This window comes from Bidens hawaiensis, unplaced genomic scaffold, assembly GCF_021521415.1.
Source record: "Bidens hawaiensis isolate Kalapana, Puna unplaced genomic scaffold, B.hawaiensis_p1.1 tig00039387_1, whole genome shotgun sequence".
NCBI classification, from domain to species: Eukaryota; Viridiplantae; Streptophyta; class Magnoliopsida; order Asterales; family Asteraceae; genus Bidens; species Bidens hawaiensis.
The window spans coordinates 28,256-172,434 of NW_027505603.1; the positions used below are offsets into that span (position 1 = coordinate 28,256).

A 144,179-nucleotide genomic window follows, 5' to 3' on the forward strand; every position below is an offset into this window, starting at 1 on the left:
ACTCATAACAAGGATTAACTAAAGTATATGAAGAATTGTGTGTGACATGATCCGATGATTGGTTTTGTTATGTGTTAATGGATCATCACAAATCAATCGGCTTGTTTTATTATATACGTGATTTGATAACTACATGGTTTACTCCGTATATCGATTGAATAATCAGTTATACATAACACTTGTATTGTAATTCATTTGTTGACAATGTGGTATTAGAATTATTAGAGGTACAGTGACATGTTACAACGAATTTTGTTAATGTTATGACAACTTAGTCGATTTATATCTTAATATACTATATTTCACATCAATTTGCGTCTCTCAGAGTCTCGGTCCATTTTCGTTGGTTATAACATAATGTATATCGAAATGTAAACAAAAACAAGGGCATCACTGAATGTATATTCGAAACTATATATATATAAAACACTATGTATTAAGTTATATAAGAAGATTAAAACGATATTTATAACGTAAATAAGTTAAGAAATATCGCATTATCACATCATGGGATCTAAAAATAAACCTAAGGTAAAAAGAAATTATATTATTAGGGTACATGGGGCATGCCATTGAAACCAAGTAAAACTTGGAGTACCCATATTCGGGGACAAGGGGCGAAACGACCTCTCGATCTACTTACTGCAGCCCAGGAATGTAAACGTCGTCTAGTCGTTACCTGTTACTACGATCTCCCCTACGCCTAGGACGTTGTCTGGGCCCACCAAGAGCCATAGTTAGTTGTTGTTTCCTTTTGGTAGTTTTTCACTCATACCCACATTAAATGGGGTTGTGCTCTAAACTATCAAATTTATTTGCCGATTCACCAACCCGAGCATTTGCGTCAATGTACCCAAAATACCCAATGAAGCCAGAAGCATTACTCGAATGATGCCCTGAGTAACCTTAGCCTGAGAGAAAACTTGACCTAGTCGGAATATTTGTCTGGGCTTTATGAACTTGATTTATCCCAAGTTTTCAGGTTATTAATTTCTATAACTAAATCTTTTTAATCAATATATTTTTATTTATTTATGTAAAGTTCAATTTAATCATATGATAAAAAGTTGATTTTTCTACAAGCACAAACTTAGAATTATTTTCAACTTTGAATAAAAGCCAATTGTTACACATTTGTCGATTGCTTAAATTAAAATATCTTATTATCTAGAAAGGGCATTCATATGTTTAATAATAATATCCTTGAAACACTATTAAAGATTCTCTTAGTCAATGTGCATGACCGAATAATACACTCAAAACAAACCCAAAAGATGTCCCACGCAACAATAGCACATGAGGTTAATATTTATGGGTTATATTAAAAGGAGCAATGTGTTTAAAAAGCATAGGAATGAATACAAGAGTGACATGTGACATTTTTCACAATATGATTTAATGGTATTGTTGTTTCATTAATAGATTATTGTTTTTTGAATCGATTGTTGTTAGAAACAACGTTTTCAAATATCAAAATCATATTGTACAATTTTAACACGCATGTCATATAATGGAATCCAGAATCCAAACACTATTAATTTTTAGGTAGGGTTATTGTAAAAAAAAATAGATTTAGTCTCTTAAATATAGGATCTAGTGATTAAGATTAATAGTTTATAAAAATTGTATAGTGTCTTATTTACGTGATGTGATTTATTTTAAAATGTTCTTACATTTTTTACAAGACAATTGTTTTTTATTTGAATCATTTTCTTTAATACAAACACCATCTATAGTTTTTAAACATAACTAAAACACAACGATATTTTGATTACCACACATGTCTCACAACTTTATCAGCATGTGAGCTAGAAAGAAAACACCACAGGATACAATGTATTGAAGACGAACCAATAGTACAATTTATTGAATATAAAGTAAATCACAATGTATTGTAGATGAACCAATACCACATTGAATTGAAGATGAAATAAAACACAATGTGCGTATTGAAGATACACGAAAAAACACAATGTGTTATAAATGAGCTTAATATGAATTATTGGGATGGTCGGGAGTGTTAAGCAAAGCCAAAATAAAAAGAAGAAACTTCCCTGCCTCCGAGCCCCATCGTGCTACGCGACGGATTGAAGCCATCTCCTTCGCGTTGCACAAGGGAGCCAGAAATTTAAAACCAATTGTTTTGTCCTTCGCGCTACGTGAAGGACATCTATTGAAGACTTTGCGCTACGTGAAGGGGTCCCAAGACGAGAAAAATAACCTAATTGTGTTAAAATCAGTTTTCAGATATGTTCTACATATATTTCACTCCATAGGCTATTAAAGGCTTAGGAGGCGATTTTACACCATCCCGGGGCTCCCGAATCGCTAATCCTTCCATGCTTTCATATGTTCAACACATAATCAAGTCATTCATCATGCAGAGGCAAGGCTAAACCACTTGTGATCACTTTAGGTGTATGGTTTGGGCTTAAACTAAACGTACATGTGTTTCTTGTTTAAGAATTGAATTGAAGTTTGATTGAATGTGTATTTAATCTTGCTTTATTTTTGTTTCGATTATTTAAACAATTGTGTATCTCGGATTCTATTTTATCATCAATTGATTAGTTGTGTTCATCAACATTTAGGATTAAGTTCTTATAGTAACTGAACTGTTACCTTTAATCATTGATTTACTTGGAGTCTTATATTAACAAACTGGTAATTAGGTAGACTAAGTTAAGTTGTGTCAATTCGTCGGATTAGAATCTGTTAATCAGCACAATCAAATTGTTGTGTATAGTAATTGCTTATCAATCTTAACTGACGATTCATGTCTATGTGTATATCCAATTGATAGGATTCATAGTTGTTCAGTTTATTGCAAAAACCGAACCTGAAGTGTCTCATTGTTTCCTCCAGTCGTTTTACAACTAAAAGTACTTGTGTTTTCATCAAACAAATAAATATTTAAACTGTTAGACATCGTTTATCCGCTCGTAGTCAATTAAATAATAAACAATGAGTTTGACTTGCATTTTCCTTCCTAAGAAAACGACACTACTTGCCCATACTAGTTATATGTATTTAAGTCTTATAAATACTTGTTTTTTTATTATAGCATGACATCTACATCAATGCCTATATAAATCTTGCAGAGATTAAATTCCATTAGGTGAAAGAGGAGATGGTTTCATGTTAGCAACGAGCAGCAGTGAGACAGCACAAGAGAGAGCAGTGATGGAGATGTTGATATCGATCGAATTACGAGATAGCATGATTTGAGAGAGAGAGAGAGAGATTATATGGGAAGTTAATTAAAGATTTAGGACAATTCTCTACCTCTTTTTGAACAACTAGTATTCTACCCCTAAATCTACCTAACTAGCCGATTGCAAAGTTTTAACATTAGACCACAAAAGAGAGAAAGCGTCTATTAGACCACTAGATACCATTAGCCTATAAACCCTTTGTTTTCCTTATTTAATATAACTACTTTTTACACTTTAATTACAAAAACGTCACTCCTTAAAAGTAGCACTTATAAAACTCATTAGGCGGTCTAGATACTTTCCTAACATTTCTTTCACTCTTGTGATTTTTAATTTGAACCTCTATATATATATATATATATATATATATATATATATATATGTGTGTGTTGGTTCTACTAAAAAGTTTGCTTTTGCCTAAAAAGAGTATAAAGGAAGGCGAAGGCCCTCATGCACGTTTTTGATTTTATGGGCGAGAGTATTTGTTCCATCTACGCATGTAAGCATGCATATATGGTAACAGGGGCGTAGACAGTTTTAGAGGAACGGGTTCGGCTGAACTCGTACAAATTTCTGTTTTAGTGTTATATATTAGTGTATTTTGACAACGCACCCATAGAAATTCCAACATCAAACCCGTAGAAAACCCAAATCTAAGTGATAAACAATTGATCGTCCGTCCCTCGAAATTTTCCAAACCCGTAGAAAATAAAATTTTGCTACGCCACTTTATGGTATAACTGTAATGTTTTATCAAATACAAACACAAATCATGTCAATGGTAGCTGAACAATGAATATAGTAAAAAATGACAAAAAGCAAATTTTCACTATAATGATAAAGCAAGACAACTATAATTAATGGTAACTCCATTTGTTTCTTAACTTCTATTATATCATGTGTAACATTGTATAAATGTAGCACAATTAGTTATTTATATTTTGAACAACAATTTATACGTCTAGTATGGTTCTTTATTTAGTATTAGATTAGTGACTCTCAGTAGTAGATCTAGAAGAAAAATTCAAGACTATTCAAACATCTCAGTATTTACTCATAGATATCCGAAATATGAATTGGTGAAAAAATGTTACACTATTTTTGCACTTTGCAGGCAAAATTGAGGGGTAGTCCAGGACCCTTGGTGACCCCCGCGTTATATGAGGATGAAGAATTTAAGGGGAAAAAATACATGTTATTCAGATTTGATTACGTATAATATATCTATTGTTGGTCAAAAGAAATAAATCAGATTCCCTATAATTAAATGTTTTATTATATTTATTTATTTATTTTATTATAAACTTATTTCGATTGCCATAAATGGAAGTATGAAGAAATAGAAGTGCATCATTATTTTCCATATAATCATATGCATTAGTGGAACACCATTCTTTCATCAACTCTCTTTTGACTTTGATCTAAAACAATAATGTGTACTCATATAACTTTCTCTTAAATTGTCTCTTTTAAAATTTATTAAGTTTGAATTAGCCATCACACATTAATTAATTATATAACTAATGGGATTCCCTTGCATGTTGCGGCGGAGTATTGGTTTGATTCATTACGGTTATGACACTTGATGCATTAAACAATAGAGAATACCTAAGAAAAATAAAAGCAGTGATATGCCCGAAAGGATATATATATATATATATACACGTATTTTGCATCGATCAAAGCCATAAAAACGAATATCTGGTAGCGATTTTTGATAATACCAATACCGGTACCGATATCGTTCAGTTGGAATCGGTTTGGTTTCTAATGAATATAATATAGTATATTTTGAATACAAATCCGCTTTCAACAAAATTTATATTACTTGTGTTCACTAACATTTTTTATAAAACTAAATACGCGGTTGTGATTATATTTTCTCCACGTTTCAAGATAAATTATAACAAAATGAAGTTGTATTTGAAATAATGCGGGTGTTTTAGTATCGTAAATTATACAGAATGTCGTTATCATACACGCTGACGAACTGAATCAATACCGATCGGAAAACATATGTACTAGTGTTGGCATTATCAGGATTAATACGTCTATAACCCATTTAATTACGAAATTAGTAAGTTTATATTTCTCTAATACCTGGTGTTCGTGAACTTTTTTATAATAAACTAAATACGTGATTGTGATTTTTTTTCTCAACGTTTAGATATAAATTTTATTAAAAGCGAAGTTGTATTCGAAACAAAATTGTTTCATAGTATGGTAACCTAACTGATATCGACTGAATTGCATAGGCACTACTGTCAGTAATATAGGGACCATGATCGGTATTCGTTTCTATGACTTTCAATCGATGTAAAGAAAGTATCGACAGGCTTTACAACATAGGTACTAGTGTCGATACTATCGTGACCGATATCGAGATATAAAACTACACCGCAACGCGCAGATTTGTTTATTATACTTATTAATAAATTTAAACACCATCCAAAACTTATAGAGTACAACATGGATTTTGTTTTAAGAGAATCAAGACAAAAACAAAGAGATTTGTCTTATGATAATAGGATGCAACTTCAAAAACTATTCATGTGGATAACTTATTGTAAAACAACTCACATAAAGTATATCAAATACATAAGACAATTATCTATGGGCCATATTATCTATACAAACACAAGTACACAATGGTATAATACATAAATATTCAAAACATCATTATAATTTTGTATAGCTCCATAATATTGGTGTAAACTTGATGTAGTCATATGGCCCAAGTGTAAACACTAGTGTATACAATTATACCTCAACAAAATACCAGAAAGTTCATGTTAAGATTAATGCTCAACCCTTATGAAGCAGATTAACTTATTTGGACATATTTATTGGGCTTAAATCGGAGAATAGTTTTCTAATGGGCTGGAGTTAGCCCAATTAATTTATACTTGCACATTGCAATAATAAACTTGATTTTTTCCTACCTAAACAAATAATAATATTATTGTTGTTATTATTATACTCATTATTGTTATAATTATTATTACTATCCGGTACTCGGGAAATGGAGATAATTAAATTGGTCAGTGACCTGTCAGTGATCTAAATTAGTCGTTAAAAATTAATAATAAATATTATTATTGCTATTGTTATTATCATCATTATTATGAACAGATTTTTTTCTGACTATTACTTCTTATAGTAAATTCTATATATTTTTTTTGGTTTTAAATTGTTACTTGCTTAGTTGTTTTTTTTATCATATTGATTATAGATACTATTATTATCGTCTTAATTACATTTATTATTACTATTTTTCATGCTTTTGTTGTTTAGAATTTAATAGTATTATTACTTATAATAATAATAATAATAATTGATATTATTATTATCATTTTCTAGTTTGATGAAAGCCCAAATGCTCAATTATTTTTTTAAGTGCAAATGGGACGATGAATTCAGTTTTACGTTTTGGTTATACAATACAAGGAGGCTTTTTCATAATATTGTGCGGAAAAAACTTTACTAGTTTTATAATGGGATTACTTCATAAAATAGTAACCAATTTTGAAAGTTGTTCCAATAAGGTCACTGATAAAAAATTTTGTTCCAATCAGGTAACTGAACTTTCATTTTTGTTCCAATCCTAGATACTTTACCTGAATAGCAGGTAATCTAGTTTTTTTTTTTTTTTAATTTGTCAATGTTTTTACGTTGTATAATAACTTTTAAAGGTTGCGAAAATTAGTAAAAATGCGAAATATAATTTTAAAATTCCGAAAATTTGCAAAAAAAAGTTCGGAAAATTGAGGTTCGGGTTAGAACGGGTCAAGGTCGGAACTCGGAATGGGTAAAAACGGGTTTCGGGTCAGTTTTTTTTTAACCAACGAATCAGCGTGTTTTTAACACGTTACAGCTCGTTTTAACAGCAAAAGCTCGTTTAAGCAATTTTTTCAGTTCGTTTCAGCACTTAACAGCTCGTTTAAGCGATTTTTCAGTTCGTTTCAGCACTTAACAGCTCGTTTAAGCGATTTTTTTCAGTTCGTTTCAGCACTTAACAGCTCGTTTAAGCGATTTCACAGTTCGTTTCACCACTTAGCAGCTCGTTTAAGCGATTTTTTAAGTTCGTTTCAGCACCTAACAGTTCGTTTAAGCGATTTTTTCAGTTTGTTTCAGCACCTAACAGCTCGTTTAAGCGATTTTTCAGTTCGTTTCAGCACCTAACAGCTCGTTTAAGCAATTTTTCAGTTCGTTTCAGCACCTAACAGCTCGTTTAAGCGATTTTTCAGTTTGTTCAGCACCTAATTGCTTAAACGGGTTGTTAGGTGCTGAAACAAACTGAAAAATCGCTTAAACGAGCTGTTAAGTGCTGAAACAAACTAAAAAATTGCTTAAATGAGTTGTTAAGTGCTGAAACGAACTGAAAAATCGCTTAAATGAGCTGTTTAGTGCTGAAACGAACTGAAATTGCTTAAACAAGCTGTTAGGTGCTGAAACGAACTTAAAAATAGCTTAAACGAGCTGTTAGGTGCTAAAACAAACTGAAAAATCGCTTAAACGAGCTGTTAGGTGCTGAAACGAACTGAAAAATCGCTTAAACGAGCTGTTAGATGCTGAAACGAACTTAAAAATCGCTTAAACGAGCTGTTAGATGCTGAAACTAACTTAAAAATCGCTTAAACGAGCTGTTAGGTGCTGAAATGAACTGAAAAATCGCTTAAACGAGCTGTTAGATGCTGAAACGAACTAAAAATACCTTAAACGAGCTGTTAAGTGCTGAAACGAACTGAAAAAATCGTTTAAACGAGCTTTTGCTGTTAAAACGAGCTGTAGCGTGTTGAAAACACGCTGATTCGTTGGTTTAAAAAAAACTGACCCGGAACCCGTTTTGACCCGTTCCGACCTTGACCCGTTCTAACCCGAACCTCAATTTTCCGAATTTTTTTTACAAATTTTCGAAATTTTAAAATTATATTTCGCATTTATACTAATTTTCGCAACCTTTAAAAGTTATTATATAAAGTAAAAACATTAAAAAAATTTTAAAAAAAACCTAGATTATCTGCTATCCAGGTAAAATATCTATGATTGGAACAAAAATGAAAGTTCAGTGATCTGGTTGAAACAAAATTTTTTATCAATGACCTGATTGAAACAACTTTCAAATTTGGTAATCCCTTTTATAATCCCTTTTAATTTCAAGGGATAAACAAGGCCCAAGTAGAGGTGCGCAAACCGGTTTTTTAAAAAAACCGGTTCGGTTATTAACCGGACCGGTTTTTTTTTGCCCGGAAAAAAACCGGTTCGGTTAATAACCGGTTTTTTTAATAACCGGTTTTTTTCTGTCAAAACCCTAACCGGTCTAACCGGTTAGGACCGGTTTAGAAACCGGTTAAACCGGTTTTTTTTTTTTTTTTTTTTTTAATAACCATTATTTTTTCACAGTATAAACAAATCGGTAACTACAAGGCAAAACGGACTGACCGAAGCCATTCTTTGCTTTCGTTGTTAGGGTTCTTTGCTTGGAAGATGAGTGTGTGTTGGTGAATGTGTTTTCAACAAACCAAAGATTAAAAACACATAACTTTCATTTATAGTTTTTACATTAAAAATACAAACATTAAATCGTTATCGCATATTCGTAACTCAAAAATACAAACATTAAAGAATGCTTAGACACGATTACATGAACAACTTGCTGTTTCTTACTCATGATTTGCCTCCATGTTTGCTGTTTCTTTAACTAATTTTCTTCGCTACCCGATCCCGAGCTATTTCTTAGGTAATCGTCGTACGCGGCTTCTTCATCGGTCATTGGTTGAGTGTGTCCTTCATTGACCTCGTCTTCATACAAGCCCGCTTCATACTCCATTTCCCCCTCGAGTGAGCGTTGATGTTGTGCCCTATCTAAAGAGTCCAAGTAATCCTTGTAGCAAATCGACATCTCTATAGCTGGTGCAGTGAGTCGAGTCCTCCTAATCGATATAACCCTGCCAGAAACAGAAAAAGCAGACTCCGAAGCTACCGTGGAAGCTTGGACCGTTAGTAAATCTTTGGCCATGGCGGCGAGGATCGGAAACTCATCCTCCTTACCTCTCCACCAAGCCAGCAAATCAAGACTTCTAAATTCATCCGGAGTCATGTGTTTCACAAAGTTGGTACCACCATACCTTCCAAGTTCACTGCTTGGGGTGTTTACCTTTTGACGTTTACCGGCGTCTTCCCAAATCATGTAGTACATCCCCATTTCAAGGTCGGTTTGGGATTGGGATTGGGCAACAGCTCTTAACGAGTCATGAATTTGGGAAGACGACTCGTATTTTGTAAGGTAGACATCATACATGTTTGACAAGGTGGTGTTGAAAGCATTCTTTAAAGTTTGGCTATAATAGGGGTTTTGATCGTCGTTTAACTCTAGCTCATCACAAATTTTTTCTATTAAAGCTTCAACACCACCAACATTGATGCAAGGGTTTAACGCAGCAGCACATGTCAAAACAGCGGGTAGTTCTTGAAAATATTTTCTAAATTTTTCTTTCATTTTTACACCCATATCAAAATAAGGTGCACCCCTACAATGAAGTTCACTCAACTTTGTGCACATGACAGCAATTTTTGGTAAAGCAATGGGGCTTGTTGGATAGTAAACCCCGGATAAACTAGTTGTGCAAGATTTAAAAATTTGAAGGACCTCCGTAACGATCTCAATCAATAAACAGTTTCTAGGATCGTACGGTGCACATTTACCCCTACTTGACAAAATTTGATGAAACGCAATTAATGATTCTTTTTGTTGGATGGCTTTCTCAAACATATTACAAGTCGAGTTCCATCTTGTTGGACAATCCCAATTTGGCCCCAACCATTGACAATTAGCTTCTACACAAAATTTTTTGTATCTTGAAAATGTTTTATTGTTGCTAAAAACATCTCGTAACATTCTTTTAAAATTGTTTCTTTGCGTTTCGATCACGTTTAACCCATCTTGCACGGCCAAGTTGATAATATGTGCAATGCATCGGCTATGAAAAAACGCTCCATCACAAATAGGTTTATACTTTAATTTTAAATGGCCAACCGCGGCCGTATTGTTGGACGCGTTATCAAACGAAATTGAAAAGATTTTATGTTCAATCTTGTATTGTCGAATGACTTTATCCAATATTTGAAAAATATTTCTACCCGTGTGCGGGTAATCAAACAATTGAAACGCAACGGTTCGTTTCATCATTTGCCACGACTCGGGGTCAACCCAATGAGCCGTCACACAAATGTATGAGTCGGGCGAACCATGAGGTACCGACCACACATCCGTTCTTAAGTTTACACCAGTTTGTAAGTTTGAAAAGTATGAAATTAGTTCGGATTTAGCGTTTTTCCATGCTTTAAGACAATCTCTTCTAAGGGTCGAACGACTTACGTGTTGGTAGCGTGGTTGAACATAGTTTTGCATCATCTCCGTGAATTAAGGGTTGTCGAAGTGGTTGAAAGGAAGTGTTTGTTGAATCACAAAGTTTGAAAACTTTTGACGTACCGCTTCAACGTCGTACGTAAACACCGCTCCTTGATTCGTCATCTCCGGCTGCGAACTACTTCCCGATTCGTCCTTCAAGGCCTTGCAAAAGGGCCTTTGTACATGCGCTTTTAAAGTGGAGTTTGCATCTTTGCCATAAAACTTCAAACAATGTTTGCATCGAGCTTTTTGGCTACCGTTAGACATTTCGCATAGGTCGAAATGTTGCCAAACATCATGGTTTCGTTTCGTGGGGATGACCCGAACGACCGTTTCTCCCGTGTTCGAGGCACCCATGTTGACGGATGAAGCAGCACTTTGGGAGGCCATGATAATCGACTACGAAATAAGAGCGTATGGAGTGGTAATGTGGTATAATTGAGCGTGAGATAACAAAATAATCGCGTATGAAATAAACGTTTAGAGCGTTTGGAGTTGTATAATCGAGTGTGATCTAACCAATACCCAACCTAAACTATATATAGATGTTTGTGGGGGTAAAATGGTAAAAAAAAAAAACGGTCAAAAAAAAAAAACGGGCATATAGCCGTTATACAACGTTCAAAAACCGGTTTTTAACCGGTTATGGAAAAACCGGTTAACCGGTTTTTCCACAACGGTCAAAAACCGGTTTTTTTATAAACCGGTTAACCGGTTTTTCAATAACCGGTTATTAAAAAAAACCGGTTTTTTCATTAACCGGTTCGTTAACCGGTTTTGGATCTAAAACTTGTAACCGAAATACGAACCGGCGGTTTGTAAACCGGTCAAACCGGTTTTTAAAAAACCGGTTTTCGTAAAAACCGGTTTCCGGTTTAAACCGGTAAACCGGTTCCCCAACCGGTTTTTTTGACCATCTCTAGGCCCAAGGATACACTATTATTCAAATTTTCAAGTAATACCTTGGCCCAAGCAAAGGTGACGCTTCCTGGCTCATTTAGTCACTAACAAATAAAATTTGGTTAAATATGGATTATAAACTATTTAAAGTGAATCAAATATAAAACCAACTAAATCGTTTTATCTTAAAAAAAGTTAAGTTATTATTGTAATAATATAATCTATGTTTTTTTAAACATAATAATCAGTAGGGAATTTATAAAATGATACGTTTTGATATGATACTAAAAAAATAAACCCTTATAGTTCAATTTTTATTGGTTTATCATTTCCACGTAAGCGAGTTATATATCAACCAACCAATTCATTCAAAATTAACCGAAGATTAAGAACTTGACGGTCTTTAACAAAGTTGATTGGACTGGATTAACCATTGTATGAAAACTTTCGATAATCTAAGAGCAATCAAGTTGCCACGCATCAGTTAAAAAGACCTAATCTAAAAGAAAAACAAATTACGGACTATGTAAAGAGTTTAAAGCGACTCTACCATGTTCAATTTAAATTAGAATTACGACACGAAAATTATGAAAAGAACACTGACGCAATCACGTCAAATAAAGTATCTTTGAAATTGTTTTGGGAACCAAAAATGGACATGTTCAAAACTTTCCAAATTCAGAGAGCATTAAATATAATCGTCTCGATAATGTCTTTTTCTTTCAACCATATGGAAGAGTCCAACCATTCGATAATACTTTAGGTCCTTTATTCGAAAGAAAGACCACTTCCAACCATCTAGCATTTGAGGACCACAATTTGTATTGTATTGTATTTTATACAAATCTTCATTAGGTGTTAAGAGAACTTCACAAAACTTGTATGAAAAACCATTTTGTGTCAAATTTCAAAAAGTTAGTAGACATAAATGCCCATGCAAATTATTTTATTTAAAATCATTTATGTATCTAAAATCTCTTATTTCATCTTACTCTTCTTAATTGGAGTTTTTTTGGTATTAGAATTTTTTGATTAAAAATAATAAAAAAGAAAACCAATGAGATAATTAAAAGTGTGAGGTGTACCATGAAGATCCAAAGAAGGTACAAAATGAGATTTTGTGGAATAAAACATGTAGTAGTGGGTGGTTGTTCTTTTGCTATAATAATTAATAAAGCTAAGGAAAAGATAGCAAATAGAAAAGGATGACATAGGTGGATGGTCTTGGTGTTTCCATTGGGTGCCTTTCTAAGGTGGAGATCACTCCATTGGGTAGCATCATCTAAACACAATCAAATCCAACATCCTTTAATTTTAGAAAACAATAAATATACTTATATTATTGGTATATATATTGATGTGATAGTTATCTTATAGGAAAATATTTTATCTATAAGGCTACCCGTAGTGAAGATGAGTTTGGGCGATTTTGGGCGAATAGGGGCTACAACACCGCCCCTGGGCGATTTTGGGGGCAATAGGGGGGGGGCAACTATTTGTCGCTGCTTCTCTTCTGCCTCTCTTCTGATTATTATTATTATTGATTGTGTGATATATATATATATAGGGCCACAACACCATTACACCTTAAAAACAAAACTTATCATTTGCTAACTGGACGCCACATGACGCAAAACGCCCCAGTTTATAGTCCCTCTACTAAACATAGCCTAAGAGCAATATGGTTTAATTAGAAAAATGGTTATAGAATGGGAGGAGTAAGAAAGAAGAATAGTTTGTGCTTATAATGATAAAAAGCATATATAACATGTAAAAAAGGACATAGTGATCATGACTCATGAGTATATATGATGTTCAGAGTTATATTTAACATTAATTTGGTATTACTAGACTAGTCATTTACTTTATTATAATTATGAAAGGTTTAATTTCATGTATATACATATTTATATATTCCATTTCTTAAATTAATTTGGACAAGACATTTTTTAATAAAGCAGCCAGCCAAAATTGATCCGCTTTTTAATAGGCCATATTCAACAACTAACAACAAAAAACTCCGATTGTTAGAATATAATGTTATAAAATTACCGCTCCACACACAATCAATATATAAAGTCTATACGACTCAACATGTATATAGATAGATTGTAAAGAATTATAATATATGATATGTAAACCTCAAATAAATGTCATCAATCTAAGCCATGGATAGGGAGCATCATGTGTGATGTTGACGTGGCTCGCCTAGCCTCATGTGAATACCGTCCTTGCCCTTTACTTCGCGCATGACGGGGTCCAAATGACCATGGTCAAGCTAGTTATTGGCCAATCATATATTTTGTTTTTTTTTTTATTTTTTTACATTGCATTTTGGTATTAAATAATATAAGTTAAAGGAATAATGAAGTATGACATAAGTTAATTGATGGTGTTGAATGATAGAGGAAAAATAACAAATGATTAAGAATGAGATATATCTAGTCTAAACTTGGATTTATTTTAAAGTGCCAATTTTCATGAATGTTCAAAAAACCAAGTGTTACAACTTTAGTGAATGTGATAAAAGAGTAGTTTCTTTTAGTCCCAAGAATTCAAGATCTAAAGTGAGATCACTTAGATTCGCAAGTCATTTTTCTTTTTAAATTTTCCGTATTATAATAAGCAAATTAAAGTTTGACAAGATTTTCATTTTTATCTTTTTTTTATGGGGATCCGGTCCATTAACTCGGCCCGGCCCGAATATTTACTTTTATTTATAAATATGATTGTTAGGTCTTTTGTTTGATTAGTTGTTGATTAAGTTTAATATAAAAAACTTCGTTCTTGGAACCTATGATTCAGTTTATCGGTCTTTGATTAACTAAAGTGTCATGAGCCATTTGAATGCTTCCGTTCCCGCATTATTTTTTTTCGGAACTAAATATTTATACACGGTAGGGTTTGAACCTTTGACGTCCTATTTAACAACCTAACAAAGTTATATATTAGTAATAAATAATTGTTATATTATAAGCTTATCAAAAGTGTTTAAAAGAAAATTAAAATTGTTAAAATACCAAGTTTTTTGATCATCTTTAGCAATATCTAGATACGAACAACGCTATCTCAGCATCTCTCATCCACTCTTTCCTCTCTCCTCATCACCTCATATTGTTCATCCTTTCGTCATGTTTTCACCTATTTCTCTTTCCTCTCTCCTTTCGGCCCTCGTATTGTTCGTCCCACAACCATCTCTTCCATTTCACATTTCTCTCTCCTCCATTTACCACTGGTCTCAGATTTCTGGACTTCCAAAACCTCGGATTAGTTTCTAACAAGTAAAAAATAAAATATGATGCTAATATAACCCTATGATATATGAATTTAATTTTAAAGTACTTTGTTTTGATATTAAAAAAAGGCTAAGGACATAGCTCGTTGTCTTATCGTCTTCCATTTTGATGTAAACACTACTTTCATGTTTATCTAAAGAGTGAACTACGGTTTTCGTCCCCGTGGTTTGCTCAAATCTGCGATTTTATTTAAATAGTTTCAAATTTGCGATTTTCGTCCCAATAGTTTCATTTCACTTGCGATTAAACTTGAATTCATCAACCCCGTTAAGTCTGCTCGTTAAACCCATATGCGTGCCCCTCACATGAGGGGCAGTTTTGTCTCATTTCTCCTCAAATAAACGTCAGCCCTAATTCACAAGCCCCCCCCCCCACACACACACGCGCGCACGTGAGGTGTGACATTCGTCAATTTCGGGTCACTTTTGTTATGTAAACCCGACCCGTTTGTAACCCGAACATTTCAAATATATAAAATATTGGATCTTGTCATTTAAAATATATAAAATATATAAAATATTGTTTTTTTTATATTATGCATTGTTTGACCATTTAAACATACCCATTTTTATGCAAACCATAAAATAATCTTTATACCCAACCCTTCACTCCTTCCCTATATATACACACCCATCTTCTTCATTTTACTCTTGCTACATCTCCAAAAAACTCTCTCAAACTCCATAGATTCAAGGTTGTTATTTCTTATGTATTTTTTGAAGTTTTGACTTCTCAAGTCAAACTAACTATAGTCTTTCATTCTAACTTGTTCATCTAACATTACTAACTCTTGAATATGGTGGTACAACATATATATAATACACACCCCTTGTTTCCTTTATTTGTTACTTCACCGACTTTGGTTGGTTAAGTTTCGAATGTCATAAGGCAAGGCTTCATGGAGGACTTCGTGTTCTTGATATATATTTACACACACATAACTTATTATACATATCATTTATGACTAACTTCTAACCCTTTAGTTTGTTCATCTTATTTACAAGTTCCATGGTGTGGGTTTGTATAAGACTAACCTCGGTTTAACCGAAACTAGTCCAAACCGGAAACCGAACTTTTGTTTACTAGTTTTGTTAAAATAGTTGTTTAAACATGTTTATTGCTAGATTTGAGTTTCAAAAATCATTTTTACAAGTTCTTTGATATTAAGCATATGGAATCCATCTATGAACTCGTTGGGAGATGGAAACCGAACTAAACCGAAACTTTTGCTTAAAAGACTTGTAGTTAACTTTTTTGTTGTAAAATTTAAGTTTTCTTCATTTATAAACCAATATATAAGTTCTATGATATTTGGGCATGTAGAAACCATCTATGAACTATTTGTGAGATGGAGACCGAACTATACCGACTTTTACTCGCTTAAGACACACAAGTGTGTTTTTAGTTATCAAGACTTGTATATTTCTTTAAAAAAATAGTTTACAAACTGATTTTAATTATTTTTCTTAAGTACTTGGAATAGTTGGATCCAACTTGATCTCATAACATAGTTTGGACCGACAAAACCGAACACTCGCTTAACGTGCGTTGTTAGTTCTAAACAATAGATCTACGTACTTGGTTAAGTGTTAGTATGTTTTAATGATTTATCTCATAACAATTAATATTTTGGAAAGTTGACTTTGGGTTCGACCATTTGTCAAGACCCGAACCGACAACCCGAACACTCGTTAAAAACCCGTTTTAGTATCTTTAGCCTAATGGAACTTGCATTTTAGCATTTTCCCCACCTTATTACTTAACATTGGTTAAGTAAATATTAAGGTTAGATACTTTAACCCGGTTTTGAGCAAACTTACATTTTTTAAAAGGGTTATTATTATAAATTCTTAAATAGTTACATTTTAAACCTTGAACTTTAATTGATTAGTTTTTGCAACAATTATTTTATTTAAAGATCTTCGAGACAACCTTTCTAAATCCAAGACTTTCTTTTATTTAGGCTTCATACGTTAAACTCGTCGTTCCGGCAAATCTCCAAATAATCAATCTTTCAAGTTTATTACTTGAACGTGAGTAACTTCATACCCCGTTTTCTATCTTTTATTTTGTGGGTGACATTTCAACTTATCTAAACTAAATGTTTTATACTTGGGGTCTTAAACCACAAACGTTGTTGTATACCTTACTTGAATAATTGCTCGATTTGGTGTTCTATGCTTATTTGACTGTGTGTTTATCGCTTTTGGATGGTGGAACTATAAATCCTAGACCATTTGGCAACCCCTCATGGCAAGGTGTCGTTAACGTAATGCAATTAACGATAACTATAAAATCCTAAACTATTTGGCAACCCCTTATAGTTGGGTGTCGCTAACTTGTTAGCGATAACTATTTATTCAAGTTTATAGCTATTATTTATGGTTTTGTATACTAGTTTTGTGGCTTTTCATACTATATATCTATTGTTCAAACTTATGAATTGCTCACCAACCTTTGTGTTGATAAACTTTATTTTATGAAATGTTACAGGTTTGCATCTAGGTTGATTATGGAGTTCGGTGAAGAAAACATCACAAATACCGTTAGGATATTAGCAAAAATGAACAATATTTGATTTGCTATATTTTGTTATATTTTGTTGTATTTGATTTATGAATATTTGAATATGTGACATTTTCGATGTTGTGAAATGAAATGAGTTTGTTAAATATTGTCGCTTTAAATAGTGTCATGCGCATATGAGCAATCGTTGCGCCCCGGCATGTTCCGCCGCCTTTGGTCGGGGTGTGACAGATTGGTATCAGAGCAATGACAATTAAGATAGGTGGTTAGACGTAACGACCTAGAATTGTTATGCTTAGGGTCCTATACGTGTGTTCATACGTGTTTACTCTATCTAATTGTTCATATCGCATGTTTATTTATTAACTTGTTTAAAATTCACCAGTATCCTAAATGATCACATACACACACTTTCATAGTATTTCCAAGGTATCCTTACCTTTAAACGCAAAAAGTAGATTTTCATTGTGTTTTATGGATTACAAGATTAACTTGGATCCCGTTGTTTCAAATCCCTTAAAGGTTGCGTTTTATTTCGGGTTTGTAGCCATCATAGGAAACGAGAAATTATAAAATGACCATTTGACAAAAAGATTCCAAGAATCGAAGGTGATTTACTTAGCTGGGATGGTTGAGTTATAATGCTCGTTTTCTAGGCCATAAATCGTGTTATCAATGTCAATACTTTAAGTAGTCGAATGCGAGCGAGCGTTCCGGTCGCCATCCTAATTTTCGGTGTTAAAACAATAGAACTACGGTGATTTCGTGGACTAGTGTTTTGACATGACGTTGTATCTCGATTTATTGTGTTATTATCGTTATTTGAGTCGAGAACATGAAAAAGTTTCGGTGGTTCGTACACATGTTTAGACTCCAATATGTTGTTTTATAAAACTTTTTAGTATTGGAATATCAAGTCATGGTGGTTCATGCACGATTTTTCCAACTCTATAAATCTCAAAATCTCAAATTTTTAAGCTTTAAATTCTCAAAAAAAAAACAAAAAAAAAACCATTTACTATTGTTTTCGGTTTTGTTATTTATAAACAAAGTTTTATATTTTATCTAACACTAACATCTTCTCCATACTAACTCTAGGATTCACAAATCAAAAATCGAAATCTTATTTTATTTTATACACCTTTATATTCATTTCTTTTTTACCAAAAACTTATCCCATTTTCTTTATAATTTTTTTAGCATGCCTCCGCTAAGACGCCAACCGCGCAAGAACTCCACTCGACGTATGGCCGCCATAATCGCCAAGCAAATGGCCGCTGTGATTCCCGAACTAATAACCCAAATACAAGCAAACCAACCCGCACCCGTTGTTGCACCTATTGAGCCCAAACCCGCATCCTACCTGCTTAAACAATTTACTAGTGCCAACCCGTCCGAATTTTATGGAACCAACTGTGCGACTACGTTGTTGCAGTGGTTCGAATCAGTGGAGAATGTGTTTTTACACAGCGAATGCCCTGAAGCGAAAAAGACAAACTTCGCTTCAAGCATGTTTAGGGGAACCACCCTAACTTGGTGGGGTAGTGTCATGCACCTCCAAGGTACGGATATGGCCATGGCTCTTCCATGGGCCGAGCTCAAGGCGCTGATGAAGAAGAAATTCTGTCCTAAACACGAGCTCCAAAAGCTTGAGGTAGAATTTTGAGACCTAAAACAAGAAGGTGGTGATAACGCCGCTTACTCGCTCCGTTTCCACGAGCTAAGCGTTCTTGTACCTCACTTGGTCACCCCAATCGAACGTGAAATTGACAAATATATTGGGGGTTTACCGATGAAAATCCGGGACTCAGTCATGAGTAGCAAACCCGCGAACCTTGAGGAAGCCATCACGTTAGCCGGTTGGCTATCGGAAAATCACGTGAAGGAGGGTACCCTAACCCTCAAGAAAACAATCGAGAAAGCCAAAACCGAGCCCGCTCCCCAAGCTAAGATTGAACCCGCACCACAAGCTATAAACTACTCCAACTCCTCCCGACACAACAACAACAACAAGAAACCCAAGACTAATTACCGAAACTTTGCCGTCACCCAACCTCAACCACCACAACAAGCCCAAACTCTTCCCCAAAACCGAAAACCTTATATTGGTAACTCCCCACTATGTAACACTTGCCAACTTCACCACCCAACGAACTCGCCGTGTCGCCATTGTACAATTTGTAATCGATTTGGTCACTTCCCCAACACATGCCGATCCACCCAACGAAACCAACCCAACCAACCTAACCCACCAACCCAACCGAGAAACTTTCCCCAAAATGCCCAAAACCGCTATGCACCATACCCATCAAATGTGACAATCGTCAATTTCAGGTTAACTCCGTTAACTCAACTCCGTCAATTCAAACTTAAGATCACTGAATCTATAACGCACACTTCATTACATTTAAACTAGGGTTTAAATGACGCTTAACACTTACTACATGTGTAGTCTTTCGGGAGTTGCACCGAAACGCAAACGAGTTGACGCAAACGATTGATGAATAAACGAAAAACGTCAAAACAGTAATTATGTGATAATTATATGTTAGACTTATGTGTTATGTGATAACATGGTTATAAACGTTAACTCAAGATGTAAACAAGTTAGTTTAGGCTAGGAAAAGTAATACTTAGAAGTGGAGGGGCCAAAGTGTAACATAGATTATTATAAATACTATGTTATAATAAACCCTAACCATTATTTTTCTTTCTCCCTAAATCCCGATCGGAACTCCCTTGGCTTCTCCTTGGCTGCCGTCGACTTACACACACACATACAATCAAGAAATCAAGTGTTTGATTGAAGAATTAGGTGCTAGGAAGGTATAATTGGTTATCCTATGCATCCTTTATACTTGATTTTGATGTTTGTTGGGTTAACTACAAACCCTAGCTGCCGTTTTCATGTGTGCATGTAACCAATATGATTGTTGTTGATTGAGTAATGATATGATAACTAGTATTGATATTGTTACACGTTAATTGTTGTGTCTTTGATTTGAGTTCAAACAAGAACCCTAATCATGTATGTAATGTGTAATTGATGTGCATCGATGGTGTTTATGGAGTCTAGAGTGTTATATGAATGCATGATAGTTCATAGATAGTTAATATGTTGAGTTTGGATGCAAACAGTTTCTGGACAGAATGTGTATTTGATGTTTAAGTGACTGTAACGAAGTGTAAATGTGAAAATTGGTTGAGATTATTGGTACTACAGTAAACTAGGTTGAGTCTAGTTTCTATAAAGTATAAATTTGTAATTTTTGGACAAGTAAAGGTTAACTTTTATGATTTCACAAAAACGTTGTGCAAAGCTGAGCTGTTAGACCTTCTGTTAGGTTGTTTTGTAAATGTTATATCTCATGAACTACGAGACCAATTGGGTTGGTTCCACTTCTGGAAGTTGACTTATTGAGTTAGGAAGCTAACCCAAGTGGTCTTGCATTTATTGGATTTTCGTTTAACGAACTACACGACCCATGATTTGGAACTCGGAGCTGTGGTGTTTGCTCTTAAGATATGGAGGCATTACTTGTACGGTACCAAGTTTACCATTTACACCGACCACAAGAGTCTCCAACATATCTACGATCAGAAGGAGTTGAACAAGCGACAGCGCCGTTGGGTCGAGCTGCTCAAGGATTACGATTGTGCCATCAAGTATCACCCTGGCAAGGCCAATGTAGTGGCCGACGCCCTCAGTAGAAAAGAAACAGATAAACCCAGACGAGTGCGAGCGTTGCAACTCACGATTCATGCCAACTTACCTGACCAGATTCGCGAGGCGCAACACGAAGCTTTGAAAGATGATAATCTCCCATCGGAACTCATGCGGGGCATGAACAAGCAACTTGAAACCAGATCGGACGGGGTCCGATATTTTGAGAACCGGATTTGGGTTCCACGGTACGGAGAGTTGAGAACTCTGGTGATGGACGAAGCTCACAAGTCCCGATATTCTATCCACCCTGGCTCAGATAAAATGTATCGTGATTTAAAGACACTTTACTGGTGGCCGAACATGAAAGCCGACATTGCCACCTACGTGAGCAAATGCTTGACTTGTGCCAGAGTCAAGATAGAATACCATAAACCATCTGGTCTACTGCAACAACCGGAACTCCCAATGTGGAAATGGGAACACATCTCAATGGATTTTATCACGGGTTTACCTAAGACACCGACGGGATGCGATACCATCTGGGTGATCGTTGACCGGTTGACTAAGTCTGCACACTTCTTAGCGATTAAGGAATCGGACAAAATGGAAAGACTGACTCGTGTTTACATGAAGGAAGTAGTGTCTAGACACGGAGTGCCTGTCTCAATCATTTCTGATCGAGATTCTCGTTTCACTTCACACTTTTGGAAGTCGCTGCAGAGCGCACTAGGCACCCGTCTTGATATGAGCATAGCATACCATCCTCAGACGGATGGGCAAAGTGAACGAACTATTCAGACCCTGGAGGATATGTTGCGTGCATGCGTGTTGGATTTCGGAAAAAGTTGGGAACCTCACTTACCTTTGGTAGAGTTTTCGTATAATAACAGCTACCACGCAAGTATTAAAGCAGCGCCGATTGAAGCGCTGTACGGACGGAAGTGTCGATCACCACTCTGCTGGGCAGAGGTGGGTGACAGCCAAATCACTGGTCCAGAACTGGTACTCGAAGCTTCGGAAAAAATTGTTCAAATCCGAAATCGCATGGCAGCAGCACGAGATCGCCAAAAGAGTTACGCCGACAAGCGCCGAAAACCCCTCGAATTTCAAGTGAATGACCAAGTGTTACTTAAAGTCTCACCTTGGAAAGGTGTGGTTCGCTTTGGTAAGCGAAACAAACTCAACCCACGATATGTTGGTCCTTACCGGATAACTTAGCGCGTTGGTCCGGTGGCGTACCGACTGGACCTGCCAACGGAACTCAGTGGCATACAAAATGTATTCCACGTGTCCAATTTGAAGAAATGCCTATCTGATGAAACCCAAGTAGTCCCTTTGGAGGAACTACAAGTTGATGAACAGTTACGTTTTATTGAGGAACCAGTCGAGGTTTTGGATTGGGAAGCCAAAACGCTCAAGCACAGCAAAATTCCAATCGTTAAGGTTCGTTGGAACTCGAGACGTGGACCGGAGTTCACGTGGGAACGCGAGGATCAAATGATGAAAAAGTATCCTCACCTTTTTAAAGGGCTAACCAAAAACAGAAAACCGCGAAACTCGGCAAACCGTCAGACATCACCGGAGGTATGAATTAAATTTCGGGACGAAATTTCTTTCTACTAGGGGATGATATGACAAACTGAAAATTTTTCTTACTTTTTTTCAGACACTCATCACGACTTGACTCAAATTTTCGGGACGAAAATTCTTTAACATGGGAATGATGTGACAATCGTCAATTTCAGGTTAACTCCGTTAACTCAACTCCGTCAATTCAAACTTAAGATCACTGAATCTATAACGCACACTTCATTACATTTAAACTAGGGTTTAAATGACGCTTAACACTTACTACATGTGTAGTCTTTCGGGAGTTGCACCGAAACGCAAACGAGTTGACGCAAACGATTGATGAATAAACGAAAAACGTCAAAACAGTAATTATGTGATAATTATATGTTAGACTTATGTGTTATGTGATAACATGGTTATAAACGTTAACTCAAGATGTAAACAAGTTAGTTTAGGCTAGGAAAAGTAATACTTAGAAGTGGAGGGGCCAAAGTGTAACATAGATTATTATAAATACTATGTTATAATAAACCCTAACCATTATTTTTCTTTCTCCCTAAATCCCGATCGGAACTCCCTTGGCTTCTCCTTGGCTGCCGTCGACTTACACACACACATACAATCAAGAAATCAAGTGTTTGATTGAAGAATTAGGTGCTAGGAAGGTATAATTGGTTATCCTATGCATCCTTTATACTTGATTTTGATGTTTGTTGGGTTAACTACAAACCCTAGCTGCCGTTTTCATGTGTGCATGTAACCAATATGATTGTTGTTGATTGAGTAATGATATGATAACTAGTATTGATATTGTTACACGTTAATTGTTGTGTCTTTGATTTGAGTTCAAACAAGAACCCTAATCATGTATGTAATGTGTAATTGATGTGCATCGATGGTGTTTATGGAGTCTAGAGTGTTATACGAATGCATGATAGTTCATAGATAGTTAATATGTTGAGTTTGGATGCAAACAGTTTCTGGACAGAATGTGTATTTGATGTTTAAGTGACTGTAACGAAGTGTAAATGTGAAAATTGGTTGAGATTATTGGTACTACAGTAAACTAGGTTGAGTCTAGTTTCTATAAAGTATAAATTTGTAATTTTTGGACAAGTAAAGGTTAACTTTTATGATTTTACAAAAACGTTGTGCAAAGCTGAGCTGTTAGACCTGCTGTTAGGTTGTTTTGTAAATGTTATATCTCATGAACTACGAGACCAATTGGGTTGGTTCCACTTCTGGAAGTTGACTTATTGAGTTAGGAAGCTAACCCAAGTGGTCTTGCATTTATTGGATTTTTCGTTTAACGGGAATTGCAGATAACATTCTGTTGCGCATGAATTTGACTGTTGTGAGTTTGCTGTAATGATTTGATGATTGTGAGAAAACTATGTGGAATAAAAATATAATAAAATATGTTCTGGAAACCTAAGACATATATGCTTCTGTGATGATTTTTGGTAAATTAATTGAGATGCTATGATCGGTGGAATAGTACAATCTTTTAAGTAGAATTTCTGTCTCGGTGAAACTAGCTGCTGAGTTTTGTGAAAACGCATGAAACATGATACTTGCTATATAATTGCTATGTTTTGACCAAATTACCCTTGCGGGGAATAATTGCTAATTGATTGTCATAATTTGACCAAAATGCCCTTACGGGGAGTAATTGCTAGTGATGTGCTTTATGAATACATGACACGTATATGATTGCTTACACATGTAATGTATCACAAATACATTTGTTAAAGTCACACACGATTCACAAACGAAACACGAAACATGTTATGTGCATAGGTGATATGTGCCGGGTCTAGAGACTCGATAATATTCCGACACTTAGAAAAATCTCTTTGTTGTTTTAGAACGCTGGAGAGAGTTTTTCTGTGACGCGCATCTTGGTGATTTAATTTGGGAATTTCTTCGCAAACAGTGAGTTTCACTTTCCCCTTTTAAACTGTTTTAAGCGCTTTTCACTTGGGGGAGATAACATACTCCGAAACGCATTTGAGATTTTGTTAATATAGATTATATATCACTTGTAAAGACAAAGTGGCAAACGCAATAACAAAAGTCCTTCATAACATCGAACCGGTTAATATTTGGATAATAGCGAGTCACTGTTGAGTAGTACTACTGGGTTTGACAAACCCCACCCAACGCTAAACTCGACTGGAGGTCGAGCGGGTGTAATCTTGGCTAACACATACCATGGGCTGGATGACCTGGTGGCAAGGCAAATTGATAAACAGTCAGTTTCGGTGTCGAACACTTAGTAATACTTGCTTTATAGGCTAGCTACCTATAGATATATAATTGACATAACACTATCTGGTAACGCAAAACGCTGTAACGCAAAACGCTGTAACGCAAAACGTGAACGCAAACGCTAAACATTTATTTTTATATAACTTGTGAACTCACCAACCTTGTGTTGACACTTTTAGTATGTTATTCTCAGGTAGCCGAGGCGGGCGCGCGGTTTAGGAACATGCATTGCTTGAAAACGCTTTTGTTATGCAAACTTATTTTTAACGGTTATCATTGGTTTTAAGTCGTCCTGCGTGACGCAACTTTTGGTTAAAGGTTTTTACGCTTCCGCATTTAATTACTCGTAAACTTTTTCATGGTTTTGAAACTTTATTTTAAGGTTTGATTATAACTGATGATTCCGATCCTGTTAGTTCACACCCTCTGACGGTAAAACTCCGTTAGTGGATTTTGAGGGTGTGACATCAAACCAACCCCAACAACCCCGAGCTTGCTTTAATTGTGGTGATCCCAACCATTTCCACCAAAATTGCCCACGTTTATCTTTTGCCAACCAAGCTCAAACCGTAACCATACCATACTACCAAACACAAGCTTACCAAGTTCAAACTTACCAACCCCAAATTCCCCAACTCAATGCACCACTCATCCAACCCATCCAAACAATCCATGCACCACCTCCACCTCCACAACAAGCACATCAAGTCAACCATGGTAATCAAGGGCGGGCGTTTATGATGAATGCAAATCAAGCTCAAGTGGCAAACGATGTTGTGAACGGTATGTTTTTGGTGAACTATCATTTGGCTTCTATTTTATTTGATACCGGTGCCGATAGAAGTTTTATTTCTTTGAATTTGAGTCGAAACTTGCGATGCCTCGAACTAAGCTTTCCCGACCGTTCTCTGTTGAAGTCGCCAATGGCAATTCTATTACCATCAATTCCGTCGTCCGCGATTGCTCTCTTATTCTTTCTAAGCATAAATTTTCCATCGATCTCATCCCGATGCAAATGGGTAGCTTCGATGTCATAGTAGGCATGGATTGGTTGTCTTTGCACCGTGCCGAAGTCGTTTGTTTTGATAAATTCATTCGCATTCCGCTTGTCAACGGCAAGGTTCTTAAGGTCTTTGGAAACACAACGTCTCGAAGGCTAAATCTCATGTCGTGTTCTCAATCGCAAAAGTACTTACGCCAAAAGTACGTTCCGTTTTTAGCTCTCTCGGTGACAAAAGACAAAAAGGAAAGGAAGATCCAAGATATTCCTATTGTTCGTGATTTCCTTGATGTCTTTCCCGATGATGTTACCGGTCTTCCTCCCGTTCGTCCGATTGAATTCCAAATCGATCTTGTGCCCGGCGCGATGCCCGTGGCCAAGGCTCCTTATCGTCTAGCCCCGTCGGAAATGCAAGAACTATCAAACCAACTCGAAGACCTTTCCGATAAAGGCTTCATTCGTCCAAGCTCTTCTCCTTGGGGCGCTCCTGTTATCTTCGTAAAAAAGAAGGATGGTTCGTTTCGTATGTGCATCGATTATCGAGAACTCAACAAACTTACTATTAAAAATCGTTATCCATTGCCACGTATCGACGACTTATTCGACCAACTTCAAGGCGCAACTTGTTTCTCCAAAATTGATCTTCGATCGGGTTATCATCAATTGCGTGTTTGCGAAGAAAACATTCCATAAACCGCTTTCCGTACTCGATATGGACATTTCGAATTTTTGGTTATGCCCTTCGGGTTAACAAATGCACCCGCGGTGTTTATGGACCTCATGAACCGCGTTTGTAAACCATTCCTTGATAAATTCGTTATTGTCTTTATTGATGACATCCTTATCTTCTCTAAATCCAAAGCCGAACATGAACATCATTTGCGTTCCATTCTCGAGCTCCTTAGAAACGAACAACTCTATGCCAAATTCTCCAAATGTGAATTTTGGCTCGAGGAAGTTCAATTTTTGGGACATATCGTAAACGACAAAGGTATTCATATTGATCTTGCTAAAATTGAGGCTGTTAAGGATTGGAAAACTCCAACGACTCCCACGGAAATTCGATCCTTCCTCGGTTTGGCCGGATATTATCGGCGTTTCATTCGGAATTTTTCCAAGATCTCTTTGCCTCTTACCTCTCTCACCCATAAGGGACAACCCTTCGATTGGGGTTCGAAGCAAGAGGAAGCCTTTTGTACTCTCAAGGACATGCTTTGCAATGCTCCTATTCTAACTCTTCCCGATGGAAACGACGATTTTGTTCTATTTTGTGATGCATCCCATCAAGGACTTGGTTGTGTTCTCATGCAACGAGGTCAAGTCATCGCATACGCATCAAGGCAACTTAAGGTCAACGAGAAGAACTATACGACTCACGATCTCGAACTTGGTGCCGTCGTTTTCGCTCTTAAAATATGGAGACATTACCTTTATGGAACAAAATGTGTAGTTTTTACCGATCATAAAAGCCTTCAACACATTTTTGACCAAAAAGATCTCAACATGAGACAACGACGATGGGCAGAATTACTTAGTGATTACGACTGCGAGATTCGCTACCACCCCGGTAAAGCGAATGTTGTCGCCGACGCCCTAAGTCGAAAGGTTAATGTTAAATCTGTTCTGCTTCTAAGCGTCATTGTTCAAACCGATTTTCAAATTCGTATCCTTCAAGCTCAACGCACCTCCGTTGAGGAAGGTAACATGTATGACGAAATGTCATGTGGAGCCGAACTTCAACTCGAAACCAAACCCGATGGTCTTTTGTATTTTCTCAATCTTTTGTGGGTTCCCGATCGCGATGACCTTCGTACTTGTATTCTCGACGAAGCTCATAATTCGCACTATTCCGTTCATCCCGGTGCGGATAAGATGTACTTCGATCTTCGTGCTACCTTTTGGTGGAGGGTATGAAAAAGGACGTAGCGTTGTTTGTATCTAAATGTCTTACTTGCTCGAAAGTCAAAGCCGAACATCAAAGACCTTTTGGTCTACTCGAGCAACCACCGATTCCCGTTTGGAAATGGGAAGACATTGCTATGGACTTTATCACCAAATTACCCAAAACCCAAAAAGGCAACGATAGCATTTGGGTGATCATCGATCGATTAACCAAATCTGCTCATTTCATTCCGATCCGCGAGAAGTATTCTGTCGAGCAGCTTGCTCAAATCTATGTTCGGGAAATCGTGTGCCGACACGGTTTGCCATTGTCTATCATCTCCGACCGCGATGCCCGTTTTACCTCTCATTTTTGGCGTTCACTTCAAGAAGCTTTTGGAACACGTCTCGATCTTAGCACCGCTTATTGTAACATCCTAAAATTTATAATGTTAAATAAAAGAAAGTTATGTTTAGTGATTTCACGTTTTAGTTATTTAATGTCGAGTAAGGAACGGGTCATGGGCTTAGATTACGTAAGATGGGTTAAATGAGAATGGGCCTTGGGTCCGTGGGCTTATAAATACCCATCCCAAGCCCAAGATATCATTTTATTTCCATCTTTCTCTTTTACACACTCAAAAACACACACATAACCGACCGAGATCCGAAGTCGAGACCCGAGATTTTGCTGGTAGATCTGAGTTGGAAAGGTAAGAACTAATCCCGCAAAGCTAATATTACTGAAAATGGTTAGGATTTGACGGGTTAATCGGACCCGAAACACAACTGCCCAAATCGGACCCCTAAAACGTCGATTTTAGGCCGATTTGATGGTTGGGATTTGTAGGCGCCGATCATACGATTCCGTGGGTACCAAAATCGAGTTATTTGGCTAAGAAACGAAGGAGTTATGGGCAAACAGATCTGCAGCGCGACAACTTCGCCTTCATCTGGGTAACTTCGCCTTCAAGCGATGAACTTCGCCTGCAAGCTAAGTTCGCCTGATGAACTTCGCCTGCAAGCCAAGTTCGCCTGATGATAAGTTCGCCTGAAGCCAAGTTCGCCTGATGGCAACTTCGCTGAAATGGTAACTTCGCCTAAGGTTTAACTTCGCCTAAAAGCCAAGTTCGCCTGAGGTTTAACTTCGCCTAAAAGCCAAGTTCGCCTGAGGTTTAACTTCGCCTAAAAGCCAAGTTCGCCTGAGGTTTAACTTCGCCTAAAAGCCAAGTTCGCCTAAGGTTTAACTTCGCCTGAAGCCAAGTTCGCCTAAGGTTTAACTTCGCCTGAAGCCAAGTTCGCCTACGGTTTAACTTCGCCTAAAGTGAAGTTCGCTTAGAAAATAAATTAAAAACCTAATGGAAAATGTGTTAAGGCAGTTATCGAAAATAAAATTTTTCCAAGCTGACCTGGCAGCTTAACCCCAGCCAGGGGCTCTGCCCCTTGGACCCCGCTAGGGGCTGCCGCCCCTAGAACCCCGCTGCCAGGGGCGCTGCCCCCGGACCCCCGTTCGTTGTGGGTCATATATAGATAGAAATACAAAACGAGTAGTAGTAGTTAATTGATATGTGTAAATATTATACAGTTAGCCGGGCCCAGTTAAAGAAAGGAATTACGATCAACGGCGAGCGTAACAGGATCCAGGTGAGTTTCTAGCCCCATTCCTTGTTATGTTTTCGGGGCTGTGTGCATACTTGATGTGTTGTTAATACATTTATCCTAAGTGATAAGTGTATGCCATATGTGATATATGTGATATGTATGAATGATTGCTTGATGGTACGTGAACGATCTTCGGATATTGCACGTACTGTCAGGTTGTAACGTTATAAATATGGTAAGTATGATATGTATGAACGATTGCTTGATGGTACGTGAACGATCTTCGGATATTGCACGTACTGTCAGGTTGTAACGTTATAAATATGGCAAGTATGATATGTATGTTTATGTGTATGAACGTAATAAAGTTAATAAAAGAAGGAAATGACGGTTGTATGGTTGTATGGTTACGAAAAGGGTACCGAGCCCAAATAATACTCGAGGTATGATGTATGGTTGTATGGTAACGAAGAGGGAATCGAACCCTACTAATATTCGAAAACAAGGGACCAGACCCTAATAATATCTGTGATGTTAGGGACCAGACCCTAATAATATCTGTGATGTTAGGGACCAGACCCTAATAATATCTGTGATGTTAGGGACCAGACCCTAATAATATCTGTGATGTTAGGGACCAGACCCTCATAATATCTGTGATGTTAGGGACCAGACCCTTATAATATCTGTGATGTTAGGGACCAGACCCTTATAATATCTGTGAGGTTATAGGGCGAAAGGCTCTTTAAAACGTATGATTATGAATGTAAAGAAAGTATGTAAGTAAGAATGAAGGTATGAGTACTTATGTGTGTATGAAAGAAAGTTATGAGGTTAAGTACGTATGTATGTAATAAGGTATTGTATGGTATTGTATGATTAACTAGAACTCACTCAGCGTAGCTGACTTTTAGTATGCACGCAGGTGAGTAGGTTGAGACAGCTGGCTTGAGTGGAGGACACATGGCAGAAGACTAAAGCCTGGCATCTGAAGATCTGATATGTTTTATAAGTTATGTTTTGATTTTGAAAGACAAGTGGAACGTTTTAAGACATGATTATGAATTGATATGTAACGTTTTATGAAAGTTTTATATTCCGCGTAAAGTTTTTTATTAACTCTGATATTTAGAACTGTGTTTATGAGTAAATCCAACACGAAAGTAGGGTTACCTGTGACGGGGCCTTACAAGTTGGTATCAGAGCAAAGTTCGAGAGATTTAAGCATCCTACATGCTTAGACTCGAACAGAGAATGGGATTTAAGTAAGAAAAGAAAGAAGATGCCAGTTCAAGAATGCCATGTGTCGCTCAAGCAAGATCAGTAAAGGTGAAAGGTATGATTAAATGATATACGTTAATGAGAAAGAAAAGATATGAGAATGGTACGGATAGGAATAATTGATTGTTTTGAATTGACTAACTACTTAAGTAGAACCAGCACAAATAGACTCATAAAAGGAAGTGTATAGGACGCGGAAAGTAACGTGATCAGCTAATCACAACTGGCCACTGTTATTACCTGTTAGCCTTACTATCCTTGTACTAGATAGTTCCTTGAGTGATGATGTTTGTGTTTTCCCCTTTAGAATACTAATGGCTGGAGCTGGAGAATTTGTTGAAACTGGGGGTCGCACTGGGCGTCGTGGCAGGCCTCGTCTTGTCCGGCAACCCTCGGTGGAAGAAGCTTCCCACACCGAAGATGAAGGAAGCGCGGCTGGAGGAGACCAGAACAACAACGAAGAAGTTCAACTTAGCCCCGCAGTTCAAGCAGCCATCGTTCAGGCTGTAGTTGCTGCTGTGAAGAACCTGAATCCCGAAGGATCTGCTGGAAGCCGTGAGCGAACTGCTGAAGGGGCGGGTGGTGATGGTAGAAAGGATGGGGAAGGTGAAAGAGGGGCCTCGAGTGGGGATAAGTCAGTGAAAGTCGATGATAGGAGAGGAGGACAAGGTGGGTGCAGCTATAAGTCCTTCAAAGGTTGTGACCCGCCTAAGCTGACTGGTTTAGGAGACGCAATCGCTACTCTCCAGTGGATAACTGCTATGGACAAGGTTATCCGCATTAGCGAATGCCGTCCCGACCAAGCTGTGGGTTATGCTACTCAGTCATTCGTAGATGAGGCTATGTATTGGTGGGAGAGTGTGGAGCAGAGGAAGACCCGTGAAGAGATCAAAGAGATGAGGTGGGAAGATTTGAAAGAGTTGGTAATGAAGAAGTTCTGTGCAGATGCCGAGGTTGAAAGAACGGAGATGAAGTTCCAGAATTTAAAAGCCGGTATGATGACGCATCGTGAGTATACCACGGAGTTCAACCGACTATCTAGGTTGGTGCCTGACATGGTTGACACTGAGGTCAAGAGAATCAAATGTTATGTGAGGGGGTTGCCACAAAAGGTCCGCATGTTAGTCAGGGCGATTCAACCTGCTACTTTTGATTCGGCTGTTGGACTCGCGGAAATGGTCTATGCTGACGTGGCCGCGGATGATAGGGTGGAAAGGGACGAAGAGAAAGAGAAGAAAGGGGTCACTCCTGCTAAACGACCCGGTACTCAGTTATGGAACTCCAAGGATAAGAAACAGAAAGTGTGGGAGAAGAGATCGTGTAAGACCTGCGGAAAGAGGCATGGTGGTGAATGCAAGTGGGGTAAAAGTTCTAATGTTTGTCTCAAATGTGGAAAGGCTCATGGTGGAGAATGCAGAATGGGGTCGAATGCCTGTTATAAGTGCGGGAAGGTAGGGCATTATGCCAATGAGTGCAGTGCGAAGCCAGCATGTTACAAATGTGGCAAGACAGGCCATATGTCAAGGGAGTGCACTGAAGGTGTAGCTGGAGGTAGTGGAAAGAAGGATGCCGATCAAGCTAGGCCCAGAACTAGAGCCTACATGCTGACCCAGGAACAAGCCAGGCAGATTCCGGATGTCGTCACAGGTACGTTTCTAGTGAACGATGTTTCCGCTTCTGTATTATTTGATTCTGGTGCGAATAGAAGTTTTGTAGCTACGACGTTTAGTAAACTAGCTAAAATGAAAGGCTGCCGAGTGTCTGAAACTTTTGTAGTAGAAACCGCAAGTGACACTTCGGTGAAAATAACAAAAATGGTTAAGAATTGTAAGATAGAGTTAGAGGGACATGAGTTCCCTGTTACTTTGTATGTTATGGCCTTAGGAGGGTTCGATGTAGTCTTGGGTATGGATTGGTTGTCTGAGTTTGAGGCTCAGATAGTATGTAAAAGTAAGATGATAAGGTTAAAGTCATTGGATGGTAGTGCGGTGACGGTTTATGGTGATAAGGAGAGTTATGGACTTAATGTCATTTCGATGATAAAAGCCGAGGGTTTGTTAAGGCGAGGGTGCGGTGCCTACCTGGCGTATGTTGTCAACGCTACGGCCGAGACGAAAGAAATGAAAGATGTTCCTATTGTGCGCGACTACCCAGAAGTATTCCCTGAGGATCTTCCGGGGTTGCCACCGGAGCGAGAAATAGAATTTCAGATAGATTTAATACCAGGAGCCCAGCCCGTCGCAAAAGCGCCTTACCGTCTAGCACCGTCCGAGATGAAGGAATTAATGTCCCAACTGCAAGAACTCCTCGACAAGGGTTTTATCAGACCGAGTGTTTCTCCGTGGGGCGCACCGGTTTTGTTTGTGAAGAAAAAGGATGGAAGTATGAGAATGTGCATAGACTATCGTGAGTTGAATAAGCTTACGGTAAAGAATAGATACCCCTTGCCTAGGATTGACGATCTGTTTGACCAACTGCAAGGTTCGAGTTGGTTCTCACGAATAGATCTCAGATCAGGCTACCATCAGCTGAAGGTGAAAGAGGTAGACATCCCTAAAACAGCGTTCCGAACGCGGTATGGACACTACGAGTTCCTTGTAATGTCATTCGGTCTAACAAATGCTCCTGCAGCATTTATGGACATGATGAATAGGGTGTGTCGACCGATGTTGGATAAGTCGGTTATCGTCTTCATCGATGATATATTGATTTATTCAAAGAGTGAGTCTGACCATGCCGAGCATCTGAGAGAGGTATTGGAAGTTCTGAAGAAAGAAAGGTTGTACGCCAAGTTTTCGAAGTGCGCATTCTGGTTAAGAGAAGTGCAATTTTTAGGTCATGTGGTTAATCCGGAGGGGATTACCGTGGACCCAGCTAAGATTGAAGCGATAACGAATTGGAAGACTCCGCAGAATCCGACTGATATACGAAGTTTCCTAGGGTTAGCCGGCTACTATAGGAGATTCATCGAAGGTTTCTCCAAGATAGCCGCACCGCTGACCGGTATGACCCGAAAGACGATAGTATTCAATTGGGGAAAGTTTCAGGAGGAAGCCTTTGAAGAATTGAAGAAGAGACTCACGCAAGCTCCAATCCTTACTTTACCCGATGGTGATGAGGATTTTGTTGTTTGTGCTGATGCCTCGCATCAAGGGTTAGGTTGCGTGTTGATGCAACGAGGGAAGGTGATAGCCTACGCGTCTAGACAGTTGAAGGTCCATGAGAGTACTTATCCGACGCATGATTTGGAGTTAGCAGCTGTAGTGCATGCTCTTAAGATATGGAGGCATTATCTGTACGGCACTAAGTGTACTATCTATACCGATCATAAGAGTTTAAAGTACTTCTTCGAGCAGAAAGAATTGAACATGAGGCAGAGAAGATGGTTAGAATTGATAAAGGATTACGACTGTGAGATTAAGTATTACCCCGGTAAAGCTAACGTGGTCGCTGATGCGCTAAGTCGTAAGAATGAGGAAGTCCTTGCAACCGTGAAATCATACAAGTTGATCATGAACTCAAGTCTTTTTGAAGAAATCATCAAAGTGCAGTCAGAAGTGTTAGTAGACGAAGGGTTAGTAAAGAAAGAAAGGATTTATGGCCAGCAAGATGAGTTGATGGAAAACACTCATGGAGTTAAGACTAGGTTCGACCGTATGTGGATCCCACGCCATGGTGATCTTAGAAGTCGAATCTTAGATGAAGCTCATAAGTCAAGGTACTCAATCCATCCAGGAGCTACAAAGATGTACCAAGACTTGAAAAGAGATTACTGGTGGCCAGGAATGAAGAACGATGTAGTGGATTATGTTAGTAAGTGCTTAACTTGCTTACAAGTCAAAGCCGAGCACCAAAAGCCTTATGGGAAGATGCAACCGCTAGAGATACCTGAGTGGAAATGGGAACACATCACCATGGATTTCATAACTAAGCTACCTCGTACAGCTAAGCAACATGATACCATCTGGGTGATTGTGGACCGTTTGACCAAGAGTGCTCACTTTCTGCCCATACGAGAGGCCATCTCGTCAGAAACGTTGGCAAGCTTGTTCATCAAGGAAGTGATAACCAAGCATGGAGTACCGTTATCGATCGTGTCTGATAGGGATACACGGTTTACTTCGAGGTTCTGGAAGAAATTTCATGAAGCTATGGGGACGAGGTTGAACATCAGTACGGCGTATCATCCTCAAACCGATGGACAGTCTGAAAGGACGATCCAAACCCTTGAGGATATGCTACGTGCTTGCGTTTTAGATTTTGGTGGAAGTTGGGATGATCATCTGCATCTGGCAGAGTTCTCCTATAACAACAGTTACCATTCGAGTATTGGTATGCCACCGTTTGAGATGCTGTACGGTAGACGATGTAGAACCCCGGTGTGTTGGGGTGAGATTGGTCAGAAGGAAATGGGAAGTATAGAAGTGGTTCAAGAAACGTCTTCAAAGTTCGATCAGATCAAAGCAAGAATGAAAGCCGCTCAAGACAGACAAAAGTCTTATGCAGATAAGCGGCGACGACCAATTGAGTTTAACGTTGGCGACTATGTGATGCTTAAGGTCTCGCCTTGGAAAGGAATTATCCGTTTTAGAAAGAGAGGGAAGCTAAGTCCGAGGTACATTGGACCATTTAAAATTTTGTATCGTGTGGGGGAAGTAGCTTATAAGCTGGATTTACCCGATGAGTTAGAAGGAATTCATTCAACCTTCCATGTTTCTCATCTGAGGAAGTGTCTAGCTGATGACACGTCTCACGTGCCATTAATGGACATTGAGGTTGATGAACAATTGAACTACATCGAGCAACCGATAAAGATCGTTGATCGCAAGGAGAAGCAGCTTCGTCACAAAACTATACCTTTGGTAAAAGTAATATGGAAACACCGCAAGGGATCAGATGCTACTTGGGAAGCCGAGGATGAGATGCGCAAGTTTTACCCTAGTTTGTTTATATAATAGTTAGGTTTCGGGGACGAAACCTCCTTAAGGGGGGAAGACTTGTAACATCCTAAAATTTATAATGTTAAATAAAAGAAAGTTATGTTTAGTGATTTCACGTTTTAGTTATTTAATGTCGAGTAAGGAACGGGTCATGGGCTTAGATTACGTAAGATGGGTTAAATGAGAATGGGCCTTGGGTCCGTGGGCTTATAAATACCCATCCCAAGCCCAAGATATCATTTTATTTCCATCTTTCTCTTTTACACACTCAAAAACACACACATAACCGACCGAGATCCGAAGTCGAGACCCGAGATTTTGCTGGTAGATCTGAGTTGGAAAGGTAAGAACTAATCCCGCAAAGCTAATATTACTGAAAATGGTTAGGATTTGACGGGTTAATCGGACCCGAAACACAACTGCCCAAATCGGACCCCTAAAACGTCGATTTTAGGCCGATTTGATGGTTGGGATTTGTAGGCGCCGATCATACGATTCCGTGGGTACCAAAATCGAGTTATTTGGCTAAGAAACGAAGGAGTTATGGGCAAACAGATCTGCAGCGCGACAACTTCGCCTTCATCTGGGTAACTTCGCCTTCAAGCGATGAACTTCGCCTGCAAGCTAAGTTCGCCTGATGAACTTCGCCTGCAAGCCAAGTTCGCCTGATGATAAGTTCGCCTGAAGCCAAGTTCGCCTGATGGCAACTTCGCTGAAATGGTAACTTCGCCTAAGGTTTAACTTCGCCTAAAAGCCAAGTTCGCCTGAGGTTTAACTTCGCCTAAAAGCCAAGTTCGCCTGAGGTTTAACTTCGCCTAAAAGCCAAGTTCGCCTGAGGTTTAACTTCGCCTAAAAGCCAAGTTCGCCTAAGGTTTAACTTCGCCTGAAGCCAAGTTCGCCTAAGGTTTAACTTCGCCTGAAGCCAAGTTCGCCTACGGTTTAACTTCGCCTAAAGTGAAGTTCGCTTAGAAAATAAATTAAAAACCTAATGGAAAATGTGTTAAGGCAGTTATCGAAAATAAAATTTTTCCAAGCTGACCTGGCAGCTTAACCCCAGCCAGGGGCTCTGCCCCTTGGACCCCGCTAGGGGCTGCCGCCCCTAGAACCCCGCTGCCAGGGGCGCTGCCCCCGGACCCCCGTTCGTTGTGGGTCATATATAGATAGAAATACAAAACGAGTAGTAGTAGTTAATTGATATGTGTAAATATTATACAGTTAGCCGGGCCCAGTTAAAGAAAGGAATTACGATCAACGGCGAGCGTAACAGGATCCAGGTGAGTTTCTAGCCCCATTCCTTGTTATGTTTTCGGGGCTGTGTGCATACTTGATGTGTTGTTAATACATTTATCCTAAGTGATAAGTGTATGCCATATGTGATATATGTGATATGTATGAATGATTGCTTGATGGTACGTGAACGATCTTCGGATATTGCACGTACTGTCAGGTTGTAACGTTATAAATATGGTAAGTATGATATGTATGAACGATTGCTTGATGGTACGTGAACGATCTTCGGATATTGCACGTACTGTCAGGTTGTAACGTTATAAATATGGCAAGTATGATATGTATGTTTATGTGTATGAACGTAATAAAGTTAATAAAAGAAGGAAATGACGGTTGTATGGTTGTATGGTTACGAAAAGGGTACCGAGCCCAAATAATACTCGAGGTATGATGTATGGTTGTATGGTAACGAAGAGGGAATCGAACCCTACTAATATTCGAAAACAAGGGACCAGACCCTAATAATATCTGTGATGTTAGGGACCAGACCCTAATAATATCTGTGATGTTAGGGACCAGACCCTAATAATATCTGTGATGTTAGGGACCAGACCCTAATAATATCTGTGATGTTAGGGACCAGACCCTCATAATATCTGTGATGTTAGGGACCAGACCCTTATAATATCTGTGATGTTAGGGACCAGACCCTTATAATATCTGTGAGGTTATAGGGCGAAAGGCTCTTTAAAACGTATGATTATGAATGTAAAGAAAGTATGTAAGTAAGAATGAAGGTATGAGTACTTATGTGTGTATGAAAGAAAGTTATGAGGTTAAGTACGTATGTATGTAATAAGGTATTGTATGGTATTGTATGATTAACTAGAACTCACTCAGCGTAGCTGACTTTTAGTATGCACGCAGGTGAGTAGGTTGAGACAGCTGGCTTGAGTGGAGGACACATGGCAGAAGACTAAAGCCTGGCATCTGAAGATCTGATATGTTTTATAAGTTATGTTTTGATTTTGAAAGACAAGTGGAACGTTTTAAGACATGATTATGAATTGATATGTAACGTTTTATGAAAGTTTTATATTCCGCGTAAAGTTTTTTATTAACTCTGATATTTAGAACTGTGTTTATGAGTAAATCCAACACGAAAGTAGGGTTACCTGTGACGGGGCCTTACACTTATCATCCTCGAACGGACGGTCAATCCGAACGTACAATCCAAACACTCGAGGATATGCTACGAGCATGTGTTCTTGATTTCGATGGGAATTGGGATTCTCATCTTCCGTTCATCGAGTTCTCCTACAACAATAGCTACCACTCTAGCATTGATGTGGCTCCTTTTCAAGCTCTTTACGGTCGTAAATGTCGTTCCCTGATTTGTTGGAACGAAATAGGTGAAGCTCAAATCACGGGACCCGAAATGGTCCAAGAAGCCACCGACGTCATTGATCAAATTCGTAAAAATCTCCTAACCACTAGAAATCGTCAAAAGAGTTACGCCGACAAACGGCGAAAACCGATCGAATTTAATGTTGACGATCTTGTCCTTCTAAAAGTATCTCCTTGGAAGGGGGTAGTCCGTTTTGGAAAGAAGGGTAAACTAGCTCCTCATTTCGTTGGTCCTTTTAAAATTCTTGAGCTTGTTGGGAAAGTAGCGTATCGACTTGAACTACCGCAAGAACTTGCCGGTGTTCATCCGACATTTCATGTTTCGAATCTCAAAAAGTGCCTAGCCGAGGGTAATCTTCGTATACCCCTCGATGAAGTTCATGTTGATGAGTCTATGATTATGGTTGAACGACCCGTTGAGATTATGGATCGCAACGAGAAGAAAACCAAACGTAGTCGTATTCGGTTAGTAAAAGTTCGTTGGGAATCACGGCGTGGCGCGGAGTTTACTTGGGAGCGAGAAGACGCAATGAAAGAGAAGTATCCACATTTGTTTGCATCGTCGTCTTCATCTTAATTTCGGGACGAAATTTCCTAAAGTAGGGAATACTGTGACATTCGTCAATTTCGGGTCACTTTTGTTATGTAAACCCGACCCGTTTGTAACCCGAACATTTCAAATATATAAAATATTGGATCTTGTCATTTAAAATATATAAAATATATAAAATATTGTTTTTTTTATATTATGCATTGTTTGACCATTTAAACATACCCATTTTTATGCAAACCATAAAATAATCTTTATACCCAACCCTTCACTCCTTCCCTATATATACACACCCATCTTCTTCATTTTACTCTTGCTACATCTCCAAAAAACTCTCTCAAACTCCATAGATTCAAGGTTGTTATTTCTTATGTATTTTTTGAAGTTTTGACTTCTCAAGTCAAACTAACTATAGTCTTTCATTCTAACTTGTTCATCTAACATTACTAACTCTTGAATATGGTGGTACAACATATATATAATACACACCCCTTGTTTCCTTTATTTGTTACTTCACCGACTTTGGTTGGTTAAGTTTCGAATGTCATAAGGCAAGGCTTCATGGAGGACTTCGTGTTCTTGATATATATTTACACACACATAACTTATTATACATATCATTTATGACTAACTTCTAACCCTTTAGTTTGTTCATCTTATTTACAAGTTCCATGGTGTGGGTTTGTATAAGACTAACCTCGGTTTAACCGAAACTAGTCCAAACCGGAAACCGAACTTTTGTTTACTAGTTTTGTTAAAATAGTTGTTTAAACATGTTTATTGCTAGATTTGAGTTTCAAAAATCATTTTTACAAGTTCTTTGATATTAAGCATATGGAATCCATCTATGAACTCGTTGGGAGATGGAAACCGAACTAAACCGAAACTTTTGCTTAAAAGACTTGTAGTTAACTTTTTTGTTGTAAAATTTAAGTTTTCTTCATTTATAAACCAATATATAAGTTCTATGATATTTGGGCATGTAGAAACCATCTATGAACTATTTGTGAGATGGAGACCGAACTATACCGACTTTTACTCGCTTAAGACACACAAGTGTGTTTTTAGTTATCAAGACTTGTATATTTCTTTAAAAAAATAGTTTACAAACTGATTTTAATTATTTTTCTTAAGTACTTGGAATAGTTGGATCCAACTTGATCTCATAACATAGTTTGGACCGACAAAACCGAACACTCGCTTAACGTGCGTTGTTAGTTCTAAACAATAGATCTACGTACTTGGTTAAGTGTTAGTATGTTTTAATGAGTTATCTCATAACAATTAATATTTTGGAAAGTTGACTTTGGGTTCGACCATTTGTCAAGACCCGAACCGACAACCCGAACACTCGTTAAAAACCCGTTTTAGTATCTTTAGCCTAATGGAACTTGCATTTTAGCATTTTCCCCACCTTATTACTTAACATTGGTTAAGTAAATATTAAGGTTAGATACTTTAACCCGGTTTTGAGCAAACTTACATTTTTTAAAAGGGCTATTATTATAAATTCTTAAATAGTTACATTTTAAACCTTGAACTTTAATTGTTTAGTTTTTGCAACAATTATTTTACTTAAAGATCTTCAAGACAACCTTTCTAAATCCAAGACTTTCTTTTATTTAGGCTTCATACGTTAAACTCGTCGTTCCGGCAAATCTCCAAATAATCAATCTTTCAAGTTTATTACTTGAACGTGAGTAACTTCATACCCCGTTTTCTATCTTTTATTTTGGGGGTGACATTTCAACTTATCTAAACTAAATGTTTTATATTTGGGGTCTTAAACCACAAACGTTGTTGTATACCTTACTTGAATAATTGCTCGATTTGGTGTTCTATGCTTATTTGACTATGTGTTTATCGCTTTTGGATTGTGGAACTATAAATCCTAGACCATTTGGCAACCCCTCATGGCAAGGTGTCGTTAACGTAATGCAATTAACGATAACTATAAAATCCTAAACTATTTGGCAACCCCTTATAGTTGGGTGTCGCTAACTTGTTAGCGATAACTATTTATCCAAGTTTATAGCTATTATTTATGGTTTTGTATACTAGTTTTGTGGCTTTTCATACTATATATCTATTGTTCAAACTTATGAATTGCTCACCAACCTTTGTGTTGATAAACTTTATTTTATGAAATGTTACAGGTTTGCATCTAGGTTGATTATGGAGTTCGGTGAAGAAAACATCACAAATATCGTTAGGATATTAGCAAAAATGAACAATATTTGATTTGCTATATTTTGTTATATTTTGTTGTATTTGAGTTATGAATATTTGGTTATGTGACATTTTCGATGTTGTGAAATGAAATGAGTTTGTTAAATAGTGTCGCTTTAAATAGTGTCATGCGCTTATGAGCAATCGTTGCACCCCGACATGTTCCGCCGCCTTTGGTCGGGGTATGACATGAGGGGCTTGGGTTTATTTGGGGAAAAAGAAAAAAAGACCCTCACGTGAAGGGCACACTGATGGGTTTAACGATCGGACTTAACGAGATTAGTGAATTCAGGTTTAATTGCAAGTGAAATGAAACCATAGAGACAAATTCGTAAATTTAAAACTATTGGACTAAAATAGTATATTTGAACAAACCATAGAAACAAAAATTGCAGTTCACTCAAATCAAAATTAATGAAAGGATTATTTGTTTGTGTGTATATATATAATAAACGCATGTCATAAAATAGATGGAATAGTTTTTCAATCTATTCACACGTGGTGATGTCACTTTGTGAGGCAGCACATGACACCTGTGCTACTGAGAAATTTTGTGGAATCAAAGTTATTATCAGATGTGTTTGGCTTGGTGGATTCACTATGACAAATTTGCACACCTAAGAGAGAAAGCAACATTGTTTGTAAACTTTGTCCCATCTTTTGTCTATTGACAAAAACACCCTTCTAAATTCATCAAAACACAACCATGGTCTTCCTTTTACATTTGAAATTTACATAACCATCTATTATACAATTATTGAGACTAATCCACAAGTAGGGGTGCAAACGAGCCGAGCTGCTCGCGAGCTATTAAGGATCAGCTCGTTAAAAAGCTTGAACAAGCCGAGCTTAATCGAGCCCGAGCTTGAGCCTAAAAGTAAGCTCGTTTTATAAACGAGCCTGAGCCTTATCGAGCTCGAGCTGGCTTGTGAGCCTAAACGAGCCTACCATTTATATAATTTTTTAAAATATATATTTAATAATTCTTAATATATATATATATATATATATATATATATATATATATATCATGTTATAAAAAATAAATAAAATTAACTAATTAATATATATTATTTTATACAAAAATATAATAGAAAAATATATAAAAATAATTATATTATTTAAAAAATAACTTATAAATGGTAAACGAGCCAAGCTCGAGTTTGAAAAATCTACTCACGAGCCGAGCTCAAGCTTTGGAAATAGAGCTCGAAGCGAGCCGAGCTCAAGCTCGAGCTCTATGTAAGTTAAACGAGCCGAGCTTGAGCCTGATCGAGCTCGGGTTTGACTCGACTCGACTTGTTTTCACCCTAAGGCCACAAGTTGACCAACAATTATATTCATGGGATTAGGTCAAGGGCAAAGCAGTCATTTACTTAAAAAAATTACCTAACATCATATATATGTTTCAACATATCATATCAACTTTAGTTATCAAACAATAAAGCAAAAGGGAAGTGTGCCTTCAGATAATTGATGCAATGATTTATATTATATAAAAATGAAGGATATGTTTTTCCAAGGTTAAAATTATCAAATCCACAACAATATACAACTTATATTGCATGTAATATAAAGATACCAATAAATGATTGCTTTATATTTGACCATTTTTAGTTATGGAAAAAAGATATAACTAAAGTGAAAAAGTCTTAACTACCCTTTTCCTATTCTTTATTCTATATAAGGGCCACAAGCAAAGAGCCTTAAAGACTCCCACTTGACCTTTTTCTATGACAACCATTTGGGATATGCATTGGCATGTATCTTGAGAATTAGGGCAATAATATGGAGGGAAAGAAGATGAGTTACACTTTGTTATGCCATCTCTTCCCCTTCATCTTTCAAATAGTTTGATTTTGGCATTAACTGTTGTTCGGGTAATGTCAAAACAAACCGGCAAGTCACAAAAAGGCGAAGGAGACTCACTCGAGTCTTATATGTATGTATGTGTCTATCTATGGCTATGTGTAATTTAGGGTGTTACCGTATTTGCTAGATCTGTTTTGTATTATTCGTGTTGTTTGTATGAGTGTAATAAAAACATTCTCTTTGGTGTGTTGTTTATTAGTTGTATAATTGTGGAAGTGTTGTTGATCTAGTAATATGAAGGTATCTTATTGCAATGTCTTTTGTTTAATCTCTCCTTTTGTTAGTTTGAAATATAATGACAATTATATGAAATAAGGAAAGTAATATAAAATTGGTTAAACCATTAAAGTGTTAAATACATAAATTATATAACTAATAGGAAATCTGTAGAGATAAGTAAGGGTCAGGCAAAACGTACCCCCCTCCCTTGCTAATCATGCACCTCCCTGAACTTTTATTTCCCCTTAACATTTGTAATTGACATTATAGTCCATTTTATTTTATTTTATAATTCTATTAATATATCAAATAAAAAACTATTAAGTTTTTATTTTTGTTTTACAATTTTTTTATATGTTTTTGTTATTGATTTTATTATTTTATTTCATTAAGATCTTATTAAAAGTTTGTTTATTTTTTTTACATGTATTAAAAAGTTTGTATGTTGTCTCTAGCTAGTTTTTTTTATAAATGTATTCAAAATAATTTGATTTTTTTTATTAGCTAGGTTTAGATACATGAGTTAATGTTACTTTAGAAAAGAGCAAAATTTGTTTATCAAGTTGTATGTTATTTAATCTTTTTATTTATAAAAACTAATATAATATTTTATAAAAGAATGTAAACTCTCTTAATTTAAAAAAAAAAGACTCTTCAAAAAGATTAAAAGAAGTATAGAAAAAAAAACACTTTTTTTAAAATCAGAAAAACAATGTTTATTAGATAAGAAAAAAAAACGTTTTTCTAAGTAAGAAAAACTATGTTTTTATTAAAGGCTTTTAAATATACATAAAAATATAAATAGAAAAAAAAAGTTGTTAAATAAAAATAGAATAAAAATGGTTTTTATAAAAATAATAATGATAATAAAAGATAACAAAATGACAAAAAAACAACAAAAATGTGTAAATCATATTAATATAAAACCTAAGAGATGAGGTATGTTTAGTAAAACGGATGGAGGTGGGGTACGTTTAACACTTTAATTTGTTATTTATACTATGTTGCTTAGTAAGACCAATTTTATGCACTATAATAAAGAAAGTTATGCTCCCATATGTACTCACATAAGAAAACTTAACTGTACACTATTTTATATTTTTTATAACTTTTCTTTCCTTAAAACGACAACTCGCACACTCATTTAGTTCCTAATCCTTAGGCTGAGGGGTGTGGGGGGCGCGAGAGGGGGCGCGAGTGGGGGCTCCAGCCAATAATATTGTGACGTGTGGCAGAGAGAGAAACTTGATAAGATGGGTGTTGGTTGTGGTGCTCGCGCCCCTGGCCCTGGTGTGGAGGGGCGCGAGAGGGGGCGCGAGCGGTTTTTTTTTTTATTTTTTTATAAATGTATTAAAAAACGTATTATTAAAAAAACTCATAAATTATTTAAAAAAACACACATTAATTAAAAAAACACATTAATATCTAAAAAAAAATTAAAGTACAAAATAAAAAAAAACCTTATTCTTATTCTTCGGCTTGGTCTTCTTCGATCAACCTCTTTCGGATACGTTCATAATGCACCTTTATGATGAGGGGGCTTCGAAGCCCAACATTTTCCTTTTTTTTTTCTTATAAAACAAAAAAACCAATACAATAATATATTATACAATAAAAAAAATACAATAATACTAAAATACAAAATAAATTAAATAAAAAAACATATAAAAAAATTAAGCTTCAAAGTACAAAGTCCAATTGGCAACTTTATTTTAATTTCTGTTTTAATAAAGCTTCAAAGATCAAGGGCTAAAAGTGAAAATACATTTAAATTATAATATGCTAATTTATTTTAATTTCTGTTTTAATTAGCCATCTCCTTCATTCTGTTTTTCCGATTTGGGTTTCCGGCCGTCGGAATCCGACGCTGGCCAATGTTAATATTATCCAACGGCTCTATTCTTCATCCCAACGGCTCTTCACGCATTCCCAATACCCCTTTACGCCTCTGCCCTCCCGCTAGCGGCCTTGCGCCTGCTTTGAAAGCCGTGCTCGCGCCCCTCTCGCGCCCTTCTCGCGCCTCGGTGGTGTGGTGCTCGCGCCCCGGGGCGCGAGCGGATGGGCTCACGCGCCCCCTCTCGCGCTCCACACCCCTCAGCCTTAACTACACAAAAGAATATCTACGTGATGACATGACAACATGACAGATTTGAGCCTTGGTCTTATGTCCAAAAGGCAAGAGCTTTTACCACTAAGTCAAAGCTTGAATGACGACTATTTAATAATTAACATTGTGTGCCTTATGAAATTAAAATTAGCTCGATTAAATCAACACATTCTTTCAGGATCAACGTTTCATGCCCTATAATTCCAAACGATTGAAAACATGACATGAATCTAATCAACTTTTTTTTATTGTAATTTGTTACGACTAACCCCATTAATAAACAATCGGTTGACTTGTCTAACACACTTAATCGAATATGTTATGTCTAAGGGTTTCTCTGTTTAACATATTTTATTAAATAGGTTAAACCATTAAAAATAAGAATATATAGTAAAAAGGTACATTTGATAAGGTCAACCCGCCATCCCATTTAGGATTTGTTGCAACCCATTTATTACAACCCATCAACCCGCCATCCCATTTACGATCTGTTGCAACCCATTTATTACAACCCGTCAACCCTATCATAACTACCAACTAGTTTGACACTCTTACACACACATATGCACACGCAATATGTATGTATAGTTTTAAGGGGTTGTGCCGGAGTACACAATCTAGTATGTTCAAACCACGTTTAATGTCTTTGACACGAATACAAATATGAGTCGTGGAAAGATTCATTGATTCATCCCGTCAATCTGACACGATTACCACCCTAAAACATGGCATTCTGTTTCTTCTTTGTACTAGGATATCACCCTCACCCTAAAAATGAATATATATGTATACTTGCTATAAAATAAAGAAATCAAATGCCAAGTTAAACATATTAATCACCAACAAATATAGTTAATTATACATAAAAGGCCAAGCGAATTAAATATAAAAAAACACACACAAACCATTCTACAATAGACTTCCTTTACATTTTCACATATGAAGTAAACCAACTGTAAAAACAAAAAAAATAAAAAACTTTTATGAACTTTTTCTAGAATAACATACAAGTATATAGACTTACTTTTATATGATCAAATCCTTACACTTTAAAAAGTGAACAAAAAAGTACTTTTTTTTTTCTAAATAAAGTTTAAAATCTTAATCATGTAAGAAAAAACCCTTTTCCTTTTTAGCTTTAGCAAGTTAAATTTTTTTTACCCATATTAAGTTTGTTTTAACGGTTTAAAGGTTTAATCGTTCAAAAACAAAGTCGAGACACTTATCTAGAAACTCACTGAAAGCCCGTCGAGTTTTTTTTTTTTACAATTACTAACGAATTACATTCCATCACAACAAATAAATCGACAAATAAATCGGGTCATCTTGGACCCGAAAGCTCCATTGCTTCAAATACAAGTGAAGATTCTTCAACATAATCAGCATACCTTTTCGGAAAACTTTCTTGTGCGCGAAATCTTGGCGTTTCGATGTTTTGTGAAGCTTCCCATCTTTCCACTAACCCTTCACCTTCCAACATTCTTAATACTTCCGACATTTTGGGTCGGTTTAACGCGCTAAATTGGGTGCACAAAAGTGCAACTTGAACCATTTCTTCCAACTCGACCCGATCAAAATTGTTTTGTAATGATTTATCTACCATCAGATTTAGTTTCCCATCTTGATGGAGCTTCTTAACCTGAAAAATGAACTGTGTTATTGTAGAGCTAGCAATTTCGACGCGTTTGCTTAAAAGGGTTGGTATGGGTTGTTATTCAGTTCTTAACGAGTCAAATGTTAAAACGGGCCTAAAAGGGAAATGGTTTGACCAGGTTGAAAGTAGTGATTTTTTTGCGAAAATGGCCCATTTGACCAACCGCATTCCTTAACTAGCTCCTCCCCCCCCCCCACCCCCCCCAAAAAAAAAATCTACAAATACCCAAAATGGCCATTTCAAGAACGGTCGGACCAACCGCTTAAACCTGCCTTCCGACGGTTTATGGAACCAACAAGATCTTGACATGTGTCCACAAAATAACAAGATCCACTATCCTACTAATCTATTTTGTCTGATGACTGATGTATTCTGTCGGCCGACTGATCTATTTGGTCGGCCCTTTGTTTTAAAAATTAATCATTTTCTAAAATACCTGACCGAATAGATCAGTCGGCCGACAGAATATATCAGTAGGACGACAAGAATAGATCACTAGAATGGCAAATCTTGTTTTATTGACACGTGTCAAGATTTTGTTGGTTCCATAAACCGTCAGGCGACATATTTAAACGGTCGGTCCGACGGTCCGACCGTTCTTGAAATGACCATTTTGGGTATTTGTAGAATTGTGGGGCTCGTTAAGGAATGTGGTTGGTCAAATGGGGCCATTTTGGTCTTTTAACCATAATTTTTCCAACACAAAAATCCCTAATTCCCTACACCTTAAACAATTAGACTCTTATTTCCATATATACATATATATATATATATAGGAAAAGGTTTACACGCAAAGGGCTGTTATCGTACGAAGCGTATGAAAGATTAAATATAGCTTACATAATTATTAACATAGATTGCATATTTTTATAAGTCGCGTAATTTTTTGTTGCGTAATTATTTGTTTCTAAAATAAATAATACATAAACAAACGCAAAAAATGTGTATCGAAAACTCGAAATAACGATTCAAATCTTTATATAATATTATTTAGGAGTTTGCATTCAGTTAGAATATATTTTAGGCAACTTTCAACCAACTCGCATTTGGCCTGTTTCCCTTTGACGTACATTTTTTAAATTGAACCATCTGTAGAGGTGCACAAAAAACCCGAACCCGGAACCGGACCCGAAAAAGAAACCCGGAACCGGTTTTTTTATACTCAGGTTTTTACTACCCGAACCCGTATCCGACCCTACCAGTAGGGTACGGATAGGGTATGCATTTTAGTACCAAAACCCGTACCCAAACCGGACTCAATTTGTACCCTATAATACCCGAAAACACGAACCGGGTTTTTCCAATACCCGATCTATACCCGAAAAATAGCTGGAAAATAACCCCTAAAAATTGCAACCCCTAAAAAATCCAATCTATACCCGAAAAATACCCGTAAAAAAACCCGAAAATAGGGTATTAAAATACCCGGTTCTATACCCGGCGTGAACCCGATACATAGGGTATGATTTTTAGAGGTAATACCCGGACCCAAACCCAACCCAGGTATTGCTAATACCCGATTTTTCAAAACCCGATCATATCCGAACCCGAGTTTCTCTAATACCCAATTTGTGCAACTCTAACCATTTGCACAAACTCAAAAAATTCATTAAAGAAGAAAATCGAGAGAATACCCGATCGAGCATAACGACTTTTTGGTTAGCGACCGTCTTTCCGAAATCCAACGCCTTTTGACCCGTAATTAGCTCCAAAAGCAAGATCCCAAACCCAAAAACATCGGTTTTTTCAGACGACTGGCCCGTTGACAAATACTCGGGTGCAATGTGGCCCACGGTCCCACGAACCGCAGTGGTCACGTGAGAATCACGGTGGTCCAACAACTTAGCCAGCCCGAAATCTCCAACGACCGCCTCGAAATTTTCATCCAATAAAATATTGGCGGCTTTAACGTCCCGATGAATTATCTTTGGATCACTTTGTTCATGTAAATATAGTAAACCTCTTGCGGTTCCTAAAGCTATGTTTTTTCTTCTTGACCAGTCTAAAACCGGTTTCCCATGGATGTGTTCTGGTAAACCATAATCAGAAAATTCAGTTAAGGAAAAATAATTTAGACAAAAAATTGGTAAAAAAAAATTTTTGCCAGTTAATTTATTTTTAAAATTTTCTTAGAAATCTAAGGCATTTATAAAAAATTAACTTTTACAAATAAAACAACATTTTTACAAAAGTAAGGGTGTAAATGAGCCAAGACGCTCATGAGATTACTCAAGATCAGCTCGCTAAAAGCTTGAATCGAGCCACGCTTAAACGAGCTCAAGCCTACATTGAAGCCGGTTTAATAAACGAACCTGGGCTTCATATACCATGCGTGTTTCGGCTCGCGATCATAAACGAGCCTATTTTGATATAAAAATATATATTACATAATAAAAATTATGTATACATATATATAACCATGAGTCGAGCCGTTCGTGAGCTGCTTGAGATCAGCTCACTAATGTTTCGGTTTTTTTTTTGTTTCTATTTTGGTTTTGAAAATTTTGAGCCGATTTTTTTATGAGCTAAATATATTTTTAGTTAATAATTAATTGATTATTATATATTTGCTAAAATTATTGAGTTAAACTTATTACAAATTTTGTTTGGTTTTAACCTCCCGACCCGTTCGTGAGCTGCTTGAGATCAGCTCACTAAAAACTCGAATCGAGTTGAGCTTAAACAAGCTCTAGCCTAAACAAGCACACTATTCATACTATATAATCATTTATCTAATATAATGAATATATATTTCAAGAGAAACTTAAGTTTAACTATATATATAATTATGATAAAAATAACCAAATGGTATATATTATGTTATATAAAATAAAAACTGTAATATTAAATATATACAAAAATAACTACATATGTATAGAAAATTCCAACAACTTTGTAGCATATATTATACGAACCTCTTAATTTAGAAGCAACACTTCCGTTTGGCATAAACGGGTAGACTAAAATCCGCTCATTTTCGGTGGAACAAAATCCCCAAAGGCGTAAAAGATTTCGATGAACAGCCAAACTTATGGTTTCAACTTCTGTTTGAAACTGAACTTCACCTCCAAAACTATTGTCATCTTTCAACTTCTTAACCGCCACGACCGTGCCATCTGTCAACAATCCTTTGTAAACAATTCCAAATCCGCCTGTACCTAAAATATTCTTTGCATTGAAGTTATCGGTAGCAGCCCATAGTTCCTTAAACGTAAATCTTCTCAAATGGCCCAAGCAAACCTCGGGATCAAATTGATCTGTTTACAAAATCAAATTAGTGTCATACAAAATATCAAAGACAAAATAGATATATCATTTCAACAAAAAAAAATTTTAATATAATGACTTAGTAGGTTTTAAGCATTAAAATACACTTATGAACAGTTCTATTGGTTAGTTTAGAGCTAAATGAAAACATTAGCTAATCTGCAACTCTGCACTCACTCTATTAAAAAAAGTTAGATTATCGTTGATTTATTGTAACAGCATAGTTTTTATAATCACATTCAACACATAAATTATTTGTAAAACAAAAAGCTTGGAACAAAATATTTTGGACCCGAACCCGTATTGAAAAATTTCCCGCTCATTTTGTCACCTCTATTTGCAGGATTATGATTTAAGGTCAATAAACCAAATGTGATGAATTGCTATACTGAAACTGATTATATTTTAGAGGATAGATGTAAGACTACCTAATAAGTTAATTGTAAATAAAACAATAACTAACCATTAACATAAAAGAATATTTGTTGATTTTTACGATATCGCCACCAAATGAGAAACACAATAACCAGGATTATTAGTAATATAGCACCAAAGCTTGAGCCAAGAGCGATAGCTAGACGGCGACTTTTATCCCCGGATGAAGATTCACCTGATAAATTAAACATTAATATATCAGAATACCATATTTGTGTTGCACAAGAGGTGGCAATTACGGCCTGGCCTGTTTACATATAAATTTTGTAAAGAAAAAAAAAGTGACTGTTATGTCATAATATAGATTTTGTAAGCATTTTTAACAGGAATTATTCATAGTTTCTTAAAAAGGGTTAACTTCATGTGTATGTTTTAAATTTTAAAATTTTCATGTATAATAAGTTTCATAATTTCATATTTACCCTTTTAAAACACTAAAAGTATCATATTTACACATACCATAGTAAACAAAAAAAAATCAGTTTCACTTGATAAACATATAGGGAAACTGGAAACAGTATTCTTTACCGTGAATCGCCTATGCATATAACTAATCTTCGTTAATTTAGTGGAAACAGGAAATCATAAGATACGTTTTAGATTTATTACAGAATAGATAAATATTATATTTTTACTGTTTTACTATTAATATAATTCCATTGATGAAAAAGTAATGTTTACATCGAAACAACAGGCAAACAGGCAACAAGCTGCGCCAGTACCAATTTTTGAATTGCAAAACCAAGTCTTTTAAACTTTTACACTTTTTGAAGGATATATATGAAATTGCGCATATTAAATAGTCAACACGCTATCAACGCGACGGGAAATGATCATATAACATGAAAAGAATGTTTATGGAATACCAGACGGTGGAAAAGCGAGAGGCTCGGGATAAACAACTGCACAGCCATTTGCAGAATTATCCTCACATAGTAAAGGGTTTCCTATAATTCTGAAAAAAAAAAAGAAATTTAGATTGGATCATGATGTAGAGATGATTAAAGAAAAAGATAATTACAATAAAACCTCTATTAATTAATAATGTTGGGACCAAGATATTTTATTAATTTAGCGAGATATTATTATATTAATTTAAAGAGATTTTACGTATGACCTTTAAATTTCCAAGTGCAATATACATTCACAAATTAATTGAATTTGTCAAGTTTATTGTTTTTGAGTAAGTAAAAAGTTAGTTCATGATAGCAAAATATAAATTACAAAAACAAGTTTCAAGGCACATATCTTCTCCGTGTACATTAAACATGGTTAGAAACTGATCGCTATAAAATGTCCATTGAAAATTCTTATTTTTAAATCAACTATGACTATATATTCATTTTTTACTAGACAATCTAAAAATTTGGAATCTTTTGGTAACTATCAATTTATAGTTTCGTTGGGACCAATATATATACAGTAGGATTTCAAAAAAGTTATTATCTTATTATTTTATTGACTGTGGTCCAATTTTGCACTGGTCCCAAGTTGGGACCGGACAAATTATTAATTTTATCGAGGTAATTAATTTATCAAGTATAAATTTATATGAGGTTTTATTGTACTATAAAAGATGAAAAGTAACTCACTTGAATGTTCTTGCAGATATATTAGGCAACACACCGCTAAAGTTGTTATATGACAAGTCTCTACATCACAAAGTAATCATTTTTAATTACAATAAGTACAATAACTAAACAAATAAAATAAAAAACTATCTTGTAATAAAACAAAAATAAATATATATTTTGTAAGGCAAGTTGACATACACAAGTGTGAGGCTTCCAAGTTTCGATAGCGATTCAGGTACTGGTCCAGTAAGGCTGTTGTTGTTTAGTCGCCTAGCTTGAGCATTAATACAAATTGTAATTAGAAAATTTCACAATAAACTCTCACTTGCTGGCTGACAATGTTGATCCATTTATGTAAAAATCATAAACTCAAGAAAAGCGTATTCTTTAATGGTGTAACGTCTCGAAAATCAGTATCATGCAAAGATTTATATTGACATAATATCATTTCTTATGTAATTATAATTAGAGTATTAACAATTTTAGAAAACTAAGAGAGTGACAAAATGTGCAAAAATGACCCGTTTTAAACAAACCCCATTTGACCCGCTTATCTTGCCACCTGTACTGCATGCATGCTAAAGGTGGCAGTTTTGACTTTTGACTTGTTTACGTATAAATGGGTCAAATCGAATTGTTTTTATCTCAAATGGGTCAAATTAAAAGATAGTTTTTTTTTACCAGCTAATAAAAATTAGATTGTTATTGTGTTATCATAATATCGCTTATCTAATCATGATTCAATCCAATAAGAAACTTAAAAATGGATAAAATATTGTCTGCGGGTAAACATAACCCGTTTTAAAGTGAACTAAAAATAACCCATTTTTTAACAAAACCTATTTCGGGCCGTTACCCGACCCGATCATCTTGCCACCTCTAATGCACACATTAAAAATAAAAAAAATTAAAAAAAAACTTACAATAAATTCAAATTTTTGAGATCTCCTAAAGAAGTAGGCAGTTCACCACTGAACTTATTCCCTGAAAGATCAAGTGTTTGAAGTTTCTTTAACTTCCCTAGTGCACCCGTAATTGGACCCGAAATTGCATTATCCTGTAACATACTAAACAAACACAACAAATGACCCATTTATAGCACACAAATATTACCATGGTAAAAAAATATTCAGTGTTTTAGGTAAACTATGGGAAAGGTGATTACATGGATTGCAAGTTACTAAGATTTTCAATTGCAGAAGATAAAGTCCCGGATAAATTCTGACCTGGCATTCCTCTGATGATCGTCAAATGAAAGAAACAGAGTTAAAATTAAAGTATGCAACACTACAAAAAAACAGAGAAACTGCATGATATGTAAAATAATATTACACTTTCTTACGAATTTTGGCAACCGATATTAAAGAAGACACAAAATAAAAACAACCATACATGTGATTACTTATTTTAGCAACAAAGTTACCTTTTTTTATTGTTGAATTTTCAAAGTTGTCTATGTGACATCTTATTTATCATTTTAGTGCATATGAGTTAACATAAAAAATAAATATTTATATCACAGTTATTATTCTGCATAAACTTATGCTTAAATAACTAAACAGTGTACATTATGGTAAACTTATGGTATACATATAAATCATAATGTTATTTTTTAAATTAACTAATAAACTATACACAAAAATGATTATAAACATATATAAATAAATTAACTAATAAAAAAATGAGCCAAGCTAGATGTTAAAAATTAGAAATTGAAACGAGCCAAGCTCGGGTTGAGCTCGGCTCGTTTACCACTACTTGTAAATAAATACTATTTTTTACCTTTTTCACATAAACATCAACTATGTTGTGCTAGCAACGAACACGTAAAATCAGTTAAAATGAGGTTGATTGCAAGTATTAGTAATGAATATAACGTCCGTTTCTATTTAGCGCCTAACTTACACTAGGTTGCTAAATTCAAGAAAAAAAAAGTGAAGTTTGTATTTTGTTTCTGTATAGTGTTATTTGCACCTTGAAAAACTATTATATTTAAAACATTGTTTTTTTAAATATTAAACATAAATACTTACAGATCAAACACAGATCCATCAGAAGTGCAAGTAACCATCTTCCAACTACAAGGATCAACAGATGACCAATCCCAGTTGTCAAGAACATTATGTGGATCTTTAATATCATGCTTTATAGCCATTAGTGCCACAACTGCATTAACATGTTACATACATATTAAAGATCATATTTTGATTTTCGACAAATCATACAAGTAAATAAGTACAATTTTGAAGGCAAAATATTGTATTCGAATCGGTTTCTTCGAAATTTCTGAAACTGAATCAGAATTAGAACCGATTCGAAAATTCAAAAAAAAATTAAAATTGAGAAACTATATATGTGTCAAATATATTTACTGCAAAATACGTAAAAAACAATAAAAATAATAAAAATTTTAAAAAAATACTAAATTATTTCAAAATTTGATATACATCTTTTTAAAATTATAGACATCATAATCATTTAATTTTCGAATTCCAAGGTATCTCAGTGAAAAAACAGCAAAAATCGGTGAAAAATACTTGAAAACAGCAAAAATCCGACTTGACCGAATAATGTTGGCAGAGTTTAAAAAACTCGCCTTGGCACCTTACCGAGTACTCGGCCACCTAGACCGACTTTTACAACACTGACAATAATATACTAATAAAATTCCTAAAAATAAATAAAATTTAAAAACTTAACTTTTAAAAACACATTAAAACTCACCTTCATAATTCACACCAGAAGGAGAAAGAGTTGCAGTGCAAACATTCATCATCCATGCCAAAATCACTAATAACCCTAATACTCTATACACATACTCTCTCTTCTCCATAATAATAATAATAGTAGTAGTAGTAATAATAATAATAATAATAATAATAATAATAATAATAATCCACACCAAAGCTTCAAACTTTAATCACACAAAACTAAAGTTCATTAATTTCACTGATTTCCCGCCATATTTGATCCACCATAATAATGCACACCAAGTGTTCGGCCAAATTCCTCAGCTAAAAAACTTCAAACTTTAATCACACAAACATCAGGCTTCGTTAGTTTCACTGGTTTCGCGCCAAATTTGAAACAACTGGTATTGAAATTTTGAAAAAACTTTGAAACACAAGAATGCACACCAAGTGTTTGATAAAATGCCTGAACGAAAAAACCAAAAGTTTTTAGTTGAAACGATGAGATCTGGTGAATTGGGTCAACTGGGTTTGTTTGTAATGAGATGATAGGTTGAGTGATGATCTGGGTGCTTCGAATTTTGGGTGTTGGTGGTGGTTCGTTATCAAAATCAACATCTTTGAATGTACAGGTGAGAGTGGTCTTTAATGGCGGAAATGTGAAAGAATAGAAACAAAAAGAAATGATTAAATTAAATTAAAATTAATATTTTATATTTGGTGAATGGTGATTTGATAAAGAACAAAGAGAAAGTTAAAATGGCTGCAGGTTAAATGTCGTAGATCACGTGCATGGCTTGTCGTAGCATAATAATAATAATAATAATAATAACAATAATTTATTTGTTTTCGAGATTATGGGTACACTGACAAAACTAGCCGCTAATTGAAATTGTAGCTTTTTAGATATATTATGGTGTTTGGCAGAGTAACTAAATCTTCTAATAAAATGATTAAAATGGACATAAATAAAAAACATAATACTAAATGTACATATCTTGGAAGGTTATTTAAGTAATTTTAAATAGTAAAAGTTTGTAGCCTTTTTTAAACGCTACTAGTAAGAGCTTCTAGTTTTAAGCTCCTTCAACCAAACAATGTTTTTTTATTTAGTATGAACTTTTTCTTAAAAGCTTGAAGCTCCTACAAGCTTCATACCAAACATACCCTATATATGGCCTGATATTCATCAGGTAACTACCCATGAGGTATGAGTTATAACTAGAGGTGCATAAAATACCTTTAACCGAACCCGACCCGGAACCGATTTCTACCTATACCCGACTCGCGGGTACGACTTGGTATCGGAATTCTCCCCAGACCCGTACCTTGAACAGACCTGACCCGGACCCGTCGGAACTGGTTCCTCCTTTACTCGATCAAACCCAGACCCGACTCGGCCCGAAAATATCTGGTCAAATACCCAACTATACCGGAACCGGTTCCTACAATACCTTATTTTGACTTTTAATGACCATATCCGGTTTCGGGTCCTACAAATACCCAATTTGTGCACCTCTAGACATAACCGTGGGTATTGGTATACCAATATAACACGGGATCATCGTTACTCAACAATCATTTTCAAAATGGCGTTGTCACATAGTATATTTGTATATAGATTTGGCATGTGTACTTTGATGTTGTCGGTTCAAACAAAGACAATGAGATCCTATACCGAGGTTTTCTATTTTAGGTTGGCGGACGACAACACAAAGTTACAAACATAGTTACTATCTTGTTCATAGAATTTACTCTACTTAGTCTACGTTTGTGAAATTGTTCGCAGGTCCAACCTACCCAAAAGGGTAGAAATGTGATAACACTATCTCACTATTTAGCAATTTTTTATACTTTATATGGAAATTTTTAATTTATTTAAAATTTAATTCATTGATTTTTCAGCACAATCTCTATATCCTAGAGCACAATCTCTATAGCTAGGATATCTTTTGGGTTAAATAGGCAGTCAATCACAAAATTAGTTGGTTGGTTAACTAACATAATATAGAATATAAAGTTAGTGTGATTGACAACTTAATTATATGTGAAATAATATATTTATATTCTATGCAAATTTCAAATGGGTAAAGAATAAACATCATGATTACAATATATGCAAAAATAATAAGCACATTGTTGACATAATCATAATCATTTTTAAGTAAGTTGCTCACTTGCTTCCACCTTATATTCCAACAAATCTTTCACAATAACTTCTTCTTTCTCCATTTCCATTGTAAATTTCTAGTTTATGAAACATTATATTGCATATATTTTAATATATATAATCATATCTCGATATAAGTATTAATAAGGATTTATATGTTTGTTTTGGGTTTATAATTTTGGAGTTAATAGTTTAGTATTTGTGATGTCATTTGTAAAAAGTATAATATTTATAACTATGACCTTTTTAATTTCATCATTTAAGTCACACCATAAGTTTTTTTTTATTAAATCCTAACATGGTATATATATATATATATATATATATATATATATAAAACATGTTGGTAATTAACAAAAGTCATTAAAATCACATATTTTTTCTTGAACAACATTTGAAGCTATATTCAATACCTGCATGAGCCTTTTCTGAGATGAAATGTTAACTATCTATACTGATTTTGACTTCTAGACTTGACTTACTCGGTAACACCATTAAGAAGGAAACCCATGAAAAAACTCTCTTAAGTCAAGTTTCAAACCTGAGACCATAAGATTCTAATCTATAACCGTAACTATCATGCTAGTAGACTAGAAGACTAAATACCACTTAAATAAACATTTTATCATGTTAGTAAATTTAATGTATAAATGACTGAAAACTTTATTTTGGCAAAAGTGTGGAAGTGATGATCATTGAAGAAACACCAAACCATGTCTAATTTGATGATTTCTTTTGGGAACAAAGATTCTTTTGTGTAGGGCAAAGAGCTAGAGAACAAAGTGAACAAACATGCTATAAATAGTGTTAAGCTATAATAACTAATGAGTGGGCACATGTAAAATAGCATTGTAGCAAATTATCCTGCCTTTTTATTTATTTTCCAACTTATTAAAAAAATAAGTTAAAAATACACCTTTTGTTTATTAATAAAACATTAATATTTAGAAAAACAGAAAGGTCAAAATAAATATGACAAGTAGATAAATATATACCGAAATAACTTCTAATTTAAAAAAAAATATTAACAAATTTAAGACACTAATCTAGTAATAAGTTAACAAACATATATACCCAACAAAATCTCACTTATATTTTGCGGTCTAGAAAAAGTAGAAGCAAGCTTTGCATCTTGACAAGAAGATAGAGTGACCACTCGCACTTAGGGGGTATTTGGTATTGTTTATTTTAAATAAGTTATTAACTTTTTGAAAAAGTTAAAAGGTGTTTGGTATCGTATGTTATTGTGAGGGAATCTCTCTCATACAACTCCATAGGGAAGTAAAAAGTTTTTGGCCTTTAACATTGATACGCTTAAACCTTGAAAGTTGAAACCTTGAATAAAACGCTTATGAGAACCCATCTAACACATTAGTGGCCTGTTCTAGCAGACTTTTAATTGAAAAGATCTGGTTATGCATTGTTAATAATTAAGAAGAATTCTTCTTGTGGGAGCTGGTTTGGAGTTATACAAGCTGTATCAACATAAAAAGTAAGTTGTTTTATAAGATCAGCTATATTTCCTTTTTATGTTATGCAGCGTAATCATTTTACGAGATATTTTTTTTGGCTTGTAACATCAGGAGCTTAGAGGTTCCTCCAGTCTTGTATGTTCCGATACATCTAGCAGGTTTCTAGATTTTTAAGAAATCAAGTGGGAGTTCTGTTTTGGAATTGATCACTAGACCAACTAAAATAAATGGTGTGCATTATGTTCAGGTAAGGTGTAGTTATGATTATATTGTTGTTATATTTCAATATAGGTAGCTTCAAGTAATTAATTCTTTCACATTTTTTTGTGACAATCGTTGCTATGTTGCTAGAAGAATGAAAAGTTAAATTTTCTGGTCAAAAAGATGCTTTCTTTTCCTTTAGACTGTAAGTAGTCTAAATTTCTAACATAACTTTTGTTCCTTAATTTCCATGATATGTTTGATAATGAACGAGAAGGTCGTCGTGTTCACATTAGGGTTAAAGGAGTATATATATGGTTGTTCAGAAAACTTCGAATGGTAATTAAGAAGTAACACATCTATATTTTCAAGCAATTGAACATATATTACTATATTAGTGTGTGCATGTATGTATGTATGTAATATGTATATATCTAAGTGAATATTTAAATATATACTTTTATTAAATGTGCCATATGTATACATACGTATGCAGCTAATGAAGTGAAACATATTTAATAATGTATATTGTGATATTGTTGATTGCAGCGAAAGAGACGGAGAGTCTGGTCAAGAAGATGATTTTTTACTATCAAATTCATACTACCTGGTAATACTTACTTTTTGTTGATGCTTATAATATTAAATGTATCTAATAATTTTATGCATCTTTACACAATTCCAGCTTGGAGTTTATTCATCACTTGTCTTCCAGGAGTCCACACAGATAAAATCAGGAAGAATACACAATGTAGATTGGTTAATTGTGCACTAACAGTAGTTAAGAGTTATCTTAACAAAAGGACATATACAGCCTTAACTTTAATGATATATTATTCTGACTTTAGAAAAGCAATTGTATTCTACTTTTAGTCAAAGTAGACAAGATACATTTATTTTTAGAATCCGTAATTAATTTTGACTACATGCTTAATATGTTGGCCAGTAACCGATGCGGTTGTGGTTTAGTTGACTTTACAAAGTTTGATATATAGTTTCTGGCAATGCGTTTAACTAAACAGTTTCATGTATGTATTTTGTTTTGTTTCTTTTAATGAAGCCGGACATAGTTTTACTCACAAGTTAAATAAGTTTTATGTTTTTATCTTAAGATATACTATTTTGTTCTATATGTAAAGAAAAATAGTTTACCAGTTATTAAAACATTGTGTATTGATGATTTTTAATTGAGAAAGAAATGTCAACATTTGTAATAAACATACAAAAGTCATTCTCTTTGATAACCAGGTCAACTTTTACTTTAAAAAATAATTCAAATTATTATCATAATAATGATTTCTATTAATGAAACTGAAAATAAGTTAACTTACAAAAACCACATATTAATTTTTTAAAAATTGTATTTTAGCCCGTGTGTTACACGGGCATATAACCTAGTTATATATATTTGTCATTTTGTTTTTTAGTTGGTCAAAAAGTGGTAATCGGCATATATATTTATTGGTTTTAAGAGGTAACTACTGAATATAAAAGTTAATTAAATAATAACCAAATTAATTACAATCCAATTGGTTTTGAACATAGCTTGTGATTCATACAATATTGAATAGTTTCCTAAACATGTTATGAAATAGAAAAAGTGTTGGTAAATCAAGAACAATTATATGACAAACTGATATAAACAAGAGATAAAGAACAAGATTGAACAATAAAATTTTTGATATAATGAATCGATCTATAGTTTACAACAGATGTGAATGGTATATATACACGCCCAACAAACACGATGTTTCATTGAAACGTCGTATATCTAACCCTGATAACTGTAATTCATTTTTTAGCTTTCATATGTACATTCTACGCCCTTCTACTTTAATAATACATAAAGATACTAGCCATATTTTCTACTAATGACACTTGGTTCCGTTTATTTAATTTATCTTTCAATAAAATCTAGAATCATGTAAAATGTGACCATAAGAAAAGCAAATAGGATTTTAATATTCTATGATATTGACTGATATTAATTGATACGGAAAATTTAACTTGAACTTTTAAAGTTATACCTTTTTTTTTGTCAAAAACAATTTCACTCAAATGATAATCATATATTTATACTTGATTTTAATGCTCACAAAGAAGGCATGTTTCCCCATTTCACCCATAATCATTCTTGTGAGCGAAAATGAGTGAAATAGAATGTTATTATATGATGATTATCAAAGTGAGATTGTACTTGACATTGAAAGTGTGATTTTTTTAATATCTTTGATTAAATTGTTAGTATAAATTATTATTAATTTATTTGTATTTTTTTAAATTATGAAATATCAATTTGTCAATAAAAAATGCTATTGAATATAAATAGATAATCAAATAGATTTTAGGTAAATCTAATAGTTTTTTTTACTAGTCAAAGCAAAGACCATTTTTTTCTCAAATTTATTAGTCAAAGCTAGAATTTGAATTATCTTATGTCAACCCATAGAAGGTAAAGTGGTTCACCAATACCAAGCAACAACCTCACAACATCACATCCTTCAATTTTTTTTAGTCATGAACAACACAATAATGATATGATGGTAATATTTCGACCATTTGGTATTTTATTTTTTAGTATAAAGTTTATAATGTTTAATTAAAATAAAAATATTTTAGGTAGAACAGGGAAACATATATCTCATAGTCATACATCATGATTGTGGAAATTTGGCAAAAAAAAATAATTTGATGTATAAATTAGGAGCGTTTTAGTAAGACTCAATCGGTTATGACAAAAGAATATATACAAATAAAGGCCTTTCTATACGATTTATTTAGCCTATTCTCATAAGAAAAATTACGAATTTAGTGAATTGGAAAAAAGTCCTCCGTTATAAGCGTCCAAGGCTACCTTCCTAGAGGTTCTACTTCAATTTGAATCATGTATTCTCACGTGTGTTTATGATTATCATAATATAAGCCAATAACGAGTTTATTATGCCTACATTAGTGTCATATGATTCCATGGAGGGATAAGTTTACAATATTCCTCTAACTTTTCCATAAGGACTCCCGAACAACCACTTCAATTGTGATTAATGTCGGTTGAATTTTAAATAACATCTTTATCTAAAACAGCAAAAACAAAGACAAACAGTACACAAAGGTCTCACTCTCATATCAATGTTGGAATTTGAAAAGTTGGACCGGGTTTGATCAACAAAAGTCAAAAATTGTTTCGGGTATAGTCAGGTATTTCACCGGATTTTGATCGGTTTTATGGGGTTTTTTCGGGTTTCAGGTAGGGTTGGGTTGGGTTGGGTATTGGTGGAACCGGTTCCACCAATTTTGGGTAATTCCGGTATAGCTTTAGGGAGGAACCCAAAGCCCAGTCTGTACCTGCGGGTAGGATAGGGTAAAGTTCGATACCAGGTAGGAACTGCTGGGTCGGGTCCAAACATTTTATGTGCACCTCAAGTTAAATATTTTTAGTTTTTTACTAAATCATATATGGCATTCTCAAAAGAACAATCAAAGCGAAAACTTGCTAATCTGGAAAAAAAAACAACATAAAAACAACCCACATGAATGTTTTTTAATCCTTAAGATTATATCAATCAAAAACTTTAAAATACCGACAAAGTTCAAAACAAACACTGTATCATATCATCATAACATGTCCTATATATATCAAATCAAAAAACTGTTTTAACAAACATACTTCCATAACCGCCTCGATCATCGCCTCATGCCTGATAAAAAGAACAAAAACACAATTATAAAACTACAAGCAAAAGTAAAAGTAACTGAGCAGACAGGGAGTAACGATTTAAAACAGATAAAAGTTCGTAAAAAAGTGATAACTTACGTAGACTTTTGACCCGATTTCGTTGTGGTTAAGGTTGGTTGTTCATAAAATAGAAGCAAGTTGCATGTTTAAGGTTTATGTAGATCGGTTCACGGTTTGGTGGTTTTAAAAATAATATATACATTGGTGGTTTACCATTCAACCGAAGCTTTGAAAACTAGAACCGATGGTTTAACCTTTTTGTTTTTTTAACTTTCAGTTTTTGAATATGCATAATTGCATACTAACAAGTTGATAAAAGAAATATAAAAAAATCAGTTCAAACAACCTAACCACTAAAAAACCGCCAACCCAACCAGTTTGATGGTTTACTGTTCAACCGACGCTTTGGAAAATAGAACCGACAGTATAGCCTTTTTATTTATTTGACTTTCGTTTTTGGAATATGCATACTAACAATTTGATAAAAGAAATATAATAAATCAGTTTAAACCACCTAACCACTAAAAACCGCCAACCCACCCAACGCAACCCAAACGGTGTGGTTTGGTTTGGCTCGGATTCTTTTGGTCATAACCAGACCTTTAAACCGACATATAATTAAGTGTAACTTGCCTTGTTAGCAATGTTGTTGGAGAGCCAGTCCAGCCCCTCGTAAAGTCCTTCCCCAGAGGTGGCACAGGTGCTCTGGATGTACCTGAAAAACAGTTTTTTCCGCTTTAATTTTCTGGTATGATAATTATAAACCTAATAATTATACTAAAAATTAAGTATTTAAAATTGAGAAGATGTATTAGGTAACAATTTTGACAATGTGTTATAGTAAAATTAACCGCAACATAATAAAAATATTTTAAATTTATAAATCAAATGCTCAAGGTTCATATAACGAGCTTATTAAAAAAAGAACATTTTTAATCTGACAACTGACAAGTTAACAATCACTAACAAATATTATTATATATATTATATAATATATATATATATAGTTGCAACAAATAATTAATCTTTTAAATAAGAAATTATCACACATGATCCGAGATGGTGCTTATAAAAAAAAGTCCGGAATAAGGCAACAACCGAGGTCCGAGCTTAAAAAGTAAAGCCTGAAATGGGCCAACTTCGAGCCGTTCTAAGTTAAACGACTTTAGCTCAAACTCAAGTGGACCCAGGCAAGTTTACAGAAAGTGGTCAAATGCTAAAACTTTTTTTAATAGTATCACAAAAGTAGAAGTTTAAACAATAAAACTTTTGAAAGAAAACAATGTAACAGAACTATGAAGAATTTACCAGTGGCGTTGACGGAGAGAGTGAAGGCCAAGCTTATCAGTGATTTCAGCAGCGTTCATTGCATTAGGCAAATCTTGTTTGTTAGCAAACACAAGAAGAACTGCATCCCTTAGCTCATCCTACAGAACAGAGTAATCCATTTACAAACCTTGTTACAGCCTTACAGATGCAATAACCAAATACAAAGAAAGAAACTCACATATACATCCAATTTTTTAGTGTATTTATATAGCTTTATCCATGTCAGAAAAGATTTTACCTCTATAGCAATAAAATTTCATGTATCCACTTTATATGCATGATTCGTAAAAAAATGTCTCGTTATAAACAAACCTGACCCACTTTGTACTTTCAGAAAAAATTCAAATACTCAAATTACACGACAAACAGTCGCGTGCCCAAAAAAGGACCATGTATTGTGCTTTCAAAAAGAATCTGTCAACTCAAAAAAAAATATATAGATGCGCGAACTTGTTCGAGCATTTCAGGGCCTTAGCGGTGAAAAAAGATTACAGCATCGTAGAAGTTTGTGTTTACTTCTTTTTTTCAAACTTACACTTTGCAAAAATAAAAGAATAGCTTTTATTAAACATTACCAGACCTTTTTTTATACAAAATGTTGACGATAGATAAAGATTACACCCTAAGCCTTTAAAAAATGTCCACCTTTCTACTTAGTTTGTTTTAAAACATGTCAACTAAATTGCATTGATTCTAGTATCAAAAGTTGTGTGTCCTTTAAAGGGTGAAAGTGGCAATGTGGCATTATGTTATCAGCCAATGCATTATTATTTATTAGCCATTCATTCATGAACAAATGGAGTAAAAATTGTCAAAGCATGGAATAGACCAATAACTAACATGCATTGCTGAATGTGTGAAAGCAAAGATAAATGCAATTAACATGTAAATTTACCTCATTCAACATCCTGTGCAACTCATCTCTTGCCTCGACAACTCTGTCTCTATCATTGCTATCAACCACAAAGATAAGACCCTGTGTGTTCTGGAAGTAGTGCCTCCATAGTGGACGGATCTGCGTTTAATACTCGGTTATAGTTTTAAATAGTTCATAATAAACTTCAATGGTTAAACAAAGCTTCATACTTTAAAAGGTCATGCGTAAATAGTTGTTAACACTATATGTTTTAGGTCCACGATTTTTTGAAATTTAATATTACTTTTACAGAGATCCAAAATAAACTCACATGGTTGACAAAAGATAATTATGTCACTCTTTATATTAGATAAAATTATTTGTAGTAACCTAATCAAAAAATTTATAAAAGCCGTCTAAATGTAGAGAGCAAAATCAAGAAACTATTCTACCTTGTCCTGACCCCCGACATCCCACACAGTGAAGCTGATGTTTTTGTACTCAACAGTCTCCACGTTAAATCCTGCATAGAAGATACCAGAATAAATTCTTAAAACCTCATATTGGTATTTGATACCTTAATGGTATTATACAAAACTATGGAATCACAAGTTAATAAATGTAATATTTTTGTGATTATTTGAATGGCAGAACTACCCGCAATCAAACAAAACATATGTCTAAAGATATACCTAATGCCACTTGGCTTCCATCCGTGGATGGATGTGAAGTAGCATTAGGCGTATTTTTATTCATATTTATCATTTCTCGAAATCAAAAACATACCCCTATATTTTCTGTTCTATTTATTTCAATGCCGTCCGGAACGCTACGTGAAGAGAATTATATTACTAAATAGAAATTGGTTATAAAAAGACGTACCAATAGTGGGGATGGTAGTCACAATCTCCCCGAGCTTGAGCTTGTACAAAATGGTGGTCTTACCAGCTGCATCGAGACCCACCATCAGTATGCGCATCTCTTTCTTGGCAAAAAGTCGGCTGAAGAGTTTGGTAAATGTAAGCCCCATCCTTGTTTTTCTGATGACGATCCCTGCAAAAGGTCAACTTTACTCTTTTAGTTACAACTTAAAAAACAGTAGTGTCTTAATGTCTGCAATTTATGGTAACGATAGAGTGTGATTAAACCTAATAAAGAAACATCACGACTGAAAATATGGTACCAAAGAATAATTACAAAAAACTTTTAGCGAATAACAGAAACCAAACACTGATGTAACAGAATGCGATTTTAAAAAAAAAACACGGATCCAAAATAAGTTGCTGTGTCATCATACTAGACTCCAATAAACTGTTTTAGCTATGTAGAAAAGCACATCTGTAGCCTAGATATCAAATAATAAAATTACCAACACCCCAACAAATCATCATTAAAATTTAAAACAAGATAACAAAGAACTAACAAATATTAGTAGAACTACAATTATTTTTGACCAAAAAAAAAGTCTGCTAGTGGTAAAACAAAGACCATCCAGAACAGAAGTAGATCTTAAATCATCATCAAAAGCTTGAGTAAGATCCAATGAAATGACGCAAAATAACTAATATTATATAAAGCAACTAGATCCACACATAAAACCTATAGTTTTCAGAGATCTGCTAAACCAATCCGACAGATTCATAGTTCAGCACACAATTAGTTTAAAAGAAAGCAAAACAGTCCACCTAGATGTGATAGAACACAGAGAACTACATAAACACAAACAAAACCAATGGTCTATAATTCTAGTTTCAACTCATTCATGTTTCAAAACACGGATTACAAACATTGATTATGTAAATACTAACATCACAATTTCATAACACGTAAATAGAACCCCTAACCCGCATAACAAATATCACAATATCAAACGAAAATCATCAAAAACATATGAAATCAAATCAAATAACAGAATTTCACTGAAAAAAATCTCAAATGCATCAGATCAAAAAAACAGAGACATTATTATTTGAGAAAATGAAGTTGAATTGTAGTTATAAGCTTTCATTTATTGATCTATGATCTAGAACTCTATATTCATCGATTTCATTAATGTGAACATCTCCAATCTAAACGATTCACAGATCAGATCGCAAGATCTTCAAACAGACAACCGGAACTCATAACATGTTTATAAAAACACTAAATCGCATAACGAAACTCACAATTTAACATAAAAATCATCAAAACCTACGAATTCAAACTAAATAACACAATTTCACCAAACAAATTCTCAAATGCATCAGATCAACAAAACATAAACATATCATTAGATCAGTTAGCTCATAGCATAATCACCTATGATAAACAATTAGATCTGGGATTAACACAATAATGAAAATCACGAGTTCAAACAAAAATGATCAAAAACCTACAATATTCAACCTAAATAACACAATTTCACCGAGCAAATCCTCAAATGCATTAGATCAACATAACCTAAACATATTATTCCATCGATTAGCATATTCATTCGATTAGCACATAACATAATGACTGATTCATTTTATCCTACAAACAGTTAGATCTGAGATTAACACAATAATAACTGAAGATCCAAATCGAGATTCAAAATCAGAATAGAACACGTAAATAGAACCCCAACATAACATGCATAACGAAGCTCACAATTCCGAACAAAAACCTATAAATTAAACCTAAATAACACAAAATTTCACCTAACAAATCCTCAATTGCATCAGATCAACATAACCTAAAATATTATTATTCGATCGATTAGCACATAACGTAACTCGAACGTATCATTTCATCCAATAAACAATTAGATCTGAGATTAACACAATAAACGAAACTCATAATTTCAGCCTAAATCCGTCAAAAACCTATAAACTCAACCTAAATAACACAAAATTTCACTGAGCAAACATAACCTAACATAAATCGATCGATTAGCACATAACGTAACTAGAACGATTCAATTCATCCAATAAACAATTAGATCTAAGATTAACACAATAATGAAACTCACAATTTTTCAGTCAAAAACCTATAAACTCAACCTAAATAACACAAAATTTCACCGAGCAAACATAACCTAACATATTATCAATCGATCGATTAGCACATAACATAACTTGAACAATTCATTTCAACGTATACACAACTAGATCTGAGATTAATAACACAAGAATGAAACTCACAATTTCAACCAAAAACCGTTAAAAACCTATAAATTAAACCTAAACAGCACAAAATTTCACCTAACAAATTCTCAATTGCATCAGATCAACATAACCTAAACATATTATTAATCGATCAATTAGCTTAGCATACTAATCGATCAATAAGCAGATAACGTAACTTGAAGGATTCATTTCATCCTATAAACAATTAGATCTGAGATTAATAATACAATAATGAAACTCACGATTTCAGCCAAAATCCGTCAAAAACCTATAAATTCAACAGAATTTCACCAAACAAAGTTTCAATTGCATTAGATCAACATAACCTCAAATATTATTATTCGATCAATTAGCAGATAAACAATTAGATCTGAGATTAACACGATATTATAGATAACGATTGAAATTTATCAATAATAATAATAATAATAATAATAATAATATTATTATTATTATTATTATTATTATTATTATTATTATTATTATTATTATTATTGGTTACCTGAGAGAGAAGAAGGTTGTTCTGGGAAAAAAAGGGATCGATCGATCTGAAAAATGAGTGTGGGAAATGATAGTAATAAAGAGATTAATAGAGGTTGCGTGAATCGTCAACGGAAGCTTATGTTTTAAATACCCAAATTACCCTTTAAATACCCAAATTACTTTTGGAAAAAGAATTACTATTCAACTAGTTTTTCTCGAATCTTGCGTTTCGGGATCAGTATGGTTTGGTATGTTATCGCCTATCGGTATATTCTGAATTTTTTGCTTTTGGTACCGGTATCAAGAATTTGGGAAAATATAGATCGGGAGTTTCGATGCTGAGCTCATCCCTGATGAAAAGGTGGGCAGTGGCAAAACCTAGGCATACACGTCGAGGGGCCAGACTCAATAGGTATAAAAAATTCATAGAAATTTCGGTCGGAAACAGGTGAAGCTACACCATGTATAAAAATTTCTGGCTGCAAAAAGATAAATTTACACTGCCGAGCGAAAAAACGGAGGTCGGGCTCAAAATTTCGGTCGTAAACGGGTAAATTTACACTACATGTAAAAATTTTCGGGCAAAAAATGATAAATATACACTACATAGCAAAAAAACGGAGGGGGGGAGGGGGGTCAGGCTCTAATTTTTAGTCATAAACGGGTAAATTTACACTATGTATAGAAAATATCAGCCGAAAAAAAGATAATTTTGCACTACGAGCGAAAAAACGAAGGGGGCCGGGGCCACCCTTGGCCACGACTAAGCTACGCCCCTGCAGGTGGGAGATCGTGCGTTCGAGTCTCGGCTAGAGCGTTTTATTACAGGTTGAGTAAGAGGGTTTTCCTGGTTGTGGGTTTCCTCTAGGGTGGGTGGGTAAGTCACCACGTTTTGTTTTACGGGTGAAAGGGTGATCTCGAAGTCTGGGCCTTTGATGTTTCAAAAAAAAAATGATGCAAAGGTGAATATGTAGTAGGGTGTTTATATGTTCGGGTTTCTCGTTTAGTTTTGGTAAGTTTTCAGTTGAATTGAAAATGAACTCGATCGAATTTAAAATGGTCGTAATTAAAAAATGAATTTGTATTTGGTTAATTGGATAGCCTTCGGTTTAAAATAAAGAGAAAAAGTGAATTTTAACTAGATGTTTGTTTATCTGTTTAAGTATCAGATTCCTCAAGTCGGTGTGTTTTGGTTTTTAACGGTTTGGTTGTTAATGAGTTACACATATAGGAAAATTCATACATCTTCCTTGGTTTAACCGCATCAAATTTCTTAAAACCGAAAATCCAATAGGTAATGTTGTTCGATTGAAACTAAACCAAAAACAAATTCAGTTTATTTATAAACGGTTTAAGATTTGTTCAGTTCGAATGTTTGTAACCAAGTATTAAACACCTATACTATATGCTTATACGTTAAACATTGGTTTGTAGGTTTATCTGTTACTTGTGCATTTTTTTTTAACTTTGTGCATTAAATTATAAATATTGAAAATATTTTATGTATTTTTATCGTAAATTCATTATTTTCAACAAAAAATCAATCAATCATTCGAATTTTAGATTAAAGGAGTCATGCTCATTTCATAAATCCGACATGATTTTCAGTTTCAATCTACATATCCACAAACACAAATCATAAAGTACTCTGACAATTAAGATTTTTCATAAGTAGCAATGAAAATTATAATATAGCATACGTATCCACATTCTCGTAACAACGTATGCACGAAATTATAGATGTTATCTTAAGACAAATTTTCTATTAAAGTATTGAGAGCATATCTAACATAACGTAGTGAGTACTTATACATTTGATTACATAAAATAAGCAACAACATTACATCAAATACCCACCACTCAACCATTGTTTGGCTTTGGCTTGTTGCTTTAGCCTCCAAATGTTTGTGAGCCTCTATTTATTTCTTTAATTAATAATGTACTTTATTCTTTTTAATACTATAAGCAATAACAAATATATTTCTTTGTTCTTACTTTTCTTGTTTAATATAGACTTTTTTAGATTTTAATAATGTTAATACAATCAATTAACATACAAGTTTCAGTTAATATAGTATTTGTATTTTACAAAATACTTAAATATTAAAATGATCTATGTTAGAGGTGCACAAAATACCCGGTTCCGACCCCGACCTGAAAATTGTTCTTATTCGTACCCCACCTGCGGGTACAACCTGATATTGGTTTTCTCCCCAGGCCTGTACCTAGAACTGGACCCAACCTGGACCCGCCGGAACCGGTTTCACCATTACTCTGTCAAAACCCTGCCCTACCCGAAACCCGAAAAAAACCCGGTTAAATACTCGACTATACCCGGAACTAGTTCCTACCTGACCCGATTTTGACTTTTGTTGAGCATACCCGAAACCGATTCCTACTTGGTTTGTGCAAATCTAGTCTATGTGGTTAGGCCCCGCCCAAGTAACAAGTTCGGGATCTCTATGGCTACGAATTTGTAGCTAGTTTGAGGTCTAAGACTAACTTCCGTTAAGTTTAGCAAGTAGAAGAAAAACATAGAGGGGCATGTTTAGCAAGTAAAAAACCCGGTTTTTAATACATTTAAAGCGCCTCACCCGATATCTCTAATCGATTCAAATCATCTAAAGAATTTCCGCACGCAAACACTCCGTCCGCCCGTCCGTCACATCGATTAAAAAAACAAAAAAATGTGAAAAAAGAGCCAAAAATATGCACAACCAACAACAATCTCTAAAGGATTCAAAATATCTCAAAGAAAAAAAAACAAAAAAATTTACAGAAGAAACAGTCCAAAAGCATACAAACCATAAGAAAAAGATTTGGGAATTTTAAAACAACATGAAAAGATGAAAGATGTCAACAACTAACAGCAATTGCCTCCAAAAGGGCTGCCATAAACTGCATTTGCGTTTCCTCGTCGACTCTCGAGAAAGGCGGGACATGTACGAAAAGCGATTTATGCCCGTTGTGCTCAGCAAACCGGAGAGAATGATAGTATACATAGTTGCAAACGAAACGCCCTGCGTCATCAGAGAGCGTTGCATCGCAGCCCTTGATCTTGTTTAAGAACTCCAGGATAGCATCAGCAAAAAAAGTCGTCTACAATGAAAAGAAAAGAAAAGGACGCAAAGAGTAAGAAACATAGGGGTGTAAACGAGTCCAGCCGAGCTTATACGAGCTCGAGCCAAAGCCGGGCTTATGGGGTTCGAGTAGGCCTGTAAACGAACCGGAAGTTCGGTGAACTGTTCGTGAACCGTTCAGCGGGAAGTTCGTTTATGTTCATTTATTTAATAAACGAACGAACATAAACACATGTTCCGTTCGTTCATTAATGTTCATGAACGTTCGTTTATTTATGCTCGTTTATGCCTGTTTATTTATTTATGTTTGTTTTATGTATTAATGGAAAATAATTTAATATTATCTGGATGAGTCATCTACTTAAATGTTTTATATTTATTAATTGGTGTTCATTTAAGGGTTTTCATTTATGTTCGTTTATGTTTTTTTGTGTTCATTTACATTTGTTCATATATGTTCATTTATGTTCGTTTATCTTTCTTCAGTTATGTTCGTTTAGATTTTAAACAAACGAAAATAAACGAACACAAATGTTCATAATTTAAATAAACGAACATGAACATAAATATTTGTCCGATTAAGTGTTCGTGTTCGTTTATTTGATTCGTTTACAAGCCCTTGTTCGTGTTCATTCGATTCGTTTACAAGCTTTCATTATTCACATTGATGAATGCATTAGTCTCAATCTCTAGGGTCTACCGATTTTATTCACATTGATGAATGCATCGGTTGGTTTACAGCCCTAGGTTCGAGCCTAATTTGGAGCTCAAATAATAAACAGGCCCGGGACACGCTTAATATATTGAGGTTGACTAAGCTCGCGAGCCTATACGAACTTATTATTGCATAATTATAGCATTCTTAATTTTATTTATATGATAAAAATATAGCCATACAGGAAAATGGAAATATTACCATGTTCTGAAACAGAATGGGTTGGGCCATGACAAAGTGGGCGGGTTGGTCTCGGGTCAAATGAGTATGTATTAAATATGTAATTGTTTAGTATGGGCTAAAATGGCTGGCCAGGTTGGGTTTATCCGGAAACTTATCATCCGTATTTTTTGTAATAACTTAAATTGATTAATGTTCTTGTTATAATTATCGAAACAAGTTTTTACAAATTTAAAATAAATAACTCAATTTTTTTTTATAAACTGACTCAAGAGTTGCTCGCATTAAACATACACATCAAATGACGCCCGCACCATGCGACCCATTTAGACACGTTTCCAGTTATGTTTTTATCAACTCTTTTTTAAGGTCAGAACGAGTAATTTGTTTTTTTTTTATTAAAATGATTTTGGAGATTGTATGAATTCTCTATACACTTTTAAGCGACTTTCGTGCTGTTCAACCTCTTTAAGACTTGTTTCCTTTTTAGCTAAATATTTGTATTTTGACCGTGACTCTGTGAGAGAGAACATATAAACCCAAAGTGAATTGAGTGAATAGCAAATCGTAAAATTTCGAGTTTCAAATATCTATTAAAAATTGCAGCATTTTCTTTTTAGGAAACATTATATACTAAAGTTAATTCTTTTACCAGTCTTCTTGTCACTGTTTGGGTGATTACTGACCATACTTCTAGTGTTACTGTTAATAGTTTGATAACAAGATATTATTGAAGGCAGTAATTTTCATTCATATGATTTATGCGTCGATTTTGGGTTGTGTTTTATCACAAATATTCAATATTGCATAAAAATAATTTCCGTTGAAAGAGGGGCAAAAGCAGCCTAAAGTTTGTTTTTAACAAACACAACCTCCTAAAAAATATTTTCGTGTATCCTTCTAAAAGCTCAAAATGATATCATAAAAATTAAAATAGCATATGTGAAATTTTGTACTTTTACTCTTTTAGGAGGATACATACGAAATTAATCCTATTTATTTCACAAAGCAATTATGTATGGGTCATGACTACATGTATGGCATAGACCGATAGGCGTATGATTATGTGGAATTAAAAAGCTATTTGCAAGAAACAGAATACAAATTACCTCTCTTATTCGAGTTAATTCTCCATCCTCCGGGACAATTGGCAACCGCTGTCATAGATAAGAATTTTTAAGCATTAATAATAGTCAAAACTTGATATTACGTAAATGTAACGGTAAAAATGGAATACCTTTGGTTGCCAACCAAGCTCATCCGGACAAGAAAAACTGGCTTCGTTTACTGCTTGTTTCTCAATGGCAAATTTTGATGCCCCGCCATTTAATCCCATGTGAAGCTGGAAAATGTATATATGTAAAGTAACCAAAAGAAAAAGACACATAACAAATATATATATATAAAAAAAGCGTCGCATAAAATGACTTGAGATTAATACTGAAATTTCAGTGATGAGAGAACAGTTACTATGTTCCCGAAATTGAATATAAATTTAATTGCACCATAATTGTAACTTTCCCCTTTTGCATTGCATGTAAGAACAGATGTTTTTTTTCCCGTTGTATATAATATGCTACCAATTGTGTACCCTTGTAAGCAACCGCTTATATAGCATGTAAAATGGTGATATGTCGCCTTTTTTTTATCACGTGACAGTGTGCCATGTCAACATTTTACGTGCTATAAAAGGTTGCATACACTTATATGAAACTGAAAGTATGTTATATGAGGAAACAATATTCTAATATAGAATGAGAAAAAATAACAAGTAAAATTCGTTTTGGTGTAATAAAGTAATGAACCCTATAAATTATAAGTACAGCCATGTGTGAAAGTGCAAAGAAGAATGCAGTTTGACTTGACTTCATATGTCAAACCAACCAATTTTCATATTCAAAATTAATTTAAAAAAATCCAAAAACTCAGAAAAAAAATGGCAGCTTGCATCACATATGTGAACACGGACTTTATAGTGTCCATGTTATAGCGTATCAAAAGGATCTCAATTTGAATGTAACAAGTAAGTTTGACCCTGCAAGTCAAGGCAGCGTCTTTTTGGGGAAGCATGAGTAGATACTACTTACACTTTCCCAAAACGACACCATCTTAACTAACAAACCAAACTTGCTTGTTAAACTTGAATTGAATTCTTTGAAAATTCACTTCAAGCATACTGTAGCAGGACGTGTTTATAAGCTCGTTTGAGAACCACAAAATCGAGCAAAAGAACACATCTAGGCCCTTGGATAAAAAAACAAAGGGCCAAAATTGAGTATATTCAAATGTGAATTAACGTTTTAGTTCACGGATGAAAAAAAACACGTGACACGTGTGACGTGTCATTATGCATACATGTAAGTAGATTCAATCTTGGCACTCAATGTTTTTTATCTACCGACCACACGTGTTGTTTTGTACTTTTTTCTCATTCTCAAATAAACTTTCACTTATGTAGCCTACTAAACAACATTCCGCCCAATGAATTAAATCATAGAAAAACGTCATAAATAACGATATTGAATTTAATATTAATCTCACCCATACAACTTCTTTGGAACCGGACTTGTTCTCACTTGAAACACTTGATTCTAAAAGCTTCTGAAGCGCAGGCAAAGCACCGTCACCTGCAGTTTCGAGAACTGTACAGCTACCTAAAGTGACATTAGGAGGCAAACCTGTCTTTTCAACATAACTTCTTAAATTAGAAACTAACGTTTCAGTTGGGTTGGTAGCAAACACATTGAACTTTTTGAAGCCTGTAACGTGAATCACTACACTCTTTGGCCCTTCTGACCCCATTTCCTCCTTGATATTATAACTTAAATTAGATCCTGACCAATGACCACATAAATATATATGTTTAGTCACAATAATATTCTGTCAAACATGATTTAAAAAATGAGTTAATATAAATATAATAGAAAATCAGCATACGTTCTTCTTTTGCAAACAGTCAATTAACTGAAGTTCGACAAAATAGAATCTTTGAACTTGTTAACTTTATACAGACATGTGAAACTAAAGGTAACTGCAGGTTCGGTTATTTGCACAGTCAGCACATTGGTCACCGCCAAATATGCGTATTTTGCATACTATGATACTACATATGCTATTTTCTTGACCCTTAACACCTCTTAAAATCTAGCCATCCAATAAATAATATCCCATCAAACATGATTATAAACAGGGTCGTCAGGGTTAATACAGTAGAAAATCAACATACTTTCTTCTTTTGCAGACGGTCAATCAACTGAAATTTGACACATTAGTGATTAGACTCCTTAAACTTGTTAAATACATACAAACATGTGAAACTAATGATAAATGCAGGTCGTTTATTCGCACAGTCAGCACACATGTCACCACCACATATGCATATTATGCTACATAGACTCTTTTCTTGACCCTAAGGCTGAGCGTAGCGGGGGCGATAACATGCCCAAAATTGGGCGATAAATGGAGTGCACACCACCCCCCAGGCGATAAGTGGGGCAACAAGGTTGGGGGGGGGGGAGTGTTACCTTGTTCATTTATTATTATTTTAATGGTATGTGTGTGTGATATATGTACATATATATATATATAGGGCTACAACACCATTACACCCCTAAAACAAAAACACACTCATTGCTGACTGGGCGCCACATGGCACAGATAACATTTCTTAAAATCCAGTTATCTAATAAATTTCACGACCTCCATGTATTTTATAACACGTCAAAATTAGTTTTTTTTTTATTTTTAACGAAAAAACAGTTGCTACTAATGGAATGAAGTAAAAAATCAAATCAACAATTTTTACATCAAAATAGAAGGCAAATATGCCGCTGGTCCTTTGTAAATAGCAAAACTAAGCCTATACGAGTATAACATAATTAACATTACTATGCATAAGCCGTTGGACTAGTATCAAAAGCAAATTAGGTTAAAAAGAGTATTTTCAGAATGCGAAAGTATGCTGGTTTATTATGGTAATAATGATCTAACCTTTTTAAAACACTAGCCCTAAAAAGGAAAAAGTAACAACAATATCAAATTTCAATAAACCTTATCCAAAATTCATTCAATTATTATTATTATTATTATTATTATTATTATTATTATTAAGTTCATCATATCCATAACTAATCACCGATCCAACACAATACACAATACAGATTCAATCAATTCATTCAATCAATTAACATGAACTCAAACGGTGGTTCAATTGCTGGTAATTCAACATATTAAACACTCGAAATCATTACGTTCAAATCAGTCAATTGAGTACAACGGATGATGATCGTATGTATACCTAATCGAATTAAAACGAAACATATATAATTATAATTAAGAGATGATTTTACCTGAATTATTAGTGACAATTCACAACACCTTTTGGCACCGAATACTCACACATAGAGAGAGAGAAAGTGATTTGGTGGACTTTGTGAGGCTTTTTATAGGTACACAAGATGTTATAAACTTATAAATAATAATAATAATAATAATAAACTTTGATTTCCTTTATTTTGCTTCATACACATGTACTTAGAGCCGAGGGTCTCTCTGGAAGCCACATCTTTATTCCTTTGGATAGAGGTACGGTGTGCCTACATCCCACCCTCCTCAGACCCTACTTATAGTTTTGCTGTCGGTGTGCCTACATCCCACCCTCCCCAGACCCTACTTATAATAAAAGCTTGTTATTAATTGTGATCATCCATAATATTATATTATTTTATACTTAGTTAATACTTAATATCACTTCCTCAATTATTTGCAACAAATTATTATTATGCTCCTATTTTTTTTTTTTTGTTTTAACGAGGTGAGCAATAACTGAATCGGAGACAAATGAAAGCGAATCGAAATTTAGGAAATCAGAATTTTGTTATCGGTTTATAGAGTGAATTGTGGTTTTCGTTCATGTGGTTTGTCAAAATCTGCAGTTTTAGTCTAATAGTTTCAAAATTGCAATTTTCGTCCATGTGGTTTCATTTCACTTGCAATTAAACCCGAATTCACTAATCTCATTAAACCTAGTCGTTAAACCCATCAGCGTGCCTTTCACGTGAGGGGCTTGTGAATTAGGAATGAGGTTTATTTATGGTTAAAAAGGACAAAATTGCCCCTTATGTGAGGGGCATGTTGATCGGTTTAACGGCCAGAAATAACGGGGTTAATGAATTGAGGTTTAATTGCAAGTGAAATTAAACCACATGGACGAAAATCGCAAATTTGAAACTATTGAACTAAAACTACAGATTTTGACAACCCATATGGACGAAAACCGCAGTTTACTCCGATTGATATTTGTGATGTTGTGTGTCCTCAGTCAACTGAAAATATCCGTACCACACCATTCGTATTTTCATGTACTTCTAGCTTCTATGCCTTATTCTCATGTATTTATTATACCACGTTTCATGTATTTTTAAGCAATATTATAAGCCCAAGTTTGGTTTTGGTTATTAAGAGAAACTAACATAATCGAAAAACTAACTGAAAGCCGAGCTGATTTCGATTATTGGTTTCAGTGGATGATTTTGGAAAGTTTGAATTTGGTTCTCGGTTACAGTGGAGTTGAATAGCCGAACCGGGTTTGGTTTTTGTTATTAACCGAATCGAAATACTAATCAAATCAACCAAACGGATTTCGTTGATCTTTGGTGGATGATTTTGGAATAATCAAATTTCAGGTTTTGGTTACGGAGGAGTTGGATAACCAAACCGATATATGTTTACACCTAGTTAATATTTTGATATTCGTTACCTTTTAACTTTTAATCTTATAGCTTTAGTTTAAGGAAGTGACTCATAATAAGGTCCAAAATATGATTAAAATGGTAAGATGTGACATGATCGAGATTGAAGTATATGGAGTAGGTTTAGTTTAGGGACCAGTCGAGCTATAATCCAAAGTATAATACAGGTCCGTTCACATTTGGTAATTTACAGGATTATGACAAGCTTAGCCCCCATGAGTGGAATAATGTCTTTTACATGTATAGGGTCATAAGGGTTTAAAAAAACTTATTTTGCCTTTCTTTAACCCCGTAGGAAAGCCCATCCACAACGACTGAAATAATTATCTTCATGCATAAGGATACTATATTACTTAGTATATAATATATCAAAATCATCACATATAATGTCGTTTTAGGATATTATGTATTTAACGTGTTTAAAGTATCTAACATTTCAATTTGATAATTTTAGGATATTATGTATTTGACGTGTTTAAAGTATCTAACATTTCAATTTGATAATTAATACCTTTATATTTTAATATTATAAGTTTAATGAAGTAAGTCTAAATAAGGTCCGAAATATGACTATGATGGTAAGATGTGACATGATCGAGGTTGAAGTATATGGACTAGGTATAATTTAGGGACATGTTAAAATATAATCTAAAATACAATATAGATTCAACCATATTTTGTAATTGACATGATTAATAATGTTTTACAATATTATGTTCTCAACATGTTTTAATTTTCTAACATTTCACCCAAAAAAGTATGATATTTGGCAATCAAATAGTTCTATCTATTAGACCACCCACAACCCTAGTTTCGTGGACGTTTAAAGAGGGATCTTGCAAACATATCGTGGAACCATTAATGGGTTGTGAGAAAGGGAAGAGAGAAAGAGGAACATTTGATTATTTGCGGAGAGAATGATCATCTGTGAAAGAAGACGTCGAGTCAAACATGCAGTATAAACAAAATGTGCATGAATGAAAGTTATTATGATAAATTATTAGAATTTGCTAACCACCTACTCATCTCCTCGTGATTCATGATTAACAAAAATATCAATGTACAAATTTGAGAAAAACAAGAGCATTTGAAAAAGAAAACACAATTATTAGGGGCTTTTTGGTTATTCCTATTAATGATGAAATCTAATAACTGTATAAGAACCATAAAGATAGGTTATTCCACATTTTGCTTCTTAGCCAACGGGGTATTAGCAGTCGTTTCTAGTTGTTATTCCCCTTTTAAGAGCAGGTTCTTACACATTATATCAATTCGTCATCAAAGCTTTATTGGTGTAAAAAACAAGAGCATTTGAAAAAGAAAACATAATTATTAGGGGCTTTTAGGTTATTCCTATTAATGATGAAATCTAATAACTATATAAGAACCATAAAGATAGGTTATTCCGCATTTTGCTTCTTAGCCTACGGGGTATTAGCAGTCGTTTCTAGTTGTTATTCCCCTTTTAAAAAAGCAGGTTCTTACACATTACACCAGTTCGTCATTAAAGCTTTATTGGTGTAAATGAACTACCCTTTGTAGTTGGAAAAGAATACCCTTTGAATATTTTGCAATTACAATCAAACTTATACACTATAAATAAAATATAATAAATATATAAAAGTTATGCAAATACTTATATCTTTTACTTTTATCATTTATGTTGAAAGATTATTATATTATACACAAGTAAAACAATACAAATAAAGACAATACATCCTAGTATTTGTCACTTTCCCTCTCAAATGATGACTAAAATTAAGGAATATATAGAGGTTAGGCTGACAACTCATGTATCTTGCTTATGAATCATGACGCAAAACATGCCAATATTTTATAAATGTGAACAAAAGAAAATTGTAAGCATACATACATATTTTTTATAATCTTAATTATTACATTATTTGTTTTTATTAAATTGTTAAATATAACTTGCTAACAATAACTGAGATGGTGACGTTTCATTGTATAGTTTTCTCTCGTTCTTATCCTTAATTGATCATTCATTTAACTTTATTCATTTAGAAATATCCAAAAAATATAGGAGTTAGTATGATCTTTCTAAAAATATTAGAAGGGTGTCATTAATAATCATGGATGTAACTCCTCCTTTATCACACTGATTATATTATTATTCAAAAGAAAAAAAGATGACTATATACCAATTAGGCTAGTTCGTCTTCGCAAAAGCCCCAAAAGTCTAGTCGTTTCGGCTATATTGAAGTCCAACCAACATATAACCATTTCAAGATTGAGATTTTACTGCCTCTCTCATTCTTTCCTCTCTGTACGACTTAAAACCGGCTCATAACATTGTGTTTTCGTGTCTAGTTTAACGAGAGAAATGAAATGCATTAAAAGAATGACGTGAAAAATCGTGTTTCACATACCTTTTAATGAAAGAATTGAAAAGAATGGAGAGAAAAGAAAGAAAAAAATAATGTTTATTGTCTTCCTTCCAAATTGAAGTTTTGGAAGAAATGATTCTTAACACATAAAGTTTTTATTTTTCTTTTCATTTCTTTCGAACTCGAGAATACGATGGTTAATTATTTTTTCCATTCTCCTCCCTTTATTTTTTCAACATAATTCTCTTTGACGTCTATTCTTTTGTTTATTAAAAGAACACAAAGCGTGGCAATTCATTAATAATCTCATATCAAGTGCAATTCAATGTGGTAATGATTCTAATTTGGTATTTTATTTAATTATTCACATGTACAACCTTTGGGATGGATTTATAAAACTTATAATTCAACTTTATACGTTTTAACGATTAGGGCTTCTAATCGGAAATCAAAAGAAATTGTGTCCCTCGCTTAGATCTACTTCTTTGTTGTTGCAATGTTTAATTGTGGTTTTTGATGTGTCTACTCTCCAATCTCCATTACATATACGCATCTTCCCTGATAGACGAACATGCGTAGCGTCATAGGCCTCATAACGTTATATGTAATAAACCCTTAGTGAAGCTTTTCTTTATTTAACACAATCACAAGTTGGCACCAAACCTCATTAATCTTGGAAAACAAATGATTCTTGCAAGCTTTGTTTAAAGAGATTAATGGCATATTATGGTTTCTGGTTGTTCATGATATGATTATAGAAGACGAAATGAGTACATATGAAATTTAAAAGTTTTTTAGAATATGATAAGATGGTTATATTCTAAATTGTTTTAATTGAAAGAAATTAAAAAAGGATAAATTTGATAATCTAGATATTAAACAAGGGTATATATAAAATCACGAGTTTAGCTGGATTACATTTGATATTTTTATATTTGATAGGAACAAATATGTTTACCTTCCGACGTCAGCACCGCTTTCAGTTATATAGGACCTGAAGATTCCGTTAGTCAACCGGCAGATGATGACGTCAGCTTCGGTGGTGATGCTAATAATAATAATAACCTAAAGCCTGACGGTTCCGTTAATCAGTCGGCAAATGATGACGTCAGCACCGGTTTTAATGGTCTGAAACCTGAATATTCGGCTAATCAATCTGCAGGTGATGACGTCAGCTTCGATTTCAAAAAAGTAAAACCTGAAGTTTCCGTTGATCAGTCGGCAGATGATGACGTCATCTCCGGTTTCAATCGCCTAAAACCTGAAGATTCCGTTGATCAATCGGCAGCTGATGACGTCAGCTCCGGTTTAAGTCATCTTCTGATTGATGCTAATGATGAACAACATCTAAAACCTGACGTCAGCACCGGTTTCAACAGTCTAAAACCTGAAGCTTCCGTTGATCAATCGGCAGATGATGACGACGTCAGCTCCGGTGATAATAACAGTCAACAACTAAAACCTGACGATTCCGGTTATCAATCGGCAGCTGATGACGTCAGCTCCGGTGATTCCGTTGGTCGTCAATCTGCAGCTGCTGTTGATCAATCGGCAAATGATGACGTCAGTTCCGGTGATTCCGTTGGTCGTCAATCTGCAGCTGCTGTTGATCAATCGGCAAATGATGACGTCAGCTCCGGTGATGTTAATAAAAATCAGCAGCATTTTAAACCTGATGATTCCTTTGATCAGCCAGCAATTGATGACGTCAGCTATAATCATGATTCCGTTCAATCATCAGATGATGACGTCAGCTTCGGTTTCAATCATCTTCAAATCGATTCTAATTCGCCTGAAACTGACTTTGAAAAAGAAGAAGAAGATGATGACGTGGACGGTGATTTTACATTTGCGTATGTAGGTGATACCGATTCATTTAACGGTTACGAAGCCGGTGAGATCCGTACGGTTTATCCGTTATTTGATCAGAGTTTGTTATCAGGCGGTTGTGGTGATTACTTTGAAGGAAAACTTAAGTTACCGGTTAACGTTCCGGTGAATAAGATTTATATCGAATCACCTTCAAATAACGGAACTGTCCAGGCTTTATCCGACGAAACCGGATCAATGAAAATGAAGAGCAACTCCACCGGATTCTCGAAGCTATGGAGATTCCGAAAGGAAATGAACCGGAGCAATAGCGATAGCCGCGACGCCTTCGTGTTTTTCGAAAGTTCGAATCGCGCGGGGAAGTCAACGGAAAAAGTCAACGTTACTGGGAGGTCAACGGAAAAAGTCAACGTGGCGGGAGGGAAGGGGAAGGCGGTTAGGAAAGATTTAAGTTCGAAGAAAGTGGCAGCGTCGGCGCATGAGGTGTCCTTGAAGCAGAAAGGAGGGCAGCCGGAAGAAGAACGCAGACGGTCATATTCACCTTATCGGCCTGGGTTGATGGGGTTTTTCACGAATGTGAACGGTGGTTTAAGCAAGAATGTACACCCGTTCTAAGTGGATGGGGTTACTTTCGTAATTTTACGGCGTGTAATATATTAGTTTTTGACTGTATGTCTAGATATGTTAAAAAAATACATTAATTTTACTATTTTAGTTCAAATGTCTCATTCGAATGTAACATCAAATTTAGGTGATACTGATACCGATGACTTTGAGAGCAAGTCTATCGGGTTCTCGAAGCTTTGGAGACTCATAAGCAAAATGAATTGAAGCAATAGCGATAGCCGTGATGCCTTAATGTTTCTAGAAAGTTCAAATCGAAACGTTGTCGCCCAAAGGTCAATTGAAAAAGTCAATGCACCGGGAGGTCAACTAAAAAAGTCAACACTACTGGGAGGCCAACATAAAACGTCAGGGTTTCTGAAAGAGGAAAGGGAAAGACAATTAAAAAACTGTAAATTCGAGAAAACCGGCAGTATTGGCACATGAGGTGTACTTGAAGCAAAAAGGAGGACAACCAGAAGAAGAACGCCATCGGTTGTACATCGTACTTGGCCTACCGGCCGGGAGTTTTTCACGAAGGTGAACGGTGGTTTAAGCAAGAATGAACACCCGTTCTAAGCGGGTGGGGTTATTTTCGTAATTTTACGACATGTGTAATATGCATTAGTTAGTTTACCTATATCATATCTCTATCTGCTAAATAGATATTTATTTAACTATTAGACCATCTCCAACAGATTTTGGTTCAAACCAGTCACATCACTGTCACATCAGCTTTCTTAAAAACAACACTTTTTACTCCAACAATACACATTTTCAAACCATTTTTACATTTCCACATCATCACTTACTTTACATTTATTTTAAATAAGAATTTCACAATACTAAAATATTTATTTTTTTAAAATAAATAGCATATAATAAAAATTAATACTCTTTATTTTAGTAGGCCCTCTTGTAAATTTTTATTTTCCTAGGACTTTTTGTAACATTTTTTTATGACTCTTTGTAATGTTTAGGACTTCTTGTAACGTTTTTTTTTCTAGGACTTCTTGTAAAAAAATTTTATTCGAATTAAGCATTGTAAAATAGGTACTAAAATCGCTATAAAAATAGCCATTAAAAAATTTAACCGTTAAACTTGTCGTTACGGAAAAAATAGACAAACAAAAAAAATACATAACTTTTGAAATACATATAAAAAATATATTTATATATGTATAATATTTTAATATATTTTATAATATAAATATGAGTGTGTGTGTATATATATATTGGATGAAAGATGTAGTGTTGGGGACTTGGGGTCCACAATTTATGGTTTTTGATGGTTTGAAAAACTAAACTTGAAAATTGGTTTTTGGTTTAAACCAAGCTTTTCAATAGTTACATGGTTTTTGGGTTGGTTTGAACCACACAAAAACCACCTATTGGAGATGGTCTTAGTTCAATGTCTACTTCAAAGTAACATCAAATTTAGGTGACAATGAAACTCTTGACTTTAAGTGGAAGTTTCTTGTAATAATGTGAGGTTTTGTATTAAGTATTAACAACAAATTGGCTCATATATCCTTTTAGATTCCTAACAAAGTTTTTTCATAGTACCTCCTTATAAAATGAAAAGTTTTGCCAAATAGCCATTAGGGATGTTTATTATTACCGAACCGGGCCTTGATTTAACCCAAACCAGATAACTGATTTGGACTTCAGTTTGGTTTGAAACCATAACCAAATAACCAATTTGGTTTTCGGTTTGGTTATCGGTTCAACAAATTTTGCTTTCAGTTAACACACATAAAACCTGAATAGGTCCGGATCCATTTTTGTATCAACTTGATAGTAGCCTACTTTATTCAGCTCACTTCAATTGAGCTTAATAAAAATCTCAAACCATATAAACCAAAAGATCAAAGCCGAACCGTTAAACACCTATATTACTAATACTTGATATACTTATATGTTGATAAGCATGTCAATGATTTAAAACAGAATAATTTTATAATCATAGTTGGGCACCTTATTTTATATATATATATATAAATGTTACAAAATTTTGAAAAGGAACTGTTTCATGTAAAAACAACGTACCGAACATGTTTCGTTATGTAAAAAGTTACTCATTTTCTCCATAGTACATGTTGGCATGTCTACTTGTAAGCAGTGTTGTAAAAATCCCGAATGGTTATCGATTAATCTCCGATTAATCGCTAGTCCCCACTTCACTTATTAATTTCGGGCTAGTCTTTAATTAATCGGTCAACGATAAAATCCGGCCAAAATCGGCGGTTTCCAGTCAAATCAGGACAAAATTGGCGGCTTCCGGCAAGATTCCGAACAAAAACAACGGTTTCCGATGAGATTCCGACCAGTCAAATCAGGCCAAAATTGGCGGCTTCCGGCAAGATTCCGAACAAAAACAACGGTTTCCGATGAGATTCCGACCAAAATCGGCCGTTTTCCGCGGGAGATTTCAGCAAAAAACCCCCGGTTTCAAGCGAGATTCCAACCAAAATATGTTTGTGTATGTATAAAACTAAATACTACATTAAAAATGTGTGCATGTATATATAAAACTGAAAAATTATATATTAAAGTCCGATCCGATTAATCTCGACAAATCCCGATTAATCGCTAGTCCCCACCCACCGCCCGACTAGCGATTTTTACAACGCTGTTTGTAAGGATGAGGTATAGGAAGTATGTTATAAGATAGAACTTAAAAAACATGAGTGCCATTAGGAACAATCTTCTTGAATAGTTAAACACTAAATTGAATTCAAAATCCCCATTTTTAAGGTTATATTTATGCATCAAGGGATTAGGTATGTAATGGTTGATAACAACGTGATGCACACATCAAATATACAGAATATTAGTGTGGGCCATCACTTACTATTTTTTTTATTAATAGGTATAACTTGGTCAATTTATTGTAGGTATAACAATTGAATTGAATACAAAATATTAGATTCAGTTGAGTCTATGTATTAGATTTCAGTGAATTTGTTAAGATTATTAGTTGAGAACATATAAAAACAAGGATTAGGAAAACCAAAATATTTAATTAATATATGAAACTTAAACTTGATTGATGACGTTCAACGAGTTTTATAAAATTTTCCGATTATTATGGAAGTTGTATTTTAGTCGGGATGCTTAAAAATGCGGTTTGATGAGTTAAACAAGGAACCATAGGTTCCGTCACTTTGGTTACGAGCTAATGGACTATACACAAATAAATAGACCAAAACGGTGAAAACCAACGAAAAATCGTTGAATTTGACATTTTCCTTTATCCTTTGTTGATCGACCAGATTTTTTTAGACAATGATCCGTTGAGCCGGTGAACCGCCAACTGAAGTTATTGCTTAAATAGAAAGCTAATTATATTTCGAATTTGATAGTGTTATTAATGTTTACCTTGTTACGGTTAATATGCATACAACCCTTTTAATCACTTAATTAATATAAGATATTACAAATTTACAAGTGTACCGGTTAAGCCCATTACTATTCAAAAGAAAATATTTATGTGTCCAGCCAGCCCAACCCATATTTAAGAGATTACAACTTACAAGTGATAATTTGTTCACTCGAGACCGGATTGATAAGAAGCTCTAAATGAGCCGAGCCCGAGCTCAAACAAAGCTCGTTTTAGTTATCGAGCCTTGTACTGGAAGATCTTTTAGGCACGTTAAGCCTTAACGAGCCTAATGTAATTTTAAGTTTGAACTCTTTTAGACTTTTATGTATTAATTTCATATTGCACAACTGAGCTCGGGCCAAGCTTGGGCTCGTTTAAGAGTTTTTTTTAATATATAAAAATAACTAAAAAAGGTATACAAACTAATAAATAATAATACAAAAAAGCCAAGCCCGAACTTTGAAAAAAACGTGTCATGAGCCAAACTCAAGTTTTAGAAAAAGATAGGGGTGCAAACGAGCCGAGGTGCTCGAGAGCTACTCGAGATTGACTCTTGAAAAGCGCGATCGAGCCGAGCTTAAACGAGCCCGAGCTCGAGCCTAAAAGAAAGCTCGTTTAATAAACGATCCCAAGCTCGAGCTTAGGGATGGCAATGGGTCGGGTTTGGGAAGGGTCTAGGTATTCCCAGACCCGGACCCGATTATAAAACCCTGTCCCAGACCCGTCCCAGACTCGTCGGGTATTTATCGGGTAAATACCCATCGGGTATCGGGTATATCCGCGGGTTTCGGGTATACCAGTTAGTTTATTAAAAATACCCGTCGGGTATGTCCGACTCAAATCCCATCAGGTTTATATCGGGTTTTGAAAATACAACACAAAAAAAATTTATTTTTCTAGTTTCATGATACACTCAATTCAACAAAAAGAAAAAATTATACAAACAAATATATAAAAAAGACCTACGTAGTTTATAGAGGATGAGTGAGTGATGGGATGTAATACAATATATATATATATATATATATATATATATATATATAATTTTAATATCCATGGAGGACACACAAAGGACAATTGAACACAAATACCATTTTTATATATATAATATTGGGTATATAATGGGTAAACGGGTCCATATTATCGGGTAATCGGGTATATTAGAAATCCCAGACCCGCGAAAAATTTAAAAACTAATCCCAGACCCGTCCCATACACTAATGGGACGGGTATGACCCGTCCCAATTATGTCGGGTATCGGGTATTCCCATCGGGTTCGGGTTTCACTGTCATCCCTACCCGAGCTTCACTTATCGAGCTCCAGCCGGCTCGCGAGCCTGAATGAGCCGCTCATTTATATATATATACATAATTAACAATTATTATATATATATATATATATATGTGTGTGTATATAATATATATATATATATATATATATATATATATATAATTTTATAAAAAAGTAACTAAATAAAATATATTATTTCATATAAAAAATTAATTAATAAATATTAAACGATCCAAGCCCGAGCCGAGCTCGGGCTTGAAAAACTACAAAACGAGCCGAGCTCGAGCTCGAGCTCCGTATAAGTTAAACAAGCCAAGCTCAAGTTTGGTCGAGCTCGGGCTCGGCTCGGCTCGTTTGCACCCCTAGAAAAAGAGGTCATAACAAGCCGAGCTCGGCTCGTTTACACCCCTAACCGCTAATGCACAAAACAATTCCTATAGACTTCTTATAAGCAAATGCAAACAATTAAACAATTTGCACAACATTGAACTCAAAACACATAAATATAATTTTCTTGTTCATACCAATAAACAAACCATATGATCTAGAATAATATATTAACTTACAAATTCCAATAATCTAAAGCAACGCAAATTAAGAAACTGATAATGAAAATATGAGCTAACTGAGTTGAACGAGAACGTTGTGAAGAAATCAAAGAATCGGTTTGGTGATCTCGAACAAATTAGCCTATATTGCATAGATTGTTTCGTGCAACTTGTTAACTTCATCATTTGATGCATCATGTTCATCTCGTAATCATTCAATTACTTTAATATATTTTCACCCGCCAATTTTAAACATATAGAATATTTAAATATGGTTTGAAGATATAACTGAATCGAAACAAAAACTGACGTGTTGTTTTTATGAATTTGTAATAAAACGAACTTTAGGTGTAATAAAAACCGAAATGAACTTAAAGAATTTAATTCTTTATTTTGGTTTTAAAATAAAGATTTGGATCAAAGACAAATAACTTTTATCATGAGAAGTGTATAAATAACTTAGAGTAATTATTATTACACTTTAACTTTTGAACTAAAGTAATTAATATTAAACTACATTATTTTTTATAAAATAATTATTTAGTTCAAAGTACTACTTTAGTTATTTGTATGTTTAGTATGTTAATAATATTTATACCGGAAGCCACCCCTTAAAGTAATTTGTAATAATTTAACTAGCAACGAAATTTTAGGCCTAAGAACCAACTTCAAATATTCGAAACATGGATTCAAATATGTTTATCTGAATTTCACTTTGTCAACTTCCTAGGTTTATGAGTTATAACATGTACTAGTATTGATATTACTTTGGTGGTTTTTGATCATTGTAAATCCTTTTGGATATTTAAGCCTTTTCTTTTCGGTTATTACAACGAGTGCTGGTATCGTGGTGTAACAAATTGATACCTATCCAATTTCAAAACGAAAATGTTACGACTTATAATGCATAATATACAATTTTTTTTTATTTTTTTTAATTACTTTTAGCATTTTAAACCTCATATGGGAAGAGGAGCTTCATTCTTTTAGTTTGAAGAAATAACTAATTTCAAAGGCACTTTCTTTCTTTTATTATTTAATTAATTTCATGAAAATTATACAGAGCAAGTTAATACATCTTATGGTTACTAATATATTATTTGGCTAGCTTATTTTAAAGTTACAAATGTAATGTATTAGTTTTAATGAATTATCCTTCTCATGTTTTCATTGATTTGAAAACTGGACCAGCTAGTCAGACCAGTCTTTTAAATATGGCTGGGCATCAATTGGATAGGCAGGCAACCGCTGTTTTGCACTACCTTTGCTATGAGAAACAATTTTTGAATATTTTCCGACGCATTTTTTTTTGTCATTGTGTCCCTATGACCGTTCTCGGTTTAATAATCATTTAAAAAAATGCCTGTATAAACAAATTATTAACTAAACCGAATTTTTGATTTTTCATTGTTATCTTCTCAAACAATGAATTTTTTCAAAATTTTATAATATATATGTATTTGGATCAAATACAAGTGAAACTAACGTGTTAATTGTTTGCAAACTAAATAATTATATATATAACATAGTGTAATTACCATATACGTATAGTTTTAATTAATAGTTTTTCGAATGTCGTTTTCTTTATATGGGCTACAATAGTTATGGTGGGCTTTAAATTGGTTGAGTTGATTGGCAACCATAGAAATAATAGTTGAACATATCACATGTAACTATTATTGCTATAAATATCTTACACGTACCTTCCTTGGTGGTCATATATATTTTCTTTCTTACTTTTTTTCTTTTACTGTATTCATAGTATTTGTTTAAAGCACAACCACCAACGACCCAAAATTTAATTTACTACTATGCTATAAATTTTCTTTAACAACGTTTGAAACTATCTTCAATATCCGAGTATGCCCTTTTGAGACGGAATGTCGCTCAACCATTCATACGAGTTTTAACACTCTAAATACACTATCAAAAGGAAACTAAACTTATCATAGTAAAGTATAAACTAAATGAATAAACAATTTAATAAAGTATATTTTAAAATATACAAAAGTTACTAAGTTATCAACATATTGAAAGGTCTTATTAGGCCATCAGTAGTGGGCGTGAATTTAAGGCGAGAATAGGCTAGAATGGGCAAGCACACCGCCCTCCTCGGCGAAATGTGGGGCGATAAGAAAGAGGGGGGGGATGTATTTGTCGGGCGAAATGTTTGTGTGTGGATTGAATATTATTATTATTATATATGTTTGTGTGATATATATATATATATATATATATAGGATTGATTTCTTTTGAGAACCGCTTTGAGTTTTAAGAACTCGAAAGAACTCAACTTAACAATTTTTTTTTGAATTATTTTTTTACACATGTGTAATACGTAAGTGTAAGTAATGTACAAAAAAATACAATATTTTTTTACACACCGAATCGACTTATTACACATGTGTAACTAACATTTAAACTTGTGTAATCATAAAAAATACTTATTCTCTCTCCTGATTAAATTTTTAATCAGATTTATTCCTAGTCACATATTTCATATTCATTTAATTAAATGTATGGTCCATATTGAGTTCTTAAAGTTCTAACAACTCAAGAGGTTCTCAAATTATCCCTCCCTTATATATATATATATATATATATATATATATATATATATATATTAGCATACAACACCATTACACCACAAAAATAAATTCCTACCATTTGCTGACTGGGCGTCACGTGTCCTAATTCGTCCAATTTGTAGCCCCTCAACTACACATAGCCTCCAATTTGTAGCCCCTCCACTGCACGTAGCCTTAGTTTTTTCTTTTTTTTTGGTAAGGATAACAAAAGAAGTGATTAATAACTATAATGTAACAGTCAAATCATGTAGTCGTCTTTGTATGTGCAATAATATTATTTGTTTTAACTGATTTGTACAATAAAAGATCATCCGTTGTAGAATTTACGGATTTGTTTTTAGGCTGTTTAAGTGGAGACTTTCAGGAGGTCACTAATAGTCTAATACTAATACCATTTAACCGTGAAGTTATTCTTTCATTGATTGGCATTAAGTCCAAACTTGTTGTTGATTTAAGAGGTGGATGCGCGAGACATGCCTTCTGAACTAAGAATCTCTTATGTTCACTATTGATGTGATATTGACATGGAGTGTTGCAACTTGCATTAGCCTACAAATAACCTAGAGTGTTAAACAACCACATAAATACTTGTACATATCACATGTAAAATAATCATATGTAGATCGAGAGAAAACATATCATATATAAAAGATGTTTTATGTATCACAGTTGAAGCAAAATTTATAAATGTCGACGTGATTCTCGACTTTAACGTGTTTTATTATTATACTGGTTAATTTTGTTATTACGATTAGCGCAATAATATTATTACTTAGCACTTCATGCTTTATATCGTTTAGACTTTAGACCTCCTTCACTTTAAGTCTTTTTGTCTAATATACTTTTTGACCGGATAAGATGTTTTTGAAGATGTGGATCTTACTGGAATCAATCTCTTTAATCGATAGGATATATGTATGGTTTGTTTAAATCCTATCAGATCCTACTGATTAGAGGTGCATAGCCAAACCGGTTCGAACCCGAAATCCTAATCAGTTAGTAACCGCTCCACCACTAACCGGTTTATACCTGGTTCAAACCGTCGATTAGAAACCGGTTTATATTATTGATCTTCGAAATTGGTTATTTGTTTTTTTAATTATTTTTTTAAACTATTTTTTCCTGTTATTTACCGATTAAACGGTTGGGTTATACCCGGAACCAGTTATAACGGGTAGTGGTTTCTTGTCTCAAAACCGGTTAGTACCCAATCTAATTAACCAGTCTAACCGGTCATTTGACCATTGAAGAGACCAGGTCGAACTGAGCCCAAGCAGAGCCTAAGAAGTCCAGCCCAACCCAACAGCAGCCCAAGTACTTCAGACAAGGTCCAAGGTCAACTATCGATCTGTCCTTGTTGATATGAGTATCATAGAGATGAGGTTGACAGAATCTTGGAGGGAAAAGAGTGTCCAGCCTTGGAGGGAAAAGAGTGTCTAATGGATAATAGCCAGTTCCCTGCCTGGGTCAAAGGGACCAGCGGTCAATAGAGAGAACTCAAGGAGTAACGGTCTAGAAGGTAGATTCCCCTAGACCATTATATATATACATTTTCTCTTTGTAAGAGAAAAAAAACAAAAAATAATAGGAGTCTCTTTTACTCTATCTTGTTCAGGGAATCTCACTAAAATTAACTCAAGGGAACCTCATACATACACACACATAACACTCAAGCACACACAACACCCATTCTTCTCCAGAACAACACACGAACCCTCACATAATCGTTCACGATTCAATCTGGTTTCCAACAACCATCGACCAGTAACCAGTGATGGTGGTGGTCTCGCATTTATCTACCTAAAAACTTACTGTGTGTTAGAACGTTTAAAAATAGTAAACTAAAATAAAATATATAATTATTACATTAACAAAATATAAAAATCATCTAGCCGTGTAATGTGGAAACATATGACCAGCCACAACCGAAGGTTCTCAAATCAATTGATCAAAACTACGTGCCAGCCAATGTTGGTGTGCCATGGCTCACCATTCAGTCAAGTTGGTCCACCATTTCACCAAATACCAATTATTATTATTATTATTATTATTATTATTATTATTATTATTATAAGAACCTTGATTTTGTCTATTTCTGATTTAGGCTACTACTTTTTCATATCCTTTTGTATCTTTAACGGGACGGAAGTGTTAGGTTCTATATCTAATGGGATGAAACCGGGGTCATATCTTATTTATAAACGGGTCAAACTCAGGTTATGTATTATCTCTTACATGTTTATTGGGGTTATGTTCTATCTCGAACCAATACTGACCGAATTTTCTTTGCGTACATCTTGGACACATGATAAAATAAACGCATACATTGCACAGCTACGGCGCAACGCGCCAGGGATCTACTAGTTATTTTTATTTTGTTTTAACAGTTAACAAAAAGAAAATTATCTGGTACTTCGTATGAGGTGACCCAATGGCGAAAGACCACCGTCAACTAATCCAACCCAGTCGTACGAATCACTTAAGCGTCTCCAAGTTATCTCCATATCCGGGAAAACTCACCCGTCCAAAGGCCCACAGGTAGTAAAACATGTACGCCCTCAGGATCGAACTGAATTATCATAAAATCTTAGTCTTTATTCATTGAGCCACCCACGCCTCTCTTAAAGTTTTGTATGTAAGAATTGAACCCGGGTCTTCGGTGAAAAACCCAGACTTCCTACCACTATACCTAACTGAAAATAGCATCATTATTATTATTATTATTATTTATTTATTTCTAAATTTTCATACCCCTACAACCTTCAACCTTCCCTGTTAAACCGTGTAAAATATTGTTTTTTTTTCTCTTGACTTCAAATACCATGCTTCCTGTCACCCTTCACAAAGGTCAAAAGTTTGTATTTAACTATTTGAGAGTCAAGAATACACCCCCACCAGAAAAATATACAAAATAGTTTATTTCAATTATTATGCATATTATAAAAATTGCCTATATCATACCCTTCCCATACTCTGATAATAGTAACGTTTGTTTTTAATAAAGTTTACACATTAATGGTAAACGCTATAATATTAAGTTTTTTTAGGTCGTTACGTGCATTACATAATACATACCAAACGTTAATCATGAACGAACTTGTTCTCTTGCCATCTCAGATAATTTCTATAATTGTAATTTCTATAATATTATAAAACTATAAATTGTATATTAGGAAATCACGAGATCAATAAATTTCTTGGGTATGTTTATAGATCAAATCTTACCTTTATAAACATGTATCATGTATGGTCCAAAATGCCTTGAATTGTAACACACTATTGACCAGATTTAGTGATTTTTCATTTTTTTATCCACATATAAGTTTTTAAATAGATAATCTACTTTCCAACACATCTAGTTTCCATTAAGTATCTTAAAAATGTGTTAACATTTATATAATTTTAAAATTTTTATTAAAAATGTATAATCATGTAAACATAAAATGCATAAATGCAACTTGGTGAAAACATTTTATTATATTTTTAACAACCTATAAAGTCCGAACCTTTTGACAAAAAAGGCATCTCACGCCGTGATCGCTAACAACGCTAGTGATTTGGCCTGCCATCAATTCCAGAGGACATTCACTGTCTGAATACCCACTGTGATAAAACTTCAGCTTGCGAAACACTATTGTCACAAAAGAGACTCGAACCAGGGTAACACTAGAGCACTCCACATTATGTGTTTCATTTAGGCATAAAATTTTCATACACCACCATGGATATTCACACACCACTTTTCACATATACGGACCATATACCTGAACGACTCGTATCATGCTATACAAACTGTATAGGTTGAAAATTTTATGTCCTCATCAGTTGTCAATCATGTGTGACCTATACGACCCGTATACCCTACCTATGAAGATACATCTGTTCAAAAAGCTCGAGGTTCGCTCGATAAATGTTCGAATAAAACTAGCTAAAGAACTTGATTTGAAACATCCTGAGCTGAGTTGGCTCATTTTTGTAACCGAGCCAAAATTGACCTAGGCTCGGCTCGATCATGGCTCGAATCGTTGGCTCGATCTTAATCTCGTTTAACTTCAAAATTGAGCTAGAGCCTTAGTTGAGTTGCCCTGTTTAATTTCGAACCCGAGCTCGAAACCACCCTGGCTCGACTCATAAACAACCCTACAGCTTTATAATATAAAAAAATAACATAAAATAATATGTATATTTTAAATATGATAACTTTTGTCATTTTCTTATTGTATATATACAAAGTCTTAACCATGGTTAGTTACATTACAATATTATATCTACTATCTACTATAAATAACCAACCCAACACCCATCTTATTCATTCATTCATTCATCTATAATCTATAGATACAAACGTGTATTGTCTGATACATATATATCATAATAATAATAATAATATCATCATCCATCTCCTCTTAATCAGCTGATCATTTCACACCTTCACTCACGCCTTTCATCAACAAAGGTTTTATCACTGTTATTCATATATTGATCGATACATTCTCACTATTTGCATTCTGTACTCATCATCGGTTTATTATTATTGTTATTTAGGTTTTAATCATTCATTAATCGGTACACGCGTAATCGGAAGCGTTTTACGTCTTACTTGTTCAACAAGTTAATGATATTTGTTATGTATGAGCATTTTTTTTACGGAATACTGTTACCGTACTGAATCGATACTGACGAAACATAATCACCTGTTTTTCATGTTTTCGTTATCCGTGCCATTCGGTTTTGTTATTTTCAATGGTACCGGTACCGAACAGAAAATATAAATACAGTATTGGTAAACAGTTTCACTCATTTTTGGTATCGGTATCTTTCAGCTCAGTACCGGTACTGGTACTGTACCGATCTCATGTCTAATATTCGCTTCCAATCTACGGATTTTGTGAGTTTCCGGTTTTAGAATTCATCGATTGAGATGTATTAATTCTGTTTTGACACGTAGACGCATAATCGCAACGGTTTTACGTGTTACTTGTGCATCAAGTTAATAGAATTCGCTTTGAATCGGTACATTTCGTGAGTTTCAAGGTGTAGAGTTCATTGGTTGAGATGTATTAATTCCGTATTTCATTCATAAACATATGATAATGAATCTGATACGATACGATATATTGATATAATTTGGTTTTACTGGCGGATTTGGTCAGTTTCAGGTTGTAGGTTTCATACACATGATTTTAATTACAAATAATATGATTTATATGAATCTGATATAATATATGTATATATTAGATGCATAATTTTATATCAATTTAATTTCAGGTTGTAGAAGAAGATATGGCAACTGCTGTTACAGTCAATGACGCCATTGATGGACTGAAGAAGCTTCTAAGGTTATTATTATTATTATTATTTTCCGAGATAACGGGATCGGAATCGTTCTTTTTAAGAATTTCACGCGCTTTGAATTTATTGCTATAATTTAATATCATTAGATACTTGAATCATATCATAAACTAACTGATCGAAATGAGCTGAGTTCGAGTCTTATATGAGAAGAAGTTTGTTGAGGCTTGTCAAACGTCAATGAGCATTGCGTATGTATATATATTTATGTTTTATCTCTTTTGGACTACTATACATTAATTTCATAGTACACGGATGAGCTCGAGATGAGATTTGGCTTGTTTAAGGTACTATACGAGCCGAACTTAGGCTCGTTTTAAAGTTTTTTTTTAAATATATAAAAATAGTTTAAAATGTATACAAATTAATTAATACATAATAAACAAGCCGGGTCCAAGTTTGAAGAAACAATACACGAGTTTGAGCTTGAGCTCGAGCTCTGGAGAGTCAAAACGAGCCAAGTCGAGAGTGTGCATGCAAGCAGAAAAAAACATTCGTAAACCGGAAAAAAAAATCCCGACAGTTTAGTTTTATACTTACGGTTCGGTTTTAATTTTACCAGTAACAAAACTGAAAAAGCGGTACCAAACATATAGATTTCTAGTTTTTATTTTAAACTTTTGACTATTGTTTAATATTTTTGTATATAGTTTAACTGAAATATTTTTGGTCAAATGTATAATAATCAATTAATTATTAGCTACCAAACAATTTAAGCACAAATTCATTATTTTTTGCTAACATATTTTTTTTCATCTCAAAATTTTTATGCCTAAATGACAAAACTGAAAATACGAAAACCGTAAACCCGAAACCGAACAGTTATCGAAAACTCAAAATTTGACATTTTGGTTTTTGGTAACGAATCGACCCATGCACACAGCCAGACTTAATTATTGTCGAGACACTAACGCTGTGTTCTTGAGTTCATTTAAGAAAAGAAATGCAAGGAAATTTTTTTTTTCTTTTCTTATCTTTTCTTTTGGTATCTCCTCTTTTGCCCAAACTTATTTTCCTTCATAATCTTTCCAAATTGGAAAGATACAAATTCTTTTATTTTACTCATTATTTTCTCTTCCCTCCCCTCCTTTTCTTTCTTTAAATGAAACTCGGGAACACCTCTTTTAAATTTTCCTTCATTTTCCTTTCTTAAATGAAACTCGGGAACACAACATATTTTTTCCATCCCTCATTTTTCTTCCCTTTCCTCAGTTAAATGAAACTCGGGAACACAGTGTAAGATTTGACGATTTTGCAGTGAGAAAGATGACCTTCTAGCCGTCGCGGCCACAAAGATCAAAGAGCTCACCGCGGAGTTGGAGGCGAAAGATGCCAATGAGTTTAACCCAGAGAAGAGGATCCGAGAGGGGTTTGCTCGGTTCAAAAAAGAGAAATATGAGTATGTTTATTGACTTTATTCACACCATTTATGTACCTTTTTTTAGTACTAAAATAAATAATTTATGTCCTTTTTATGAACATAATACACACAGTACCATTTTATCGTTTTTTAAATTCGAGTTTTTGAAAAACCCCACGAGTTTCAAAAACTCGAATTTCAAAAACAACGGGTTTCATAAAAGTTGGTAAAAACCGACGGTTTTTTTTTCAAGATTTCATAAAATTCTGTATAAATCTGTCGGTTCAGACGACTTGTGAACGAAAACTGTCGGCTTAGACGACTTTCATGAGACCCATCGTCTTTGAAATTCGAGTTTTTGAAAAATAACCACGGGTTTCAAAAACTCGAATTTTAAAAACGACGGGTTTCGTAAAAGTTGGTAAAGACGACTGAAGAGGTAGGTCCCAGCAGAGACCAGTTGGTCCCGCAAGACTCACCTTGAATAGGGACGTCTGCGCAAAGGCCTTCTGCTCCCGCAGGACCCACCATGCTCATAGAATCTTACGCGCAGTACGCAAGCTGTACACGCAGGGAAAGCCTCCCAATGGTGAAGTACCCCGCCTGTTCCCGCAGTTGCGGATACAAGCCATCAGGGAAGGCTACCCGCAGACAGCAGGGCTACACGTACAAGACACTAGCTACTTCAGCAGTCACGTGAAGGCATGAGCAAGGCGGGAACAATCCCGCCCAAATGAGCCAGTCTGATTCTGAAAGATCTTTTGTACCATACCTACCAAGGTATGGATAGGACAGACGATCCGACCAGAACAGCCCATGAGCCAATCACAGGGTGACAGCTCACCGACAACAGTGCGAGGAGGAGCACCCTCTAGTACTGTTTGTCACTATTAGCCGCTGCCTACTCACCAACCCTCACTGTGGAGCATGCGCAGCCTACAGTTGGTGGAATAGTATTACTGTTGGCCGTAACCTATTCACCAACCAACATGGCCTGCGTACAATCCACAGTCAGTGGGACGTGCATAGTCTACAGTTGGTGGAATAGTGCAGCCGACTTTATTACTGTTGGCTGTAACCTACCCACCAACCAGTATGGCCTGTGCGTAATCCACTGTTGGTTGAACAGGAATACTATTCAGCCGGCTGTACCTTCTAGAAAACCTACCTTCGGCTATAAATACTCCAATATCTTGGAATGGTAAGATCATCTACTATCTCGTATAACTTACTTGATAACTGCTCTAATAGTATTCATATACTTTTATATTCAAAGAGCAATATAGACTGATTCTCACGCCGGAGGGTGGTCACAAGGAGGAACCCCCCCCTTCTCAGTGACGAGCTTACGGTGTCTGTTTTGCAGGTTCCCTGAAGTACAACTTACTCTGCTGGACCTACCTTCGTGGGAAACATTACCTAGCCCCCAGATTACCCATAATCTGCCCGGGGTCACTTAGTGTTTCTTCATTGGCGCCATCCGTGCATAAAGCTAGAACTACATCTTTCTCCAGTTTTTCAAAACTTCCAAGATGACTAGAGAAATTCCGGTAACCACAACCCCAGCCACTGGGGTAAACACCGGCAACACAATGTTTACAAACACTACCCCAGCCACCCAAGCTGGGGCAAGTGAAATACATTTTACGAACACTACCCCAGTCACTCATGTAGGGGCAAGTGGAGTAAATATTCCACTGGGATTCACTGATGCCCAGATGGAAAAACGAACTCGAGCCCCTCGCCAAACACTTGATCAAGTGAAGGCATGGGCCGAGGCACGTCAAAGAGAATTTCAGGCTGAGTTGGACGAACGCTTGCGTTTAGTCCAACAAGCTGAGGAATTCGGTAGTACTCGCCAGCACCTCAACATGAGTAGTGAGTACGAGTACTCAGACGGCGAGGGGGAAGACTCCGACACCGACGCGAACCCTCGCCATAGGGCGAAAGGGAAGCGTAAGGAAACGGATCCCCAGCCAAAAAGGAATTTTGGGGAAGCATTCCAACCAGTCACGGAAAAAAGCGAGCGTGACTTCTCCAAGGCCTTTAGACCTACTGCTACAAACGCAGGAAGGTCAAAATTTGCAAGGGACATTGCAGAGGCAATCGCCCCGAGGAGTGCCAAACAAATGTCCAACATTGGCACATACGATGGTCTATCCGACCCAGATGACCATCTGAACAGGTTCATTGCGGGGGCAACCGTCAGTAACTGGACGGAACCCACGTGGTGCTACATGTTCCAGATGACTCTGGTAGGAGCAGCCAGAGCATGGTTCGACCGTTTACCGGTCCACCACATTTATGACTGGGCAGACTTCCAGAACAAGTTCAGTCAACAGTTTAGTCAACAGAGGAAGCACACTGAGGAGCAGTGGACGATCCTTAACTGTGTCAGAGAAGAGGATGAATCCTTACTGGACTTCATCACCCGCTTCAACTCCAAGAAGGTGAGTCTGGGCAACATCAGTGAAGACCTCGTTCGCGCCGCTTTCATTCAGGGCGCCGAATACCCAGAACTCATCCGCACTCTGACGGGTAAAGACGGCATGCCATCCACGTGGGATGCCATAATGACGGCAGCCAAGCGCTTTGCCGAAACAGAGAAACAGCTGGGAAGAGATCTCCCCCAGAATACAAACCTCTACACGCAGAGGACAAGGGAGAACAATGTGAGAACCGCCCGGCTAAACAAAAAGAGGCGGCAAGGTATTTGGCAGTCAAGGATAAACTTTGACGCCCCCTCAAGCTCTCGCCCTCTGGTTGGCGGAAGGGACAAAACGCACCCTTTGAACCGGAAAAACCGTTGGACGCCACTCACCAAGAGCGTCACGGAGATATTTGCCACGGAAAAACTGCCATGGCCAAAAGCCCCAGTGATCCGACAGAAACCCAATGCGGATCAAAGCAAGTCTTGTGACTTCCATGGGACAAAGGGCCATAGCACTGAGGAGTGCACATCCTTGAGGGACATCGTCGAGACATTCGTCAAGGATGGGAGGCTCGCACACCTCGTGGCATCTATCAAGAAGGGAGGAAGGAACGACAACAGGTACAGGGGTAACGGACGGAAGCCCGTCGACATTAGCATCAACATGGTCCATGGTAAGGTCAGAGGAAGAAAGAGACCAATGACCGAACCATGCGCATGGAAGGAAGCAGAAGTGCGCTTCCCGCGAGTGCCGGGAGGCCCAAACAAAGAAGGCCCCATTGTCATTAAAAGCCAGCTGGGGCACTACATCACCTCCCGCACCCTCGTTGACAATGGCGCATCGTCGACAGTGATGTACAGGCAGTTCTTCGACAAGCTCGATGATGAAGACAAGGAACGCCTGGAGACGGTCTACGCTTCAATGGAAGGGTTTGACGGCAGCATGAACACTCCCTTGGGCATCCTATCTTTCCCCGTCACTCTCACTGATGGGAATTATTCACGCACGGAGGATGTGGATTTTGTTGTGATGAAAAAACCACATCATACGTATGACATCCTATTCGGGAGAGACGGGATGGCAAGATTCAACGCCGTGGTATCCTCAGTCCACGGCATGATGGGATGGCCAACAACTGAAGGCGTAGCGATGATCACGGGCATTCCCCAGGTATGCATCGCATCTGTCTCCTCTAAACCCAAACCGAAGATGGCCAAACAAACCATCACTGAACCTGAACAGTGGGCATTCAATGGGAAATATCCCGATCAGGCCGTTACCATTGGCCCGACAATTGTTGATCCAACACGCACCTTACTCAAGCGCTTACTGCAGCGAAACGCAGACATCTTCGCGTGGACACCAGCCGACATGACTGGTGTACCCCGGGGAAAGGCAGAGCATAAGCTCAAATGCGATCCGGCCGTTACGCCGATCGTACAAAAGCGCAGAGTAATGGGGCCCGAGCAAACCAACGCGTGCAGAACCCAAGTCAAGGAACTCCTTGATGCGGGCATCGTGCGCGTTAGCAAATATCAAACATGGGTTGCAAATCCCGTAATGGTACCGAAGAATAACAAACAATGGCGCATGTGCATAGATTTCAAAGATTTGAATAAAGCATGCCCCAAAGATTGTTATCCGTTGCCAGAAATTGATCTCAAGGTGGATTCGGTGGCACCATTTCGCCTTAAATGCTTCTTGGATGCGTATAAGGGGTACCATCAAATCCACATGGCTGTGGATGACCAGGACAAAACCGCCTTTCGGACGCCCGATGGCACATTTTGTTATAAAATGATGCCGTTCGGACTTAAGAACGCGGGGTCCACGTACCAACGACTAATGGACAAAGAGTTTCACGCCCAAATTGGGAGAAACTTGGAAGTCTATATGGATGATTTGGTCATCAAAAGCCCCGAGCCAGAGACGATGTTGAAAGACATTGAGGAAACTTTCAACACGCTCAGAAAGATAAACATGAAGCTCAACCCGAGCAAGTGTTCATTTGGGGTGGAAGAAGGGAAGTTCTTACGGGTCATTATTACTAAAGATGGCTTCAGAGCGAACCCTGAAAAGGTCGAAGCCATTGTCAAAATGGAATCACCTACCACCATAAAACAGGCTCAAACACTTAATGGACGACTAGTCGCGCTTAACCGCTTTTTGGCAAACCATGCGGATAGGTCGTTCCCTTTTGTGTCAACGCTAAGAAATTGTTTAAAGAAAACGCACTTCCGCTGGACACCAGAAGCGGAAGCAGCTTTTCAGGAGATTCGATCACGCCTGATCGAACTCCCAACACTCACAGCACCACAAGCGGGGGAGGAGTTAATCCTATACCTCTCCGCAACAGATAGAGCAACCGGGGCAGTCCTGCTTGTAGAACGAAAAGGCATCCAGATGCCAATCTATTATGTTAGCCGCGTGCTGGCAGACGCGGAAACCCGGTACTCTACCCTGGAAAAACTGGTCTTGGCACTTATACACGCTTCACGCAGGTTGAGACGATATTTCCAGGGTCACCCAATCACTATTCTCACCAATTTCAAACTCTCAAATGTTCTAGGCAAACCCGAGTTATCGGGACGTCTAGCCAAATGGGCAATTGAATTGGGAGAATATGCGATTCAATACAAGCCGAGACCAGCCATTAAAGGTCAGGTCCTGGCTGATTTTATTGCAGAAGTCCCCGCTTCACGGGAGAAAGAGTGCCAGGAGGAGGTTCAACCCTCCCCAGCACACGAAATCGACGAAGTCTGGCGACTCTACACTGATGGAGCAGCTAGTAACGAGGGATCAGGCGCAGGGTTAAAATTAACAAATCCGGCAGGCCAGGAATATACTTATGCTATTCGGCTGGATTTTCCAAGTACGAATAACGAAGCTGAATATGAAGCATTCCTGGCCGGATTGAGGATTGCGCGAAAGATGGGTGTAAAAAATTTGGAAGCCCACGTAGATTCCATGCTAGTGGCAAACCAAATAAACGGGACGTACACGGCTGTGAACGACACAATGGCCCTGTACCTTGCCCAAGCCAAAGCCATCATGCGCGATTTTAATGATTGTAAAGTGATACACGTCAAGCGCAGCGAAAACAAATCTGCGGATGCGTTAAGCAAGCTTGCATCACTGGCCTTCACCCACTTGGGAAAGGACATCCGCGTGGAACTCCTCGAAACACCATCAGTCCCGCACAAGGAAATTTGTGTCATCCAAACCGGTACAGAAACATGGATGACCCCAATAATAAAATACCTTGAAGCAGGAACGTTACCAGAGTCGAAGTCACAGGCAAGAAAACTACGCTGTAAAGCACTGAATTATCAGCTGGTCAATGACACCCTTTACAGACGTAACTTTCTTGGCCCATTGTTAAGATGCGTGGACAACCAAGATGCTGACTACCTCTTAAGGGAGGTTCACGAAGGCATCTGTGGAGTACACGCAGGCCCCCGCGCTGTGGTAGCCAAGCTAAACAACGCGGGATACTTTTGGCCGGGGATGCATATGGACGCGTTGGCATACATCAGAAAATGCAGATCTTGCCAGCTTTACGCACCCAACACGCATCGCCCGAAAAATGAACTTGTTCCTGTCACTTCCTCGTGGCCATTTCAGAAGTGGGCCATCGACGTGACAGGCCCATTCCCAACAGCAGCTGGGAATGTTCAGTTCCTAGTGGTAGCCATTGACTACTTCACCAAATGGATAGAAGCGAAACCTTTAGCCCAAACAACCGCAAAGCATATCAAAAAATTTATTTGGGAATTTATTATTTGTCGTTTTGGACTTCCACAGAATTTGGTAAGCGACAATGGCACCAACTTTGCTGACAAGAAGCTACAGCAGTGGCTGAAAGAACTTCAAATCACCCACACCTTTACCTCAGTGGCACACCCGCAAGGTAACGGTGAGGTGGAAAGAGCAAATAAGAGCATCGTCGAAGGCATAAAGAAAAGACTCTTGGAACATAGATCCGGTTGGGTGGACGAGCTTCCACACGTCCTTTGGGCAAACAGAACGCTGAAGAAGACCAGTACGGGAGAAACCCCGTTCAGTCTCACTTATGGCACTGAAGCCATGATCCCAGTCGAAATCGGTTTACCCTCACCAAGGGTCTTAATCCAACCAGAAGACAATGATGCGGAAAGACGGTTAGACCTTATGCTAACCGAAGAGCGCAGAGACTTAGCCGCCGTGCGTGAAGAAAACTACAAACGACAAATGCAAAAATACTACAACACGCGGGTAAAACTCTGCAACTTCAACGAAGGAGACTACATACTGCGTAACAACGAGGCTTCGAACCAACAACGCCCAGGAAAGTTGGCCCCGATTTGGGAAGGGCCATACATTATCAAAGAAGTTCTGGGAAAGGGCGCGTACCGGCTCGAAAGGCTCGATGGCACTCCCATCCCTAGAACATGGAATGGAGCTCAATTACGCAAATGTTATATGTAGATCAATTCCAACTTGTAAAGAAAAGGCCTAGAGCCACTTCTAATGGAAATGATTCTCCTTTCATGATGTATTGATAGCTTGTAACCTATGAACTTCCCTTACGGGAAGAAGTAGTTGCGTGTGGAAGGCGGCAATACCCGCATAAACACAACGCCAAAATTTTGAAAAAAAAAAAAAAAAGTTCTAAGGAAAACCTACACGCAGGTCAGATGCAGGTAAAGTTTAGCCATCCTTGTAAGTGCAAACGACGGTCTTACCCGCACAATCACATACAAGGAAGCCAAACTTAACTTACCATCTACCACGTTAAAAGGTTAACTTATGAACACTTAAAAAAGGATAAGAAAAACCTACACGCAGGTCAGATATAGGTCTAAAGTTAAAGCCATCCTACTAAGTGCAAGTGACGGTTACACCCGCACAATCACGAAAGAGGAAGCGAAAACTTTAGTCCATTATCAACCACGTTCAAAGGTTTAACTTAATGCCTTAGAAATTTCGAAAAGGAAAACCTACACGCAGGTCAGATAGAGGGTAAAGATTAGCCATCCTACCAAGTGCAAGTGACGGTTTTACCCGCACAATCACGAAGGAGGAGGCAAAACTTTAACCCATCATCAACCACGTTCAAAGGTTCCTATTCTAAACACTTGGAAAATTGCTAATTCAAACTAAGTATGCAACTCATAAGTTTATAAAGCAAAGAATCCAGTGAAAGGAATAACAATCGTATATTTCAATGATATATTACAACAGTGGCCGGGTAACTACCCGCCTAAAAGAAATCTATACAAAGCTAAGTCTATCCTAGCAGTGGGAAGGGATCTTCAGGATCAGGCTTCAGGGCCACCTCCGCTTGGACCAGCACCGTCAGAGCGCGGCTGCCCAAGGAAAGCCTTAAGGATGTTTAGCCCATCATCAGCAGCAGCAACTTCATTCACCTTCTCCACCACTGGATGCGGGAAGGCAGCGTACTGGTTCACAGCGTGGTCATAAGCAGCTTCAGTATTAACATTGAATAAAGGGAAGTTGGAGGGCGGAAAGCCTCTCTCAGCGAACCCTAGACCAAGCAGGAAGCCAGTCTTCTGCCCATCCTCATGAGAAGCGTTGAGGGCTGCGCTCATCGCATCGTCATAAGAGGTCTCTGAGAGGACCTGACGCACAACCTACAAAAGAATACAAGTTAGAACATTTTCTAATTACGAACGAAAAGCGTAAAGAAAAAGATAAAGATACCTGAGGCAACGCTTCTCGAAGCAACCATTGGAGGGTAGCTTGACTTTCTTTACAAGCACGTTCGGCTCCGCTTTTATCAAGGTTGGCAAGTTGAACTTCCTTGGCGGTAGCTTCTTCGACGCTTTTGAGTTTCCTTTCAGTACGGTCAAGCACCCCCCTCTGGTCAAGGATCTCCTGCAGCTTCTTGGCATCTTCCATTGCCAAGGCGTCATGAGCATGCTGAAGAGCCTTTAATTTGCATTTAAGCTGCTCATTCTCTTCGCGAAGTGGCTCAGCAACAGCTTCAGCCTTGGCAGCCCTCTCAGTTGAGTTTCGCGCAGTCTCCTTGGCCAGCCGAAGCTGTTCATTCACAGCTTGAGCAGCCTTGGAGCGGGCCTCAAGTCGCGCCTGGACTTCAACCTCGAGGGCCTTGAATGCCTTCTCCTTCTCGGCTGCGGCAGCGGCCAACTGCCGGTTCTCCTCCCGAAGAGCCCGCGCTTCAGATATATCTTTGGCGCGAGCTGCTTTTAACTTGTCGTTTTCACGACAAAGCAGCTCGACGCGGGGCTGCGTTCGGGCCTGGAGAACCCGAAGCTCATTGGTTAGCCTACCCTCTTGGTAGCTAGCCATGGCTTCCCCCAACGCACCATGAGGAGCGGCGTGGCGAGCCCAGTCCACGCACTCCACAGGGGTGCGAAGGGTTGTTCCTCGGCGTATGTTCCATCTTGGAACATACACTTCATTGGAATCCGACACTGCAAAAGAAACAAAGGCAGTTAGGAAAAGATGATAAAAATATGTAAAGGAAAAAGAACCCTACGTACCTGTAGGGTCAATAACAGGCCGATAGCCGCCAAACCCATCACCTGAACCTAAAGGAAATCCATCCAACAGGTCAGGCAGACGGGAAGGTGGCATAGATCGGCGGGAAGCCTGGCGCATACCTGATGGTCCGGCCGTCGGTGCCGGTGGCGCAGGTATAGTGGCAGCCGCTGTGGTAGCCATGGTTGGCGCCACCTCCTCAGCAACAGTAACCGCCGGCTCCGTGAAAGATGCTGTAAAAATTGCACTCACGGCCGGCGGAGACACCTTCTCAGCTGGAACAGCCTCAGGAAGGCTGGAACCAGCGGAAGCAGGCGTAGACGCCTGGGTCGATGCCTCGGGAAGGCTGACCGAGCCTACCGTCATTGGCGGGGGAATACTTGCTCCAACTCCACCCTGGAATGCGTCAACATCCACACCTGCACAAGCAAAAGTGTTAGAAAAATTTATTTGAAACAAATCTAGACAAGAATTATGGGGGTACTCACGGGGTTTCTTGAGCTTGAACGCACGGACGAGCGGGGGCGAACCCGATGGAGCCGGCCTCTTGACACCGGTAACCGTCGTCGTCGCTGCCTCCCCGGAGGTAACACCTGCAGCCTCCGGAGCGGTGGTCTCCTCACCACCGGGCTTCCCCGCCACCTCTGCATTATCTGACTCCGAGTCAGATAAGACTACCGGGTCGGCCGTAGAGGCCACCTTCTCCTTGCCCTTCCCGACGGCAGCCTTTTTCTTCCGCACCAGTGGAGGACCTTCTGCGGATTCCTCAGAAGAAGAAATGTCATGAACTCCAGCAGCAGGCACAGCATTGAGAGGTTCAGGGTAGAAGATAGGCTTACCTGGCCGTCGGTGGCTCAGGATCTCTTGGCCTGGCGGGTAAACCTCCACGAACCGACCCGCGGTCTGCTCTAAGATGGGCAACTCGTTCTCGTCCAGAGCACGAGTACCCATCCGCGCGGGACCATCTTCCTCTCGTGGGTTCAGGAGCGACTGAAGATCGTTCCCCTCTGAAATCAACAAGCAAGTTAGTAAAAATCGAAGTCAGCAAAATGAAACAAGACGTACCATAAGGGACAGAGTTCGAACCATATTCAAGGACGATCGGAACCTTATCCGCATTCGCCGCCTTCCACACCTGGCTCATCCCCAGCATCACCATCGCCGACTCCGGAAAACGGAAAACCGGGGACTGGACCCGGGATATCTTCGAAAACCATTCCGCCTCCTCGTAGTTGAGGGCGGGAAGGTTCGGAAGCGCCTGGCCATTCTTGAACTTCATGGCGATGGGGACGGCGCGAGCGGATATGAAGAAGAACTCTCTTCTCCATGAGCGAAGACTCCGCTCGGTGGTACAAATCTTTAAACCCTTGATACGGGTTGTAAGAGTATACCACCCCTGGATGCACCTCCAAGTGTAGAAGGTCATCACACGGTCAACGAGGGGCTCAAGGCCCAGTATCCGGCACACCCACTCAAAGTGCCGGACCTTGGCAATGGCCATGGGGTGCACCTCTGTCAGGTGCACACCGTGCCTCTCCAGGACACGGTACACAAACTTTGTCAACGGAAACCTAAGGTTTCCGTAGACAAAGAATGCAGCATAAACCCCGATCTTGCCACTAGGGGCATCGTACACAGTATGGTGGGGTTCAGGAAACTCAGGCTCGAGAGACTCGAGCATGAACTTCCTGACGATATACTGGTACAGATCGACAGGAAGAGAACACTGGCATTCGCCAGCAGTCTTCTGATCATCAGTATCATGAGAAGACATGGTGGAAAAAAGAAAAAGATTTCAGAGTAATGCTTTACTGAACAGAAAAATTCGCCGGAAATTACTTGAGAAGAAGAAGAAAGGTGAAAGTGTGAATTACAAATAACTCTCTCCCCCTTTATATAGTAATCGCAATTAATGCGGTGAATTTAATGCGGAGGAGAGAGAAATCAAAGGTGCAATGAAACTATGACACGTGGCAAAAAGCAGGCTGGCAACAGCTGTTGAAAGGACGTGTGCCAGTAATTTCGCGGCCACGCGCCCGAAAAATCACGCCCACGCGCCTGAAAAAGCGACTGGAATGACCATGTTCTGTCACGTCACCATAACTTCCTGCACGTCCTGACACAGTCAGAAGAAACCGTCGCACGACGTTTCAGAGGTTTGGACTGTTCTTATCTTTCCAACTCTTCGAATTTCAAAATTCAAAATTTAAAAAATATTAAAAAGTAAGCGGGAAAATACCCCTTACCCCTTGGCAAACAAGTAACCGTTAGACGGATGCGGGTACAGTGTAAAGACAAAACCCTTCACATACCTAGCACCCGCAGGGAATTGAAGCCAAGTAAACCTTGGTAAACAAGTAACCGTTAGACGGATGCGGGTACAGTGTAAAGGCAAAACCCTTCACATACCTAGCACCCGCAGGGAATTGAAGCCAAGTAAACCTTGGTAAACAAGTAACCGTTAGACGGATGCGGGTACAGTGTAAAGGCAAAACCCTTCACGTACCTAGCACCCGCAGGGAATTGAAGCCAAATATTCCTCGGCAACCAAGTAACTATAAGACAGGCGCGGATACAGTGTAAAGGCAAAACCCTTCACGTACCTAGCACCTACAGGGAATTGACGCTAGGAATACCTTGGAAGTAAAGTAACCGTAAGACGAGCGCTGGTACAGTGTTAAGGCAAAACCCTTCACATACTTAGCGCTCCGCTGGGAATTGAAACCAGGAAGGATCTTCTGGGCAATGCTTGCGGAAACGGAAATAACATCCCCGCATAGCGGGAACGTTGAGAACTACGTTGTTTGAAGCGCCAGGATGGAATTGGTGGTTTTAACATAATTGATCACTATGTTCAAAACTACCAAAACCTCATGGAGAATCCACACAACTGGGACTCAATGCTCCTGACTTGCGAGGAGGTTACAGACCTACCCGCATCATACCCAAAGACCAAGCAGGAAACTCGAGCATTTCTGCAAGTGACAAGGACTTCCCATGGAAAACCTTACAAAACCCTTTTCAAAACCCTTTGCTTAAGTCCAAAAGTTCACCTCACTTTATTAAACACGCATGAGAAGAACATTGGACTGGGGGGACTTGAAGAGGTAGGTCCCAGCAGAGACCAGTTGGTCCCGCAAGACTCACCTTGAATAGGGACGTCTGCGCAAAGGCCTTCTGCTCCCGCAGGACCCACCATGCTCATAGAATCTTACGCGCAGTACGCAAGCTGTACACGCAGGGAAAGCCTCCCAATGGTGAAGTACCCCGCCTGTTCCCGCAGTTGCGGATACAAGCCATCAGGGAAGGCTACCCGCAGACAGCAGGGCTACACGTACAAGACACTAGCTACTTCAGCAGTCACGTGAAGGCATGAGCAAGGCGGGAACAATCCCGCCCAAATGAGCCAGTCTGATTCTGAAAGATCTTTTGTACCATACCTACCAAGGTATGGATAGGACAGACGATCCGACCAGAACAGCCCATGAGCCAATCACAGGGTGACAGCTCACCGACAACAGTGCGAGGAGGAGCACCCTCTAGTACTGTTTGTCACTATTAGCCGCTGCCTACTCACCAACCCTCACTGTGGAGCATGCGCAGCCTACAGTTGGTGGAATAGTATTACTGTTGGCCGTAACCTATTCACCAACCAACATGGCCTGCGTACAATCCACAGTCAGTGGGACGTGCATAGTCTACAGTTGGTGGAATAGTGCAGCCGACTTTATTACTGTTGGCTGTAACCTACCCACCAACCAGTATGGCCTGTGCGTAATCCACTGTTGGTTGAACAGGAATACTATTCAGCCGGCTGTACCTTCTAGAAAACCTACCTTCGGCTATAAATACTCCAATATCTTGGAATGGTAAGATCATCTACTATCTCGTATAACTTACTTGATAACTGCTCTAATAGTATTCATATACTTTTATATTCAAAGAGCAATATAGACTGATTCTCACGCCGGAGGGTGGTCACAAGGAGGAACCCCCCCCTTCTCAGTGACGAGCTTACGGTGTCTGTTTTGCAGGTTCCCTGAAGTACAACTTACTCTGCTGGACCTACCTTCGTGGGAAACATTACCTAGCCCCCAGATTACCCATAATCTGCCCGGGGTCACTTAGTGTTTCTTCAACGACGGGTTTTGAAAAGTTTGGTCAAAAACAACGGATTTCGTAACAGTCGTCTGAGTCGAAGGATTTGGAAGTACTTTATAGATCTTGAAAAAAAAGGTTATTTTGGAATTATCTCTCCTCCTTTACGTCATTTTGTAATTTTCTCTAAATTCATCCTTTATTTATTTTGTAGTTTTAATATAGATTGAAAAACACATGAATATTAGTAGAGTCATGAATATTACAAATTTAATCTTGTTTAAGAACCTATAATAGAAATAATGGTCGTCATTTTGTATATGATTTGACCTTTTATGGTTCTTTTTTCTTTTGTGCAGAACAAATCCCACTTTGTATAGTGAGCTGGCCAAAGTCCAAAAGCCCAAGGTAACCTTCTTTCTATGTCATTATTAACCAATGAATGTATTATCTATTTTACATCTAAAATATATAAAAATGAAGACATAAAAATCATACGTGTCATGATGTGGTCGCTCCTTTATTTTTTGGAGTCACCAGATTTACTTGATTTTTAAATGGAGGCTTCTCATGCATTTGACCCGAATTCATGGGTATGGGTTTTACCAAACCCAGATATTCCTTAAACGGGTTATAACATCTCATTAAATTAAAAATTATTCTCTCCAAATTATTTATGTAAAAATCCTATAAAATAGGATATAATAAAAAATAATATCTTATTTATTTTAATATATATATATATTTTATTTAAATTAAAAAACCAATTTGATAGTAAAAAAAATAAACGGGTCTTGGGTCTCATCAAACCATAAGTATATTATTAACTTTTATAAATATTATTTATAATTAAAAAACCAATTTCATAGTAAAAAAAATAAACGGGTCTTGGGTCTCATCAAAACCATATAGCTTTTAACCGGGTTATAACATCTCATTTATTTGTGAAATAAGTTATCATCAAACCATAAGTATATTATTAACTTTCATACAATAAAAAATATAAATTAAAAAAATAAATAAATATTAGAACAAACAATATAAAACAACCCCCGTAATACGGGGGATAACTCATATATATTTTCTCATATCAAGTATTTATGGAGTTTTCATACCATTATCAGTAAATTGTATTACTTGTATAATTTTAAATTGTGTACACTTTATAAGGATAAAATTGACATACAACTAGCTTTTAGTTTTTACATACACTTAACTTCTTGCCTACTATAATGCAGTTTTTAGTGTTTGCCTGCTCGGATTCTCGAGTTTGCCCGTCACACATCCTGGATTTCCAGCCCGGTGAAGCCTTTGTGGTCAGAAACATTGCCAACATGGTTCCTCCTTATGATACGGTATTAAATCGAACTCTCACGAGTAAATATGGCTATCGTGACTCATTCGTCTAAAAATGAGTTGATCAGAGTATTTTTTTCACGTATGGGTTCATTTAGGTCAATTCACACATACTTGAATAATAAACGAGTCACTTTTATATATCTGGTCACTTAAAATGGATCCAAACGGGCCAGCGTAACCATTATCAGTTATCACTTTATAATACCTTTATAAGGGTAAACGTAATGGGCTGATGAATGCTCAGGTTTTGGGCGATATTCACCCCCCCCGCGACGATATGTGGGGCGACAAGTGGTGGGTGGGTGGGGGGGGAGCGACGAGTTTTTGTCGCCGTGATTCGTTTGAGATTATTATTATTATTATATTCTTTTGTGTGTAGCATATATATACATACACACACACCACTACACCCCTAAAACAAAAATCTCATTTGATGACTGGGCACCAAATATCACAAATCGTCCCATTTTGTACCCCCTCCACTCCACATAGCCTAACAAGCAAAAAAAAAAAAAAAAACCTAAGAGTTGACTTTATGTAATGCATTGAAAGTACAAGTGGATGCTTTGAATTATTTAATATAAATAGTCAATGTGGTTCAATAGTTATTGGATTCCTTATTGCTTTGTTGACTCATCAAAAGTCAGAAATCACTTTGTGTAGATAAAGCACTCTGGAGCTGGAGCAGCCATTGAATATGCAGTATTGCACCTAAAGGTGAATCATAAAACTTTTTATAGTTTCATAACTCAACTTATATCTACATGTATTACCAACCATAGTGAATATTATTAGAGAGTAATAATTTTTAGTACTAATTTGTTAAATACATTTCATTTTTCTAACAGCAAAAATAATCAAATTTTAGGACTGTAAATGAGCTGAGTTCTGACTAAATACGAGTTCAGCTCGTTTTATTTAAAAGAGTTCAAAGTGAACTAGTTTTATTTAGTTATCTTTTATGTATAGCATTTTAGGACCGTAAATGAGTTGATTTCTAAATAACATGAGTTCGGCTCGTTTAATATAAAAGAGCTCAAACTGTACTAGTTTTATATAGTTATCTTTTATATATAGCATTTTTGGACTGTAAATGAGTTGAGTTCTGACTAAACACGAGTTTGGCTCGTTTAATTTAAAAGAGCTTAAATTGAACTAGTATTATTTAGTTATCTTTTTATGTATAGCATTTTAGGACCGTAAATGTGTTGAGTTCTGACTAAACATGAGTTCGGCTCGTTTTATTTAAAAGAGCTCAAAGTGAACAAGTTTTATTTAGTTATCTTTTATGTATAGCATTTTAGGACCATAATTGTGCTGAGTTCTGACTAAACACGAGTTTGGCTCGTTTAATTAAAAAGAGCTTGAATTGAACTAGTTTTATTTAGTTATCTTTTATGTATAGCATTTTAGGACCGTAAATGAGTTGAGTTTTGACTAAACACGAGTTCGGCTCGTTTAATTTAAAGAGCTTAAATTGAACTAGTTCTATTTAGTTATCTTTTATATATAGCATTTTAGTACCGTAAAGGCGTAAATGAGTTGAGTTCTGACTAAACACGAGTTCGGCTCGTTTAACTAAAAAGAGCTCAAAAAACTAGTTTTATTTAGTTATCTTTTTATGTATAGCATTTTAGGACCGTAAATGAGTTGAGTTCTGACTAAACACGAGTTCGGCTCGTTTAATTTAAAAGAGCTCATATAGAACTAATTTTGTTTAGTTATCTTTTATGTATGCCATTTAATATTTGTTAGTTGTTTTATACTTTTATATAGTTACATATATAAATGTTAATATTGTGTTTTCAGGTGGAGAATATTGTAGTTATTGGACACAGTTGTTGTGGTGGAATTAAAGGACTCATGAGCATCCCTGATGATGGAACCACTGCCAGGTAATTAAATTAGTTGATATGCCATTTACTAGAAATAAAATTTAATTTAATTTTATTAAAATATTCAAAAAAAGATTAGCTGAAAAACCACTCCAGTTTCAGTTTCCTTTCTTTGTCGTAATATTTAGTTTTTCATAAATGGTTCAAACCAACCTTAAACTTAATAACATGTTACTTTAGGTTAGTATTAAAAATAAAAACATTAATAGTAATTAAGGGAGTTTTATAAGTGTTTTATTGACAAAATGTTTTAGTGATTTTAGTTGAAAAAAAATTGGTTAAAACCGGTTATGTGACATCATAACGCTCTTTCTTTTCTCTCTCCCGTTAAATCTTTAAATCACTATGTACAATAACCTTTTTTAGGAGGCACGTTTATTACAAAACCAATTTTATGTATCGAACTTCATAAATGGTTTTTTATTTAAAATTGGTTATATGTTAACAAATATGTTTCGGATTTTAAATGACTAGTGACTTCATCGAGCAATGGGTGAAAATCGGTTTGCCCGCTAAGAGCAAGGTGAAAGCAGACTGCAGCGATTTAGAGAACTCTGATCTGCATACCAAGTGTGAGAAGGTATGTTTATACTAAATTACCTCATTTTTTTATAATTTTAAAGCGTTTATTAACATTTTTTAGACTATAACCGGAATAAAATACGACTATAGAAAGTTATGATAATATTTTGGGCCAAAACGCTAACTACGACTTGTTAAACAAACCAAAAGCCATTAAATTGTCAAACCGTCAAAATTGAACCGTGAACCGTGCATATCTGTAACTGACTTAAGCCTCCTAACCTCAATAAATACTTTCTTTTTTCAAACCGCTCTTAATTAAATGCATCCTGAATTAACCCATTTTTCTAAACGACTTAGATTTTAACCGAAAGTAGGGATGCAAGCGAGCCGAGCTGTTCGAGATTGACTCGTTAAAAATCTCGATCGAGCCCGAGCCTAAAAGTAAGCCCGTTTAATAAACGAGCCCGAGCCCGAACTTCACTTATCGAGTTCGAGCCGACTCGTGAGCCTATCATTTATATAATTTTTAAAATATATATTAATAATTATTAATTAATATATATAATGCTATGAAAAAATAAACAAAAATAACTAAACATTATATACTATTTTATACATATAAAATTGTAATAGAAAAAATATATAAAAATAATTATAATTATATAAAAAATAATTGAAAATAGTAAACGAGCGAGCCCGAGCCGAAATCAAGCTTGAAAAGCTACTCACGAGCCGAGCTTGAGCCTTTAAATAGAGCTCAAAACGAGCCGAGCTCGAGCTCGAGTACTGTGTAATTTAAACGAGCCGAGCCCGAGCCTAAAAGTAAGCCCGTTTAATAAATGAGCCCGAGCTTCACTTATCGAGCTCGAGCAGACTCGTGAGCATAAACGAGCATGTCAGTTATATAATTTTTAAAATATATATTAAATGATTATTAATTAATATATATAATGCTATGAAAAAATAAATAAAAATAACTAAACATTATATATTATCTTATACATAAAGTTGTAATAGAAAAAGATACAAAAATAATTATAATTATATAAAAGTATTTGAAAATAGAAACGAGTCAAGCTCTAGCTCTAGCTCTAGCTCTGTGTAATTTAAACGAGCCGAGTGTAACCGAAAGTTATGTGTTTGTGCAACAAATACAGGAAGCAGTGAATGTATCTTTGGGGAACCTATTAACATATCCATTTGTGAGAGAAGCTTTGGCAAACAAAAAGCTATCAATTAAGGGTGCACATTATGATTTTGTGAATGGGACTTTTGACCTTTGGAATCTTGACTTTGGCATCACACCATCTCTACTTTAATTAGCATTACATATATCTTTACAATAACTATGATAGTATGCTATAACTATATATGCTTTAAAAGTCTTTAATTTAGTTTTGGATTTTATAAAAGTTGTAAAGTTTTTGGTATGCATTTTATACATGTATAATAATATATGTTTCGAGTTTCGGGTATCTGTCTTTTTATTTCATATAGTTTTGGTTTATGTGTAACATTTCGTGTTTTAATGAGAAGACCGACTATGACATATGAGGGAATGAAAAGAGACGATGATGAACGTGAATGTCTAAAACTTGTTTCGAACATCTAATATGCTAAACATGGTTTTTAGTCGTGAGCATGCATTCTTATATAATATTGAAACTCTTTTAGGTTAATCCGTTAGTCAAACTTGTGCTTAAAACTCTTTAAACCAAAAAACGAGAATGCTTGTGTCATTACTTTGAAAGTGTAACGACCGGTTTTTGTAAATACTAGTATCCTGGTCGCTTAATTTTTCTATAAATTGAAAACCACACCCACCGATATAGTTAGAACATTAATAAGACTACCAACCGTAGTTTTTTAGTTAGACCTTGAAACAAACTTGATTTGTGATTTTGACAGTTTCATCTGTTTTTAACCGAAGCATGAACACCTCTAGCTAGTAATATATTAACATATCCTTTTTTTTTTTTCTAATAATTTGCTGAAATATTAAACTCCCATATCTAATTCATGTGTTAAAAATAATAGTATGGATAATTGTATATTATAGATTAAAAATTGAGTATATTTGGTTTTATTATATTTTGGCTAAGTAAATATTTGAAGAGCAAAAGAGCATTAATAATGGGACTCGACCCTCAACTGTTTGAAGATGGACACATTTTTACAAATCTTGATACCGATAGACTACAACCCACACTTTGATTGTTTTGGTAAATAAATAAGTTGAGTAAAAAGTTACATAACGAGACTGTTTATTGCACTTAAAAGTAAAAGGTATATATGTTCACAAAGGAAACCAAACGTCTTGATTTCTTCCATAATTTCATGGATCAAGACACCTTTGTAATTAAATATCTTATTGTTTTGAGCTTTCCTAATATACCAACACGACACAAGGAGGATATCTTGCATCATTTCTTTCTCCTTTTGTCACACATAGTAGTTTTATTATAGCTCAAAAATATACTTAACGGAGAAAACATAAATATCTGCCAAACCATATCCGATATTATGTATGAAGTAAACAGATGTTCCGCTGTTTAAGGGTATTCTTCACAAGAAATTTTGTTCTACATAACTATATTAGTCGTTTATAAATGTACATACATGAACAAGAAATTTCACTCGATTAGTTAAAACAAACAGACATGAACAAAGCCTTCGTTCGTTCGATTGTGTTTGTGAACGTTCGATAATGTGTTCATAAACGCTTGTTCATGCTCATTTGTATATGTTTGTTCATGAAAGTGTTTTTTGTACATCTATTTATGTTATGTAAACATTTGTTACCTCTAACATAGAATAGTAATAATATTTTCACCTTGTTTTCGCATTGTTTCTATTTCCTTCCTCTTTGTTCACGTTGATGAATACATCAGCCACAATCTCTAGACTCCACTGATTTGACTTGTGTTCGTGAACACGTTCATTTTCTTAATGAACAACACACAAAGATAAAACCTCGTTTTGTATGTGTTCGTGAACACATTAATTTCTTAACAAACGAACATGAATAAGACCTTATTCGTGTTCGTTTTGTTAGTTTGCAGCCCTACAAGCAGTGTCGTAGAAATCGCTAGCCGCTAGTTGGGCGGTAGGGTTGGGACTAGCGATTAATCGGATCGAACTTTAATTTTCAGTTTATACACGCACACATTATTATATGTAATTTTTCAATTTTATACATACATAAACACATGTTGGCCGGAATATCACTGGAAAGTCGGAAACCATTGATTTTTTATGGAATCTCACAGGAAACCGCCAGTTTTGATAAAAATTTCATCAGAAAAAGCCAAGTCCGATTAATCATGATTTTGGCCGGATTTGACATTGTCTGATTAGCACAAAATTAATTAGTAAGGTAGAGACTAGCGAATAATCGACGCATAGTCGAGATTTTCTGTTATAGATGTCCGTTTAAAAAAATAAATATAAATAATAAAAACATCTAAATATCCATGGGTCCGAATCGGAGCTCCATATTCGTTTACCCCAACTATAAAAACCAGATCTTCCTACACAGATCTTCTTCTTCACCCATTTTTCTCGATCGTAACGATAATAATCTATTACTCAGGTCAGTCAATTATTATTATTATTTTATTATTATCCAATTTGTTCATCAGATTTTGATCTACGATTTGTGATTATGCATTTAATTACCTGCTCAAATTCGTACGGAATTGATGATTAATCGTGAAATTTATACAATTAGGGTTCCGATCTCGTTTAATTTGAGTTAGATACGTTAGAATAATGATTTAGACTCAATCTGCTTGATGAATTGAATTAGAATTGGAAAATTAGGTTTGATTTTGACTCCATGCATGTATTTGTGTGTTTTTGAGTGTGGATCGGTTATTATTTAGCTCAAGCTTAAGGCTCGTTTATTAATTAGTTTATTTATATGCCTTTATAATGATATATATATCCATATATATATCATTACAGAACTCATAAATTATTTAAGAACTTGAAGGAACCATTGAAAACAAACGTTTTTTATAAATTTTTTTGCATGTTAGTGTTATTTGAGTGTAGTTTTATCATTTTTTTATATCTATATTTACTATTACAATTTTGAAAATTAGTTTTATACATATCTATGTTTTTTTTACACATATGTAAATTTGTTAGTACATAAATTTTACACATATGTAAACTTGTGATTAATATATGTAATAAAATTTTTTATATAAAATATGATAAAACGACTCTTAAATAATGTTAATATATAAAAAAAATTTAAAAAATGTTTGGTTGTTATGAGTTCCTAAGAGTTCTTAACTTTTTTAGAGTTCTTAAATGATTTTATTTATAATTTTTCTAATATATATTATATGGAAAATTAGGTTTAATTTGAGGAGCTTCATGCATGTATTTGTGTATTTGATTGTGGATCGATTTTTATGTAACATATATAAGCCTAAATTTGCCAATTGTGTGTATTCGGATCATGAGAAAGTTAATTAATTTTATTCATAAATATCATCATGCATTTATACACAATGTAACAATTTTACATTCAAGTTAGAAAACTGGCTGTAGTTTTAGACTGGTGAGCAGGCTTTGTTTCGGTTTTTATCCATAACCGAAACCGATAGCCGATTTTTGGTTTTTGGGAAATCCAGAACCAAAACCGATAACTGATATCAGTTTGGTTATTTTGGTTAGTATGTCGGTTTTCAGCTTGGTTCAGTTAATAGACTGGTTATTAACATAATGAAATGGAGGTATAAAAGCTAGAGTATTTGCCATTTGTTCTTATTCAGATCATGAAAAACACGCTAGTTTAATTTATGAAAGAAGTCGTCCGGTTTAATCTTATTACTGATGAACAAACATTATACATGCATACACAATGTTACATTCAAATTAGAAAAAAAAAATACTTGTAGTTGTAGTTTATGCATGCATCTAGGGGTGTTTAAATTCCGTTAAACCGATGGAACCGCCCAAAAGTGAAGCAAGTGGGCTGGTTTGAATAGGATGTGGTTCTCGGTTCTGTTCTGACGGTTTGGAATATGGAACTAACCGTTAACATTTATTGTTATCATTACTTTCATTTTATGAGTTTACCGTTATGAATATGTATATATTCATTAACTGTTTTTGGAAAAAAAATTTAATAATGTGGTCGAGCCAACCAACCCAATCAGTTTGGTTTTTCCGTTTTTTCGAAATCTTAAGTAGCAATTCAGTTCAAAATGGTTGCCAAAACTGTCCGAGCCGGCCTGTGAACACTCCTAGACGTATCGATGCATCTTTAAATTAATGATTCTTTGTTTGGTAGCCAATCTTTATTACCCTCTTACACCACTAAGTCTCTAAAAAATATCTTAATTTTAGGCTGTTATAGTATCAAACAATCAATAATCTTATATGATTGCGTATCATACACAATATCGCATTCAAAATTTAGAAACTTTTTTTGTAGTTTCAGCCGATGCATATATCTTTGTTTGGCAGCCAAATACACTTTTTATAAAGTCTTACACAGTCTAAACAACAAAATTTTTAAAAAATTAGGTTGTTATAATATTAAGTTAATGTTGAGTTAAAAAGGGCTTCTTGTTAGTGTTATATCATTGGATTCGACGTGTAGATATGATGATTATATAAATCTGGTGCCTTTTCTAACTAATTTTATTGTTGTAAAATATTATTTCAGGGCTTGTTGGAAAATGGCTGAACAAATTAAGCAGCAAGCAGCTTTCGTCAAGATCAACCAGCTTCGTCCTGGTGCTTTTGGTCTTAACCTAACTGTAAAAGTGGTTAGCTCAAAAGCAATAACCACACGAGGTCGCAACGGAACTCAAGGTCGTAACATGCGTCTTGCTGAATGTTTGGTTGGTGATGAAACTGGAATCCTTGTTTTCACTGCTAGAAATGATCAAGGTATGATTTACTTAAATCACTTTCCATAAAAAAATATTGTAATCAGTTGTTACATTTACTTGAAAAGATTTGTAAAGCCAATGTTTTAAAAGCCGGTTTTTTGCTTGAATCGGGTTGGACTAAAAAATGGTACCGCCGGTTGAAGGTTCAACCGGGGTGAATAGTTTACATTGTAATCTCAAATAAATGCAACTTTGATTCAAATAATAATCCAAAAGTATATGATTCCATAATAAAATATAATCCAAAAGTTAATCTATAATTAAAAAATAATACCAAAGCACTCTATTTTCAAATAATAATCCAAAAGTTTATTCGGTTTTCAAATAAAAATCCAAATGTTAGGTTAAAAGTAAACTTTTGAAAATATGGGCCGCAAAATATAAAAAATTTCTTGGGCTTAAAACCGATATTTTAGAAAAAAAACCGTTGGCTTGATGTTCTAGCAAACCGCCCAAAAATACCGGTTTGATATGCCGGTGTTACCGATTCAACCGGCTGGTACTAACTGGCTTTTAAAACCCTGTGTAAAACTATCTCCATATTTATGAATGAAATGTAATGAAACAAAAATATTTAAATTGTCAGTTGACGCGATGAAGGAGGGTAGCACTGTAATTTTGCGAAATGCGAAAATCGACATGTACAGAGGGTCAATGAGACTTGCGGTTGACAAATGGGGCCGTTTTGAAGTTACCGAACCTGCTGATTTTTCTGTTAAGGAAGAAAATAATTTGTCACTTATCGAGTTTGAGCTTATCACCGTTGAAGAGTGAGAAATTACCGTTTTGCCCTTGCGTTCGCCCTCAAATCTAAACAATATGTGTTCCTGTGTTATAGGGCGGTTTATTTACAACTTTTAATTTAGAGTCTGGTAGTAGTACTTAAAAGTGTTTGTTTTGGATTAATTATGAAATGAGAAATAGCCTTTTGAGACCATATAAGTTGAAAGTTATTGTTGTTTATTTATTTTACCCTTTGTTTTGATTTGTTTTTAAGCATGATTTTACATGATTAAAATCTAATTAAAAAGTGTGAGGCGCTCCGAGATGTTTAGGTCTGGAAAGCAAAGGCGAGAGCTTCATGTACACGAGTTGTTGCTCGATGTACAACCCAATAAGCTTTATGTACAATCAAAAGTTGCATCGTTCTGGTCTATTTTACGTATAAGCCTTTTAATCTAGTTAAACAGTCTAAAGGCTTTGAGATGATTTTACGCGGTTTTGAGGCCTTTTAAAACTAAGGGTCTCGTGAGTTTTTCGGTAACAGATTTTGATGGTTAGCCAACAAAACTGCATATTGAATGTGATAACTTGTTTTGATATAAGTTGCATGACAATCCGGCAAAGAATGTATTAACTGTAAAGTGATTATGACGTTATTCGGTTTTTCGGTTTTAAGGCTGTGTGATGTGGAGGCTCTAAAGAGGCTTTAAGATGAAAAAAAGTTGTCACGTTTGGTCATATAGACTTGTTAGAAAGGTCTCCATAGAGATTGTTGTCAGAGTTTATGGTGCTTTACGTAAAAATGGTTGGAAATATAAAAAGCCCCCCACACACAAAAGGGGCTTGCGGCCAGTACCCGTCCACGCCCAAAGGGCTAAAGCCCCTTCCAACACCCTATGTTGTGTTGTTGGGGCGCTAAGTATGATGTGACATGTGGAGTGTTGTGGGTTTGATTCGCACAATACATAAACTAAGGTTGTTTTAATTAGTTAGTTGAATCGATATAGTGGTTTGTTTGATAATTGGTTATCCGGTTTTCAAGATATTCCAATTAGTGAATTGAATTGATAGAGTGTCCGGTTTGATGACAATCGGTACGGTTTTCAAATCATTAACTATAACATTTAACATGATGGAATTTTGTTTTACACTCGTAACATAGTTAAATATATTAAAAAGAAATGTTATATATAGATAACGTGATATCTATTCTGATCGATGACTCGTTTTCGACTTCTATCATGATAAAAAATGAAAATGTTGATTTGTATTCAAAAAAATATTTTTCATTTTTGTTAATCTTGAATAGTATTAAGTTGACACAAAATCAAAGAACAGCTATCATATGGCAATTATTTTTGTTATTTAATCGTTATTTATCACGTTTGTAAAGCAAATACAAAAAAACCCATTATAGTTTGCAAAGATGATTAATATTGGACAAGATTTATTTGTCATGAGAATATATATACACACGTATATTTGAATACCGCAATATAATTTTCTCGCTGCAGCATCACGCGTGTTTCCTATTAGTATATCCAAATACACATAAGTTTATGGTAAATTAGCAATTACAATAACCATTCATAAAATCTGTACGTCAACCGTAATGAATCAACAACAATTAGCATCGCCATTTCGGTTACGATGTAATGACTAGATACAAATGGACCGGGGATGATGTATATCAACCGTTGTATAGATACATACGATCTTTCGTATCCTTTCTTCAAATATATAATGTTCTCAACTTGTATGTGTGCTACATAGTAAGTTAACCCTAAGGTCTATTACATTAATGCTGTAAAAAGAATTATTTTTAGTGAATTGGTAAAAATAGATGTAAAAGAATCGTGGTTAGTTTAGTTGCATCCATCATTTGAAGACGGCCAATTTTTAATACTAGGTTGACTTGAGGAACCGGTGAAAACAGGTTCATAAAATAGTATAGTTTTACAAACATTGTTTTCACGCCCTGCTTGCGGTGCACGCATATAATGTATATATGTGTGAACCCTCGGGTGGGCAAAAACAAAATTGCACTAATTTTGACGTTATTTTACCAATATCGTGAAAATAACGTTAAAAGTGGCGGAAGGTTAATCAGGCATCATGTGGTGGCGTTGATAGCCGAAAGACAAGGGTACATGCACCAATCGGTCGGTGTCCCGATGGTTGATTGTTATGTGTCTTATGTCCAAGGCTTCATGCAAAACTACTATTGAGCCGAGGGTCTCACCGGAAGCAGCCTCTCTATCCCTATGGGGTAGAGGTAAGGCTGTCTACATCTTACCCTCCTCAGACCCTACTATAGCTTTGCTATTGGTGGGATATACTGAGTACGATGATGATTACAAACATTGTTTTCGGTGAGATAAATAAACTATTCTATATAAAAAAATCATTAGATACCGGTAACCTGAATCACTATACGCCAAATCACTTTAGGCGTTTTATAGCGAGATGACCATCAAGCTCATCGAATGGCCCGCTTAGATCATGTGGTATTTCGGGTTAATATTTTCATTTTTCCGGAATTTGGCGTTTTATAGCGAGATGACCATCAAGCTCATCGAATGACCTTCTTTATTAAATTAATATAAACAAAATATACTACATGGTGTGTACGGTTCAGTTCGGTTTCCGGGTTATTAGTATTATTTGGTTAGTTTGTCGGTTTTTGGTCCCGTTGGGTTGATTTTGGTTCATAACGAAAATCCAACTTGGGCTAAAACTTTTGCTTAGAAGTAAATAACAAAGATGCATAAACACATGCAATGAATGTGTAAATAAGTGAAAGTATAAATAATGAAATGGTAGTACAAACTATAAAACAAGATATACATGAAATTTAGGTATACAAGTTAGAAAAAAATGAAAATATAATGTTTACCTTTAGTTAACCGAAGGTAAAAAAATAACGATGACCAACTTTCGATTAGTTTCGGTTAACAGAACAGTTCGGTTACTGCTCACTCTTACATGTACCGAATATTCGAATAACCATACAAGTTATTCTTCCAAAACTGTAAGGGGGTCTTACATCAATCCATCAAAACTCCATGACCATTTTTATATTATTATTCAAACATCCAAAATACCCCCAAACGACATCGTTTAAGCCACTCTACCCGCCCAAATTGAATAATAATAATAATAATAAACAAGTCAACAATAAATAATAAGCTGACCGTTTCACCTCTCTCTCTTTAAACGCTCCATAATACGCTCCCATAACAAAAAACCCTAAATTCAGTCAAACTCTGTTCAACTAATTCACCGTAAATCCATCACAATATTTCAATTCAACACCTGATTACCGCTCGATTATCATCCTGTTCAATACCCAGTTCTCAGTTTTCCGGAATTTGTTCCTAGTTTTGCGAATATTGAAATCTGAATTTAACCTCATAAACCCTAGTTTTTTTCAAATTCTGTTTGTGAATCGTTAAACTACTTCAATTGAACACTTAGTTCTTGTTCGATCATCTTCTTGTTCAATACCCTGTTCCTAGTTTTCCGGAATTTGTTCCCAGTTTTGCGAATTTTGGAAACTGAATTTGAACACAAAAACCCTAATTCACCGTAAATTGATCATAATAGTTCAATTAAACAGCTGGGTCTTGTCTGATTAACATCTTGTTCAATACCCTGTTTCTAGTTTTACGGAATTTGTTCCCAGTTTTGCGAATTTTGAAAACTGAATTTGCTCACACAAACCCTAATTTATTCAAATTCTGTTGGTAAATCATCACAATACTTCAATTGAACAGTTAATTCGCGTTCGATCATCTTCTTTTTCAATACCCTGTTCCCAATTTTGTGGATTTTGTTCCCAATTTTGCGAATTTTGTAAACCGAAGTTAACCCAAAAACCCTAATTTTCTTCAAAATATGTTCAATTAAACATCTGGGTCTTGTTCGATTAACATCTTGTTCAATACCCTGTTCCCAATTTTACGGATTTTGAAAACTGAATTTGAGCTCAAAAACCCTAAATTCTGTTCATAAACCCTAAATTTGATCAAAATATTTCAATTAAACAACTGGGTTTTGTTCAATCAATATCAATTTCAGTTTCCCGTTCTCAATTTTACAAATTTCAAAATTTGAAAAAAGTTAATGAAATGTCGAAATTGACACCGGGATCGCTGTCGAAGCTGTTAGACGGAATGAATTCAGGTGTGAAACCCACAAGTGAACACCGGAATACACTTTTACAAGTTACCGATATAATGCCGGTTGATCTTGATGAGAAAGACCTCTGGCCGAAACAGGGGTTTTGCGTTAAAGTTTCGGACTCGTCTCATTCGGTTTACGTGAGTTTACCTGCTGATTTAGTTCTGAGTAATCAAATCCAGCTTGGACAGTTTGTGTTTGTGGAAAAATTAGAGCCCGGTTCGCCTGTTCCGGTCGCTAAAGGTGTGAAACCGGTCCCAGGCCGCCAAGTGTTCGTTGGAATGCCTGAACCATTACCCGGGTTTAATGGAAAGGGGGAGATTGTTAATAAAAAGGTAGTCGAGAATCTTGATCGTGTATCGAGTTTAAATCCAAAATTTTGTACTCCGAAAAGGGGTTCTTGGGTTGCAGATCAAAAGGTTAACCATGACGTTTGTGCTTCGCCTGCGAAAGTTAGGTCTTCGATGAATATGAATATGAATATGAATTTGAATCCAAACGGGAAGTTGTCGGGTTCTAGGAGAAGTTCTTGGGTTATAGGACCGAAAAGCGGACATGGGATTTGTGAAAAATCAACTCATTTTAATAAGAATATGAATTTAAACACGAAGGTATCGGGTTCAAGAAGAAGTTCTTGGGTTATAGGACCAAAAAGAGAGCATGGGATTTGTGAATCGTCAACGCCTTTTGATCATTGTACGCCTGCGAAAAAATGTTGTTCGGTTATTACTGAAAGTCCTGTGATTGTTAATAAAAGCTGTGTTTCATCTTCTATGGTAAAGATGTTAAGAAGTCCTAATTCAGCTGTAGGTACACCACCTCTCTCTTTGTTAAGTTTTTTTTTTTTTTTTTTAAGTTGTAGAGGCTTGTAGTTTAAATCTTGACATGCCTAATTCTGGTGGTTGTACATGTGTTATGTGTATGCTTTTTTTATATTAATGGCAAATTTCAATATTTTAGAAAAAAAATCACATTTTTTTTCTCATTTTTAACAACCAACTTCACTATTTATCACTGTCTTTAGCAACCAACCTTATTTTGATATTAATGGTTAAATCAAAAATAAAAAAATAAAAAAATAAAAATAAATGGTTAAATTGTTGAAATCTTGACATGCCTAATTCTGGTTGTACATGTGTATGTTTTTTTATATTAATGGCAAATTGCAAGATTTAGAAAAAAAATCACATTTTTTTTTCTCATTTTTAACAATCAACTTTATTATTTATCACTGTCTTTAGCAACCAACCTTATTTTGATTTTATTGGCAAATTATTGATGAACAGTTCACGAACATAAATAAGCATAAGTGAACAAAAAAAAAATTATTTTCTATTAATATGCAAACGAACATAAATACTGGACATAAATGAACATAAATAAACGAAAATAAATGAACGATCAAAACATGTGTTCATATTCGTTCGTTTAATTTATCAAACACAATTTTAATTGTTCATGTTTGTTCGTTTATTTAATAAATGAACGTAAACGAACTTCTCGTCTAACGGTTCACGAATAGTTCACCGAAGGTTTGGTTCACTAGTTGATGTTATGACACTCGCTGCATCGATGTCATATATGCTAAAACAACTGCTTTAAAAAAATTATTAAATGACAAATAAGGGGCTATGTCACATTTACATGCACACAAAATCTTGATTAAGATGTCGTATACTCGTATCAACAGTTTTCGAAAATGATCAAAAAACGCTTTAGTACGCTTATCAAGGTCACAAGCAAGACATGAAATCTTGATCATGAGAATTTGTTCAGATAATTAAGTTTCTTAAGTGATCCTTTTATTTTAATAATTTGCAGGAAAAATTAATGTCACACCATCAAGTTCGCAGAGCACACGAGTATTGTCTACTCCTCGTTCATCTCCGAAAACCAGTTTATCGTTTAACTTGCCACAAAAGCTTAGCTTACTGGGAAAGGTAACTTCAAGTTTTTTTTTGTCTTTTATATAAATTTTATTAATTTTTTAAAAAAACTTTTATGAATGAGTAATGATAATGATGCATTTTAGGAAGCCGTACAACAACAAGAAAGAGCGCAGAAAATTGCCCATCAGTCACTTAGAAACGCCTCAGCAACCGAAACTCTTGTTTGGTCTCTCAAGTATGATTATCTGAACATGTTCTTTGTTATGTACAAGTGGCATTTCGACCCGTTTGCTAAATTATTAAATTTGATTGAAAAACCATTGTGTGTATATTTAACGAATACAACCTTTTAAATCACTTTATTATAATATTTACCTTTCATAAAGCGCGTTAGTAGGGGCTGGCAAATGTGACCCATTGGGTTGAATGGGTTGTAATAAAATGTATATAACGGGTCAAATTTAAAAAAAAATAATAATAATTGAAACGGGTTGACATTTCAAGAGGTTTTTTATTTTATTTTTTTTATGGTAGGAGAAAAACGTAGAAAACTTTTTAGTATTTTTTACTTTTTCAGTTTTTGATTTCTATTTCGAGTTATGATGTATTAATTATTTTTTTTTTGGATTTTTTGTTAAGGGGTTTCTGAAATCTCAACCCATTTTGACCCATTTAAAAAATCCCTCATTAAAAAATTCAAAAAAAAATTAAAAAATTATAACTCGAAATATAAATCAAAAACTAAAAAAGTAAAAGTACTAAAAAGTTTCATCCGTTTTTCTCGTTCCATAAAAAAACTCGAGAAATGTCAGCCCGTTTGGACCCGTTTCAATCATTTTCTTTTTTAGTTTGACCCATTCTGACCCATTATATACATTTTATTACAACGGACAACCCATTCAAGCCGTGGATCACATTTGCCACCCCTACGCGTTAGTTATTTATTAAACGCCTAAAAGGTGTTTTTAAAACTTTTAAATCCATTTTATGAAAGTAAGATTATTATTTAACAAAACAGATTTTGTAATATTTTTGGTGCATTACATATTTATAAAAACTAAAAAAAAGTGCCGAAAAAAACGTGCTAACGGGTCGGGTCGCTCGTCTTGCTGCATCTAACATCAAGTTTTTATAAAAATTGCAGGACTTTATCTGCTTTGACCAAGTCAGCTAACTTGGATGATCCGACCGATGGTTTTGAGCAGTTTCTTGACTTCCATAACCAAATCGTTCAAGCGATAACCAACATGGTGTCAATGAAAGCCGCAACCGAAACAGCTAACAAAGAGTTAAAAGACACTCAGATCTTGCATGATACCATCCGGAAATACCCATTACACACAAGTCAACAAAAGTCAACAGTCATGGGTAAAAAGTCAACTTCACCGGGTAGTTTGACCGAGACGATAAAACTCGGGAAGCAGATTGAGAAAGAGGCTGGAAACTGGTTGATGGAGTTCTTGGAAAAGTCAATGGAAAAGGGTATGAAAAAGTCAAACTTAGGCGGTAAGAGAGTGCCTCGGTTAGTTTTGAAAAAGGTTGTGACTTGGGTGGAAACCGAACAATGTGATTCTAGTAAGAGGCCGGTGCATCCGAAAGCCGTAGATATTGCTAGGAAACTGAGGATCAAATTAAGGAGTTCTTGAATATTTTGTGTACATTGATGTTTGATACAATAACCGAAAAAAGTGATGTTTTTTTTACATGGCAAAAAAGTTACTTGCTGGTTTAACCTGTGCTTATATTTTCAGTAAACTTGACTAATGACTATATTATAAATTTATTTTCTTTATCAAATCTTGACCAACCGGTTTTTGAGTAGGGGTACAGGCAGTTGAGAAGCTTGGACATATACGTCAAATTCATAAACTAGAGGGGGGTGGCCCAAAATTTCGGTCGAAAACGGGTAAATTTACACTATGTATAAAAATTTTCGGCTGGAAAATGATAAATTTACACTACCGAGCATAAAAACGGAGGGGTCGGGCTCAAAATTTCGGTCGGAAACATGTAAATTTACACCGTGTATAAAACTTTCCGGCCGAAAAAGGATAAATTTACTCTACTGAGCGAAAAACGAAGGGAGCCGGGCTCAAAATTTCGGTCGGAAACGGGTAAATTTACATTAAGTGTAAAAATATTGGGCCGAAAAGGACAAATTTACACCACCGAACCGGAAAACGGAAGGGGCAGGGGCCACCCCTAGCCCCAACTAAGCTACGCCACTGGGTACAAACGAGCGAAGCTGCTTGCGAGCTTCTCAAAATTGATATATAAAAAGCTCGAAATGAGCCGAACTATATTGAGCTTGAGTCGAGGTCGAGTCTCATATAAAGCTCGTTTACTTGTCAACCCCTAGCTCGAGCCATGTATGGTAAGATCGTGTAGGCTTGTCATTGAGCCTTAACAAGCATGGTCTATATGAAAGTTTTATCACTATTGAACTTCTAACTTCTATGTATTAGTTTCACACTACATAGCCGAGCTCGAGCTTCAGAAAATAAGCTCGAAATAAGCCGAGCTCTCTACTTTTGAGACATGGTGTAGTTGTGAGATATTGTTCCGGTTTTCAAAACATTGATGATAAATTTCTAATTAATATAATTTATCAATTAGAAACAAGAATAATATTGTTCAGATACAGAATGCCATTAATAACCTCAAAACTGCTAGGCAAAAAAAATATTTAAATAAAATATGCGTTTGCCGGGAGTCGAACCCGGGTCTATTGCTTGGAAGGCAATTATCCTAACCGTTGGACTACAAACGCTGCTAGTATTTGTTTAAAATTAAAAATCTTATATTAGTGCTCATGTTTTTAATTTTATTATTATTATTATTATTATTGCCCTGCTTAAAATTTTCTTTTTTACTATTATAGATACATGAAAACTTGTAATGAGTCCGAGTTCATGTGTCTGACTCGTCTTTTGGGCTTGTGCCGTGTTCAGATTCTTGTTGGTCAATTAGCAAATACGACTCATTTACGGCCCCTAATTTCATAAGCTATGGATAAAATCCCCTTTACTCAAAGTCCAAATCACTTCAAAGTTAAATACTTGGTGAACTTTAGTAGAAAAAAAACTAAAACGTGAACTTTATGATAATTCATTTTATTAAAATATATGAATAATAAAGAAAACATAACAACATATTTCATTAAAAAGTAGTGTCTTACGTCGACATAATATGTTCGCTCTCCTATCACATGGTTTCACCCACAAACATAATACATATTATTATCCCACCATCACAAAAGCATCCAATCACCACGAACCACCAATTAGCACGGCGGAGCGGGGAGGCTACATTTAACGGGTAACCCGACCGCAAGCACCGGGTCAATTCCTAAAGAAGGCAAAATACTCGAGTTCCTATACGAACACAAACATTTAATGTCAGCCCCCTCAACCGCTTTGCAACACTCGGGTGTGGGGTCCACTGGGTCTGGGTTCGTCACTGACGGCTTGCACGCCACCAACCCGTCCTCGGTCATGTTGCATATTTCCAACGCGCCAATCGCAACCGCTAACGCCAACACCAAAACTACCACAACTTGAGCCTTTGCTACCATTTTAGTAAGTTTTAATATCACTATATGTTATATGATTATTATGTTGTCACAAGTTGTAAAATAAGTTGTATACTTAAAGGGCTTAAAGTAGGGCCCAAATTAATAAGACCCGTGAAGGAGGAATAGTTTATGTTTACTATTTTTATTATTATTATTATTAACTATTAAGTCACGGGTTGTGTGTGGGCCGTAATATGGGCTGATGTCAAGCCATGTGGTTTTGTGTGTTAAAACTAAAAAACCAAATAGGGGCCCACCCAAGATTGTGATAAGATGACTCATGAGCAGTGTTGTAAAAATCCCGACTAGTAACCGATTAGTCTCCACTTTATTGATTAATTTTGGGCTAGTCGGCCAAGTAATCGGTCAACGGTAAAATCCGGCCAAAATCGGCGGTTTCCGGTCAAATCAGGCCAACATTGGCGGCTTCCGGCAAGATTTCGAACAAAAACAACAGTTTCCGGTGAGATTCCGACTAAATTGGCCGTTTTCCGCTGGAGATTTCAGCAAAAACCCCCCGGTTTCAAGCGAGATTCCAGCCAAAATATGTTTGTGTATGTATAAAACTTAAAACTACAAATAAAATGTGTGCATGTCTATATAAAACTGAAAATTATACATTAAAGTCTGATCCGATTAATCTCGACTAATCCCGATTAATCGCTAGTCCCCTCCCTACCGCCCGACTAGCGATTTTTACAACACTGCTCATGAGTCATGTGTTGGGTAAGTAGGAGTTAAAAGTTAAAGTTAAAACTAGGGGTGCACCTACCAACACGGTTCCTGAAAATACCATTAAACGGGTACATGTCGAAAATGGGTTCGGGTTGGGTATGGTGGGTAAGACTCATTTGCTCACCCCTAACTGCTATGAACTAAAACATTAGTTATTTATAACTTTTCTAAGATAGCGCATTGGTAAAAAAAGTTTTAAGGGTATTTTCTGGCTTTTCGGTTTATTTAAAATGTGTTAAAAAACTGTAAAGTCTTTAGAAAATAAAAAATGTATCGTTAATTGTTGTAAAGACTATTGTACAACTATTGTGTATCGATTATTTAAATCTTAAGTATATATATATAAACGAAACATTTAAAAGTTTTTTGGTTGCTTCCCACCTCTTCAAACAATTTACACAAAAGTGAGAAACTGTTCAAATTAAATCATTCCATCAGTCCTTCTCTACCAATTGCCTTCCCAATTCATCAATATTTTGAGTTATTTGAACACCCTTTCTGTCATTTCCCGAGCCCCTTGCTCTAAACCCTCAATCAAAACAATCGGTGGCTCAAAGGCAAAAACCTAAAACGCTCAGAAAACGCTCGCAAAAAAAATGCTCAAAAACGGTCTTTGTGAAAAATTGATCGATTAACCATCAAAAACTGTTTTTTTTTCGGTGAACCAATGACTGATTGGATATGTATTGACGATTCCAAGATGTTTGGATGTGATTTCATGGATCGATTCGTGAAAAAATGGATTCGCGTACGTAATGTACGTTAAGGCATTATTGTATTTGATCTTTTCCCTTTTGATGCCGCTAACCAAGTGGCGGCACCAAACTTGTCTATACCATTTTGATTTTCTTTGTTATTATTGGTGGCATAGCGAACGTAACGAGAACCGACCTAACGTAAATTTTTGTTTACGTAGGAAATAGACTGAATTCGTGTAAACTCACTGAATCAACGTCCGAGACTGATAATGCTAGGGTTTTGATGCCATTTGTTTTTTTTTTAGTTCCGATCCCATAACGAATGTAACGAAAACCGGCCGCATGCCAATTTTCTTTTTTATTTTTTGTTTTAGTTCTGATACCGTAACGAACGAGAAAGAAACCGACAGTACCACCGTAACGAAAACCGACAAACTATCATTTTTGTTTTAGTATTGGTATCGTAAGAAACCGACTGGATTCACGTCGACTTATCATCTCAACGCTCGAGACCGACCACACTTGAGTTTTACCACCACCGTAAATTCCTAGTTTACAACATTTTGGGTACATTTTGGTATAAAGAATGTATTACATAAAAGAATGGAACACTGATTTTGAAAGAAAATAAGCAATATTTATTCGTGCATCTCAAACGTGTAATAATCATTTTGACTATAAATAAAATATTAGTTAAGTTTTAACCCTAAATTCATTATTTTAGGCTAGTTTTCTACTACCCGAAATTTCCAAATCCAGATGAGAAAACTAAAGTGAATCTAACCCATTTGTGAAACCCGAAAACCGAGAAAATCAAAACTGAATTGTTTTCAATAACTCAAAAAACGAATTTTAATGTGCACACCGTCATTTCCACAGTTCCCCTTAATGTTAAAATTTATATTATAACCTTAAAATCGCCAATTACAATCGGTACATAAAATCATATAAACTACTCTGGATTTAAAAACTATGCATAGACTACACGAGACGAAGGAAAAGTAGTAGATTCATATATGGTGAGCAAACGTCGCCTGATAAATATATAGAACCCTAGAGTTAAAACATCCGAGAACACATTTGGAAAACGAAGAAAACACAACAATCAAGGGTTCTACGCTTCTATCTAAAACACGAGTTAAAAAAAAAAAAAAAAACTACCAGCATTTGCATAATATGTTGCAGCCACACACTCTACAACCCCAGGATGCAATCAGGGTTCAAACCATAGCACCAACGGTTCATGGCTCACGGCTGACGGTTCATTGCTCACGGCTGACGGTTCACCAGTCTTAACCACCTCCACAGTTTGATCAACACCATCTACAACAACACTATCCGAAACTTTAAGTTTCTTTTTCTTTGGTTTATCTTTCGGTTTCGACACCCGAGACGGTTCCAGATCATTCTTTCTCTTCAACTTTGACTTTTTGGGAGTTTCTTCCTTTGACTTTAAAACTCCTGTTGTCACCATGGGTTCCGTCAATGTCACCGGAGGTGGAGGTGGTGGCGGGGTTGGTGGTGGGGGCGGCTTCTCGTAACTGATGGCGGCATCAAGGGCGTAGATGTACAGGGCGAGAGATGAAACGGTTTTGATTTTAGTAGCGGCTGAAGGTGATGACCAGTACCACCATTCTTTTTTTAAATGAGCGGTTTTAATCGTCTCTTCTAAAATAATAGTTGCTTGTACCATCTGGAAAATAAAGCAGGGTTAACATTTTAAGAAAATAATAATCACCATCTCTTTATTGTGTGTATATATATATGTATATGTATTTTGGAAGTGATTATGCGACATGTGAATAATCAAAATTAGATAAAACATTTGTAATAAAACATGTTCGGTACGATAGGATATAATGTATGTACATGTACCTCGGTTGTCTAGACTCTAGAGGTGTAATAATCAGATAAATTTTATAAATAAATACAGCTTTAAAATATAAGAAAATGATTGAAATGCAATATTTATTTATCTCTTTCAATATTCTAATTAAATAAAAATAAAATTCGTTCGTTTATGACCTATACATGCAAATCATGTGTAGTCGTGTAGATTATATTTACTATATATTAAACTCTTAAAAGTAAAAATTAAAAATACTAACAAATTAGTTTAATGGTTTTTTACATACATGACAGACGTATCATTTATGTAAGAAATAAAAGTTTTGAAAAATAAACCACAGAAGGAAAAATAAAACGGTTTTAAGTTTTTTTTTTGTTCTCGTAATAATTTAGTGTTTGTAATGAACCTCTGTATGTATATATTACTTTTTTTCCAAATTCATGGACAAATGCAAAGCTTTGCAAATAATTATTTAAAAAAAAGATGAAAAATACAAAACTCACCTCATTAATGGATTGGGCTGATTTTAGAAAAGCCCGCCAAGCACGTAATTTATCCGAGTCTACTCTTGAAGATCGGAAAGCATCTCTTGGAAGAGCGGTTTCAATATCAAATAAAATCATTTTAAGACACTGAATGATTTCAGCAACCCGGCTCGTCAATGGCCCAGAAGATAATGAAGGATTCTTTCCGGTTATACCCTCAGGGTTTGACCCGCCAGCCTCATACAATGACTTGTTTAAATTGACTCCGTGTTTGACTAGAAATGAAGCATTGTTACAGCAAAAGTGATCTCCCTGCATAAAAGACGAGCTCTCATTTGTCTTTTTAACCTCGAGGTTTGACCGGTCAACCTCAGATGGTGGCTCGTTTGACTTGACTCCCTGTTTGGCAAAGAATGTAGCTTCGTAACCGGGAGGGGGGCCTTCGGCAACAAATAATGACGGGTTTTTGTTTGACCCGACAAACCCGTTAGTCAAAGTCAACTGCTTCTCAAAACCCTCGCATCGATTATTGAGATATGTCGAGTGGAGTGACATTTTACCCCCTTGGATGATTCTATTATCGCCAAACGAACCGAATTTCTTTTCCAGTTCTGCCCTTGCATTGGTGCACCTATAAACCGATGACCGCAAGCAATTAACTTGCAAGTCAGCTTGACCATGAGGATTACTTAACTTACCCTTTTGCCACTTAATAATTTCTTCTTTCAATTCGCTCTCGCTTTCATCATCATCTCTTAACCATTCAACGAGAGCCTCGACTTCCGTATCGGATTCATAGCAAATCCAAGAATCAAATTCTTCAGATGAAGTATTAGAGGGTTCACACACTTCACCTTCACTTACTGGGCCCGATACAAACAGCCTCTCGGGCTTACCAAGAGTCCAGTACAGTCTCCCAGCCCAGTCCCGGCCCAAAAAGTTTCTTTTGATGTCGCAATTATCAATGCTTATGTATTCTCGAATTGCTGTCGAACTCAAAGCCTCGTCACACAAAAAGTGTAAAAGAGAAACCCTCTGCAAAAGATGATTATAAGTTTATTTTTAACGATTCAAGCATTTCAAAAGGACCCCTGAAAATATATTATTTCAAGATTTTCCTATTCTTTTTTTCAATATAATCGAACAATATTAGTATTATTGTAAGATTATCTTTCATGAAATCAAAATACAATCATAATGCATTAGATATCAAAACGCTTTGATGTTACAAGAAAATTTAAAAGTGCCAAATATAATGAGACACTTTTTCCATTTTCTTATAAAAAATGAATCCTTGAATTATGATTTCATAAACAAAATTATTACAATAATTATTGGGTCTTTGTATATAAAATTATAAATATTTCAAATCCATAGGAATCATGATTTCATGAACAGTTTAGGAGGTTCTTTACTTGTATGTGTTAAAAATATTATTACAATTCGTTTAGTATTTACAAAACTTATTATATGTTTCAATATATATGTTAACTTTGTTATCTGAATTAATTCTATCATCAAATTAAAAAAAACGTTGTTTCGACTTTAAAAGTCAAAGTTAGACAGGAAATATAGATAAAATGCAAGTAAAAACTAACCTCCTTCACTCCTAGTTCCCAGTACTCTGTTGACTCCATGTTATCTGCTAAATCGGCCAGTGCCTCTAAACCTCTTCGGGTAAAGTCTCTTTGACTTCTCTTTTCACTGGGTTGACTTAACAGCTGGGAGTCAAAATCGTCTTCTCGTGACATAGTTTGACCTTGACATTGACTTGTAATGAAGGAAATGCAAGGAGGGCAATACCAACTTGATTTTGGAATTCTTTGAAGTGGTGGATTTAAACAATACGTATGATACTCTGCATCGCATCTATCGCATAAAAGTAAAATGTGGTCGTTTTCGTCTTTTCCACATATTTTACAAATCCCTACTTCCCATGGAGCAACAAAAACTGTGGTCGAGATTGTTTCTGCAATCATCATATTTAGCTCGTTTTTTACTGCATCACATGAGGTGGGACCGTTCGTGTATTTGAGTATTGTGTTGACCAGAGTGAGAACCTGAAGGATGTAAATGATGTCTTACTAATTATTGGCGATTTGGAATAACTTCAATTTCCAATATATGAATAGTTACAACTAACCTCATGTTCATACCGATCTTCTAGCTGTTTTGAGATTTTACCAATCAATTCAAGATATTTATAGCTGTTCATATATTTTATTCGTAAATTTTGTAAAACCTGCCAAAAGACCAGTACATGTCAGATATCCATACATGTATTCAAAAAAAATGTAAATGTTTTTTTTTGGCATACCTCACGAACATCTTCAATGAAAGACTCATGTGAATCACCATAAGAGCCTGCATCTAATCTGAGGTCAATGCTCCTAAAATCCAACGGTCTAGAAACCATTTCAAGATATGCGTCATCATCAGATTCATTAACTTTCAAGAAAGATTCAGCCATGAGAATGAAAAAGAACTTGTTTTCATTTTGAGCAGCAACGGCACGTAGCACCAGTCGACACCTTTTCATGATAACATCTGATACCGTCCTTATAGCACGGCTTTCTTTTGTCTTCTTTTTAGTGAGTGGATTTTCGTGCTTCACTTTCTCAAGAACCTCAACAACAATTTTCTGTTATTGTTTCAGTTAAAAATCAGTTGTGAAATAAAAAATGGAGAGGTGGGAAAATAGGTGAGTTGGGTAGTGGGTCAAACGGATAAAATTGTTAGGGTGGCAATATGTGTTAGGTTCTGGTTGGTAACGCCCAACCCATTTAGTTAACTGGTTTTTTATTGGGCAGGTATTTAAACATGTGCAGTGGGTTGACCTTTTAAAGCAAACCCCAAGTTCCTAACCCGTTGCATCAAAAAATGATTATAAAGATTATACTGTTTCAGTAATAATCTTTCTTTTTTGGAAATTCAGGTTTTATGCATTAAAAGTACACTTTGGGTAGAACTTTCAACTCATTAGACCCGTACCCTTTTAAGTTAATTATTTTTATTCCACATTTTTGAACCGTCAAAGATAAAACCCAACCAAATCAGCCCATTCATAAAAAAACAGGGCGAAACTGCTACCTAAAAAAAAGGTCAACAAATTTTCAAAACATGAGGTCAAAGCACGAACCTTTGTGGGTCCCGCAGCATTACCCTTGTAGATATCTTTGCTTATGGACTTCAACAACATCTCCGTGGCCCACTCTGGTGGTCCTCTTTCCAAAGATTTTTTAACTCGGTTTCTTATTTTTGCTCCCACGTTTGTTGGTTGCTTTCTTATTGGTTCTAGAACCTTAATCCACTCGGGACATTTATCAGTTCTCTTTTTCTCAGTGGCAGAGTTGTTAATATTAAGATCTTTTTGATCTATGTTGAAGTCGACAATTTTACTCTTCACCGAAGAAAATACTTTCTTTGATGCCTCTGCTAGAACCTGAAAATAACAATAATTTGATTTTAGATAGTAAAAATTGACTGCAGAAACAGAAAACACAAATAATTAACATAAATATCCCACCATGTTATGTAATTTCTATCAGTTTTGGAGAATTTAAACAAGGATTTATATATGTGTTCTTAAAGTGAATGTGATATTGAATTTTGAGAATCAGATAATCAGCAACAATGAATAAGATGGAGACTAAAAGTGTTTCGCCTTCTTGAAATTAACGGATCAAGTGACAAATGACTAAAATGAGGGTGCATAAGTAATCGTCCACTTATCAAGTATTTACTGATAATGAGATTTTTTGCAGCTACATATCAAACTGAGTATTCAAAAACCTAACAATTTGACCCCTAAATAATCATGTAATTATAAGCAAAACTGCAGATACGACTTGATGTATCATATATGGTTACAAAAACTATATTATCACAGCTTACCTTTCTAAAATAAAATAATCTTTGCGAAACAGGGGTTATTAAAACACTTTAGTTGGCTTTCTACCCAATATGATCTGTATTCTGAGGCGGTTTTTGCCTGCCGGTTGATCGTTGGGAGGCGGTTTGGTGAGAGGCAGGACTGTCCTCTCAAAAAAAGGATTGATGAACAGTGGCCGGAATCTAGAAATGAAACCAAGACTTTATTTGGAACAGAAAACGAAAGCGATCAGCGATCGGACAGGACGGCGGGGGCAGTGGCAGCACGCCGCCCTGTCTATGGTTTCTCTCAAGTGGTGACGGCTAGTGTTCGGTTATTTGAGTGTGGTGCAGCGGAGACAATGGTAAATAGTGGATTGATATTATTGAAAGCTTCGGTTTCTATATATAAAGATCACAAAGAACACTAAAAACCTAATTGAGCCCATGGGCTCATACTAATAAACACTAGTCTGATAATGCAGTCCAATAGTTTTTTTATAATTTGAACCGCAACCCAAATCCGCCCGTTCATAAGTAAATGGATCAAAAATAACACAATGAAAGAAATGCTGATAAATCTTACCACTGCATCAGCCTCGATTGCAGCCATTCCCGTATGAGAACCACAAAGTGGGCCTCCGTTACCGCTTAAGCAAAGAAATATTTCATTAAATGCACGGCTCGTAACCTCCAAATCTTCAAAATTATCATCCATAGACAACAAAACCAAAATGTATCTCCTTGCTAGTTCTGGCCAAGTGATTTCATTAACAGGAAATATACCAATCTTTGACTTTTGGCCATGAACATTGACTTTGACCTCCATGTTTTTCTTCCTAACTCTTCTTGACTTTTCCATGACATTAAAAGGATCATTAACCACAACTTTTGATAGCATGTCTTCTACTAATATCTTCACCGTCGCCATATGAAAGTTTGATAACGGTGATTCACGACCATACACCCCAGGGGTAATTGTGTAACTTAAGCCATTAATCCATGGATTCAGTAACCCGTATTCCAGTTGTTGTCTAGAGAGAGGTGCCTCTTGCCCCAAAATGTTATGAAACCGCAAGAAAAACTCATACGCCTAAACAGATTTATAAAACTACAATTAAACAAGTAAAATAAAACAAAACAAGAAATTAAACTTTTGTAAATCATATATTCAGAAATTTTTGCTTATACTGAAATAATATAACTTTTGTAATTATGCTTGATAAGCCTTTTGTTTCTAAGAAAATTTTTAGCATTACGGACCAAAAGTATTTTGGGTTGGCCCGACCCGTTTTGTCCAATAAAATCAATGCAATGCGATACCTGGAGAACATTCCCAATTAAACTGGCAGGAAGATCTGAGGTAATTTTATTGCCTGGTGGGCCCACTCTTTTATTGTTTTCTCTGATACTATCTGAAACCTTTGGCAGTGAATGATATTTCCTTAAGACAGTGAAAAAACCGCTTCCAACAGTATGAGCAATCGAGTTTTGACACCTGGCATCCAAAGATTTATATCTATAACATGCGGAAACTTCTGGTAGCTTTTCTATGAGTTCTTGAACAAACTCTGCATCTAGACCAAATCTATCGGGCTGCAACCATCTCCTCAGCACCATACAAGAAAAGTCAAGCTGGTCAACAGTGAGTATTGACCTTGGGATGCTGTTAGTGTGACCAGCCAAACACCCAAATTTGTCCAATGAGTCAATACCATATGAACCATAGGAATGTTGACTTTCAACACTGTGGTTACAGCAAAAACTTAAAAACTTCAAATCTTGAAATATATGGCGGCATGAAAGTAACAAAGTTTCTAAAACCATTTGCCATGCAGATGATGGTGACCTCCCCTCAACTGAAATTTCACCAATTAAATCATCATTGGAGTTCTTAGAAGTCATGTATTGACTTTCGGTAGTCAAAGAGTTTGATTGATCAGAGGGCCCACATTTTGGTTTGTAGATTACTGTTGAAGCATTTGGGATTGATTGTTTTGAGCATGGATACCGGGTTACTTTGAATGACGCGCCACAATTACCTTTATCCAACACATTGCACACAAAAATGGACCCTGTAAGCTTATCGTGCCACATTGACTTGTAGCCAATAGGCCAGATATGGGAAGCGTTGTGAAATGGAGTTTGTGAGTCGATTTTTCCAATTGAGGTAATAAAGAAGTCTTCAAACTGAATTGGAAAACCATCCTGTGACAAATTTAACAATATAATCACATTACAATGTTAAAAGGTCGATTTAAATCAAAACTATTAAGATCAGGTTATGTTTTATCTTGAATTAGCGAAAAATAAAATAGCCTGTCAAAAACTATTTAATAATCAAAACCACATGGAAAAAGTTATAATATACAAAAAAGGTCAAAGGCGAAAGTATACTGTTATCTAATGACATTTGTCCAATAAAGAAGCAAACATCAGCAATTTAACCTTGTTTAACTGGTTATAATAACCAAAATAGCCCGACAAAAGACTTGTAATTAGTAAAACATAACGGAAAAAGTTGTACTTTACAAAAAGGACCAAAGGTGAAAGCATATTGTTCATTTGCCTAAAATAAAAATGTCACATCAACAAATTGGCCTTGCTCAACCAGTTATAATTACAAAAAATAACCTATCAAAAAACTTGTAATACCAAATTGGATAAAGAATAGTTATAATTACCAAAATGGGCCAAAGGTGGAAGTATATTGCAAGTGTATTAATGGCAGGCATAAGAGAATGTTAACAACAAACTTACCAGAAACGTTTCCGACCCATGGTTACCATTCTCAATGGGATCCACTTCAACTGCATTTCCACCATTAACGACCTTGCTCATCGACCTTGAAGAACTTTCCATATTTTTAGTAGCGCATAAGCCATTTTGCAGTAATCCAATGCTATCGTTTGTCTTAAATAAAAAGGAATCTGATAATAATCCAAGATAATGAGCAACTTTTGGCATTGAATCAAATTTACTTCCATCCGGGGCACAGTAAACTGGAACAGTTTTGCACATTCTTTCTGAATACTTAAATTTAACACGCCAACCATCTCCTAATACGCCTCTTTTATCAGATACATAATCTTTGAGTGCTTGTAAATACACTAGGTGAGCATTTTGTGTTGCAATATCAAGATTCAACTGTGCAACTTGCATATCTGTATGAGTATTTGGAGAAGTTAAGGTACATTGAACTAACGGATTATTAAATGTTTCCTGCATTCTTTAGAAAGAAAAAGAAATGGGAAGTTAGAATTTATATAAAGCAAGTTACTGAACAATTCTAATCCAACGCAACAAGTAACATCTAATGTATTTGTGAAGTTTCTACATAAATCAGACGCATCGCGGATTCATGTCGGGCCGGTGGCATTATTAAAGAATTAATGGTATAAAAATGACATCACACTGGGGAAAAATGGTTATAAATTAACAGGACAGTATGTGTGCAGGCCATACAAGTCTTCAACCTTTTTCCATTATGTATACGGTTTCATTTATACAAATTGGCCAAGTTGGATGACAAAAATGCCCTTTATTTTATTGAAAAGACGAGGTGTCAAAACGTTATACGTAAACATTATTATTTTTTTAAAATATATATATATGGGCATTTTTGTACCTTTGATCAACAAACATGTTTTGGAAGGAACTAGTATAAAGTTATAAATAAAAACTTCATACATACTTAGGTGGTCTTAATGAACGATAGTTTAATACATAGGTGGCTTCCATATATTATCCCAAAAACAAATCAACCGTCGTGTATTATTGTTGTAAAAGATGCCATGAGCATGAAACATATGCATATAGTTTAACTATTAATTCAAAATATTATTACTAACACTTCATCTTAAGTCATCATAATTTGGTTTGCATCTTATTGGTTCATGCATACTAGAATGACTAAACCATTGGAGACATCCATGATTAACTCGTAGATTTTTAGTTTTATAAGCACCACCTATCAAAAAAGGAAAAACTTATGAGATAACAGAACCTTACAGCATATTTCCGAGTCTCCAAGTGTTTCTATATAGCAAAAGATTAGCCCATTGGTTTTTAGGTACCGTGAGAACCCCATAAACTCACGGCACCAATCAATACCATGTAACCAATGGAATTAGGTAAAACGCAGCTTGCGCTCAGGGTGGCCTTCAAGGGGGTTAAAGGCCAAAATACAGTGGAAACTGGATTCGAACCTAAGACCTAGTCTTGGTAATAGTTTAGCCCAAACCAGATTGTGGATGGGACTTTTGTTGGGTTCGTAGGCCTTGTTGGCCCGGTTTATTATATGAAGTCAAAAGAGGAGACGGTTGTGGGCGGTCGGGCCCAAGCCCGGCCCGGTTTAGATTTCTTGCATAATAATTTACTAACCCTAGTTCAGTCTCTATATAAACAACATTATGTACTTGTAATATTGGTCACTCAATAAAGATATACCTAGTTGCCACCCGTGGACGTAGGTCAGTTTAGACCGAACCACGTTAAATCCTCGTGTTCGTTTACTGCTTTCGTGTCGTGTTCGGTTTCGTGTGTGCGTTTAATCCTAACAAGTGGTATCAGAGCTTAGGTTCGGATCACACGAAGAACACGGTGAACCAGTTCCGCGTGTCGCCGCCGCACCAGTGATCGGGGCTAGGGTTCCGCCGCGTTACCGCTAACTGCTGCTAGGGTTTCGCTGCCACCAGTTGCCACAGGTCAGATTCAGGTTGTCGATCTAGGTTTTCGGTGTTGGCAGCTAGCCGACGTATCCAGCGATCGACCGGAAGGTTGAAAAGAAGGCAGAAGTTTTGCGAGTCGAGATCCTACTTTGCAAAGTACGAGTCAATAACAACGAATCAAGATCCTATTTTCGTTGAAGAACAGTTTCAAGTCAGAAGAAATTTAAAGAAACTTAGAACCAGTGCCAACCGCGTTTGTCAGGTTTATCGTTTCAGTTTAAAGTTTCGGTTTCTGATTTACAGTTCGTTATTCCGCTGCACGTTTAAAATAGGTTGATTTTTTAACAGAGTTCAGTAGAACAATCGTTAAGTTCAGGCTCGTGTTGCTGTGTCTGTCTCTGTTGTTTTTATCCAGTTTTTCGTTTTAGTCATTGTTATGGCAGAAGACGGAAAGGTTTCGATACAGAAGTTTGACGAACAGAAGTTCGGTTGGTGGAAGATGCAGATTGAGGCACTACTTTGTCAGAAAGACTTGGATGTAGTGCTTGAGGATGAAAAACCAGAAAAGTTGTCAGAAGCAGATTGGAAGAAGTTAGACAAGAAAGCTAGGGCTTGTATTACATTGTCGTTGTCGGAAGATGTGGCGTTTAACGTCATGAAAGAAACCACAGCCCGTGGTATGATGGACGCACTATCCAACATGTATGAGAAGCCTTCGGCAGCGAATAAGGTCTATCTTATCAGAGAACTAGTGACAGCTCGAATGAAAGAGGGTGGGTCAGTTACAACTCATATCAATAATCTTAATTCGATCTTGTCCCGCTTAGTGTCAGTTGACATTAAGTTTGATGATGAAGTTCAAGGCCTCTTGTTATTATCCTCTTTGCCCGACAGTTGGTCGCAAACAGTGACTGCAGTTTGTAGTTCGTCTACAAATATTACTTTCGATGGGATTCGAGATCTGATTCTGGGAGAAGATTCAAGACGTAGAAGTTCAGGTGAATCATCAGGCAATATGCTAGTCACAGAAGGTAGAGGTAGGGGAAAACAGCGAGGCAGTGGGAGCAGGAAGAGGAGTCAGTCTAAGACTCGTAAGGATATTGAATGTTGGGGTTGTAAAGAGAAAGGACACTTCAGGAATCAGTGTCCGAATGGTAAGAAAGAGGTGAACATTACAGAAGACGACACAGATGACGGGGTCAGTAGTGATGAGGCTTTGGTTTGTAGTGTTGAGAGTAGCGTTGATGCTTGGGTGATGGATTCTGGTGCATCGTTTCATGCCACTCACTGTAGTGAAACGATGAAGAATCTTAAATTTGGGGATTTTGGAAAGGTTCGACTAGCGAATGATGATATTTTAGAGGTTACGGGTATGGGAGACGTTGATTTGATAACTTCAGCCGGTACTTCTTGGACTTTGAAAGACGTGAGGGTTATTCCAAGTTTGAAGAAACGTTTGATATCAGTTGGGCAGTTGGATGACCAAGGGCACGATGTTAAGTTCGGGAATGGGAAGTGGAAAGTAGTCAAAGGGAATCTCGTTGTTGCTCGTGGAAAGAA

At 35.8% G+C, this 144,179-nt stretch overlaps 7 protein-coding genes and 1 non-coding gene across 9 annotated transcripts; 3 read left to right on the plus strand and 5 right to left on the minus strand.

Moving 5' to 3' along the window:
- Positions 1 to 46,469: 46,469 nt before the first annotated feature.
- Positions 46,470 to 55,495, minus strand: LOC143614238 (protein NSP-INTERACTING KINASE 3-like). The gene is made up of 11 exons (XM_077087736.1): positions 54,831 to 55,495; positions 54,140 to 54,272; positions 53,272 to 53,343; positions 53,030 to 53,173; positions 52,305 to 52,376; positions 52,125 to 52,184; positions 51,399 to 51,487; positions 50,561 to 50,707; positions 49,746 to 50,087; positions 48,465 to 48,859; positions 46,470 to 46,815 (listed from the first exon to the last, which is right to left on the minus strand). Exons 1-11 carry the CDS (start codon positions 54,937 to 54,939, stop codon positions 46,498 to 46,500), a joined length of 1,881 nt encoding a protein of 626 aa, XP_076943851.1. The 5' UTR covers positions 54,940 to 55,495; the 3' UTR covers positions 46,470 to 46,497.
- A 6,734-nt stretch (positions 55,496 to 62,229) lies between these two features.
- Positions 62,230 to 68,278, minus strand: LOC143614230 (ADP-ribosylation factor 2). The gene is made up of 7 exons (XM_077087729.1): positions 68,206 to 68,278; positions 65,440 to 65,610; positions 65,010 to 65,080; positions 64,597 to 64,716; positions 63,681 to 63,799; positions 63,006 to 63,087; positions 62,230 to 62,334 (listed from the first exon to the last, which is right to left on the minus strand). Exons 2-7 carry the CDS (start codon positions 65,585 to 65,587, stop codon positions 62,329 to 62,331), a joined length of 546 nt encoding a protein of 181 aa, XP_076943844.1. The 5' UTR covers positions 65,588 to 65,610; positions 68,206 to 68,278; the 3' UTR covers positions 62,230 to 62,328.
- A 2,643-nt stretch (positions 68,279 to 70,921) lies between these two features.
- LOC143614233 (uncharacterized) lies at positions 70,922 to 76,612 on the minus strand. Of its 2 annotated transcripts, none has more exons than XM_077087733.1 (5): positions 75,099 to 75,329; positions 74,703 to 74,995; positions 73,399 to 73,503; positions 73,271 to 73,318; positions 70,922 to 71,285 (listed from the first exon to the last, which is right to left on the minus strand). In XM_077087733.1, exons 2-5 carry the CDS (start codon positions 74,961 to 74,963, stop codon positions 71,043 to 71,045), a joined length of 657 nt encoding a protein of 218 aa, XP_076943848.1. In that variant the 5' UTR covers positions 74,964 to 74,995; positions 75,099 to 75,329; the 3' UTR covers positions 70,922 to 71,042. The 2 variants fall into 2 exon arrangements, with proteins under 2 accessions (XP_076943848.1, XP_076943847.1); XM_077087732.1 differs by lacking the exon at positions 75,099 to 75,329 and adding an exon at positions 76,511 to 76,612 and having other exon boundaries at positions 70,923 to 71,285.
- An 18,295-nt stretch (positions 76,613 to 94,907) lies between these two features.
- On the plus strand, positions 94,908 to 115,498 carry LOC143614237 (carbonic anhydrase 2-like). Its single transcript, XM_077087735.1, has 9 exons — positions 94,908 to 94,971; positions 95,773 to 95,843; positions 97,115 to 97,255; positions 110,610 to 110,658; positions 111,489 to 111,605; positions 112,273 to 112,326; positions 113,419 to 113,504; positions 113,979 to 114,084; positions 115,187 to 115,498. The coding sequence occupies exons 2-9, from the start codon at positions 95,788 to 95,790 to the stop codon at positions 115,346 to 115,348; spliced, it is 771 nt and encodes a 256-aa protein (XP_076943850.1). The 5' UTR covers positions 94,908 to 94,971; positions 95,773 to 95,787; the 3' UTR covers positions 115,349 to 115,498.
- Positions 115,499 to 119,398: 3,900 nt separating this feature from the next.
- On the plus strand, positions 119,399 to 120,985 carry LOC143614231 (uncharacterized protein At4g28440-like). The gene is made up of 2 exons (XM_077087730.1): positions 119,399 to 119,942; positions 120,531 to 120,985. Exons 1-2 carry the CDS (start codon positions 119,729 to 119,731, stop codon positions 120,716 to 120,718), a joined length of 402 nt encoding a protein of 133 aa, XP_076943845.1. The 5' UTR covers positions 119,399 to 119,728; the 3' UTR covers positions 120,719 to 120,985.
- Positions 120,986 to 124,797: 3,812 nt separating this feature from the next.
- Positions 124,798 to 128,389, plus strand: LOC143614229 (uncharacterized). Its single transcript, XM_077087728.1, has 4 exons — positions 124,798 to 125,659; positions 126,671 to 126,789; positions 126,882 to 126,973; positions 127,883 to 128,389. The coding sequence occupies exons 1-4, from the start codon at positions 124,798 to 124,800 to the stop codon at positions 128,382 to 128,384; spliced, it is 1,575 nt and encodes a 524-aa protein (XP_076943843.1). The 3' UTR covers positions 128,385 to 128,389.
- A 1,047-nt stretch (positions 128,390 to 129,436) lies between these two features.
- TRNAG-UCC (transfer RNA glycine (anticodon UCC)) lies at positions 129,437 to 129,508 on the minus strand. The gene has a single exon. It is a non-coding gene; the product is annotated as a tRNA-Gly (tRNA).
- Positions 129,509 to 132,690: 3,182 nt separating this feature from the next.
- LOC143614236 (methyl-CpG-binding domain-containing protein 9-like) lies at positions 132,691 to 141,327 on the minus strand. The gene is made up of 9 exons (XM_077087734.1): positions 140,710 to 141,327; positions 139,273 to 140,157; positions 138,536 to 139,042; positions 137,219 to 137,521; positions 136,397 to 136,720; positions 136,223 to 136,321; positions 135,678 to 136,139; positions 134,098 to 135,114; positions 132,691 to 133,438 (listed from the first exon to the last, which is right to left on the minus strand). The coding sequence occupies exons 1-9, from the start codon at positions 141,175 to 141,177 to the stop codon at positions 132,959 to 132,961; spliced, it is 4,545 nt and encodes a 1,514-aa protein (XP_076943849.1). The 5' UTR covers positions 141,178 to 141,327; the 3' UTR covers positions 132,691 to 132,958.
- Positions 141,328 to 144,179: the final 2,852 nt, after the last annotated feature.

Coding starts and splice junctions, on each gene's coding strand:
- LOC143614238 (XM_077087736.1), bottom strand. CDS start 54,939: ATGGAGAAGAGAGAGTATGTGTATAGAGTATTAGGGTTATTAGTGATT. Junction 52,377..53,029: donor CTCAAAAATTTGAATTTATT/GTAAGTTTTTTT, acceptor TGCTCAAGCTAG/GCGACTAAACAACAACAGCC. Junction 48,860..49,745: donor TGTTGCTTCTAAATTAAGAG/GTTCGTATAATA, acceptor ATGGTTTACCAG/AACACATCCATGGGAAACCG.
- LOC143614230 (XM_077087729.1), bottom strand. CDS start 65,587: ATGGGGCTTACATTTACCAAACTCTTCAGCCGACTTTTTGCCAAGAAA. Junction 65,081..65,439: donor GACTACCATCCCCACTATTG/GTACGTCTTTTT, acceptor TCTTCTATGCAG/GATTTAACGTGGAGACTGTT. Junction 63,800..64,596: donor TGCACAGGATGTTGAATGAG/GTAAATTTACAT, acceptor TCTGTTCTGTAG/GATGAGCTAAGGGATGCAGT.
- LOC143614233 (XM_077087733.1), bottom strand. CDS start 74,963: ATGGGGTCAGAAGGGCCAAAGAGTGTAGTGATTCACGTTACAGGCTTC. Junction 73,504..74,702: donor GTTCCAAAGAAGTTGTATGG/GTGAGATTAATA, acceptor TACATTTTCCAG/CTTCACATGGGATTAAATGG. Junction 73,319..73,398: donor AGCTTGGTTGGCAACCAAAG/GTATTCCATTTT, acceptor TATCTATGACAG/CGGTTGCCAATTGTCCCGGA.
- LOC143614237 (XM_077087735.1), top strand. CDS start 95,788: ATGGCAACTGCTGTTACAGTCAATGACGCCATTGATGGACTGAAGAAG. Junction 95,844..97,114: donor GGACTGAAGAAGCTTCTAAG/GTTATTATTATT, acceptor ACGATTTTGCAG/TGAGAAAGATGACCTTCTAG. Junction 110,659..111,488: donor CCAAAGTCCAAAAGCCCAAG/GTAACCTTCTTT, acceptor ACTATAATGCAG/TTTTTAGTGTTTGCCTGCTC.
- LOC143614231 (XM_077087730.1), top strand. CDS start 119,729: ATGGCTGAACAAATTAAGCAGCAAGCAGCTTTCGTCAAGATCAACCAG. Junction 119,943..120,530: donor CACTGCTAGAAATGATCAAG/GTATGATTTACT, acceptor TTAAATTGTCAG/TTGACGCGATGAAGGAGGGT.
- LOC143614229 (XM_077087728.1), top strand. CDS start 124,798: ATGTCGAAATTGACACCGGGATCGCTGTCGAAGCTGTTAGACGGAATG. Junction 125,660..126,670: donor AAGTCCTAATTCAGCTGTAG/GTACACCACCTC, acceptor AATAATTTGCAG/GAAAAATTAATGTCACACCA. Junction 126,974..127,882: donor ACTCTTGTTTGGTCTCTCAA/GTATGATTATCT, acceptor TAAAAATTGCAG/GACTTTATCTGCTTTGACCA.
- LOC143614236 (XM_077087734.1), bottom strand. CDS start 141,177: ATGCAGGAAACATTTAATAATCCGTTAGTTCAATGTACCTTAACTTCT. Junction 140,158..140,709: donor ATGGGTCGGAAACGTTTCTG/GTAAGTTTGTTG, acceptor AATTTGTCACAG/GATGGTTTTCCAATTCAGTT. Junction 136,322..136,396: donor TCATTGAAGATGTTCGTGAG/GTATGCCAAAAA, acceptor GTCTTTTGGCAG/GTTTTACAAAATTTACGAAT.